The sequence below is a fragment of the Pteronotus mesoamericanus genome, unplaced genomic scaffold, assembly GCF_021234165.1.
Source record: "Pteronotus mesoamericanus isolate MK-2021 breed Mesoamerican mustached bat unplaced genomic scaffold, CSHL_Meso_final contig_538, whole genome shotgun sequence".
Lineage (NCBI taxonomy): Eukaryota > Metazoa > Chordata > Mammalia > Chiroptera > Mormoopidae > Pteronotus > Pteronotus mesoamericanus.
This window is the reverse complement of record NW_026555197.1, coordinates 147,035-261,721: the sequence shown is the minus strand read 5'-3', so window position 1 is coordinate 261,721 and position 114,687 is coordinate 147,035. Positions and strand designations below refer to the sequence as shown.

At 53.9% G+C, this 114,687-nt stretch overlaps 4 protein-coding genes across 5 annotated transcripts; 1 reads left to right on the top strand and 3 right to left on the bottom strand.

Annotated features, from left to right (window-relative positions):
• Window positions 1-19,703: 19,703 nt before the first annotated feature.
• RABAC1 (Rab acceptor 1) lies at window positions 19,704-22,354 on the bottom strand. Its single transcript, XM_054579498.1, has 5 exons — window positions 22,172-22,354; window positions 21,665-21,877; window positions 21,274-21,371; window positions 20,021-20,122; window positions 19,704-19,937 (listed from the first exon to the last, which is right to left on the bottom strand). Exons 1-5 carry the CDS (start codon window positions 22,225-22,227, stop codon window positions 19,849-19,851), a joined length of 558 nt encoding a protein of 185 aa, XP_054435473.1. The 5' UTR covers window positions 22,228-22,354; the 3' UTR covers window positions 19,704-19,848.
• Window positions 22,355-25,972: 3,618 nt separating this feature from the next.
• On the bottom strand, window positions 25,973-45,486 carry ATP1A3 (ATPase Na+/K+ transporting subunit alpha 3). Its single transcript, XM_054579497.1, has 23 exons — window positions 45,390-45,486; window positions 41,467-41,553; window positions 41,299-41,358; window positions 40,968-41,171; window positions 39,845-39,958; window positions 39,597-39,731; window positions 39,125-39,242; window positions 38,716-38,984; window positions 37,267-37,465; window positions 37,071-37,180; window positions 36,858-36,992; window positions 34,844-35,036; window positions 33,554-33,729; window positions 33,332-33,468; window positions 32,879-33,029; window positions 32,594-32,762; window positions 30,098-30,252; window positions 29,896-30,019; window positions 28,952-29,097; window positions 28,288-28,418; window positions 27,786-27,887; window positions 27,333-27,424; window positions 25,973-27,027 (listed from the first exon to the last, which is right to left on the bottom strand). Exons 1-23 carry the CDS (start codon window positions 45,393-45,395, stop codon window positions 26,999-27,001), a joined length of 3,042 nt encoding a protein of 1,013 aa, XP_054435472.1. The 5' UTR covers window positions 45,396-45,486; the 3' UTR covers window positions 25,973-26,998.
• A 4,108-nt stretch (window positions 45,487-49,594) lies between these two features.
• GRIK5 (glutamate ionotropic receptor kainate type subunit 5) lies at window positions 49,595-101,250 on the bottom strand. The gene is made up of 20 exons (XM_054579510.1): window positions 100,827-101,250; window positions 97,254-97,382; window positions 96,798-96,962; window positions 94,457-94,554; window positions 94,199-94,364; window positions 91,902-92,080; window positions 90,403-90,456; window positions 90,144-90,305; window positions 88,538-88,690; window positions 88,048-88,152; window positions 87,823-87,930; window positions 79,753-79,956; window positions 66,484-66,597; window positions 66,177-66,286; window positions 65,527-65,700; window positions 56,849-57,014; window positions 55,435-55,660; window positions 54,278-54,406; window positions 54,065-54,186; window positions 49,595-50,541 (listed from the first exon to the last, which is right to left on the bottom strand). Exons 2-20 carry the CDS (start codon window positions 97,330-97,332, stop codon window positions 50,113-50,115), a joined length of 2,943 nt encoding a protein of 980 aa, XP_054435485.1. The 5' UTR covers window positions 97,333-97,382; window positions 100,827-101,250; the 3' UTR covers window positions 49,595-50,112.
• Window positions 101,251-105,541: 4,291 nt separating this feature from the next.
• On the top strand, window positions 105,542-110,904 carry ZNF574 (zinc finger protein 574). 2 transcript variants are annotated; one of them, XM_054579508.1, is made up of 2 exons: window positions 105,542-105,664; window positions 107,958-110,904. In XM_054579508.1, the coding sequence occupies exon 2, from the start codon at window positions 107,978-107,980 to the stop codon at window positions 110,663-110,665; it is 2,688 nt and encodes an 895-aa protein (XP_054435483.1). In that variant the 5' UTR covers window positions 105,542-105,664; window positions 107,958-107,977; the 3' UTR covers window positions 110,666-110,904. The 2 variants fall into 2 exon arrangements, with proteins under 2 accessions (XP_054435483.1, XP_054435484.1); XM_054579509.1 differs by having other exon boundaries at window positions 105,649-105,668.
• The last annotated feature ends 3,783 nt before the right edge of the window (window positions 110,905-114,687 follow it).

The window sequence follows — 114,687 nt, the reverse complement described above, 5'->3', positions numbered from 1 at the left end:
ACATTCTGCTAGAAAACAAGAATTCCCTCACTGTTTCTACATGGAACAACATTCTTTGAAGGAGCCAGCAAGAAGTCCCTGCACCTAATGGGGTGTCTCTACCCCATCATTAGGTGGTATCTGAGACCCCTCAGGAGAACCATGATCCTCTGGTATCTGCAGCAAACCAGACTGCACACTGCATCTCTGAAAATAGCTCACCAGCAAGACATTCATACCCCTTGAGTGCCTGCGACACCCACCAGACTGTGGAGAACATTCTTCCAGCACCTTCGCGGTGCATGGCTCTGAATGCCAAGGAGGGGGTTCTGGAACAGCCTCTGAGGGGTAGGGGCTCCACGCGAAGCCCTTTGGGAGAGAAAAAACACCCTCCAGGTGGATACGATGCCCTTCCAGAAAGCTAGAACACCAAGCGGAATGTATTTGACGACCATGAAATGTGCAAAAGGACACCTGCGGAGGGAGAAAGAGCACCTGAGCAGAAAGAGCCTGACTGACTGTACGTAACAGCCTCCAGTGAGACAGGACACTCTCTGGGAAGAACCTGCTTACGACACTGTACACAACACCTTTCTGGAAAATGGAACATCCTTGGAATGTTAGTGACACCCATAAGTCAGCCAAGAGCATCAGCAAAGAAGGCTCGCACACTCTTTATCTCTAAGCCCCACCTTTGGGAGAGATGAAACCATCCCAGGGTGTCAGAGACACTTGTTAGACTGTAGACAACGCTTGTGAGGGGCTTCCATTGCCCAAAGCGGGGTATGGAAGCCCCTCCCCAGGGAAAGCTCTGATGACTTTGGTGGCCAAGACCTTCTAGGCCAGACAACATGCCAACGGACATATGAAAAACACCCATGTGCCTGCTCAGAACCACCCCCCAAGGCACCTCCCTGATTTCTGTAACACCTCCCAAGCTGTGCATTTTGAGGTCATCCACTCTCCCTCTCTGAGCCCCAGGTGGCTGGGAGGACTCATGAGAAAGAGGACTTCAGAGCACGCCATGCTCTGTGCACACCTAGAAGGTGCTGGGAGAGAACTCATGCTGTACAGCATTTCCTGAGGAGGGTGTGCCACCCACCGAGGCTGTGTATCCACTCATTAGTGATATCGCCAACACCTACTTGACTGAAGAAAGCCTCTCACAGGAGGGGGACCATTAAGCTGTAGTTAATATCCCCAGGGAGGCTGCAGTAGCAGACGACTGTAGTTAAGACCCCCCTGGGAGAGAACACCCTCAGGATGTTTAATGCCCCCCTGGAAGGGGGGGGAGAGGAGGAGAGAGAGAGAAGGCAAGGACATCCTCACCTGCCTTTAGCACCCAAGAGATAAATTTACTACTTGCAAAGGAGACAGGACCCCTCTGGGGTCTGTAACCTCCATTAGACTCTTTATAAACCCCTGAGCAGTGAGGGGATCCCTCCGAGAGGACTAACACCTCCCTTCAGATTGTGTTTAACACCAGAGAGTGAAACCAGGATGGGTGTGAGCTGACCCCTTTACCCAAGAAAGCATCCCTATAACCCACTCCCCAAATGGCCCGCCCTGAACCACAAGATCACAGGAGGTAGAGGAGGGTGGGTGGGATTGAAGAGTTTCTTGGCACAATTAGTAGAACCATGACAATGAACATTTCAATGGTATTCGCACTGGACCAGGCACTGGCCCAAACTCTATACACAGATGAGCTCATTTCATTCTCAGAACAACCCTATGAGGTAGGTGCTATGAGTGTTATCCCCATTTTACTGCAGGAGAAACTGAGGCACAGAAGTCACTTGTCCACTGTTACACAGCTAGTGTTGGAAGTGGGATGGGAGCCAAGGCCACCTGGCCCTAGGGTCAGGGTCGTGTCCCTAACTACTGGACAAGACTGCCCAGCTGTATAAGCCCGCCCCGCCCCACCCCACCCCTCACATTAGACTCTGGTGGCCACCTCCGACTGAGCACCAGCAACAAGCAGAGTCCACCTTACCCCGCACCCCAGGCTCTAGGCACCTCTTCTGGCACAGTCTGACATCCCCATCCCCACAGACGGTGGGCGGGGGTCCCAGGCTCAGGGCTCCCTGAGGGCAGGGCCCTGGTCTGGCTTGGGCGCTACCGGGCCTGCGGTGGAAGGGGAAGTCAGGGAGGGGGAGGGGGATAGAGAGCAGGGACGGAGAGCGAGGAAGGAGCTGTAGAGAGGGGTTCAGGGAGAGGGAGAGGCAGCTCCCTAGGGAGGTGGCAGGAGGGCAGGGACGCAGGGCTGCAGCTGGACCAGGCTGCCCCCAGGGTACTGGGGGGCGCTGAAGGAATGCAGAGCCAGGGGGAGTCGCGTCAGCCAGGCGGGGGTGGAGCAGGAGAGGGGCGGGGAGGGGGGCGGGGGTTCTAGCAGGCAGCATTCCTACCCCTCCCCCACCTCTCCCCCACCCCACCAATCCCATCACCCCCCTCGGAGGTGGTGGAAGTGTAAAGAAGGGGGTGGCTGGGCCCGTGGCAGGGAGGACAGATAGACAGCCACACAGACAGCCGCAAAGCAGGGAAAGGCAGCCAGCCAGGGCATATGTGGGTGGGGGGCGGGGTGGGCTGTGAGTCAGACAGACAGACAAGGGCGGCAAGGGTGTTGAGAAGACTGGTGGACTTGACGTGCAGGGGGGGCCATGAAAAAAGACCAACAGACTTAGGGCTTGGGGTTGGGGCAGAGAAGACAGACAGACTGCAGGGGAGGGTGGCCACGTGTGAGGGAGAACAGACAGAGGACGTTCAGGGAATTGGCGGACAGATGGACGCCGGAGGGACCGCGGTGCAGGCGAGGCCCGCGAGGCCGGGGCCAGGCCGAGGGCGCGCGCGGCGGCGGCCAGAGCGGGAGGCGGAGGCCGGGCGAGCGCGGTGTTTGTGGAGCTGTCGGCTGCGGTGGAATTATGAAAAATAGCAGGCATCGGAGCCGGCCTTCAGCTTCGATTAGGGGAGATGGGACATGACAGGTGCGATCAATACGCAGCCGTTCTATAAAGTGTCAAGTAATGAATCAATTTCGACTAAATTTTCCATTTTTCAGAGGCCGTTCTCCGAGAGAAGAATATCCTCTTTTGTAAAGATATTATTATCGATTTCGGCGGCAATTTGACATCAGGGGTAGTTAATTCCACTCAGAATAAAATTGAAAACACTTGAGAGAGAAAAGAGAGAGGCGAAGAGTGAGACAGAGAGGGAGAGAGGGGGAGGGAGGGAGGGGCTGGGAGGAGAGAGAGATGGATGGACAGAGAGACAGAGACAGAGAGAGGGACAAACAGGGAGAGAGAGGCCAGAGAGACGGGGGCAGTGGGAGACAGAGATATGCAGAGACAGGGAGATACAGAGAGAGAAACTTGGACACGCCAAAGCCTCGAGTTACAGGGGGGCGGGGGCGGGGATGGAAACAGAGACACAGAGAGTGGCTCAGAGACAGAGACAGCACGGGGGCACTCAGAGAGCACAACAGAGACACAGACAGAGCGTGTCTCGCAGCAAAGCCCAATGTTAGAGACTTGCCAGAGGGTACAAAGAAATGGACAAAGACAGATTCAGGAAAAGAGAAAGAGAAGGAGACACTAAAAGTGGGAGACAGAGAAGAAGAAACTTAGGGAGCTGGGGAGAGAGACACTGAGGGGATCTGAACAACAGAGAGGAAAAAATATGGAAAGGAGAGAGGAGGTGGGCAGGAGATGGGGAGAGGAGGTGGCAGGCGAGCGCTCCCAGGACAGGGGCACAGCCTGAGAGGTCCTGGGCTGAGGGCACACATAGAGATGGGGGCCTGCCGAGAACCTCCCGCCCTGCCCCTGCTGTCCCCCAAAGTCCCTCTGAAAGTGGGGGATGGGGTGGGGGGGAAGCGTGTGTGTCCAGGTCCAAAGTGCAGGGCTGGTGGAAGCAGAGTGTGAGTGTGTGTTGTGTGTTGTTGAGCTTCTCTGGGGGGGTATGGGGCCCGATCCAGTGTGATGGGTTGTGTTTAGGGTGTGGGGGGGTGTGTGGCTGCTCCTGTCTGTTGTGTCCTTGCTCGTTATGACTCCAGGAGTCCATCTGCGTGTACCCTGGTTCCTGACTGGACACGCTGTGGGTCCCTGGCCTTGCAGCCCCATGGGTCTCAGAGGCAGGCAGTGGTGACAACATTTCTGTTTAGTGCCTGTCAGGTCCCCAGCTGAAATCTCTATTTATCCCAGAGCAGGTCACAGGCTGCCTGGAAGAGAGGGAAGAGGGGCTGGAGGATAGCACCCCTGGATTCTAAGAGGGAAGGTGGCTGGGGACCCTGACTCCTGGGTCTGAGGGAGGAGGGCTGGGGGCCTGGACTCCTGGTCTGAGGGAGGAGGGGGCTGATTGGCACAGACACTCAGGAACGGGATGGTCTGCAGACCCGCAATAGGGCTGGCTGGGCAGCTCCTCAGCCATCTAGTCCACCAACCCACCTGAAAAGCCTGTACCTGCTGCCCCCTAGTGGGCATGGAGATTGTGCCAGTTGACAAGTCAAGGAACCCAGGGAAGAGGAGGCAGAGGGACAGACCCAATTGGCAGCAGAGACAGAGACATATATAGACAGAGTGACAGGTGGACACATACAGGGACAGAGGTAAAGAGGGGACATAGAAGTAGGCAGACAGAGGGTTGAGACCCTGGTTGAAAGAGAGAGAGTGGGAGAGGGAAAGGACATGGCCATGGGACCAAACCAGAGAGGGATAGGGACAGATGGGAGACAGCCGGGGGTCCCCGCAGACAGTGGGCAGAGAGTAAGGGTGACAGGGACACTGTCATTGGACAAAGACAGTGTGGGCTGGTGAGAAGACTCATGCACAGGTAGTAGGAGAGACAGACAGGAGCCATGTGGAGAAAAGGACAGTGTGACACAGGGATGGCAGGTAGATCTAAAGAAGGGAGAAGAGGGAAATGGAAAGAAGAGGAAACCTGGGGAGCAGGCAGAGAGCAGGCAGATGGACAGAGAGATGCAGGGAGTACAGGCAGACAGAGAAGGGCAGAGAAAGAGATGGGCAGACACTTGTGGAGAGACAGATGTACAGAGAAAAACAGGCGACACACACAGAAAGACAAGGAAGAGCTGGACAGAGAAAGGCAGGACACACAGCAAGCCGGGCAGGTGGACAGAGGAGTACAGAGAAGCCAGGGCCCCAAAAGGCAAATGGACGCCCTGAGATGGAGCAGAAAGTGGTACGTGGGGTGAGGCTGGACCCAGGACTGAGGGAGACTGGCCTGGCCGGGGTTCCCCGCTGAGGGTTTTCCGGAGGCGCAACTTAGGGGTGGAGCTGGGGAGCGGGGGCTCCCCTGGCTGGGGTATCTACCCGCCACCCCACCCCCTTCTATTCCCCCCACCAGGCGGGCTGCCCGGCGGAGGCGACAGATTGAGCGATGAGACGCATTACGCACTTAATCCGCCTGATTGAATGTTTTGCTTTCGCCCAAATTGAAACATTAAACAACACGGGACGAGAAGAGGCGGCCGCAAATCACTCATGAAAGATTCATCTTCTCCCCGGCAGCCGCCACCGCCCGCCTCCACCACCACCCACCCCAGCGTAGAAGCCATGGGGTGGGGGTGGGGTGGGGTGGGGCAGCGCCCCTGCTCACTCAATGGGGGCCGCAGCCCTCATGGAAGTTCTTCCCGCGGTCTGGCCTCCATTCCACCTGTGGAGGTGTTCTCAGAAACTAGCACCCCAGATCCCTGGACCAGCCTGGGCAGCATGACCTTGGCCCTGTCTCTGCCCCTCTGTGGTGGGCATCCCTTTTTGCCCATTCTGGGATCCACCTCTCTAGCTCCTTTCCTTGGGGCTCAAGACCTAGGGGCATGGAGGGGGACTGCTCCGTGGGTTTGGGGTGGGGAAAAATGAGGTCTGAGAGCATCTTCCCTGTGCAGGAGGTCCTCCTGGTGTCTGGATCCAGCAGCGGGGGTGCCATCTGGGGTGTGAGTCAGAGGGAAGTGGCCCCCTATATCAGTATGAGTGGAAATGGGGGCACAGGGCTGTGTGTGTGTGTGTGTGTGTGTGTGTGTGTATGTATGTGTTCTGACACTCCAGGGCTCAGTGTCTGTCTGCCTTGCATGGATGACTGTACTTTCTGTCTCTCTCTCTGCCTGTGTTGTAACTTGCTTTGTGACTGTGCCTGCTCTCTGTGTCACTAACCCCATGTCTATGTGATTGATCTGTGTGTGGCTGTAACTTCATGGACCTGTGGAGGTCTGTCTGTCTGCTAGCGTGTTGAACGTAACTTTATCTTTGTACATCCTGTGTGTAGTATTTGTGTGACTTTCAGGGTGTGATTGTGTGTGACTTCCCGTGTGTTCATCTCTGGGTGCTTGTGTGCTCTGTCTGTCTGGGTTTGTGTACCTGTGTAGTTGCTCTGAGTCTGACTGCTGGTCTGCATTTAACTGTTTCATGTCTGGGTCTGTTTTGTGCAGCCGCATTTCTCTGTGGCTCTCTGTCTCTGGGTGTTCATTCCTCTATCTGGCTGAGAGGGCACCTGCTGGGGCCAGAGCCAAGTCACCAGAAAAAGTGGGGTCAGGGTAGGTAGAAGCAAGGGAGGGAGGAGGCAAGAGAGAAAGACAGGACGGTGGTGATGCCTGAGAGCAGGGGAGCAGGGAGCGCGAGCGGGAGCTGGGGGGGGGCAGTAGTGGGCGCCACGGCCGGAGCCAGAGCGGGTGATCAATATTCGATTTAGGTTTTAATTCCGGGGCTTTCGGAGCCTGTCAGCCCTGATGTATGAGCTCACACCGGGGCCGCCCAGCCAGCCACCCCACAGATGCCCATGGCCTGGTGGCCTGTCCTGGCCTCAGCTCCCATGCCCCACTGGCTGCCTGCCGGCTTCTGAAGGGGGGGAGGAGGGACGAGCTGGGAGGGGCAGGGTAGGAGGAGGTCCTGCCCCAAGCAGAGAGGGCGGGGTCTGCACCAGCACTAGTGCTGGAGTTTGCCTGAGTTCACACTCACTTACCTGGCGTACCTGCAGACCTGCTCCTGCCTGCCTGTACCAGAGGGAGACAGGACGTGGACCCAGGCCCTGACCACAGGGACCCTCAGAGGTTCTCCTTGTCTCAGGGAGACACTGCTAGAGTCCCACGGCCTTTCTGTTGACACTGGTCACACCCATCCAGGCACATACGTGCCCACACACATACCTGTGTGCACAGAAACCCAGACACACATGTATCCTTTGACACACACGAGTCCACACTCATAATCCCAGGGCACACAGACACAGGGATAAAGGCCCCAAGTTACGGAAAGGTGGCAGCAACTTGGGGAGACAATGTTCCTGCCCAAGATGGCTAAGAGGCAGAGACAGGCGTAGAAACTCAGACGGAGACCAACCTAGATACACAGGCTGGTAGAGAGCAACAGAGAAAAACTCAGGAGAGAGATGCAGAGAGAAGCCAGGGAGCTGCATGGGTGCTGGACCCAGCAGTGGGCAGGGATCAGCGTGGGAGGGGGATGGGGAGCTCTCCCTTCTTCTCCAGATGCCCCCCCCCAAACCCTGTCTCTCTCTCTCAGGAAGATGGATCCACCGCCCTGCCTGATGACAATGCTGTCTGCGCAAACTTTAATTAACACTTTGAGTTAATTAGTTCGAGATCATTTAGGAGTAAAATGTTTTTATTAGGGAGGCTGCGAGCCTGTTGATGGATGGGGCGCGATTCGCTCTTCCGCCCGCGGGGACAGCCGTAAACAGAAATCAATCAGGGGGCTCCCAACCCAACCCCCGCACCCCCCCCCGCCCCCCGCAACGCCAGGCTCCCAGCCCCCTCGGCATCCTAAGGCTCAGGAGCCCAGGCCCCAAACTTTCTCCTTTCTCAGGACCCAGAGTTCGGGTCCTGAGTCCACTTCCCTCTCGGACTCCGGTTTCTGGATCCCCGCAGACCCTGGAAGGCCTTGCTGGACTCCAGCGGCGGCCGGAGCCCCCACTCCAACTCCCACTACCTTCCCGGGCTCTTGGGCAGAGAACTAAGGACTGATCACCGTTGAGGGGCTCCCTGACCGGTGGTCGCACCCGTCCCTCAACTCCCTCCCAAGTCTCTGACTGCGCGTCCCGGAACTTTCCCCGGGTCGTCGCAGCGTCTCGGTCTGGCCGTCTCTCGATCTCAACCACCTCGGGTCGGGCTCCAGCCGCCCCTCCCGCCCCGCTGACGGCTTCATCAGGTGTCTGGGCGGCGGGGGCGGAAGGCCGGGTGGGCGAGGGGGAGGCCTAGGGGCGGAGGGGAAAGAGGGGGAGGGGGCGGGAGTTCCGGGGCCGATAAATCTTCATCAGGAGGCGGCGGGGGGGCCATTAGGCGCTAATGGGAAGATGGAGGGGCCTGTCGGCCGCGCGGGCCGGGCCTCATTTGTCCTGCTTCCCGCTCCATTGGCCGCCGCCCCCGCCCCGCCCCCCGCCGCCGCCGCCCCTCCCCCCCGTGCCGCAGCGCCCCGTTTCCGCTTCAAACCGTCGAAAGCGGTGGGGGTTGGGGTGGGGCTGCGGCCCGGGCCCCAGAGGTGGGATACGAGCCCGGAGTTGGAGTTCCGGGGCCGAGCTAGATCGGGACCGGCGGCCTGGGACGGGAAGGGGAAGGGGAAGGGGAAGGGGAAGGGGAAGGGGAAGGGGTCAGGCGGCGGAGGCAGAGTTTAGAGTGAGGGCCGCGCGGGTAGAAAGCAGGCGGAGGGGCGGGAGAACGCTGTGGGGAGGGGCTGGGACCCGCGCAAAGTAAACAGAACTCCCGGGAGGAGGAGGAACTCGGGCGGGGGCTACACACCGCGAGAGGGGACCGGGAGTGCGGGCGGCCGGGCGCAGATTGGAATTAGGGCAGAGGGTCGGAGCAGCGGCCCCGCCGCTGGGGTGGGGGCCGGGGAGGCGCGGGCGGCGTCCCTCGAGGCGTAGGCGCGGCCCCCGCCCGTCGCGGCTGCCGCCCGCTCCCGGACTCGCGCCCCCCGCGCGTCCACTCTGATTTCTCGGCCCATTTTTCTTCCTCTCCTGTCACTCCGGCGCTCGCCCTCCCGTCGCCGGCGGCCCCGCCGCGCTCTGCTTCCCGCGGGAACCCCCGCCACAGCTGGCCCCGGGGGTGCAGCCGGGCTCTGCGCCGCCGTGCCCCCCTCCCACCCCACCCTGGCCCCCTCCGTCCCCACCAGAACCACGTGCTCTAGGCATGTGGACCCCTCCACCCCCAAACCCGTCACTCCGGAAATGGACGATCAGGCAGGGCAGGGGCCCAAGGTTGGGGGCAGCGCTTCTGGGCCCCAGTCTCAGATTCCGCTAAAGGCGTGTAGATATCCACAAACCAAGCACGTGAACCCCCACCCTTCCTCAGAAACTCCAAGCAGACCAGAGACTCCTAGGATCTTATCTTTACCTTAAGCTGGGTCACCCCAGGCCACACGAATAGAAACCCCCAACCCAGGTCCAGACACCCCAAAATGAGGTTCCTGAGCCCTGGCACCATTTACTTCAAACCTTCAGCCCTAGGCACTGGATAGGATAAGAGAGATAGGCCTTAACTCAGTCATCCCGAAATAAGTGTCATTATTTTCGCAAGTCACTCCTGAAGTAGGCACCCCAGACTTAGTCATCCCCAAATTAGGCACCTAAACCCGACCTTCCTCGTTGAACCCTCAACCTCAGGACCCCAAAATGAATCACCCGTGATCTAGTCAAATGAGCCTTCTTCAGCTGCTGTAACCTCAGCATGTGACCCTCATTCTCAATAGAAACTAGGAAATGGAACTGAAACTCAGTAACCCCAAACTAGGCAAACTAGACATCTCGCTCTGCAGACTCAAGTTTTTGTTTTTTGTTTTTTTCAAAAAAGATTTTTATTTATTTTTTGAGAGAGGAGGGAGGGAAGGAGAAAGAGGGAGAGAAGCACCAATGTGTGGTTCCCTCTCATGCGCCCGCAACTAGGGACCTGGCCTGCAACCCAGGCACATGCCCTGACTGGGAATCAAACTAGAGACCCTTTGGTTTGCAGGTCGGCACTCAATCTGCTGAGCCACACCAGCCAGGACTCTTTTCCTTTTTTAATTTAATTTTTTTCCACTAAACAAAGATCAGGAACCCTCAGCAAGTCACTGACATGAGTCATCTAAGTCTCTACCATCACCCCTAAACTTTATATCTGAAACCTCAGCATCAGGTGCCTTTAAAATACACATCTGATCAGGCATCAGGATCGATCATCCTAAACCAAACTCTAGGAATCCCACAGTCGGATTCAAACTCAGAATTTAGAGTGCCTGCCTTGAACACCCCAGTAGTGTGTTGATGGTAACCCCCAAAAGTCCATGTTCTAACCCTGGACTTCACTGGAAAGGATCTTTGCAGATGTAATGAAGTGAAGGGTCTCAAGATGAGATCACCCCAGATTACCTGGGTGGGCCCTAAATCCCATGATGAGTGCCATTGTAAGACACAGAAGAGAAGACAGAGAGAAGGCCACCGGAAAGGCAGAGGCAAGGATGCTGCACCCATCAGGAGCTGGAAGAGGCAAGGAAGAGCCTCCCCTAGAGCCTTCAGAGGGAGCGGGGCTCTGCTGTCACCTTGATTTTGGACTCCTGGCCTCCGGAACTCTGAGTGAATATATTTCTGCTCTTTTAAGCAACCCAGTTTGTTACCAGCCACAGGAAACTAATATAGCCTCCCAAACCAAGCCTCTGTGTCCTTAGAGTCAGTGACCCCAAAACTAGGGATGTGGACCCTACAGTCAGGTGCCCCAAAGTAGTCCCTAATCCCCGGACCAAGCTTCCAGATCTTAGTCCAGTTCCCCACCATTGCAGCACCAGGGACCCACAGTCACTGCTAAATTTAACTAGGTCCCAAGGCTCAGTCAGCCCCAAAGCGCATGTGTGGAGTCACATCACTGTTAAATGACCCTTGGGATCCCCACAGGCTGTAACCTGTAACTCCTTCATGGCCACAGCTTCAACTGACAGCTAACACCAAGGTACCTCAAAATGAGGCAGCCAGCCCCCTGGTCTCTGCACCCCTGAAATAAAATAAGTGCCAGAGGAGCCCTCCCAGTTGGTAAATGCTAAACAGCCTCTGAGCCCTGAGGTTAGTCCACCCCAAACCAGATATTAGACCCCCAAATTAAGCCCCCCTGATCTCATCATCTAGGCTCTCCAAGGTCTGAGCCTCTACGTCAGTCACCCCTTGCTGGGTACCAGGGTTATTAGCCTCAGACACCCCCATAATTAGGCAACAATACCCCAAACTCTATCACCCCAAACCAGGTACAAGGAATGTCAGGGACAGTCACCTCAAACCTTAGCAACTAGGCTTTGAGGCTTAGTGAGCTCCAAATTGTATATAAGCATTACAAACTCTTAATCAGTAACCCCCAAAGTAGGCAGTGAGTTCTCCCCTGTCAAATGCCTCCCCAAACTAGGCTTCTGATAGATATACATGAATGGCAGCACCCCCCCAGGCGGCATCTGATGACACAGTCAATCATAGGTGACCTAGGGGGTCACTGCCACCCCAAACTGGCATTTGGACTCTCAGCTGACCATCCCAACCTTAAGGAGCGCATAGGAGGCACCCCTAAACTAGACCTCTGAGTGGCTTGCTTCAGCTGCCGCAAACTAGGGCTCGAGGCCCCCAGCCTCAGAACCTCCATCTAGACACCAGAGTAAGTTGCCTCTAATTTGGCATTTAGGGCCCTGGCCTTGATCCCCGAATTAGAATGCAGGCCACAGTCTTACTCACCCCTAAGGTAAACTTTAGGTCCTTACAGTCAGTAAAGCCATAGTGAGTCACTTGAAATAGGCATCTGAACTCCACAGCTAGTCATTCACAGGCTCGGCATTGGGCCTCCCAGCCTCAGATACCCCCAAATCAGGATGTGGGACACCGAGACACAGTGCCCCCCAAACCAGTATCAGTAGGACTCCAAAACGAACATATGGGCTGCCAAATGTTATCACCACGAAACCCCAAATGATCACTGTCAACCAGATAGCTGAGTCTCCAGACTCACTCCCCATAAACTTGAGAGGTCCCTTGCACTCTAGGCATAAATAGCACCCCCCTCTCCCCACCCCACAAGTCCACATGGCCACAAATCTAGAGCCTGGCTTTAGGCACCCCAAATCAGGAACACGGCTCACAAATGCCCAGAATTTGGCAGGAAGGACTTCAGTTACCCCAAACTCATTATCTGAAACCCAGCCCATCTTCCCAAAGTAGGTGTCTGGGTCCCCAGATTTTGGCATCTGAAATGGTGAGTCTCTACCAGCATAAGCCCCTGAACTAGATTTTGGCCGTTGGGATCCTGCTGTATCCCATAAAAGCAGCTCAGCCCCCCACTGCAGGGCCAGAAAGACCCCCAGCTCGTTGGTTGTGCCCCAGCTTCAGAGACCCCCCAGCTTGGCATTCAGCCCCCAGCCTGAACCCTCCCCACATCGGGTATCTCTACCCCAGTGTCCGTCAGCCCCGCACTCACGTGTGGAGATGCCCAGCCACTGGCCTTCACGTCACAGTCAACTCCAAGCTCCTCAGGTTCCCAATGCCCAGACTCCCAGCTTCGGTATCCCCCAGCAGGGCTGCCCACCCCAGGCCACACTTGCTCAGAAGTCCACCTATGTCATGAGGTTGTTGAGACAATAATGTATGGTCCATGCTTTGTGCAGTTCCTGGCACCTATTTAGCTGTCATTATTTTTATTGTTTTAGCTTAACCATTATCTAATATAGTCTTAACATTGTTTTCTTACATTTCCCCTTGAACACCTTTGGATAGGAACTATCCTCCCAGGCCACCCCATTCTGTTCGTGAGTTATCTCAAATGCCAAAAGTCCTTTGCACGTTCATCCAGGGACCCCATGGGCTGGGTGCAGGAACCCCCTGACTCAGTCACCCCAGGAACACTCAGGTGTCGGCTGCCTCAGACTCAGCTGCATTTGGAAGGCCCCGGCTCCTGGGCTCTGCACCTCAAACTAGGAAACTGGAATGACAGTTCTTGCCACCTCAAACCGAAGAAGGCGATCCTTGGTCTGATGGCCTCCAGGGGCACAGCCACACCCCCAGTCCCTGTGCCCTGCGCTAGATGCCTGGCTGCCATGCTGCCAGAAACAATGCAGTCGGATTTTTGGCCTAATGTCCCAAACTAGACCCTGGGCCCTAATCTCTGACATATGAAGCTAAGCCCCTGCACCTCCAGTCACACCACCCCAAACAGGGACCCAGACCCTCGATACAAAAACATAAGCCATCTCCACAAAATCATGTGTCCTCTCACATTGAACCATTTGACCCCCAGTGTGTGCCTCTCCAAACTGAACAACTGAGCTGGCCTGTCACCCCAAAGTTGATTACCAGGACCCCCAATCTCTGAGACACCCAACAATGTACCCTTAGTTTCTGTCATCCACAGGAGACAGGCCAATTCCCGCATCTCAATTCCTTCAAATTCACCAGAATCCCCAGTCTTTGTTATCTCATCACCCCCAAATAGATCATGAGAACCCTGACTCTATCACCCGAAGCTAGATGACTTGCCCCATAGTTTCGGAATCTAAACTAAATTATTGTTCAAACGGATTGGCCCTGGACTCAGAGACAAGCAGTCAGTCTCACCTGGAACTGAGAGACTGTAGCCCCCACTTAGGGCACCCCAAGCAAGGCCTTTGACATCTGGTCTCACCACCTGATTCTAATCATCTGTCTTATCAAACGAGACAAAAGGGCTCCAGTCATTGTCACTCAAACTAGAAAACAAGCTTAACAGTTTCCTTCACACCGTCTAAACAGCTAAACCCAGAGCCTGTCATCCCAAACATGACCAAGGCTAGATAAACTCTGTCACATCAAACTAGACAACCAGAACTCAAACTGTCTCCACGAGTTAACAAGCTGAGCACCCAATCACCCACCCAGACTATACAACCAAATTTCAGCCTTAACCTGTCACCCCCAAAATGTTCTGGGATGCCAGTCTCTGTCCCTCAAAACTAGACAACCAGACCTTAACCTCTGCCACTCCAAACACGCTCTGAGATCTCAGTCATTATCCTAGAAAACTAGACCACCAGACCCACATTCTCTAACACCCAGATAAACCCTGGGGTTCCAGCCTCTGTCCCTTCAAATTAGACAACCAGACCCCTAATCGGTCACCCCAAGTACCCCCTGGGGCCTCAGTCTCTGTTCTATAATACTAGACAGCCAGACCTCTAATCTCCTTGCCCCAACTACTCCTTGGAATCCATAATTTGTCACTCAACCCTAGACAACCAGGTGCCAGTCTGTCACCCTAAATATACTCAGGTACCCTAGTCTCTGTCCCACAAACTAGGCAACCAGACCTCCAGAGTCCATCAGCCCGAATGGTTCCTGGGACCCCAGATTCTTCCCCATAAGAGGACACACCAAATCCTCAGTCCCTGTTACCCCAAATATGCCCAGCACCCAGCCTCTGTCCCATAATACTAGACATCAAACCTACAGACTCTGCTATCCCAAACAAAACAAGGTACCCTTAGGCTCTGTCACTCCACATTGAGCAACTGATGCATAACATGTCACCTCAAACTCAAGACCTGGACCAACACAGCATGTTCTGGTCCCACTCATTCCAAACCAGACAAGCAAACTCCCACTCTAAGTCCCCTGAAACTAGACCTTGGAACCCCAGTCATTTCATCCCAAACTAGACAACTGATCCCTGATTTTTGTCATCACAAGTTAGACAACTAAGTTTCTGGTCTCTGTCATCCCAGGACCCCTCTAAACTAGGCAAATACCCCCTCGCCCCACTTCTGATGTCAAAAATTAGATGTCTGGATACCCAGCTACTGGCACTCCACACTAGACAAAGGAACCCCATAGTCCCCTGCTTCCAAGCCAAACAATAGGACCAGTCCGTCTGTCACCCCAACCAGGAAACAGACCTGTAGCGTCTGCTGCCTCTGCCTGGCCCAATGGCCACCCAGTGTCTTTCATCCCAAACCAAAACTCTGAACCCCATTGTCATTCATCACCCCAAACTTGATAACCAGTCCCTTGGTCTCTTTAACCCAAGTAAGACAGTTGGCCTGGTGTCCCCAGCACCCAAAATGAGAGAACCAGACCACAAGTCTCAGACAACCCTGAAGAGTCAGCCACCCATTTCTTTCTTAATTTTCCTCCCTCTCTCCCTCCCTCCCTCCCTCCCTCCCTCCCTCCCTCCCTCCCTCCCTCCCTTCCTTCCTTCCATAATCTAGAGATGATTTAGAACAGTGGTGTCCAACCTGTGGCCTATGGGTGGCATGTGGCCCAGGACAGCTAGGAATGTGGCCCAACACAAAATAATAAATTTACTGAAAACATGAGACTTTTTTTGTGATTACATGTTGCAATGTACTTAATGTGTGGTCCAAGACAACTTTTCTTCTTCCAGTGTGGCCCAGAGATGCCAAAGGGTTGAACACTCTTGGTTAGAGTATACAGGAGGATGTGCACAGGTTATATGTAAATACTCCTCTTTTTAAAAAAATATTTTATTTATGTATTTTTAGAGAGGGGAAGGGAAGGAGACAGAGAGGGAGAGAAACATCAATCAGTTGCCTCTCACGTTCCCCCGAGTGGGGACCTGGCCTGCAACCCAGGCATGTGCCCCGACTGGGAATCAAACCAGCAGCCTTCTGGTTCACAGGACAGTACGTAATCCACTGAGCCACACCAGCCAGGGCGAAACCCTCAATTTCTGTTACAGTACTTCAAACTAGTCATTGAATGCTCAGTCTGGCATCTCAAACCATAAAATTTTGGTGTCTCACCCAGCAACTAAACTACCATTGTGTCACCCAGAAAGAAACTAGACTCCAATTCTGATACCCCTAAAGAAGTTCCAGGGATACCAGAGAAAGCTAGACAATCAAACTCCCAGTCTGTCACCCCAAACTGGACTTTAGAATCCCAGCCCCCATCACCCCAACCTAGACAAAGAGTCCCTAATTTGTCACTTAAACTTTGAGAGCTAGACCCACTGTGTTTTTAACACCAAACTAGACAAGCAGGTATTCCCAAAGTAAACAACATGACCCCCTGGTCACTGTCACTTCACTCTAGCCAATGAGACCCCCCAATCTCTGTTGCCCCAAATTACGCAGCAGGACCCCAGGCTCTGCCGCCACCAATAACGTTGCTGTCCCAAGGAAAGAACCAGGTTGCCTCCAGTCAAGGGGACACCTTTCTGTGTCATTCCAAACTAGGGCCCCAACTCCAAATGTGCCACCTAGACACCCAAGCCCAATCTCCTTCTCTGTCACCCCAAGCTAGATTAGTGACCACCAGTCTGTCATCTCAAAGTCGGTGAGATTCCCAATTGCTATTACCCTGGAGCAGAAACTGGATACTCAGCCCAAACAAGACAACCAAATGCACAGCCTGACACCCAAAATGAGGCACAGGAACTCCCGGGCTCTGTCACTCCACACTGGACAGATGGGTCCCTGGGCCCTGTCACCACAAACCTGGCCCTCAGGCTCTTTAATCAAGAAGCCGACAACCAGATCCCTAATATGTCACTTCCAGTTATCTGGCTGGAGCCACCAGCCTCCATCACCAAAATTGACAATGAGACTTTTGGTCTCTGTCTCTTTGATGAGACACCAAGCCCCCAGTTTCTGTTACCCTAAAACAAACCTCTCAACCCCAACAGCATGCAGGCAGGGATGGATGGGAACATGGACCCTGAATCTTGAAAAGCCTGTATGGAATCTTCTGGTCCCAGCATCTCAATAGCTCAACATCAGAATTAGGGAACTGCAGCCAGTCACTGCCACATTAGGCCTCTGGACTGAGTCTCAACCTCCTGCTGCCCCATAGCCCCAGGCTGCTGACTGCTTGCCTCAAAGATCTCAGTTCCAGGTCCCTAGGCCCCCATCCTCAGTCACTCCAACAAGATGCTTGCTAACATTCACTCCAGGCCCAGCAGCCTAGACTGGATGCAGTGGCAACCCACCCCTGTGGATATGACGATTCAGTCTCCCTGGGGAAACATGGCACTGGTATCTGGATCGACAAACAAAACGCTCTCTGCTACCCCCAAACTGGGCTTGGGATGCTGGTCTCCAGGTAACCCAGGTGCCTGACTCTGGGCCTCAGGCACCGCGGTCTCGCCTTCGAGGACAAGCTGCTGCTCTCCTTGGAGAAGGTCTGGAGGAAGCACGTTCTCGCCCTCTGCTGGCTGCCACCGGAAGCGCATATCTGGTCACTGTCCAGGACCAACCAGTGTGGATGCCAGGCGGCCTCGTGGTTTGCATGTTGCCATCTTGCCAGAAGCCTGAAACCGGAGGTCATCCTTGCCTGCTCCCTCCCACTCAGCTCCCACGCAGGTCAGTCACCAAGTCCCAACCTTCTTCCTCCTGAGTCCACCATCTGTGTCTGTCCTCTCCATTCCACATCCCTGCCTCATCTTCCCCAGTTTGGCTCATCCTCCCCTGTCTCACTCCCTCTAGCCCACTCCCCACACCACCCCAAAGGGATATTTTTATTGTTCATACTTGACCCTGTCCCTCCTCTGCCTAAAACCCTTCCATTGTTCCATGTGACTTTAAGCTAAAATTCAAAGACCTTGTAGCTTCCCAGTCCTGTGTGACCTGGCTCCCAATACCCTCCCTGCCATTGTTTCCTAAGGCTGTCCCCTCATGCCTAAGCATGGCCTTGTCATTGAGTAGGTCCAACCTCAGGGCATTTGCACTTGCTGGTCCTTGTCTGGAATACTCTTCCCCCAGCCCTCCAGGGGGCAGTCACCTCCTCATTGCCCAGCAAGGCTGGCCTCACTGCTCTTAGCGAGCCCCTGCCCTTCCTTGGCTGCTCTCTGGCCTCGCCCAAACTCATTTTACTGGCTTCAGGGTGCTTATGACTATCGGACAGTTTCCTGTTGCTGGTTGTTTGGCTCGCGGATTGCGCCTTTCCCACGGAATGTGAGCCCTAAGCAGGTAGGGCCTCATCTGTTTTCAGCCCTGACCTCTCCTCAGCATCTTAGCCAGCGTGTCCAGTAAGAACAGAACATGAGCCACAAATGTAACTTTACATTTGCTACTTAGTCAATTAAACAAAGTAAATTACAAAAGAGAAAGCAATTTAAACCACTTTATCTAACATATTATCCTTTCAACACATAACCAGAATCAAATATTATTGAGATATTTTACGCCCTCGTCCTATGTCTTAGAAATTTGTTGTGTTTTACCCTCACAACATGTTTCTATTTGGACCTGCTGTGTTTCAAGTGCTCAGTAGCCATATGTGGCTGGTGGACCCATATGTGACAGGATTCCAAAACGATGCTAGGTATTCAGTGGGCACTTAACAAACATTTGCTGAATGATGAACTGAGAGTTCTTTAAAAAATGTATTGACTTTAGAGAGAGGGAGCGAAACATCAATGTGAGAGAGAAACATCGACCCACCACCTCCCATACAAACCCTGACTGGGAGTCAAACCTGCAATCTAGGTATGTGCTCTGACCAGGAATCAAACCCCGAACCTTTGGGTGTACAGACAATACTCTAACCGAGCCACCTGGCCAGGGGAGGCCATGAGTTCTGATGACGAGGTATGAGGTCGGAATCTATGCCTGTGCTTAGGACACTTCCCCTGCAGCTCTTGTGGCTGGCTCGTGTCCCTCAGGACTCACAGAAATGTCACCTCCTCAGAGAGCCCTCTGGGGTCAGCTCCAACTGAGGGAGTGTCCAGGCACTCTCTATCACCTCGCTTTGCTTCCCATGTCAGCATTTCCACATGACAGTCTTCACATTCCAATGAAAAGCAATTTGTGTCTCTTTCACTCAGAGTAAAACCAAAGCTCACCCTGAAGCCTGCAGTCTCCCACTTCGCCCTGGCCCATCAGCTCGGGCCACACCGGCCTTGTCACCATTCCTCGGACCTCCAGGCACGCTCTCATCTCTGGGCCTTTGCACCCATTCACTGCTTCCTCTGCCTGGAATTCTTCCTCCCAAGGAACTGAAGCTGCTCCCCCACTCAATTTAGGTTTTCACTCAACGTCACCTTAGGGAGGCGTTTTTAAAACTGTAACTCATCTCCAGGAATTTCTCTACACAGTTAACATAGGACTGCTGTCCTAAGAGAGGCCTGCTTGCATAGTTGACCCTTCACTGGCATCTGGGAACTTAGATTTTAGCAGTCGCCCCCCATTCCCTGATAAGAGTGGCTAGTGTGGTTAAACTGTTTGTGCAAATGGTATTGTTTATGCAGAACACCCGCTTTCCTTCCGGGAGTCTGAATGTTGGTCCATGTCAGCCGACGGCGCTTAAGTGGCCACCCCCAGTAAAAAGCCTGGGCACCGAGACTCTACGGCGCTGCCCTGGCTGACATTTCACATGTGTTGTCACAACTGTCTGCTGGAGGAAGCAAGCATGGCCTGTGCACCTCTGCTGGGAGAGGACTCTGCTTGTGTCTGGTTTCCTCTTGAGTTTGCCCCATGTGCCTTTGTCCTTTGCTGATTTTGCTTTGTAATCTTTCATAATAAATCACAGCTGTGAGTCTAGCTGTATACCAAGTCCTCCTAGCAAATCATCCTACACAGCGGTGGTCTGGGGGCCCTGGCATGGTCTCCCTTTCTAACCCTCTTCTCCTTGGCAAGTACCACCGTTGGCCATCCTATCATATTTTAATTATTTATCTTGGTTAGCACCCTCCCCCCCACCGCAAGCCCCGCCTCTATCTCTGCAGTATCTCTGCATCACCCCACACAGACCCACAGAAGACCCTGGGAGAGTATGTGCTGAATGACAACTACAACAGCTTTATTTCCAAAGCTGGTCCCCAGGGGTTGTGATGGGTCGGGGGCCTTTGGCTGGAGCAGCAGAGCGGTGCAGAACAGGGCTGAACAGGGCTGGGGCAGCTGGCTTGGGAGGCTGGCAGACACCTCACACCAGCTCCATCTGCAGCTCTTCGCCATCCACAGTCTCGATCTGGTGGAAGGCGGCGTGGGAGCCAATGACCACGAGGGTGGCTCCTGTAGGAAAATGGGCAGTTCAGGGCCTTGCTCCCTCACCTGGCCCCCACCACGCACGCCTGCCGCCCAGACCCTGTACTCACCCAGGACCCAGAAGACAGCAGAGCCTGCGCCAGCCAGCCAGAAGAAGGGAAAGGAGATGCCCCCAGCCAGAGCATACTGATGGGCAGGGCTCACCTCTCGGCCTGGGGGGTAGACGGCATTGGGGCAGCTGTTCGGACACACGTGCCCTCTCCCAAGTCACCCTGATGCCCCTCAACAGTCTGGGGTCACAAACCTCAGGACTGCTGTCCTAAGAGAGGCCTGCTTGCATAGTTGGCAAACTCCTCATGCCGAGGCCCCGTCCACTTCCCCAATGTCCCCACTGTCTGCCACAAGACAGCAACCCTCCTCAGCCCTTACCCCTGCTTTCAATCCCACTTCCTCTAGGAAGCTCCCAGCCCCTCACTGCCCCAGATTAGGGCTCTCCTGCCATGACCTGGCCTCAAGTAGACCCAGGAGTCCCAAACTGGTGGCTTAAGGGCTAAGTCTGACCCACAATTGTGTTTTTTGAGTCTGCACATTTCCCAAGCATTTGATTTGAGGCTGACAGAGAAACTGAATGATTTCCCGTAGCAACACAGACTTCTGGCTTCTCATGGCAGACCAGAAGAGCAGGTGTGCCGGCCCGGGGGCGGCAGTGGCTGAAACCAGGCGGTGGCTGTGCTCTCCTGCCATGGCTCTCCACCAGCCCACCTCTGTCACATAGACAACTTGCAGGGACCTGAAGGACTGTCTCAGAACTACGTGCTTATCTGCTCCCAACTCCCCCTGTCCCCACTCCAAATCTTGAACATCCCCTGAGTGGGGACTCAGGCCCCTCCTTCTTCCCAACAGTGTTTGGTGAGTGTCAGGGAATACATGAGCCACAGACTTCAGCTTCCCTCTCTGAAAAGCCCCGAGATCTTTCTGATCCCACCCCAGGAAGCAGGACAGGGATCGGGACAGATCCAGGCCAGTATAAGGTTGCCACCTGGTGTCCACGGTGGGTATCAGCAACAGATGCTTTCCTTTCCGCTGAGACATTCCGGAGGATGAGAGGAGTGGGTTTAAGGGACAGGAGGGTGGTGGAGAGAGGGCTCTGGGTTTATTTCCTTCTCGGTTTGGAGAATAGCAATTTGGGCAGCTAAGACTGGGTGAGGCGCATCTGGTGCGTCTGAGACATTAAAGGATAGGGTTTGGGGGATCTGGTGTAGATCTAGGCTTGGGTACACTTGGGTTTGGGAGTCTAGGGTTTTTGTTCCAAGAGACCACAATTTGAGGGTCCAGGAATCCATCTGCGCATAGGATTTCTCACCAAAGAGCACAAGCTTGGACTGCAGTGTGCGCAGATAGAGGATGTAACAGGCGCCAAAGAAGACAGCAAGGGCCACAAGCAGCATGGGAGATGTCACCCTGGAGGAGGGCAAAGAGGCATGGTCGGGCAGCTGGGAGGCTAGCCCAGCCTGGGGGACCCTGACCTTCTACACCGGCGGTTGGCAGGCCAGGCAAGTTCAGGTCACATTTGGTCACACCAGCCAGGCTGATAGGGAGGCAGGAACTAGACCTTTGATGGAAGAGTGGCAGAGCTACCCCATGGGGGTGGGACCAGGCCAGTGAGAGGAGCGGCTGGCCGCTGAGGGCAGGGCCGACCAGTGCTACCTGGCAGGGGCGGGGGCGGGGGCGGGAGTGGGCGGAAAGGCACTCACACACAGTACAGGATGAGGCCCAGAAAGACGAACACATAATTGCTCTGGTAGTACTCCACATTTCGTACGAGGCGCTGGCAAAGCTCGCCCACGTTGCGGGGCCGCGAGAAGCGCCGCTGGTCCACGAAGGTGCCCCAGGGCCGGATGGTTGCGCGGCGCCGCTCCAGCCACTCACGGCCCGCGCCGGATGGGATCAGTTTCGGCAGCAGAGTCCTGGTGGGCGGGTCCACGTCAGTGTAGACAGGGATGGAGGCCGGACCCCAGGCCAGAGGAGGCTGCGGGGTCCAGACTCCGGGGTTCTTGGGCGGGGTGGGTAAGGGTGCAAGACTCCTGGATCCCAGGGGAAGAAGGGACTGAGGGCCAGACTCCAGGGTACAGGGAAACCAGGGGCCTAGACTCTAGCGTTTTGGGGCGGGGGGGACCTGGATTCCTGGGACCCGAGAGAGGAGGGACAGGGGGCCAGGATTCCCGGCTCTCGGTCAGGGGGGCTACAGCCAGCCTGCTCACGTGGCGCTCAGCCCTTCCGCCCCGGCATCCTTCTGCTGGTCCTTCTCGGCTGCCATGGCTGCGTCGTGAGGGGCAGAACCGCTGTACCGAGCCCTGGGTCCTGCAGACCCCGTCTGCCCCTCCGGAGCCGGGACCCACCCAGCCGAGCCTACGTGGCGCCGTTCGGGAGCCGCTGGGGACGCGAGTTCTGTCGCTTAGCATTGTGGGAGTTGTAGTTCTGGTGATGTCGGGGCGGGTGGACTCCATGATGGTGGTCTTGCTCGCAAAACAGCCTGGGAAATGTCGTGTAAAGTGACGACGAGCGCCTCTGGGCGTCGTGGGAGTTGTAGTTCCAGAAGCCGGGAGTGTGGCGTCTGGAAGGTTTCCTGTCACGGGTCGCCGTTAAGGGCCCTCTAAAGGCAGAAATAGGTGTTATGTACTCTCCCGTGGAGGGTGCAATAGGGGCCCTGTAGAGTCGTGTTCTGGTTTTAGAGAGCATAAGACACACCTGAAGGTTTCATGAAACACTGATTCAGCAGATCTGGGAAGGGGCCCATCATCTGCATTTTTAACAAGTTCCTAGGTGTCCTGATGCTACTGGTGCAGGACCCACGTTTTGAATAGCAGGACTGTAGAGAATCCATGGGAATCTATTCCTTCCATCCTCAAGAGGTGGAGACTAGTGAGTGGGCCATTGGTTGCTAGAGGGGGTATTTGAGGTGGGAGCAAAACTCTCCCCACAACCCTTGGGCTCTCACTGATGGATGGCTTAGGACTAGGAACGTAGAGACACCCGGCTCTGGGTGGATAGGAAGGAGGGACGCTGGGAAAGGGAAAGGGCTGAGAATTTTTTTTTAAGAGGGTGGTGGTGTAACCAAAAGAACTAGGATTTTGGGGGGGAGGTAAAAATCCAGGCTGTGTTGATCTTGTCACCTCCCTGAACCTTAGTGTCTTCATCTGGGCAGTAGGGAAGCTGATAGTACCACACTCAGGAGGTTATGGTAATATGGATTACAGGGTCCACGTGAAGTACTGGAATCTTGATACTTTATAACAGCTAAATAAATGGTAGTGGATGTTAGTGCCACTATAGCATTGAGATGGGAAAGTAAGAAGCTAGGAAAATTCCTGGGGAAACTGAGATAAGAAAATTAAACAAGGCCAAAGAGTTTGAGCAACTTACAGGCAGCTGGTGTATTGCAAGACCTTATCTCCCCTAACAAAGGACACTTGAAAGAAAGTGGTTTATATCTCTTCTCCCTCTCCAGAGAATACATAGCCTCCTCCGCCATAAACCACAGGTGCAGGGGCTAGGGGGAAGGGGGGGCGGTGAGGGAAGAATGCTAATGCTAACAGAGAGCTAACACTGGAACAAAGGGAGCTCCCCCTCCCCTTACTCAGAAGAAACAGCAGGCTGTGCTGCCCCTAGGAATTTCCCCCTCTCAAATTCCCACGTTTCCCCCATGTAAATTTGCTTCTGAAAGCTCAAGGTAAGGTGGATGTTAGAGTTTTTATCCACCACCTTCTCAGATTGCTGGCCTCTGATATTAATAAAAGTGCAATTATAATCCAATCCTTGTGGTTTCAGTATCATGAATGTTATGATTATTTCTAGAGTTCAGCCTTCCCAGATTTAACAGTAACGTATTAAGGGCTGCTGGCCCCTCAGGTGTCCCAAAGAGCGTTTGGTGTCTGAGACCTGGGCCTTTCTTTTCCCAGTTCTCAGAGTTCCCGGAGAAATACGTATTTCTCTGTTTTTGCCTCTAGTGAGGCCTCTCAGTGAGTTGCGGGAAAATGGCACAGAACAGCCTCAAGGAGGTGTATCGAAGTCACAGGAAGTCTGGGTTCCCTTTGATGGACTAAGGGCCTAATTTTTCAAGGCTGGGTGGGACTGAAGGAGAATTCCCACATGGGATATCCAGGTAACTCTTAACCTCAGCTGTTGTCTTCCAGGGTCTGCGTCCATTTTGTGCTTGGGCTTTGAGGCGGTGAAGAGCCAGTCAGCCAGGGAATAAGATACAAACTGTTCAGCATGATTTACCTGGCGTGGGTGCAGGATGATCCGAGGAGGCAGGAAGCGATTGTGCCCTCAAGGGCCTCTGTCCATGCTCACACCCGGGAGCTGGGAGGAGGCCGCAGGAGGGCCTCCCAGGAAGTGCCTCTGCTAATGGGGCTAGTGGAGCAATAGGCAGGGAGGCCTCCTGAGGGGGGTCCTAAACTGAAGCTGAATGAGCCACACTTTGAAGATCAGATTGGCTGCTCCTTACTGTTTATTAGCCCCAGGCTCTTAGTAGAAACTTGCTGAGGTTTCCTACTTGGCTTCCGGAAATCAGAGGAGGATGGTGAGTGCACACTTACCCCGGAGCGTCAATGGGGGAGCAGCACCCAAGTTCAAAGTGATGAGAGCAGCCAGGGCCACCAGGGAAAGAGCCCCCAAGGGGAAGATAAATATTGCTGAGCAGAGAGTTGGAGGCAGAGGTTCAGCAGCTGCCTCCCCTCATGGCCAGCCTTGGGAAGTTTGAGTTTGACTCTTGTTATGAGAGCCGTTAGGTTTCCTGACAGGAACTCAGTGAAAGTGATTTTACTCCATAACCCACCAGTACTTGTTCTGAGCAGAGGATATAATGGGCAAAGGCCTGGAGGTATAGCACAGCGTGGGCCATGGATGGTGGGGTCCACAGGCAAGGACATTGTTGGAGGGGCCCTCTGAGCAGGGCATGGGGGGACTTTTGAATCCAGGGTTTGGGGAGATCTGTGGGAGATGGGGCCCTGAGGCAGAGAGAGATTGTGAAAGACGGGAGGATTCCTGAGACAAGGGGATAGTGAGAGACTGGGTCCTTGAGAGGCCCTATCCTATGGCAGATGGGCCTTGAATTAGGGGGACGGTGGGAGGTGAGGGGGCACCTGAGAAGGCTGGGAGATGGGCCTTGGCCCTGTGGTCCCTCTAGCCTGAGGTCCCCTTCCTGTTTCTTGGATCCCAGAGGAAGGAGAGCTGGAAGGGTAAGAAGACCTTAGCCTAGACAATCAGAAACCTAGGTTATATGAGTATTCCTGCTGTGTGACCTCGAGGAAGTCCCTGCCCTCTCTAGGCTTCTGATTGCCTACCTGTCCATGGGAGCATTTCTTACCCTGCACCTGATGAATAAAGTAGCTTCTGCAGCCTCCCTAAGGAAGGTGCAGTCTCACGCTGCCCCTCCCCCTCAGATTCAGGCACTCCTTCAGCCGTTGTTTTGTGCATTGGGCACATGCACGTATTCACTCACACTTGTGAGTTCTTAGCACCCTGGCCCTAGCTCCTCCTGAGTCACATCCCTGGGCTGTGTTAGGAAGGCCACCTTGAGGGAAGTACTACAGCTGCCCGACCAGAATGGTTAAAATTTGAAAGACTGACAATATCAAGTGTTGGCAAGGATCTAGAGCAACTGGAACTTTCATGCCCAGTGGGAATGCAGAGTGACACAAGAGCTTTGGAAAAGGTCAGGTTGTTTCAAGTAAAGCTAAACACAGTCCCTTCCATGGCCAGCAGTCCCACTCCTAGGCATGTACTGAATGTGTCATTACTAGAATGTTCCTATTCCTAGCAGCACCAACTGAAATAGCCTCCAAAGTGGAAACGACCCTAATGTCCATCAACAGGAGAATCGATGGACAGGTTATGTTATAGTCACACAGTGGAATACTATATGGCAATGAAAAAGAATAGGCTTCCAATACACACAACATGGGTGACTCTCCGAGACATGATGCTGAGAACAAGAAGTCAGACACAGGAGACAACATGCCGTAAGGTTTCATTTATACAAAGTGCAAGAACAAGCACAACCAAAGGATGGCGACAGAAAGCATATCAGTGCTCTGGAGAGGGGCTGACTGGAAAGGGGCACGAGGGAGCTTTCTGGGTGGATGGAGATGTTCGATATCTTGAACGGGGTGGGTGTAATTTTTTAGATTGTTCAGCTGTGCCCTTAACATTTGTGCGCTTCACTGTATGAAAGTTTATCTCAATAAAAAGGGAAAATAGCATAGTGACTTAGAGCTTGGATAGCCTGTACAAATCCCAGATCTGCTACCTCTCAGCTCTGTGACCTTGAGCAAGTCACTGTCCTTTCTGTGCCTCATACCTGTGAGGATTAAGTGAGTTTATACACAGAATGCTTAGAAGAGGGCAGAGCACAGAGTGGAGGCTCAATGAATCTCCACCATCATCCTCTAGTTGTCACTTTCATCACTTCCCTGGGGTCCTACTTCCTCTCGCTGGTTCTGATCCCATAATCCCATCTCCTAAAGAATTCAAGATGCCCTCCCTCTAGCTTTAGTTTGGTCTAAAACTCCATGACTTGATGATGACCCCGTGTCTCCGGGACTCCCAAGCTGGTGCCGGCCTCTCCTCCTGGCACGGCGTGAGCCCCCAGCCAGTGCGCCAGCACAGGGGACACCGCCCGCCCATGCCTCCCGTCCAGAAAGCAAGCACAACACACACCGCCTCTCTCCCCACTGATATATTTGATAATTGTCCAGAACCAGAGATGGCATCAGCCAGGGTGGGGGGACATTGAGGGGGAGTAAAAAAGAGCCCAGGGAGGGGGCTGGGACACAGTGGTGAGGAGAGGGAGAGGAACAGAGACACAGAAAAGAGGAGAGGCAGGGGCCGGGGCGGGGACAGAAGCCAGCCAGAGGTGGGGAGAGAGGGAGGGGGCCGGAGACACTTTGAGGGGGTGGGGCCAAGGTGGGGGCCATGGGGAGAGAGGGCCCCTCCCCCCAGAATACAAAATGGGGGGGACTGGAGGGGGCTGTCCTGGGCTTGCAAGGAGGGGCAGGGAGGAGATGGGTGAGGTGCTGGGGTTGAGGTCAGTAGTAGGTTTCCTTCTCCACCCAACCTGGAGAGGAGAGAAACAGACACAGAGAGAGACAGGCGTGGAGAAAAGCACAAGGAGAAAGAGAAAGACAGAAAGAAGCCAAAAGGACAGAGACACGCAGAAAGGCAGGGAGGAGGCCCAGACAGACAGGGAGAGAGGAGGTCGAAAGGGAAGGGAGAGACGACACAGAAGGGAGGCGGGGAGACAGAGAGCGAGGTTAGCATCAGACAAGCCACCATGGTGTTTCCCCGCCCCGCCTCCAGCCCTGCCTGCCTGTCCCCCCAGCCATCTCTCTGCCCTGTCCCTCTGCCCCGTCAGCCCCTCACCCCCGGGGTTCCTGCGCAGGATGAGTTTGCGGATTTCATCATAGACGAAGATGAGGAAGCTGTAGGGGAAGGCACAGAACCACCAGCTGGGCCTGTAGAGATGGGACAAGAGGAGGGCGTCAATGTGGGGCCCAAAGTGGGGATAGGAGGCAGAGTCCCAGGGGACAGGACGGGCCACGCCGAGGGGGGTTCTCCCTTGGTCCCTCCTGCCCACCAGTGAGGGGTGCCTTGGCCATGGCTGGGGAGCACCCACTATGGGAACATCCCACAGGGGTGGGGGCAGGCTTGGTGACATCAGAACAGGGGCTGCAGTGGGGGACACAGAGAAGGGGGTCCTAAGAGACACCGGGAGAGGTGGAGCCTGTGAGGATGTCCCACAAGGAAGGCTCCTCCCTGTAGGATCCTGAAGCTGGTGGTTGGGGGGCCGTCCTGGGGGTGGTGAGGGGCACTCACTTGAGAGGGTACATGCGAAGGGCCACGTCCATGCCAGGGCAGTAGGACAGGAAGGCAGCGAGGGCCGTCTCCTCAAACAACCCGAAGATCAAGATCTTGTTCCTGGAAGCACAGGCAGGGCTGGACCCAGGCAGCCCTAGCCCACCCACAGACCAGAAGCACACCCAAAGGCAGACAGAGAGACAGGCATGGAGCTACAGGGAGAGAGAGACAAAAAGAGACAGGGAGGCAGAGACAGATCCAATGGAAGATGAGGACAGAAAGAGCCAAGGACAGAAACATAGGCAGGCAGGGATGTGGACCCAATCAATCTCTCTCTCTCTCTCTCTCTCTCTCTCTCTCTTTCGCGTGCGCATGCACACACAAGAGACAGAGACAGACACGGGGGCAGGGGGCTGGAGACTCCAAGACAGGCAGGTCACTGGAGATAGAATCAACTCAGAAACAAAAATGGAAACACCCCGAGGGGAGGGCAGACGCGCCAGCCCCACGCAGCCCTCACTTCATGCCCTGCTGGAAGACCGAGTTCCTGCGGGTCTTGCAGATGATCAGGTCAGCCCACTGGACGACCACGATGCTCACAAAGAAGGCTGTGTGGCACGTGAACTCCACTACTTTCCTTTGCTCGTACGTCTGCAAGAGCCATGACCAGCATGCAGGACGGCAGTCAGTGAACTTTGAAGTGCTGGCCGTGGCCCTGGCCCCCAGCCTCCTTGTCTGCACCCAGGGCAAAGCAGGGACTCTGTCCCGATGGGGTCCCACAGGACCTCAGAAATGTCTCCCCTCTTAGGCTGACAACCCCATGGGAAGAGTCAGGGATGTACTAGGAAGGAGAGGTTAATGGTGACCTCGGTTGTCAGTCAGGGGCCAGAGACCATCCCTGGCATGGAGGGGAGTGGGAGGGGCTGAGGACCCCGTGGGCCTCCTCAGGGGACGGGCACTGGTGAAATTTGAAGGGACAGACAGAGATCGGGAGGAGGGCAGTGAAGGTGTCTCGCCCGGTGGGGCAGGGGCAATGGCTGGACCTCGAGCAGCAGGAGGCCTCTTGCCCAGTGAGGGTCTTGGCATGGGCCCGGGGGCAGAAGGGGAGACAGGAAGCAGGACAGCTTGCCCGGGGCACACTGACCAGGAGCTCCTGCTAGACCGTGGGGCCCGACCCCACTCACCCACTGCTGCCCGTAGCTGTCCTCAAGGTCATTGACGGTGCGGTCATCCCAGTTCAACCGGATGCCCACCAAGTTGCCAGGCAGGAAGCCATTTTCTGCCAGGATTACAAAGTAGGAGAAGAAACCACCGAGAGCCTGGATCATTCCTGGGGGGAGGAGAAAAGGGAAATGAGGAGAGGTTCAAGCCGGGGCAGACAGCTAGCCCACTGCACTCCTGGGGCCCCTTGAGACCCCCACCAGGAGGCAGGTGGGCCACCTCCATCCTCTTGCCGAGACACCACCTGGGGCAAGCTTCCAGAGGGCGGTCTGGTGGAGAGCACCGGGGATGGGCCTCTGGGACAGAAGCCTCAGGGAGAGGGCTCTCCCCAGAGGGACAACCTGGGGCTCCCTCCCACCTGAGCCCGGCCACCTGAACCTCAGGAAATCCCCAAGGACCCTCGGGCTTGAGTCTTATGGGACCCGTATGCAGAAATGACTTCCCCAGGCTTCTAATCACCACCATGAAGCCCCTGCTCACTGGAACACTCCCAGTGACGGGGAGCTCAGCACCTTTGAGGCCCTGCACACATCATCTCCAGCAGCAGGTTGAGGAAGAGGCAGAGAGAAATGAGAAAGGGGTTCACTCCTACACTAGAGCTCACAGGCTGGTCTCTTCTTTCCCATCATGGAGGTGGGGGAGCAGTGGGCTCTGGCGTGGCCAGCCAGGGCCAGCCCTGATCTGCCGCCACTCAGTGTCCTGCGTGCTCCCCGGGTGCACCCCCTCTAGGCCGGGCCTCCACCGTGGCGACCACCACCCATCTGTAAGCCACTCCTTCCAAATCTCCCGCACCGAGCCCTGCTTGTACTCCACTCATTCAACACAAGGCTTCTGAGTGCCCACCGTGGGCCAGGCACTGCTCTAGGCCCATCTAGCCATAGTCAAGACAGGCTCCCCAGATCCTCACCAATCTGCCCATAGGCCATGCTGATGAGCCTCTCGTTAACCAACTTGTCAGTGCGCGGATTCCTGGGCTGTCTCTTCATGATGTCACTCTCGGCAGCCTCGTATGCCAGTGAGATGGCAGGGACCTGGGCAAGGAAGGCCGGGTGAGCTGGGGAGTGAGGGGCCCTGCCCTCCCAGGGCCCTGGGAGTGGCCGGAGGCTCACCATGTCCGTGCCCAGGTCGATGCAGAGGATGGTGATGGTGCCCAGAGGCAGCGGGATGTTGGCCATGATGAACAGCAGGAACGGTGTGATCTCGGGGATGTTGCTGGTCAGGGTGTAGGCGATAGATTTCTTCAGGTTGTCAAAGATCAGGCGGCCTGTGGTGGGGACAGGTTCAGACCTCGGGATCAAACCATGACACCCTATCCCCTCCTCTGCCCCAGTCCACGTGTCCTAGCTAAGCCATTCCCTCACCTGCCCACCCGTCTGCACACAAGTATAAGCGTGTTGCCCCGTTCAACCATTCTTTGAACTACACCGTCTTTGGAAGACTGTTTGGCAGTTTCTATTACAGTGAAACACCCCCTTCTCTATTGACCCAGTCATCCTGCTCCTAGGTTTATACCCAAGAGAAATCAGTGCTTATGTCCACAAAAAAAGCAAGTGTGAATGCTCACTGTAGCATTAGTCACAATAGCAAACACCAAAACCAACCCCAATGTCCATCAACTGGGGAGTGGATAAATAAGCAGGTCCACCCATGTAATGGAATACCCCTCAGCAAGGAAAAGGAACAAGCTCTGCACACCCAGCTCCATGGATGAATCTCAGAGGTGTGACATTGAGGGAAAAAAGCCAGACAGAAAAGCATTCATATTGCAGGATTCCATTTAGTTGAGATTCAAAAGCGATCTGTGATGCCAAAAGTCAAGATAGCGGCTATTTCTGGGAGGAGAGGTACAGACGGGAGACCTGATGAAACCTTAATAGGGGCTGGAAATGCTCTCTTAATCGGGGTCTGGCAGTTGCACTGATGTGCACATGTGTAAAAGTCACCAAGCTGCCCACCTTACTGTACGTACGTCATAGCCCAATAAAAATCCAATCAGTACAGTGTGTATCGAGTACAAAGAAACTCAAGATGACTCCAGCCAGCCTCTCCCTCCACCTTCTCTCATGTGCTGAGAGACGTGAGCTACAAGATATGTCATAAAGAAGGGGCGAGGAGGCCCGCGGCATGCAGGTGTGGATGGTCTGATCAGCGTTGTGTAAAATGAGAGGCTTAGGTGTTCCCACCTGCTACTGCTTTCCCTCTAATGCACGTGTTGCTCCCCACAGACTAGTGGTATCTCATCCTAAAATATTTACGGGTGAAATAACGACTTAAATGCTCTTGAATGTGATCCAGAGTGTGTAGTGGTTGGGGGGGGGAGTTTAACAAGATTGGCATGAGCTCGTAACTGTCAGTGCTGGGTGATATGGTGGCAGTGGGGCCGCTGTGCCATTTGCTCAGCTTTGGGGTATACCTGGGGTTTCCCCTCCTGGAAGTTCGACTTTGTTTTTGTCACTCCAGAGAGGCCTTCCTTGTCCACCCTCTCTAGGTAGGACCCCCATTACTATCTGCCATAGCACCCTGCTTGCTTTCTTGGCACTTGTCACAATTGGTAATTAGGTCTTTATTTGTTTGTGAACTTAAGGCTATCTCTCCAGCTCCTTGAGGACAGGGACCATGCCTGCTCGGCCCACTGCTGTGTCTCTAGCCCTCGTGTGATGCGCAAAGTAGGAGCCCAGTAAATGCCTGGAAGGTGTGAACACGTGTATCATCAGTGTGTGCACTGCACATGCATAGATGTCTTGGGGGGGTAACAAAGGGTTAGCCATGGTGTCCTCTGGGAGGTAGGAGACAAGGGATAGGGCATTTAATTTGTCACTTTAGGCTCAGCTTCCCTGTTTGAATTCTCTCTTATGCATTACTTTTTACACTGGGGACATTTCAAATGAGGGAGAGAGAAACTGGAAAATGCACCAAGCACGAACAGTGATTATTTCTGGATGATGAGGTTACGGGTGATTCCAATTTTCTTCTTCATGCTTTTCTACATTTTATATAATTATATTGTATTACTTTGATGATCAGAATAAAATTAAGTGTGAACAAGCCCCATCTGTGGCCATATCGAGGCCCGTTAGCCGGTGGAGCCCGGGCCGTGTGGCCCAGGCTCCCAGCGCCCAGCTTCCTACCGACTCCTTCACCCAGCCTCGCCTTTGCGCACTCAGCTCTCCCGCCTGCAGCTCCCTTCCCCAGCACTACCTATGTGAAAATGCCCACGTGGTCCTTGGGACTCGGCAGTGACCCCTGTCCACTCTGGGAGGCCTCCTTGACCCTGACCCCAGGCTGTGAGGGGCATTCTGAGGGGCCCGCTGTTCCCGTGGTTGCACTTACGAGTATTTAAAAAATGCTTGCGAATCTGCCCACCAGACTGGCCCTGTGCTGGGCAATGCTGGGACCCAGAAGTGCATCAGCTCAGTTCTGCCCCCAGGAAGCCCCCAACCCCTGGGGGAGAGAGACTGAAAAGGAGATGCTCAGGTTCCATGGGGCCAGTGGGATTCCGGGATCGACTCCCTGTCGTGCACCCCACGGCGGCACTGGCCTATCCCCCTTCCCCTTCTCCAGCCTCACGCAGGGATCCCGGTCCCCAGGGCCACCTGGCCACTCACCCTCCTCCACACCCGTGACGATGGAGGCAAAGTTGTCATCCAGCAGGATCATGTCCGCTGCCTGCTTGGAGACATCAGAGCCGGCAATGCCCATGGCCACCCCAATGTCAGCCTTCTTCAGGGCAGGGGAGTCGTTCACACCATCCCCAGTCACGGCCACGATTGCTCCCTGCAGAGGGAGAGGGTAAGGAGTTCACCCAAAGGCCTGGCCCCAGACCCCTCTCCTCAAGGCCCAGGAGCCCAGGCCCCGGCCCCCTCCCACGAGGGGCCCCAGCCCCAGCCCACCTGTCTCTGGCAGCCCTCCACAATGATGAGCTTCTGCTGGGGAGATGTTCGGGCAAAGACGATCTCAGTGTGGTTCTGCAGGATCTCGTCAATTTGCTCGGAGGTGAAGTCCTTGAGGTCGGTGCCATGGATCACACAGGCCTTGGCGTCCCTGAGAAGAGCAGAGAGTGGTCGGCACGCATGGGGAGTGGTGCAGTGGCTGATGGACAGAGAGTCAGGCAGGCCAGACCCACAGACAGGAGAGGCTGGTCACCAGGCTCTGAAGCTGAGGCCCAGGGAGGCTGAATGATTTGTTCAAGGTCATGCAGCCCAGCAGTGGCAAAGGCGGGGTGTGAAACTGCCCCACCCTGGAGGAGGAACAGGACCCAGGCGCTGAGTCAACAGAGGAGGCCCAGAAGGAAGGGGACCTGCCATCCTGTGGGCAGCAAGGCTGAGCCAGTGGGTGGCACTCACCGGGGGTTGACCTGGCTGACTGGAATGTTGAGCCGGGCAGCGATGTCCTCCACAGTCTCGTTGCCCTCAGAAATGATGCCCACACCCTTGGCAATGGCCTTTGCGGTGATGGGGTGATCGCCTGTGACCATGATGACCTGCGGGCATTGTTTGGGGAAGGTCCAGCCTCCGCACTGGCCTCTGGGCCACTGGCCCTGCCTCCCCAGTTGCCCCAGGCCGCACCTTGATGCCTGCACTTCGGCACTTGCCCACTGCATCGGGGACGGCGGCTCGGGGCGGGTCGATCATGGACATGAGGCCCACAAAGCAGAGGTTGTCTGTGGTGAAGTTCACATCGTCGCAGTCGAAGGCAAAGCCCTTGGGGAACTGCTCCTCGGGCAGGTAGTAATGGCAGAAGCCTGGTGGCAGAGATGGTGTGGGGCATGAGGGCTCCAGTCCCAGGCCCCCCTGCTGCCTGCCCCACAGCTCCTGGCCGTCCCGTCCCAGCAGTCCTCTCCCAGGGGGCCAGTCGGCCAACGTCCCTTTCCTAAAGATGCCATCCTTTCAATGCTCAGCATCACTAGCCATCAGAGAAATGCAGATCAAAACCACCATGAGGTACCACCTCACACCGGTCAGAATGGCCATCACAAACAGATGAACAAACAACAGGTGCTGGCGAGGCTGTGGAGAAAAGAGAACCCTAGTCCACTGTTGGTGGGAATGCAGACTGGTGCAGCCACTGTGGAAAGCAGTGTGGAATTTCCTCAAAAAGCTGAAAATGGAACTGCCTTTTGATCCAGTGAATCCCCTGCTGGGATTATACCCTAAGAACACCAAAACGCCAATACAAAAGAACCTATGCACCCCAATGTTCATAGCAGCACAATTTACAATAGCCAAGTGTTAGAAGCAACCTAAATGCCCATCAGTAGATGATTGGATCAAAAAATTATGGTACATATACACAATGGAATACTACGCAGCAGAAAGGAAAAAAGAACTACTAAACTTCGCGACAGCATGGATGGAACTGGAGAGCATTATGCTAAGTGAAATAAGCCAGGGGGCGAAAGACAAATACCATACGATCTCACCTATAAGCGGAACCTAACCAACAATACAAAGATGCAAGGAAAATAAGACCAGCAACACTGAAAGGAAAAGAAACCAACAGAGACAAGAGGGAAGGAGGGAGCGGGGGCCGGGAAAAAGGAAGGGAAGGGGAAAGTCAAGGAACATATAGCACGGACTCATGGACAAAACCAAAGGGGAAGAGCTGAGGGAGGGAAGGAGGGAGGGGGCAAGGGAAAGTGGTGGCGGGGGAGCAGAGACAAATGTATTTAAAAAAAATAAAATAAAAGAGAGCTGGAAAAAAAAATCCAGCCTGAGAATTACAAAAAAAAAAAAAAAAGACGCCATCCTTTCCTGTTCGTTCGTTCATTCGTTCATTCATTCATTCATTCACGGTGTATTCTGGGAGGCCCTACGCTGGGCAGCATCATGCCCTCCTTGACCCCACGTGGTGCGCACCCAGCACACGCTCGCCCAAGCCGCCAAGCTCAAGGTAGGCGTTCTGGAAGGCTTCCTTCATCTCCTCGTCCAGCGGCTGCTCCTTGCCCTGCAGCAGGATGGTGGAGCAGCGGTCCAGGATGCGCTCAGGGGCGCCCTTCATCACCAGCAGGTACCGGTTGTCATTGGGGTCCTCGGTCTCATGGATGGAGAGCTGCGGGGAGAGGGGAGGGTGGGTGTGCCCAAGCCTCGCCCGGGCGTGGAGGCTGCCTGCCTGGCTGGGAGAGGACCCCCTGGGCCCACCCAGATCCACGGGCGCCAGGACAGACAGCTCCCACAGAGGACGCTGTCTAAATCTCTACCTGAGAGATCATCTGTTGGTCTCTCGCAGAGATCTCTCTGTTCGCCCCTGCCCGTTTCTGCCTCTGTCTCACAGACATTTCTGGCCCCTTGTGTTTCTCACAGAAACATTGGCTGTCCGTCCGTAGGACATGTGCCTCTCTGCCTGCCCTATGCCTCCCCCAACACCTTATCCTGCATCTCACCAAATCTGGTTGGCTCACCTCCAAAATACACCAGATTCTGATTTCTTCTCACCTCCCACCTCCAGGGCCCTCATCCGGCCACTATCATCTCTCAGGTGGAACATCGCAGTGGCCTCCACACTGAACCCCCGTTTTGGCCCTCCCCACCCCATAGCATTTCCTCCGCAGAGCAGCCAAGAGGACCCTTTGAGCGATGTGAGCTAGTGGAAAATGGTGCAGCCACTTTGGAAAAGAGTCTGGCCGCTCCCTAAAAGGTTAAATACAGAATTACCATATGGTCTGGTCATCCCTAGGTCTACACCCCAGAGACATGCAAACTATGTCCACACAGAAACTTGTCATGTGGACGTTTGCAGCAGCGTTATTCATAGTAGCCAGCAGGAGCAGAAAGATTAGGTTCAACCCACACAATGGAAGGTTATTCAGCCACAAAAAGGAATGAAACGCTGATCCATGGTACAGCGTGGATGAACCTTGAAGATGTTATGTTGAGTGAAAGAAGCCAGGTACAAAAGTCCATATACTGTAGGATTCCATCTATATGAAATGTCTAATATAGGCAAATCCATAGAAACAGAAGGTAGATTAGGGGTTGCCTAGGGCTTGGGGAGATACGGGAGGTTGGGGGCAATAGCTGAGGAATGTGGGGTTTGTTTCTGAGATGATAAAAATTTGCCAAATTTTGTAGATGACTGCACATATCCGTGAGTATACTAAAACTATTGAATTGCACACTTTAAAATGGGTGATCTATGGTGTGTGAATTGTATCTCAATAAAGGGGCTTGAAAACGTGAGTCAGGTCCCATCTCTCTTCTGCTCACAGCCCACCTGTGGCTCCTGTCCCCCTAAGAGTCGCACCCAAGTCCTCCCCACAGCCCGCAAGGCCTGATGGGACCCGCCCTCAGCTCCCACCACCCTCCCTGGCTCACTGCTCTGCCACACTGGCTGCTGGCTCTTGTTGAAACATGGCAACACACGCCTGGCCTGCCCTAGGGCCTTGGCACACACTATGCCTGCTGCCGAGAACCCTTCCCTCGGCTCCCTCCTTCAGCACGATGACTGGCAGACATATTCCGTGTTTCCTTGTGCCTTTGTCCTTGTCTGTTTTCTAGCACTAGGGAGTGAGTTCCACGAGAGGGACTTCACCCGCTGCTGTAGGTGTCCCCAACACCTAATACCGCATGCCTGACACAAGGTGGCTGCTCAAAAACTTATTTATTGAATGAATGAACGAGATCCCTGGCTGGGTCCCACTCTCTGCTACAAAAAGAATTTTACTCCTTTGCTTCCTGCTCCAGCAGAGACTTCAGGTCTGTTCCTCTCCCCGCAAAATGGATACTCTCATTCTGATTTCACAGATGGGGAAACCGAGGCTCTGCAAAGATTAGTAACCTGCCTAAAGCAGGAGGACAGTGGGGTGGAGCTGACTGCTAAGGCATCATAGAGAAAGTGAGGTCCAGGTCGGCTCCCACGGAGAGCCCTGGGTACCTGGTATTTGTTGGTGGAGTTAAAGGGGATCTCGGCCACTTTCTTATTACGTTCCCGCATCAGCTTCACGGAGCCGGAGGACAACTCAATGCACTTCAGCAGGGCGGACTCAGAGGCATCACCAGCCACATCCCTCTGGGGAGAGAGGGCTGTCAGGGCACAGCAGCAAGGGTGGGCACGGGCAGGCCAAGGCCAGGCGGTGGCCGGACCCACCTTGAGCACAGGGATGTTGTCCTGACCACCCTTGAAGACGGCTCGATTGCAGAGTCCGGCGATATGGGACAGGGCCACCCAGGTGTGTGAGCTCTTGTCGAACGAGGTCCCTGAAGGAGTCACGTGTCACAGCTGGGGACATCTTGAGGCCAGGCCCCTTCAGTCCCCCCCTCCTCGGCCTGGGCCCCACCCTCACCTGACTGGTCCTCAGTGGTGTCGGCCTCGTGGATCTGATTGTCAAACCACATGTGGGCAACGGTCATGCGGTTCTGAGTGAGGGTCCCTGTCTTGTCGGAGCAGATGGTGGATGTGGAGCCCAGGGTCTCCACAGCCTCCAGGTTTTTCACAAGGCAGTTCTTCCGTGCCATGCGCTTGGCGGTCAGTGTCAGACAAACCTGCAGGTGCACGAGGGCAGGCAAATTACAGGTAGAGCCAGAAGGCAGGGCTGGACCAGCAGTATGAGTGCCAACGACCCAACTTCCCAGCCCAGGGAGAATTCTGGATGGCTTGCAAGAGAGAATGGTGTCACTCAGCAATTCCACCCCAAGGCACAAACCAAGAGCAGAATGCATTTCGAAAGATATGTACTGGGATGTTCATCGCAGCAGCAGTTAGAATAGCTTCAAAATGAAACAAACCAAATGTCCGCTAATGGCAGAAGGGATAAATAAATTGTGGAATAAAGATGGAATACTATATGTCAATGAAAACGAGCAAGTTACTGCTGCCTGGTAACTGCATGGGTCGAGTTCAAAAACATGATGTTCAGCAAAAAAGAGCCAGAAACGAGTTCACAGTGAATTATTCCAGTTGATATGAAGCAGGAAGATTGTGCTTCCGCAGGTCCTTTCCCTGGGGTTGGGCCGGGGGCTGGCGAGGTCCTGAGGGGGCTACGGGGGAACTGGAGCCTGGTGCAGCTGACATGGGTGTGTTTCTTTTGCCCAGACTCTCAGGCGATACATTCATATGTGCAACACTTTGTGTGTATATTATATGCCAATGAAAAGCCTTTGACCTAGAGTAGCTCTGAATATGCTAAAACGGAAAACCTGCCTGCTGATACATTAGAAATCAAAGGGAAACTAGCATTCCTAAGATGGTCCCTTCCATGTACCTGAAAACTCTTACTAACACGCTGCAATATGCCCACACCTGCCGAGAGGAGAGCAGAGAGCACACATCTGCAATGGGGCTGACGGCTGGACACTGAAAAGGGGGATGTTATTTTATTTTTAAACTATTTTAATGTATCCTTTAGATTTGCTACCACTACAGTGTACTTCTTAAATTTGTAAGTTATCTTTGAAAAGTGATGAGATGTTGTCAGCCCTTTATGCCTTGTAGTGTTTCTCAAGATTTTTGTTTGTTCATTTGTTTGTTTGTTTTGTTAGTGAGGATCTCCGAGTCACAGGACCCTCCTCATTTGAGATTTAGGAGGCTCTGCCCCCAGGACCCAAGTTGCCCTTATCAAGAACACTGATAAGGGCGACTCTCTCCTCCCGCAGACCCAGGAGTCCATCCATACTCCAGCCCCTCCTCACTCTGGCCTGGGGGGATGAACCCCAGCCCCCCTCTCTCCCTGGACCCAGAGCTCTGGGCCCCCAGCCCTCCCTTCCCCAACCCATTGTAGGGGTCCAGGCCTTACAGTGACAGTGGCCAGCAGGCCCTCTGGGACATTGGCCACGATGATGCCGATGAGGAAGATGACAGCCTCAAGCCAGGTATATCCGAGAATGAGGGAGAGGATGAAGAAGGAGACACCCAGGAAGACGGCCACGCCAGTGATGAGCTGGATGAAGTGCTCAATCTCGATGGCGATGGGCGTCTTGCCCACCTCCAGCCCTGAAGCCAGGGTGGCGATACGGCCCATGACAGTGCGGTCCCCGGTGGCCACCACCACGCCCCGAGCCGTGCCTATGGGGCCAAAGGGGAGTAGACGGAGTGGGCGGACGGCTCAGTGAAACTAAGAGGGACCCAAGCCCCCAAGACACATACATCCCTCTGTCTGGACGAGCTCAGCTCCAACCTGGTGCCCCTGCCGCACCCCACCTCACCTTCCACGCAGTTGGTGGAAAAGAAGGTGATGTTCCGAGTCTCCAAGGGGTTGTCATGTGTGCAGTCGGGAGAGCGCGTCTGGGGTTCTGATTCACCGGTCAGGGAGGAGTTGTCCACCTGGGGGGAGCAGCGGAGAGAGGGCTTACCCTGGGGCGTGGGATCAGGGGCCCTTTGTCCAAAGGAGACTGGGGCTGAAGCCTCTATCCCTTGAGGTCACAGCTAGAAGCCTGGGTGCCGGGCTAGGTGAGTGATGTTTGAAAGGCCAGCGGTTGGGTTTCTGTAGATGAGGAGTGGACAGGGCTTCCTGCTAAGGTGTAAGGTAACTATGGGTCTGAGAGGCAGGGACAGGGGCCTGGACTCCTGGTCTGAGGGAGGAAGGCTGGGGGTCTGGCCTCCTGGGTCGGAGGGAGGAGGGCTGGGGGCCCCACTCCTGACCACTTCATGAAGGGCAGAGCTAGGCCCCAGGCCCACCTTGCAGCCGTGGGCTGAGATGATACGCAGGTCTGCTGGGACTCGGTCTCCGCCCTTGATCTCTACCAGGTCCCCGACCACCACATCCTCAGCGTTCACCTGCATCTTCTCACCTTCCCGGATCACCAGTGCTTGCTGGGGAAGGATGGAGAAGAGTCACCTGCCGGACTCCCTCTGCCTGGTGTCACTTGGCACGGCCCCCACCCACCTGTCCACCCCTACCCGGCCACTTCCTGGGCACCCCTCACCTGAGGAACCATGTTCTTGAAAGACTCCATGATCTTGGAGCTCTTGGCCTCCTGGTAGTAGGAGAAGCAGCCGGTGATGATGACCACAGCCGCCAGCACAATGCCCAGGTACAGCTGCGGGGAGATGCCCGGTCACAGGTGCTGCAAGCCACCCCCAGCCCCAGCCTGGGTTTGTGGAATCTTGGGAGGGAGCTTTGCATCAATGAGGGTCTGTAATCATCTGTCTGATCCCAGGGTTGTGTCCATTCGAAATTCTGTGTGTCTGAGTCTCTCTTGTCTGTGAGTCTGTCTGCCTGTCCACGTTTGAGTCCCTCTTTCTGAGCATGAGTATGTTTGGGTGTCTGGGTCTGTCTAACTCTGTATTGTGCATCCATCTGTCTGTCTTTCTGCCTATGGCAGAGGACCTGGGGGTGTGCTATTACCTGTCTGTGTGTTTAGGTCAGTGTGTCTGTCTGACTGCCTGCATGCCTGGCTTTAAATTTACAGGACTATTTGTGTTTGAGTCTCTGTACGTGCATCTCTGTCTGCCTGGCTGTCTTCCTGCTTAGGTTTTAATTTTGGAGAATGCCGTCTGTGCCCCAGCCTCATGTTTGCTCGCAGCTCTGTGAGTGTTCGAGTTCCAGTGTCTGTCTTGCCATCAGTTTGTCTGCCTGTTTGTGCCTGTGTGTCTGAACTAGGTGGCAGCATGATTGTGTCCAGGCGTGATTGCACTGACCCTCTGCACATGTGCGTGTGTGAGTGTGCATGAAAGAATCTGTATGTAATCAGTGTTTGGGTCTGTGTTTATAGGTACGCCATCTATTGAGACCGTGTCCCTGTGTGTTTCTACATGAGCACACTCTCCCTTTGTGTATCTTTCAGGCCATGCCCACCTGGTGGTGTCTGTCCCCAAGGCCACTGCGATCACACAGCCTTGGGAGGGAGCCCCAGCTTATGTGTCCTGCTGTGTGCTCTTGGGCAAGGAACTTGGCCTCTCTGAGCCTCCGTGTTCCTTGTGCCTTCTCTGGTGTTTTCATGAGATGATTGTGAAAGGTAAATGAGAAAAAGGAGAGGAGTGGGCTTCAAAAAGTCTAAAGGGACAAGGAGAAGTGCCCTTGTGCAGAGCCGAGCAGAGGGCACTCACGTTGTCCCCAGAGGGATCGTCCTCCGTGCCCGCCTGGATGCCGTAGGCCAGGAAGCAGAGGATGGCCCCAATCCACAGCAGGATGGAGAAGCCCCCGAAGAGCTGGCGGCAGAACTTGACCCACTCGGGGGTGGTGGGCGGCGGCGTGAGTGCATTAGGCCCGTCCCGGGCCAGGATCTCCTGGGCTTTGCTGTGGGTCAGACCCTTAGGGACACAGGATGCACACAGAACCATCCCTGAGCATCCCTGGCACCCCAACACTTCATGACCCCCCAGGGCCCAGGGTCAGCCCCAGCCCCTGCCCCCAGCCCCTGCCCCCAGCCCGCCGCACCTGCACGCAGTCTGTGTTGTATTTCCGGCAGACCTCTTCCACTGACATCTTGTGCTCTGTCTGAGGAACAAGAGTTTGGGGGGAGGCATGTGAGTGTCGAGACCCTCAGGGGTGGGGTGGGGTGGGGCCTGCTCTGGGACACTGTGCTGTGCAGGGGGTGGGGCTTACCATGGCCACCTCCTTCTTGAGGTCGTCCATGTCCCGGCGCTCCTTAGCCTTGCTCTTCTTGGGCGAGCCCTTGTCATCTTTCTTGTCCTGCGAGGTGGCGATACGATAGCTGTCAGAGCCACCAGACTGTGGGCGAGAGGGGATTACAGGGGGACACCGGCCCTCCGAGCTCACTCTCACCCTGTCCTGTGTCTCTGGGCAGGGGGCTGGCTTGGGGGTCTCCGTCTGTGTCTCTGGGTAGGTTTCCCTCTGGCTATGAGTGTCTCTCAAACCTGTGAGTCTTGTCTTGGCCGACGGGCCTCACCATCTCTGGCCCTATGTGTCCTTGGGTCTCTTTCCCTGAGGGTCTCCATCTGGGTTAATCTGTGCTTCTCCCTCTCTGTTTCTGTGTCCATATCTGTGAGCTCCTTCCCTTCTGTCCTGTGTGTCTTCTTATCTCTGTGTGTTTCCTTCTGTCTCTTTCTTCCCCTCCCTGGGCCTGTCTAACCTTCTGAGTGTCTCTTGCTGTGCCTGTCTGCCTGTCTCTCTTGTCTGTCTGGGTCTGTGTTTGTGCCTTTCTGTCTTGTTCTCTTTTGTGCTTCTCTGTCTTCTTCTATCTCTTTCTCTCTCCATCTTTCTATCTCTGTGGCTATTTCTATTCCTGATCACTCTCCCTTATCAGTTAATGTCTGTTTCTCTCTCTCTCTGTCTCTGGGTCTCTCTGCACTTTTGTCTCTCTATGATTTTTGTTTCCCTCAGCTCTCTGCCTCTTTCTGTCTCTCACACAATGTCTGTCTCCATTTCTTGAACTATATCTGCTGAGTGCAGCTGAGTTTGTCCCTCTGGGTTCCTATCTCTCTCCAAGTTGATGTATTGGGATCTCACACTTTCTCTAAGTGTCAGTATTTTATGTCTCCACATCTTTCTCCATCCTTATATCTACCTCTCTCTGTCTTGTGTCTCTGTCTTCATCGCTCAAGCTATCTCTCCTCTGTGATGCTCAGTGTGTCCCTATATCTGTCCATCCCTCACTGTCTCACTCTGCAGTCTTCCTCTCTATCCCTGTGTCTGTCTGTCTCTGCGTCCATCTCTGCATCTCTGTCCCTCCAGCCCCAGCTCTCCTGTATGTTTGCTCTCCCATCTTCTCCCTCATCTCTTTCCCTGGGCCTCACTCCCCAGCCCCATGGATATCTCAGTCTCTGTATCTCATGAGACCAAGCAAATCTTGGGAGACAGCCAGTCCTGAGGGCCTTGATTGACAGGCTGTGGGCCCTGGCCTCTCTTCTGAGGGCTGGTGGGAGCCACAGACAGATTGGAACAGGAGGTGGGTACAGTCAGGCCTCTGCAGGGGGACATAGTGGGAGCTGGCTGGGGTTTGGGGTACAGAAGAGCAAGAGGCAGAAGCCCTGGGCCTGGCTTGGCTAGATTCTGTGTGAGGGGGAGTGACTGAGGTTCCAGTCTGGCAGCCCGGGCAGATGGGGAAGGCAGTGTCCTGGGACGGGGATAGGAGGGGAGGGGTGAGGCCAGGTGCTGGTAGAGAGCCGCTGACAGATCCAATGGGCCCACGGCCAAGCCGGGATCCCAGGCTCAGCGAGGCTCAGAGATAATCTCCTTGTGACCTTGTAGAGGGCTGAGCTGCCTGCTGTCTGACCCCAGACCAGAGGTTGAGCTGGGGGACTCCTGGAGGGGCTGCAGCCCAGAGTCTCTAAGAGGTTTGCAGGGGGTGGGAGAGAGGCTTGGCCCTGGGCCAGCCCTGCAGCAGCACTGCGTCTGACAGGGAAGCACAAAGGCTTGGGGGACAGTGAGGACACTCCTCCATCCCTTGTCCCAGGACAGGTTTCGGCCTCTGTGGAGAAGTGGACCCATGGATGTGGAGAGTTGTGGAGATAACAGCTCATGGGGTCAAGGCAGAGACATGAAGGGGAGGCAGGAAGGAGAGATGGGAGCCTGGCAGGAGTGGGGAAGAAAACCAGCTGCTCAGCTCTGAAGCCTTAGGGAGGCTGAGGAGCTGATGCTTGGGTCCCTCAGAGGCCTAGGAGTGGGTCCTGGACTCCTGGGTCTGAGGGGGAGGGACTGGGGGCCCAGACTCCTGGGTCTGAGGGAGGAGGGGGCTGGGACACCTACGCTCTTGCTTGTTCTTGCCATGACCAGGCTCCCATGGGGGTGGGCATCCGTCTGTTAGAGGGGGAGCTGAGGCTTTCCCAGTGAAGGCACAAGGCCCACGTGGGTGCCCTGGGGGACAGAGCACCTCTGAGGGTGGGGGAGGGAGCATGCCTGTCTCACTGCAGGCTGCCCCTGTGGCTCCTTGCCATTTTCTGTGCTGCCTGCCTCCTCCTGAGGCCCTCAGCTCACACAGCCTCTGTACCTTGTCCAGGCTGTTCCACCCCCTCTTAGGGTGTCTGGGGCATCATCTCTAAACATCTGTCCCTCAACTTCCCCTATTGCCCTCTGCCTCCTCTTCCCATCATCCAGGCTGAGGCAGGTTGTGTCTGGATAACACATGTCTGTCCTTGGGTTGCCTCATCTCAGCCTCAGTGTCTCTCTTTGTCGCTCTATGTCTCACCCATGTCTCTCTGCCCATGTGTCTCTTTCTTTGTCTCTATATCTGTCTCTTTCTCCCTGCCTCTTTTACACCATCTCTCTGTCTCTGCATTTCTCTCTGTCTTCCCATGTCTCTGTCTCTGTGTCACGGCTTCCTGTGTCTAAACCACCTCACTTCTCTACTTGTCTCCATTTCTTTCCCTAAGTCTCTTCACCTCCCCCCTCCCAGTTCCTTCTCTAAGGCCTTTAGCCTCAGTCTTCTTCTCCATCTGCCCGTGGTCTCCCCTCCCTTCATCCCACTTACCTGGAAGCATCACTGACTGCCATCTCCCCCGCCCTCTCTCCCAGTCCTCTCCCCAGCCATTTCTTCTCCCCATTCCCCCTCACCCACCCCAGTCCGCAGATCTGTAGCCCCATCCCCCACCTCCATCCCTGGGCCCATCAGCCTTCATCCGCCATCTTTCTTATAGTCCTCACAGTCCCTTCCCATTAGCCTCTCCCATCCACACCCTCTCTCTTCATCCCACCCGCCTCCTTCCCCCACTCCTTCCCCCGTGGCCCCGCCCCAGACACGCAGGGAGGAATCCAGGGCTGCGGCGGGGTCAGGTGGTCAGCCAGGAAAGGAGACGGCATCTGGTGGAGAGACTGGCAGACAGACAAGGACACACGGACACCGAGACAAGGGCAGCGAGAGGCATGCACAGACCCCCCCACCGCCACCACACACTAGCAAACATGCACCCTCAGCAAGGCACTCAGTCTCCCCGCCACGGTTCTCCTGCTCCTCCCAGCCCTCAGTGTCTGCTACCCCAGATCAGAGGCTGGACACAAACCGCAGCCCCAGGCCGCACTGCACCGAACTGCAGAGCCCCCCCACCCAGGCCTGGAAGGAGAAAGAGAGGTCATCTGGCCCCCACCAGGCCAGGGAAGCAGAGGGGCTTCAACACCCCCAGACACAAGCACCAGCTAGCAGACACACCCAGAGATGGTTATGGGCAGTCACACACAACCCCGGGGTACACAATCGCAGGCAGATGGGGCTCCCAGGCCGAACAGGGCCAGGAGCTCACACGCGCGCACATGCACACGCACACACACACGCATGACTGAGTATGTCCGGCATCGGGGCAGCCAGAGATGCCGCGGACCGGTCCGTGCCCCGAGGACGGCAGACAAAGACACAACAACATGCGCCACGGACCCCCACGACCCAGGCGGTCCGCGCACACACTCAGTCAGAGACACAACCACAAGCGCCGGCCAGGTCAGCGGGCTCAAGGGGTCCCCGCAGACCTGGCCCCGGAGCGCCGGGGTCCCGGAGTCCCCACTCCCCGCCGACACCCAGTGTCACTGGACCCACTATGTCGTACACACGCACCGCCCGGCTGGACCCGAGCACCTACCCCCATCTTGGCGGCTTCGGGGGGTCAGGGGCCGGCGGGTGGGGAGGGGGCCGGGGCAAGGGCCTCGGGGTGGGCTCAGGCGCGGGGTCGGGCTGGGGGCTTCTGCAGCGCCCGCGCCTCGGTCCGCGCGTCGGTCTGGCCGTCAACCCTACCGCACAGGGTCTGCAGCGGCCGCCGCCTCCGCCGCCTCATATGCCCGCGCCCGCGGGGGGGAGCTGCGCCGGCCAATCACAGGCGCCGCCGCCCTGACTGACGGCCCGCGGCCCCGCCCCCGGTACTGCAGCTGTCCTCCCCGCCCCCCGCCTCTGCCGAGGGGGAGCGCTGTGGGAGGGGGGATCCCCGAGATCCCCGCGATGGGGATCCTGGAGACCCTCACAATGTGGGGGGCGGCGCCTCCGAGGAGGGGGTGCTGTGGGAGGGAAAGCCCAGGAAGTCCCCTCATTGTGGGGGTGTGCCACGAGGGAGAGGGGTGCGCTGCGGGAGGCGGACACCGGGTGGGGGAAAGCCCGGTAAACCACCGCAACGAGGTGGGGGGCCCAGAGCACGTCCGTCTGCAGTGAGGTGGGGCGGGGGAGCCTAGGGACTGCGTAGGATGCTGGTCAGCGCGGGGAGCTGGAGAGGGCACAGGAGGGAAGGAAGACCCCACAATGAAGAGGGGCGCTGCAGAGGGAGAGGAGTCCTGAGGCCCCCGCACTGTGTGTGTCTCCCCTACCCAGAGCCATGGCAGAGTCACCCAATGAGACATAATCACAGTCAGAAGACCACACTTAGCATCCTATACACAATGGTCACTCAGGCAGCTCCGACTCTGGGGACGGACACACACACACACACACACACCCCACTCTATCACACCCCACCACAATTTCACAATCACACGCACACCACACTACCCCACCAGACAACCCTAAGTGAGGCTTGCAAACACATAGAAATGGAATGCATAAAACACATACCTTACACACCCCATCACGCCACAACAGAATCACAGTCACAAAGTGCCATGTAGATTAACACTCACCCTGAGAACACTACATCCAAGACACGCACGTCACGCACTCTACCATACCTGGCCTTGTTCCATCTCACGCAGAGACCCAAAACTGTGCAACCCATGGAGCTAAGAACCAACACACATCTACACTCAGCACCATTGCACACCACAAGCCTCATGCCGCCTCCACACACCGCAGGGCACTTTGTGGACTCTGATGCATGAGCACACAATATACAGACTTTGGACATGGGCAAAGGCCCACAGGGCAAAATTGACAAATTATGATTGCTAATTGTTAATGACAGACAAAAAGGTGCTCATGGACTCACACGTGGCACAGAAATTCACAGAAACATCACACAATGCCATCCCACACACTCCCATGCTGTACACATCAGCTATTGGGGTGCTATTACATACACCTTTGTTGTACCTCCAAACATACCCCAATACCCCCACCTATATGCCACACACACCCCATCTTCTTATGTGTATGCACATAGACACAGCCAGCACCCGCACCCCAGGCTGACCACATACACACAACATTCCACCAGCCACACACTGGAACCCGAGGAGTCATGGTCTTCCACCCCACACCTTTGCTCTATGAGGAACATTCCAGACTCTCCCTCGGGAGCGTAGAAAGAGCAAAGAGCAAGAGAGAACCTGTCCCTGTAGCTTTCTCAGAATGCGGGTCTCCTCTGCACTTATGGGAGAGGTCGTCGGGGGTGGGGTGGACACAGGCAAGGGGCACGGTGTGAGCTTGGTGTATGGGTGATGGGTGGGGAAGGTTAGGGACCTGGTCAGGGAAACATCTGAAAGCTGGAGGCCAGAGTGAGAGACACAGGAACTGAGACAGAGATTCAGAGCCACGGAGAGATGGGCATGGACAGGGAGACAGGGCCAGAGAGTAGAAGGAGGCAGGGGATCAGTTCTTTGGTTTCCCCCAGCACCCAGAACCTCAGCCCAATCCTGTACTCTGACCCATCCCCTTCCCTCTCTGCTGTCCCTGTTGCCATGGTAACAGGAAGGCCAAATATGCAGCAAAGGAGGCTGGGCCTGCAGACCTGGCCTGTCTCCATGGAGACTGGGGAAGAGGGGAGAACCACATCTTCTAAACCAGGTGGTTTGCCCCAAGACCCCTCTCCCCAACTCTACCCCCTTCCAGGCGGAGGGAGGGAGGGCCTGTCAACATATCCCTTCCCTCTCCTGGCACCTGTGCCTGCAGAGGTGAGCCTGGACCATGAGGATGGGGACTGAGGCACAGAGAGGCCTGGGGGGGGGGGGTCTGGATCTCAGGAGACTCTAAGCTCTCTCCTCCTGCTCTCCAGCTGAGCTCAGAAAGACCTTGGTCCCCCACACCCTACCCTGAACATGCACTCCCCCCCTCAGACACAAGCCTGGTGAGACTGATGACTGTGCATCGTGCTCCCAGCAAGAGGCTCTGCGGAAGCTGGGGGAGACTGAAGAAGGTCACAGGGATGGACAGTGACAGGGGAACTCAGCACGAGAGACAGAGAGACACATAAGAGCAGAAATGGATACACAGTCCAGAACCAGGAGGAGGCAGACACAGATGGACAGAGAGAGAGAGACAGGCAAAACACAAAGAACAAATGAAGGGAGACAGAGAAACAGAGGTACTCAGTGAAGGTGACAGGGATACAGATAGCCAGGCAGAGACATGTTCAGCAAACTGGAGAGACTCAGAGAGAAAGTCTGGGGAGAGACTCAGAGCAGAAATGGGGAAGGGGAGACTCAGAAATGGGGAGAAATCCCAGGGAAGATCAGCAGTGTGACATTGGGACCGAGACGGGGAGAGACCAAAATGTCTGCAATTATATTCTAGTCACTCAGCAGACTGACAGTATGGCCAAGGACAGAGACATCCATTTGAGTTTGTAAAAGAGAGGTGGAGACAAGGGACACTGAGACAGACACAAGCTCACCCCCACACCTATCCCTGAGGGGCACACACATGGCAAGTGTCTGAGACACAGAAGGGGCTGGATGGAGATTGGGGGTGCTGTGTGACGGGCAGGTCTCCTGGGGTGTGGCGCACCCAAAGACCATCGAGTCAGGCAGGCCCTGCAGGGAAGACCGGGCAATGCAGTGGCCAGGCCGGTGCTGAACGGACAGCTCCCTGCTCTGGGCCACGGGCCACAGGGGCTGACCCAGCTTCTCTTCCCGGTGCAGCCAGTTTGGCTTTGCTCACCGCTCCAGCCCCCTCCCATCACTGTCTAGTTTTCTGTGGCTTCCTGTCTCTCACCTGTCTGCTCCGCCCCACTCCCTGCTTTTCTCAGCCCTAACTCCCAGGTGTCTTACCTTTCCCGCTTTATGTTTCTCCCTCTGCCCCTTTCTCTTGTGCACTTCTCTATTCTATCTCATCCTTTCCCCTCATAACCACACACTCCCTCGGTCTCTCCCCCTCTTTGCCCTTCACTCCCTTTCCTTCTCTCTCTCTGCCCTCCCTCATTGTCTCTCACCCATCTCGGTCTCTTCCTGCTCTGCGTCTCTCCCCACCTCTCCATCTCTCCCTCTCTCCTCGGCCTCGTTTTGGCTCTCACTGTGTGACCTTCACTCGTCCTTTCTCAGCTGCGGTTTCCACAGAAACCTCCAGCAGGCTAGGGGGAGGCCAGGACAGAAAGCAGACCCACCCTTCTCCCTCTCTACAGTGATTTCTCGCTTCCTCTCTTAGGGGCTGGGGAGGTAGATTTTCAGCAGAAAGGCAGGGTCGCAGTCACAGACATTCGAAGATGACCTCATGGATGTACGTACACACACATATGCACTTGATTACAAAGTCGCCAAATCACCCCTGCCCAGGCACACACTTGCCACCACACAGGCCACCCAGGCACCGCCACACTAAACGGTTCACTCGTCCTCCCCACTCCAGCCCCGTCTGGCTTCTGTCTTTCTGTGTCTGTGTTTCCTGGTGTCTCCGCCTCTTCAGATGCCGGCACCTCTCTCCATCTGTCTCAGGGTCTTTGTCGCAGCCTCCTTCTGTCCTGAGAGAAGGTCGGTGGAGAGGGGCCAGCCTCCGCGACCTGGGCTGGCCTGCTGGTCGTGGGCAGGGCCGAGGGTGGTGAGTGCGAAAGTGACCATCCAGTCTGGGGTTCTCAGCAGACTCCCTGCGGGGTCCATGCTTTTAATGCCCTCACACCCCCAGGAAATAAGATTGGGGTATCCCGTTTGGGGGTTTTGTTCTCTTTTTTTTATTCCAACGGGACTGGGGTGTGTCAGGGGGAGGTCTCATAGAAATTCCGAAGTTTCTCCCCCCAAAAAAGAGAGAAAAAAGAGGCGAGGGGCGCCAGGGGACACCCATCTGCCCAGAGGCCCTCCTCCAGAAGTGGGGAGCTGTGTCAATTCTTGGGAGCCTGAGCAGCCCCAGGATGGGGTTCTCCCAGCGGACTGCTCTCCGCTCCCGGGAAGAGCCCCGTAGTCCCCGGCCCCTGGAAGCCCCGGTTCCTGCGCTCCTCCCATCCGCAGGGGGGGCAGCGAGCGCGGTCCGCGGCACCCTCTGGCGAATCCACTAGGGGGCGCAGGCAGGCTCCAGAGCCGAGCCTCAGACTTCATCAGGAATCCAAGGCAAAATCTTGGCGTCCGGCCCGCCGCGGCGCAAGTCCTGTCTCTTGCTCGCTGTGGAGGCGGGGACGGCCGGGGGTCCGGGGTGGCCCGTCCCTGCGGCCAGTCCACATGCCTGTCCGGCCTCGCCCGTGGTCACTCGTGCTCAGCGAGCTCTCGGGGGCCGGGAGGGCCGGGCCGCGGCCGGGGAGGACTGGTGGCCTCGGCGGGGGCGCCCAGTCCACGCGGGGGCGCGCCGGCCCCAGAGGTCCGCAGCGCCTGGATGCGCCGGCACTCCTGGCAGACACGCACGTGGGTGCAGGGGGTAGAGGTGAGGGGCCGGGACACTCCAGGCGGCCCCGGGTCATCCAGGAGGCGCTGGGGACCCCCGTGCGCGCCGCCCGAGTCCCCGCCGGCGCCGGCCGAGTAGAGCTTGCCGTTGCTGAGGCGCATCTCGCGGACGGCGCGCAGCGACAGCAGGGCCCGGCTCGGGCCCCCCGGGCGCCGGCGCCGGCGGGAGCGCGACGTCTTGCGGCAGGACACCGCGTGCCGCAGCTCCTGCAGCATCTCCTGGCACACGGACACCTGCGGGCAGCGAGCGGGGGTTACCTCGCCGGCCCGGGAGATTCCCCGTCATCCCCTCGCCTGGCTCGTGTTGGTCTCTCATCTCCCCCACCCCAGTTTTTCCCCTCTCCCCCCCCCCCCCGCCTTTCCCCGCCCTTCTCCACACCCCCTGCTCTACCTGCCCCGCCTCCCTTCTCCTCTGCCCCCACCCATCCTTTCGCCTTTCTCTCGCCTCCCGGTTCTTTTGCCTCCCGTCCTCTTCCTGCCTCACCTCTCCACTTCTCAGCGCCTGTCTCTCCCCTGTCTGTTATTACGTGGCTTTCTTCCTGAACCTGCCCTTCGCTCTCCCTTCTCTTGTCTTTTCACTCTAAATTTTCTGACTGTCTATAGTCTCTCCCCTCCTGTGTATTTTCCATCTCCTGCCTCTGATCCATGCAGTCGTTATTGGGGGACATATTTGTTTAGCACCTTCTGTGTGCCAGGCACTGTTCTGGGCCCTGAGGATACAGCAGGGAACCAAACAGGAGGTTATATTACAGTGCCTGGAAGCAAAAACAAAACCACCCACCACACAGATGTGCAAATGCAGGTAGTAGGGGAGCTTGTGAGGAGTGCTTTGTGGAGAAAGAAAATCCTCCAGGCAGGTGGGACATGCGGGCGGACGGAAAGTGATGCTGAATTTCAATAAGGGATAGTTGGGGAAAACTCAGGGAGAAGACGACCTTCCAGTGCCCCGTGGAGCCGAGGTGGCAGCAGGCAGACAGCTCCGCAGGACCAAGGTGCTGAGGCAGGGGTGCTGAGGCGCGCTCAGGGACCATGAGAAAGGGGGAGAAGGGGATAAGGTCAGAGGAGCAGCCGGGGCCAGCTCATGGGAGGCCAGAGGACACCGTAAGGATTTGGCTTTTGCTCTGAGTCAGACGGCAGCCAGTGGAGAGTGTAAAGCAGGGGATCCTTGCTCTCACAGAACCTCACCCTGGAACTGTGTTGAGAACAGACTGTAGGGAGGCCAAGGGCGAGAGCAGGGAGACGCTGAGGGCGCTAAGGCGGTCAGAAGGGGTTGGATCCTGGGTATAGTGTTTTAAAGGTAGTGTCAACAGGATTTACCAAGAGAGCAGACAGAGAGTGTGAGAGAGGGAGGAGCGAAGGGTGACTCCCCGTAATTTGGCCTGAGCAGCCAGAATGATGGTGTTGCCTGATGGGCGAGCAGGAGCTCCGTGTGGACACCTGCGCTACCTGTCAGACATCCATGTGGAGATGTCGAGTACTGAGCTGCATTTCCAAACCCTGGGTTTGGGGAGAGGTCCTGTGAGGTACACATTCGGGGGCTATGCTAGGCAGCCTCCAAGATCTCTCTTCAGGTACTCCCACCCTTGTGTAAGTCCCTCTGCCCTTGGATCAGAGATGCTGTATGACCAACACCAAGTGCATACAGGCCAGCTGACACGTTGGCCTCCACCTGGCTCACTCTTGATTTCTCAATCAGGGAAGTCGGCTGGCATGGCAGGGACACACACACGGCCTTGCGGAGAAGTCCCTGTGCCAGGTACTGAGGCCTCCTGCCAGCTGCCATGTGAATGAGTGTATGAACCATGTTCTTTATATTCTGTATCTTAGGATGTTTTGACATCTTTAAAATTTTGCTGACCAGGGATAGATTGCCCCTTCCAGGGGGAGCCAATTCTTAGAGACAGCAAAGGGCTAAGGGCCCACCTTCCATATGCAAACCAACCAATCCCAAGTCTACACCCCAACCACCACCTTCATCCACGTCTCTCACATGCCAAGCTGCCTAAATCACCTGGGGCCTGGTACCAGGCAACTAGAGACCACTCCTCTGACCCAGAGCCTATTGAAGCCTATTGACATTACCCAACTAGCCAGTGGTAAGCTGCTTCCCCTACCCTGCCTTGTCTTTCCTGCAGAAACTCCCATAAAGGCTCTGGCCTAGGCTTCCCCCCTCGCTCCTTCTGCTCCTGCCCAAACCTGGTGTTTCCCCCACGTGGCCCTGTGTGGCATGGCAGCCCCTCCTCTTGGGAAACGTAAGTAATAAATTCTTTCAGTGGCATTGGTCTCTCCGTGTCATCACTCGGCCACCTCCGTAAATTAAAATCCCACAGGAACACGCTGAGACAGTGAGCCATTCTAGAAGTGGCTCCTCCAGCCCCAGTTGAGCCTTCAGCCGACATCATGACCATGACCTTGCCAGAGACACTGGGCAGCCAGAACTGCCCAGCTAAGCTGTTCCCAGATTCCTGACCCACAGAAACTGTGAGCTGATATGTTTGCTGTTTTAAACTGCTAAATGTGGAGACAATTAATCACATGGCACTAGACAACCAGTACAGAAGCCCTCAGCATAGAGATGGTCTTACAAACCATGTGGCTGGGATGGGATCACCAAGGAGAGGAGAGAGAATTCCAGGTTGGAGCACAAGAGTCCCCACGAAGCAGTGGCCAGGGAGGGAGGCGGAAAATGAGGCGGGCATGGGGAAGAGTGAGTTTTGGAGACAGAATGATGGGCAGAGGTGAAGTCTATCACCACCTCACGTGATGAAGCCCGAGTCTCAGGCACTGGATTTTGGACATGGAGGTCACTGGTGACAAGAGTGGCTTCAGTAGAGAGGTGGGGACAGCAGCTGGACTGGAGTGTATCCAAGAGTGAATGGGAGGAGAGGAAATAGGAACAACAAGGCTGTCAGGGAAGCAGGGCGATGGGGTGGTGTCTGGGAGGGGAAAGGGGGTTGAGAGAAGTTTTTGAACATGGGAGAAACGACAGCACATTTGTATGCTGCCGGCCCTGATCCAGTAAAGAGAGGACACTGGCAGTGTGGCAGCAAGGAGAGCGCTACCGAGGGACGTCCTGGGGAAGGCGAGAGTAGGGGAGATGGGGCCAGGTGGAGGTGCCTTAGCTGGGCGCCTGTGCCTTCATGGAGTAAGCACCAGGGTGAGTGGAGAAAGCAGGAGGCAGCTAGACGTGGAGGTGGAGCTCTGCACGCTCTCCTGACTCCTGCTTTTCTCAGGGGAGTAGAAGTAAGGTCATTAGCTAAAAGTGAGGAGCGGAAGGAGGGGTTGGGGGCTGCCAGTGAGAGGGGAAGGTGGGAGCCATGTAGGAGTGCAGAGGCACGGATGGGTCTGGCAGGAGGAGCAGGTCAGGCTGGGTAGCACTGGAGGCCTTAACATAGCGTGAGACCGGATGGCAAGTCTGTTGCTTCTAGTCTCGTTCCGCTGCATGTTCATCGCCTCTTCTCGTTTTTTCTTGCTTTACCACCCCTGCCTCTCCCCACACCCTTCCCATTCTTTCCCCTGGCATCTTTGTCTTGGCCTCTGTCCTCCTCATGTCCATGGATTCTCCTCCCAATCTGTCTGCTCTCTCTCTTCAGCCTCCTCTGCCCCTGGTCTCTCCCAGCCGCCCTCATCTCCCTGGCTCCCTGGCCCCTCCTCGCCGCCTGCTCTCCTCTCATAAGGCCCCCGGCGCCACAGTCTTCATGCCCCTCCACCCCTGGGGTCCCACTGCTCCTCCCATACCCTGTGCCAACCTCCTCACCTCTTCCGACTCTGCTGACCTCCGCGTGGACCATATGAACTCCATGACCGCCACGAAGACAGCAATGATGAGGCCACAGATGAGCACGACAAAAATGCCACCAATATTCTCCATGCCCAGACCTGGGAGTCAGGGGAGAGCCAGGGGTCGGGCCGTGTGGGCACAGGGGCTCTGAGGGGTCCTCGGGAGGGCACGGCATGCAGGGTGGCTGACCTTTAGCTCGATGGTCCTCCTCCTTGGGGCACCGGCCCCCCTCCCACCACTTGCGCTTCAGGATCTCCAGCCGGTTGTTCTCTTGAAGCTGCAGGATGGCCAGCGTAATCTCATCCCGGAACGGGGAGCCTGGACCGGCACGCGGGGTGGTGGACTGGTCACTGGGGCCCCGGAGCCCTGCCCGCCACACGCTAACCGCCCCCTGACCCCGGCCCCCTCCTGTCTCTGCCACACCCCCAGGGTCCCACCGTCCACCTCCGAGTCTGATCACTGCTCCCTGACAACCATGCTGGGCCACACACATGTCCCATTTGTCATGGTCTCCTCCCTGCAGCCTCCTCTCATCCCCCACCCAGGCTCTTCTCCACACATCAGCCAGAGGGTCCATTTCAGAAACAGAATCAGAGATCACGCCTCTCTCACACTTAAAACTCTCCAGCGGTATCCAGCACTGTGAAAATAAAGGCCTTTTCTGGCTTACAAGCTCCCGCAGCCCCCGGCCCCGCCACCTGGGGCTCTCCGGCACTACTCGCCACCCCCCCGCCCCAGCTCCCATCACACTGGCCCCCTGACTGCTCCTCGAACCCTCTCAGGGCAATCTCACCCTAGGACCTTTGCCTCTGCCTGGAATGCTCCTTCTATCCATTCACTCAGGGCTCTGCACACGTGGTGGGTCCTCAGGGGATTGATTCTGACTGACTTTAAAATGACACGAAGCACTCTACTCCCTGCCAGTCTCCCCCCGGTTAATTTACTTCAGAGCAGTTGTCACCACCCGACATCACATTATAAAGCTGTGTGCATTGTTGGTTTGCTGTCCGTGCCCCTAGTGGAGGGCAGGCGGGTGGAGCTTGGCAGCACCCCACTGTTATCCCAGTATCCAGCACAGGCCTGACACCCAGCAGGGCACACAGTTGGGCATCAGACAGACCTGCTGGGTGAGTGACTCCCAGCCACACCTCTCCTCCACGCTGGACCACCTCTCCCCTCCCCTTAAGCCATCCTTAGGCCCCAAACACCCACGCTTGCCCTCTCCTGTGCTCATTTCTTCATTCACTACGATACTTGTTGAGCATCTACCAGTGCCAAGAACTTGGGATATGGGCGAGAGGGGTGATTTGTATTTGTCGGGAACCCCGGTGGCGCTGCCACCATACCCAGCGGCATGCCGATGCCGTAGCCCTTGGTGTCGAGGAGGCCCCCGATCTGGGTGAGGTTGCAGTTGAGGCGTCGGTGGTACTCGTTCATGGTGGACTCGAGCAGGAAGGCATAGCGGGAGTTGAGGACGCGGGCGATGCCCTCCTCCGTGCTTTTGACGAACACGCTGGGCTGCTTTGACTGCATATAGTTCCACATCCGCTGGTATGTCTGATACCGTGAATTCTGGGCAGAATGGGCACAAGGGGAAGAGGTGAGGGGCTTTCCATTCCCGGCCTTCCCCTGAACCCTGTCACCTGCCCTCCAGCAAGTCTCCCTCAACCCAAGAGGGAGCAAGGAGACCAGAGGAAGATGGAGAGGAAACCAGAAGGACAGGCTGCTCAAGGCCAGGTCCAAGTTGTCCCACATCTGCCAGCCCAGTGAGAACCCCAAGGGCCAAAGCTTGGAAGAAGAGGCCATGGTCTATTCTTTAGCCCTTTTCTATCTTTCATCCCAGTGCCTGACTCAGCTGGACACCAGCCCTGTCTTCCCAGTGCTCCCAGGTCTTACTCATAGAACCTGGGAGCAGATGCTCAACTCCCAAATCTAGCTGGGGCTCAGCCTGGTTTGGGAAGACCCAAGTCCATGCCCTGTGGGAATCTTCTGGGAATGATTACCCCTGCCCCTACCACCTGATGCCTGCCCTGCCTCTCCCTCTTTGATCTGAGGTCCAGACTCTTGTTCCCTCCTCCCTTCGGGTACCTCACAGGCTCTGCCCATGGCTCAGCAACCACCCAACGCCATTCCAATGGTCTCCCACCTGGGAACTCAGCCCCTCCTCCGTTCCTGCTTAGCCCTTCAGCCTGCGGCCCCTGCCCAACTCCATCCTTCTCTCCCGACCACTCATCCACCCCCAACTGCCCCAAAGGGAACCTCTAGCTTCTAAATGGGTCACCATTCAACCGTTCCTACATCCCCACTTAAGGGGGCTCAATCTCAGCCTTATTCTGGCATTCAAGGCCTCTGAGGTTTCTTAATCAAATCTTGCCAGGCTTGCTTTCCTTCTGGTTCCCTTTCATCACCCCAAAATGCATATGGACAAGCTCCTTCTTTCCTTCTCTGCTGGTCCATTTTGCCAGGCCTGACCCCAGCAGCCTCCTGGGCCCCATTTGGCGTGTCCAGCACTAATCTGACATTAGATCCCATACCTGTCTCCCCATCCCCATTCCTGGGCGGAAGTCCAGTTTCCCCAGCCCAAAAACAGGCTTCCTCATGAGGGTATGAGTGTGTCTTCTGGTCCCCAGCCTCCCTGACTTTCATGACAATCAGCTCCTCTGACCCAGAAGGCCTTGCCCAGCACCGCCCACTCCCCCTGCAGCTGCTAGGCACAGCTGGGGTACTGACACCAAGCCCGAGGGCCTCTGGGGGCCCCACCTGGAAGAAGGTCATGGTGGAGCCAGCGTGGATGGTGCCGTACTCAATGTTGGTCTGGTCTGCCAGGTCGTCAGCCGATTCCACAGGCACCTCCATGCGCTGCACGGTGAGGAAGGCGGCCAGGTTGGCCGTGTAGGAGGAGATGATGATCAAGGTGAAGGCCCACCTGAGGGGTGGGAGGGGTGAGCTACAGGCTGGAGCCACCCTGCCCATGGCCATGGGTCCCCTGGTGGCGCCCCCATCAGTGACCTGGCATCTAGAAGGCTCAGTAACTGCTGACTAGTGGAGAGACTGGGGGCACAGATTCTGGAGCCAGACTCTCTGGGTTTAAATATTGCTTCTGGAGATTTCTGCTTCCAGATACAGGAGAACAAGATGGTCTGGAAATATCTTCCCATCAAGAAAAACTAGAAAACTAGACAGAATATAAGAAACTATTTAAATACATAGGACAACAGATATCACAGGACTGTGATCCTTGAGGGAAGCAAACAAACAAACAAACAAACAAAGTAAAGTGAACTTTGTCATTGCCAAGGCTGCTGGCTGGATTTAATTTCCATGCTGCAGTGCCAGGAAGGAGGGAAGACCCAGTCTGGCAGTCTCTCTGAGTTGAAGAGATGGAGATCACAAATCAGGAAGGCCAAGATGGCTGGCATTTGTGGGATAGAATATCAAAGGGGAGAGCTGCACAGAGACGGTTCCAGAAATCTGCACGGGGTCCCCTTGGGTGTTTGGCTGAATGTCAATTTGTAACTCCAGCAGCCAGACAAGAACAACTTTCAAAGAGAGAACAATTCCCAGGGCTGGGAACCTTTTGAGCTCCCTCTATCCAGAGAGATCTGATTGGATTCATGAGACATTAAGTAGAAACCCAAAAGGAAAACACATTAGAAATAGAGTCGGCTTAGCCCTAGAATAAAGGCTACACTAGAGCTGCCCTAAAAGAACTAAAAAACAGGCCTGGAAAAGATAGAAATAATCGAAAAGTAATTTGACTAACTGCCAGAAAAAGTCCCAGACTCTTCGAAGTGATACATTCAACAACGTAAACAATGTAAAATTCACAATATATGTCATCCAGTAAAAAATTTACCACATATACAAAAGCACAGGAAACTGTAACCTAGCATAATGAAGAATAAAATCACTCAATTGAAACCAACTCAGATTGACAGAAATGAGAAGGACATTAAACAGTTATTACAAATATGTTCTTAATGCTCAAGGATATAAAGAAAAACATGGACATAATGCAGAGAGAAATAGAAGATATAAAACAGAAGTGAATGGGACTTCTAGAGATGAAATATACAACACCCAAGAGGAAAATTTTACTGGAAGGGATTATACAGATTAGACACTGCAGCAGAAAAGAACAGGGAATTGCAAGAAAGCAAGTGAATCTATCCAAAACGAAGCATAAAAAGGAAAAAAATGACTGACAATGGGCATAAAGCCCAAGTGGCCTGAGGTCTAATACAAGTGGCTGGAGTCCCAGAAAAAGAGGAGAGAAAGGAGATAACAGAAAAATATATATGTTTGAAAAAGTAAGGCTCCAAGTTTTTCACATGTGATGAAAACTACAAATGTGCGAGGAAGCTCAATAAACCCAAGTAGAATAAACAGGTATGCACACAAAACACAACAGGGCACATTATAATCAATTACTGAAAACCAGTGATAAAGAGAAAATCTAAAAAGCAGCCAGGATGAGGGAGAAATATATTACACACAAAGAAAGATAAGAGTGAAAGTAGATTTCTTGTCAGAAAGTATGCAAGCCAGAAGACAATGCGACAGTGTGGTAAAAAGAAAACAAAAACAAACCAACAAACAAAACCCCCACCAACCTAGAATTCCATATTCAGAAGAAAAATCCTTCAACAAAGAAAACGCACTAAGGAATTTTTCATACAAACAAAAGCTTGGAGAACTAATTGCTAGCAGACCTGCACTTCCAGAGATGTTAAAGGAAGTTCTTCAGGTAAAAGGAAAATAGTAGAAAAAAGTGGATGTACATGAAGGCATGAAGAGCACCAGGAATAACCACCAGGAAATATAAAAGACATTCCTCATTTAAAACATTTGTCTAAAAGACATTTACTGTTGAAGTAAACACACACACGCACACACACACATTCACAAATCAAATGTATTGTGGGGTTCACAAGATCAGTAGAAGTAAAAATATGTCAACAGTAGCTCAAAGGATGGGAGGGAATTATGGAAGTCTACTGTTTTAAGAGCCTTACATCTGATGTGAAGTATCGTAATGTTACTTGAAAGTACTTCGTAATAATTAAAGATGCATATGGTAAGCCCAGAACAACTGCTAAGAAAAATAAAACAAAGAAGCATAATTAAGCCTGGGCCAGAGTGGCTCAGTTGGTTGGATGTTGTCCCATGAACCAAAAGACTGCTGGTTCAATTCCCAGTCTGGGCACATGCCTGGGTTGCAGGTCCAGTACCCCCGGGTGCATATGGAAGGCAACCGACTGATGTTTCTCTCTCTCACATAGATGTTTCTTGCCCTCTCTTTCTACCTCCCTTCCCCTCTTTCTAAAATCAAAATTAAAAAATAAAATAAAAATTTAAAAAGTACAATTAATAAATTAGAAGCAGGCATAAAAAAGAATTTTAAAAATTTCAATAAATCCAAAAGAAGAGAGGAAAAACAAGGAAATGGGAACAAAGAACAGATGGGACAAATAGAAGACAAACAGCAAGTTGGCAGATTTGAACCTGACCATGTCAATAATTACAATAAAGGTCTCGATCACGGGTTGGCAAGCTATGGCCCACAGGCCAAATCTGGTTTGCCATCTGTTTTGGTACACAAGCTAAGAATAGTTTTCACATTTTCAAGTGATTTAAAAGAAAGCAAAAGAAGAGTAATATTTCGACATAAAATTCAAACTGCAGCGTCAGTGTCCATAAATAAGGATTTGCTGGAACACAGCCACATTCACTTGTATATTGTCTCCAGCTGCTTTCGCACTACAGTCAGAGTTGAGTAGTTGTGACAGGGACTGCAGGGCCAGCAAAGCCTAAAATATTTACTATCTGGTCCGATAAAGAAAAAGTTTGCCAACCTCTGTTCCATATATGCTTCCTGTAGGAAACCCACTTAAGGCCCTGGCTGATGTGGCTCAGTGGATCCAGTGCCAGGCTGAAAAACAAAGGGTCACTGGTTCATTTCCCAGTCAGGGCACATGCCTGGGTTGCTGGCCAGGTCCCCAGCAACAGGTGTGCGAGAAGCAACCGCACATTGATGTTTCCCTCCCTTTCCTTCTCCCTCCCTCCCCCTCTCTCTAAAAGTAAATAAATAAAATGTAAAAAAAAGAAACTCGCCTAAAATACAATGTATAGGTAGGCTGGAAGTAACAGAATGGGAAAAAGATATGCTAAGCATGAGAAAGCATGGCTATGTTGTTTTGTTTTGTTTTGTTTTCTAAAGATTTTGTTTATTTTAGAGAGAGGGGAAGGGAGGGAGGAGAGAAACATCAATGGGTGGTTGCCTCTTGAGCGCCCCCTACTGGGGAGCTAGTCAGCAACCCAGTCATGTGCCCTGACTGGGAATCCAACCGACAACGCTTCTGTTTCAGGCCAACACTCAATCCACTGAGCCATACCAGCCAGGGCAGCATGGCTATATTAATATTAAAGGTAACTTCAGAACAAGGGCTGTTACCAGGAACAAACAAGAACATTATATAATGACAAAGGGATCAATTCATCAAGAGAACATAATAATCCTCAACACTTATGCATCTAATTATAAAGTTTCAAAATTTATAAAGCAAAACTGATAAAACTGAAAAGAAAAATAGATACGATTTCTCCACAATTATAGGTGGAGATTTCAACATGCTTCTCCCAGTAACTGCTAAAGCAAGTAGACAAAAAATGAGGATATAAAAGACTTGAATAACACTATCAGCCTACTGGCTCTAATTGTTATTTATAAAACGCTGCACCCACCAACAGCACATTCTATGCAAGTGCACACAGGCCAGCTACCAGGATAGGCCATATGCTGAGCCACAAAACAAGTCTCAATAAATATCAAAGGATTAAAATCCTACAGAGAATGTCCTCTGAGCACAGTGGAACTAAACTAGAAAGCAATAATAGAAAGATTTCCAGAAAATCCCCAAATCCTGGCTCCATCACCATGTAGCTGTGTGACCTTGGGCTCACCTGTGAGGGAACTAGAATCGTGGCCCCTCCTCACAGGGCTGTTGTAAGAATTACACCTGTGCAAGTGTGTGCTCTTACCGTCCTGGTGAGACACAGAAGAGGTACGCACTGGCCTGCCTATGGGGCCCAAGGGCAGCCACTATCTTTCTTACTCTGTCCCTCTCTGTCTTACCGCCTGGCAGGTGAGCCAGGCCAGGCTACCTGCAGATGGTTTAGATCTGTGGGGCAGGAAGACAGGGGAGATGCTGAGAGGGCCTCCCAGGCCTCACCTCCTCCAGCAGAGAAAACAGCAGCTGTCCTTTGCTGAGCATGTGTGCACAGCGCTGTGCAAGGCACTGGCGTGGGGGTGGAGAGGAGGATAAGGGATAAATAATACAGCCTCCTGCAAAAGAAAACCAAAACCCCACCCAAAGACCCAGAGCCTGACACCTCCTCTCCGGAAACCGAGTCTCTTCGAACCCATCCCATGGATCCATGTTGTCATTCACTCAGGACAAAATTATTTAGTGCCTGGTAGTCGCCAGGCACCACCCAGCCCCTGAAAATATAGCGTGGCTGACAGGTGGTGATGCTGGGGGTGGGTGGGAAGAAGGGGCCATTCACCGAGACAGAGCAGGGGAACACAGATGGGGAGTTTAATTTGGGAGTAAGGACATGAGCTCGGTTTCAGACAAGATGAGTTTTAGGGAGGCCACTGGGCACCCATGGAGACGTCTGGGGGTGAGGACTTGGGAAGTGTCATTTACAAACAACAAGAGAAGACAGAGCTGGGTAAAACGGCCCCTGGAGTACAGGGCGGCGACCCCCAGGCAGAAGGCACTTGCTAAGGTGCAGAGCACTCTGGCGGTTGAAGTGGATGAGGGGCCTTGGTGTCGGGTGCAACACCAGGTGTCTGACAATGCAGCCCAGTCTCAACAACAGGGAAAATCCGATACATGATTATCTGAGCCTATCTCCTTGGTACACAAAAGCAAAGTATTTTTACATGGTTATAATAGAAACTGAAATTTCTAGGAGCACATCTATTACTTGGATTGAGGAAGAACTGGATGTTCTGTTTGAAACTTTGCCAAGAGCCATTTGCCATTTTGGGAGGTCACACCTCTGACAGCACAACCCTGCTCTGGTGTTTGCGTCACCAAGCCAAGACACTTGGACCAGCTGTCTTATTAAATCACCACTTTCTCGGTGATTTTTATTTGTATAAACGTACCTATTTACCGACTACTTCCAAGGGTCAAGTCTCAGGTGTTGCCATAATTCTATCAGATGCCTTTCCTCCGGTAGTTCCGGACCTGCCCGTGATGAGTAGGTGCAAACGCCTGATGACTGCAGTCTTCCAGCACAGTCCCCCCCAGCATTTCCGTATCACTATCCTACTGTTTTATCACAAATCACTTCCCTTTCTTTCCTTTTGAATTGCAATTAGGGCGTCTTATTGATTTGTTTTAAATCACATGTGCAGGTAGGGGTTACCCTTGAAATTCATCAGGGTGAAAAAGGGGATGTTACAAACCATTTGTTGTAATGAGGGCGGCGGGTGTGGGAGCGCGGGAACATCACGGTGTGGAGGGAAGAGCTCCGCGAGAGAGGGCAAGAGTGAAACGAAACAGATCCAAAGACGCAGGTGGAAACCGGGAGGGCACAGTGAGGCCTTTCTAGGATAGCGAACACGGTGTATTGGATGTATCAGTGAAGGGGTCCCCTACGACCTTGGTGGAGCTGGGAGAATGGGGGGTCAAGATGCTGGCTAGATCTGAGGTTTGTGGGCTTTCTTGCCAAGAGGGCATGAAGGAAGGACAACTGGATCTGAGGAAGAGTTGAGGACAATGGCAAAGGAGCAGCTGAAGTCACCGCATAGGAGCCACCTAGGTGGGCAGACATGAAAGCAGGCAGGGCTCAGAGAACAGAAAAAGGATGGTCAAAGACGTCATGGGAGTGACCCAGGGGGAGCCTGAGAGGGACGGCGCTGTGGTCAGAGCAGCAATTCAGTAGGAAACACTGATGTCCAAGGCAGAGCTGCGCCGAATGATGACTGGGGACGAGGGGTCCAAGGCAGTGGGTCTTGGCCTGGTTGCTGCTGTTGAGGTGGTAGACAAGTGTGGCAGGATCCTGGCCCACATGCCCACCACCCCACCACCGGCCCTGGCCTGCCGAATCACCCGGCCAGGGTCACTTTTGAAGATTAACAAGCACCTGTTGAAACATCTTTTGAACGAGTGAACCTGTGGGAGACTTGGGTCAAATGAGCCCAGGTCAAAGTGAGCTGAGTGAGGAGGGGGATGTGACCGGGCGCTTTCTGGTGACAGCAAAAGGCAGGGGCAGAGACGGCCCAGCTGGAAAAGCTGCGATGACCTACAAAGAGGAGGTTGCTGATTCCCTGGCTGATCTGGGACTCAGCTAGATTTGTTACAGCAGGTCCTCTCATGCCATTTCAGCCCCTTCCTCACACACGTGCCTCTTCTGGCCTGAATGTTCTTCCCTCTCCTTGGCATGGACGCCCCCGGTTTAGCCTTTAGGACTCAGCCCCATGTCACCTCCTCAGAGGGGCCTTCCCTGAGCACCTCATTCTCTACTGTCCTCTTTCACTGCACCTTGCTTGGCTCCTCAGCGCACGGTTTATGTCCATCTGACACATCATTACGTTGCAAAGGTTAATAACTTTCACTTGAGGTGTGCAGGAGGCAGAAAAAAGCCCCCCAACCCCCATACGCCTACATCCTGATCCCCGGAGGCTGTGTATTCCCCCACAGTGTAAATGGGTCTTTGCAGATGTGATGAAGTTAAGGATCTTGAGATGGGGAGATAATCCTGGATTAGCCAGTGAAATCACAAGAGTCCTTCTACGTGGAAGAAGTTCAGAGTCAGAGAGAAAGATTTGAAGATGCTGTGCTGCTGGCTTTGAAGGGGTCAGGAGCCAAAGAATGCAAGTGGCTTTTAAACGTTAGAAAAGACAAGGAAGTGGATTCTCCCCTGCTGACCTCCAGAACTGTAAGAGGATAAACTTACATTGTTTTAAGCCACTGAATTTGTATTATCTGTTGCAGCAGCATTAGGAAGCAAGTACAGAGTAGGGCACTCGAAATGATCCGAATCTCAAAAGGCCTGGATAAAGTCATTATGATTCGAAAGTTTCTAAACCAATGGACCAAGTGTGTTGCAAATGATGTCCCATGGTAGTTAGTCCCTCTAGGCTTGGAGAAAGAAAAACCTGCACCATTCCGGTTAGTCTTGAGTTAAACAATATCTCTGGCACATGTTCTTGGCATAAAATACAACGTCCCTGTGTTTACACATCTGTTTACTTGTTTATTCTCAGCTCCTCTGCCTCTTGAGGGCTGCTTCTTCACCTGAGTGCCTGGCACATGGAGGGCCCCGCACAGCATCTGCTGAGTGACTTTTGATGCAGGAATACTGACTGGCAAGAGGAGGTGAGGAAGAAACACCCCTTGAGAAGGCCCAATGCCTGGGATCACCCTGGAGAAGTCACCAAGGGCCGGGGAGCAGGGCTGGGCTCAGGCAGCTGCGAGGGCTGGCTAGTGGCGCTGGGGCGGGGCCCGGCTTGGCCCTGCCCTGCCTCTGCCAAATGCAAGTTCTGCAGGAAATCACTCCCTCTCTCTGGGTCTGCCTTGCAATAAAACCAGGAGAACATTCCCTTTCTTAAGCATTCTCCTCAGTTTTCTGTGGTTCTAATGAGGGAAAGGAGGTGGGAAGAGTTATGTGAACTGCAATGAAGTCCAGAGGCTACTTGAGAGATGTGTAGTAAACCCGAGGGCTTATGGGGGCCAGACCAGACCATAACCAAACGGAAGAAGGGACTGAAGCCGAAGGAACAGACATCAACGCCAGGTGGAAATGCCAGCTGAGTGCCCCCAGACCTCTCGAATTTTCTAGAAGAGAAATCTGGAATTTTGAGTAAATTTGCCCAATGTTTAAATGTTACCGACTAATTTTAATACATTTTAAACTGTGGTCCAAACAGACACCATGAGTTGTTGGTGTCTGCTCTCTGACATGTAGCTTCTCAGAGCTTGTCATGGGGGCAAAATAAGTTTCGACCAAGCTCCTGGGCCCCCTGGGACTCTGAGGGACCAGGTACACCTGTCTGGGCCTCGGCCTCAGGAGAGTGAAGGACATCCTGGCTCGGGGACTCTCAGGGCAATGTCCGAGACAGTGACAGCATTGGTCCTGTCCTGGTTGTGACCCCTCATGTCCATAGAAGCCCTTTTCCACAACAACCTTGCTGAGTCCTTACAACCTGACACATGGGCATTTTATCCCCATTTTCTAGATGAGGAGACTGAAGCATGCAGAGGGAATGTGGCCTACCTAAGGTGGCATAGCTAGTGAGTGACACAGCTGGGACGCAGCTCTCCCCACTCCATTCCCTGCCACAGAGCTGGCAGTGGGGACCAGAGGTGCACCCTCAGAGAGGCCCCTCCCAGCCCCAGGGGAGCAGACAAAAAGCCTCTTACCAGACTCCACTGACACAGCGAGTGGACAGAGCCCGGGGCATGATTTCTGAGCCCTGCTGCATGAAGCCCCCGACGGGGAACCAGAGGCTGTTGCCCAGCGTGTACTGGTTCTCCAGGATGTGGGGGCGTGCCCGCAGGCATGGGTGTGGGTTATACCACTCATAGGGGCTCAGCCTGCGAAGAGACATGGTAGGAGACTGTGAAGGAAGCCAAGCAGGGGGAGAAAAAGGAGACACAGAACACCATGATCAGGAGAGATTGGGGAGGGACAGGAATTGTAGGGAAGAGAGATCAAGGGATGAACAGAGAGACACACCCACACAGAACAGGTAGAAAGAGAAACACGTGGAAGAGAGAGGCAGGGAGACACACAACAGAGATGGAAAGACACAGAGAAGAGAAAGAGAGAAACAGAAAGACAGAAAAAATGGAAGGGGAGCAGTGCAAAGAGAGACCACAGAGCAAGTCAGAGCCCCAGGGTGAAATGCAGAGGCAGGGCCAGGACGGGAGAAGGGAGGGTGCAGGGAGCCCCAGGCCCCGAGTGGAGGCGAGGAGGGTCCACGCAGACAACAGAATGTGCCGGTTCGTCATGGGCCCCAGCTCAGGCCTCCTCCCCGCCCCTCTTCCCAGGCAGCGGAGAGAGGGCTCACCTGGCGGCCAGGAACAGGACGCAGCTGACAGCCAGGTAGGCGAGAAGCATGAAGAGCCACACAGCAGGGGAGAAGGGGTCCAGGAAGGAGAAGTAGCCGGGCTTGCGCCCCTGTGGGAAGAGGGAGTGAGACCCTGAGCCACCCTGACCTGAGCTGAATGCCAACCCCTGCTCCCACCAGGGGCCCACGAGCCCAGCGGGCCCTTCCCAGGTCCAGCCCACAGCCTCTGCTTCCCTTGGGGACACAGGCATCTGGGCCTCACTGCCAGCCCCTGCCTCTAGCCTCCATGTCCACGTGGGAACCGTACCATGTGCACTCGGTAGAGGATGCTGATCCCCAGGGTCATGAAGGGTTTGGAGAAGTCGATGACCTTTTCCCGCTCAGCTGTGATGGTGAATGCAGCCACCGCCAGGTCTGCCTTCTGCTGGAGAGGAAGCCGGGCAGGGGCAGAGGAGTGGCCAGGGAGGGAGACGGGCAGTTAGGGCAAAACTCACGGAGAGCAACTAAGAGAGACTATGGGAAGCCGAATGAGGGGTCAGGAGCCTGGGCTGGCTCCAGGAGTGCCCCAGATTGGACCCTTGTCACCTCACGCCCCTGGCCCTCACCGTCCCCACCACCACTCCAGAGCCTGGAGAGAACCTGGGATTGGAGCCAAGGTGCCTGAATGCCAACCCACTCAGGGCCCTCTGGGGGCCTTGGTTTCTTCTGTCTTAGTTAACAACAGGCAGCATTTGTCACAGGCTGACTCCGTTCTGGGCTCCGTGCTGGACAGCACTGTACAGAGATCCCCTGTGCACTCCTCCCAACAGCTCCCTGGGAGCCATTACTGGCCCCATTGTATGGATGGGAAACCGAGTCCCAGAGAGGCAAAGGCACTAGCAAGCCAAAGCAGGCGATATGACCTCTACTCTCCTGCCCGTGGACAGCACTAGCAGCCAGCCAGTGCCCAGCTCCACCGAGACCATGACCTTGGGGGAAGCTGCACACAGTCTCGAGTGAGGCAGGGGTGCCTGGGGTCCAGGTCTGAAGTGGGGAAGCGTGGGAGTGGGGGAGGCGAGACAGTGAGAAGGGTTGGGGTTGGGGTCTGGCTGGCACTCCTGGAATCCCGGATCCAAAAGGGCCATTTCGCTCTGGCCCAGGAGGACATTAACTGGCCTTTGGCTGTGGGCAGGACACAGGCTGGGAAAAAAACCTGGCACTGCTCACACCCTCTCTGCACCCCCTAGACTGCACTGTACAGAGTCACGTCTGCACCGCCACCACCACATGCTCACCACACCATACCCACACGTGTGTGCCCAGACGCAGGCTCCCAGTGAGGCATTGTCCACACAGACACAGGCAGGCAGATGTGTGCCCTGCCCATGAGTGTAAGGAGCAGATACACATGGGGAGTGGGCATTCCCTCAAGGCGCCATGCCCACGCTTGCACACATGGCCCTCACATGCATGCACACATGACGGCCCAGGCAGGGCCAGGTGCTGGGAAGGGGTGGGCGCAGGAGTGGGGAGCCCCAGCTCTGCCCTGAGCTCACTGGGCGATCTCGGACGGCGGCTTCCGCACCTATGGGTCTCAGTTTGCTCATCTGTAAAATGGGGGTGAGGGTTGGGACCTGGCTCCCAGGATGTCCCTTCCAAGCATAATGACTACCCGCCAGGCCTCAACCACTGACTCCAAATTCGAGCAGAGACCTCCCTCTGGGGCTGAAATAGGAGTCAAGGTCCAGGCCCTGGCCCAGGAGGAGATCTGCACTCACCCCAGGGGGCTGAGACTGAGAGTGCATGAGGTAACACAGGCCCAGGCGGGGAGAGAGGCACAGGCCAGAAAGATAACCACAAGGTAGAGGGAGACAGCACAGGCTGGAAATAAAACCAAGGTCAAGGAGAGAGCTCGTGGGCCCAGACTGAAATCCAGGGTCAGTCAGAGACAAGATAGGTCTCAAATACAATTTGATGGTAGGGAAAGAGGACAGGCCCAAAAGATAAACCAGGGGGAGAGAGAGAGATGGCACAGGTCAAACAACTAACACAGGGTGAGGGGAAGTTGGCAGAGGCCTCTGCGTGACTTGGGAGCAGAGTGGCAGAGCCCCAGAGCAGAATCCAGAAGTGGTAACGTGGGCAGAAGCTCCAAGCACACGGCTGGAGGCCGGACTCAGACAATGCTCTTAGGAATGCCCGGCTGTTGACAGTAAGGAGTGTTTTCCCCCTTTCTTGTGCACTGCCACTTTTATGGCTAATACATGAATTATACACAGGAATCCAATTATTTTTATGCACCCACAGGAGCTGTGTCCTGGCAATGCCCTCCTTGGGGGCCCAAGTCCCCATTTCAGAAAGCAGGAGGCAGTGGCCTCTCAGAGAAAGGGCCGGGAGGACCTGGTGGTCCCCAGGCCAGGCCTCTTCTCCCAAAGGCCTGCAGGGTTCCTGGCCCCTTTCTGTTCTGTCCCTGTCCCTGGCTCGCTCACTAGCTTCCTCACCCACTCCTGAGACCTGGCGGCAGGCCAAACACCTGGGCTGGCCTGCTTCTCCTTCCCACATTCTCCACATCTCCTCCAGTGGCAAAGGCAGCGGCTCTGCTTCCAAAACACTCTTTCGATCTGTCCACTTGGCTCCACATCCACCCCCAAGCCCAGAACACCGGACTCTTTCTCCTGACAACAGCATCAATCTCTGTGGCCTCCCTGTCACCACTCATAACCTTTATCCAAAGAGAGAGAGGCCTCTGTTTTAAACCCATCGGTGGCTTCCCACTATACCTAGGACCAAACACTTTCACGGCCAAGAGGCTGTGCATGATCTGAGACCTACCTGCCCACTGGCCTCACCTCATGGCTTTTCCCCTCCCCCACTTGTCTCCAGCCCACAAGGCCCACTTTTTGTTCTTCGACACAGCAGGCTCAGGGCCTTTGCACATGCTCTTCCCCAGCTCTTCTTCACCATTCGAGGTCTGGCTCATATGTCACCGCTTGGGCCTGCCCACAGCCGCCTCCAGACCCCACTCACCCCACTCCAGAGTCCTCTCTCTCTTTACCCATTACCCTGTTTTATATCTTTCTAAGCACCACTGGGGATGACCCTATTTGCTTATTAATGGACTACCCTCCCTACTAAACTACAATCTCCTTGTCTCTCTGGTTAGAGGTGTACCCTAGAGACTGCACAGAATAAGTTTCCAACAAACACTGCTTGGTTTTGACCAAGTCTGGTCTCTGTGAACAAACCCAAAGCGGCTCTGGCCCTCCCCTGAACCTCTGGGGCTCTGGCTGTCCTCTTGTGTCCTCTACTTTCCGGCCCTTGGACCGGTGAGCACACCACTCCCTTTGCCCGAGATGCCCCCTCCACCCTGCTGAACTAGACCCTGCCCACCCCCCCAGGGCTCCCTCAAGCCTTCCCTCCTCTGCGGTGCCTTCCATGCCTCCCCCTACACATATGCCCGGCACGCCTTGATCTCAGCACTTAGCTCAGTTTGGAAAATATCTGTTAGCGCCTCTGACTCCGCCACTAAACCTTCAAAGGCAGGGAAAGTGGGACTGTCCTATGTTTCCCATGCTGGAAGCCCAGGAATGTCACACTTCCTCTGGGGGCCTCGCAGGGGCTCCCAGAGTCCTCTCCTTCCCTGGGCCCTGTGGAGCCTCCTACAGCTCGACGCTCACACTCACACAGCACTCACCCCATGGCCAGGGCTTTCCCACCCTGGGGTATCTCCTTTAGTCCCCAAAGCAATCATTTTACACCTGAGGAAACCAAGGCACAGTGAAGGTAAGGATTTTGCTCTAGGTGACCCCAGGACTCAGAACCACGTACCCTCTGAGGGGAGTTTGCCTGACTGCTGCTCCCGCCCCTCCTTCCATGCCCAGGGTACCTGAGGCCAGGGTCCAGGAATTCTGAGTAACCAGAGGAGGGAGCAAATCCTTGAGCCTCCCATGAGCACGCAGCAAACTCAGCTGGCTCCACCCTCTCCGTAATGAATACCCCAGGCAGAAGCCGGGGGCATCTGACACTGCCCTCGCTCCTCACAGCACCTGTCCTCAAGCCCTCATGATTCCACCCCCAAAACACCTCTGGAATCAAGTTGCTTCTCTCTGTCTTCTCTGCCCCTGTCCAGATCATGTCTCTCAGGCCTGGAAAGCTTGTCTCTGCTACCCCAGCCACCCAGCAGGCAGCCTGAGGAACCCCAGAAACGACCCCCCAATCACACCCCCCACTTACATTCTCAGCCAAAGCACTCCTCAGCAGGCCGCGTGCCCTCCTCCTCCCCAGCCTTATCCCCCACTGCCATAGATTAAACGTCTGTGTCTCCCCAAAATTCGTACCGAGATCTCCACCCAAAGTGATAGTATTTGGGCAGGGGCCTTTGGGGAGTGATTAGGTCATGAGGGTGGAGCCCTCAGGAATGGGATTGTTGTCCTCATACAGGAGGCTCCAGAGGGCTCGCTCGCTCCTTCTGCCATGTGAGAGGACACAGCAAGAGGACAGTTGTCTATAAGCCCTCACCAGACAAGGAATCAGCCAGTACCTTGATCTTGGACTTCCCAGCCTCTAGAACTGAGACAAATCTCGTTTATGAGCCACTGAGTTTACGGTCCTCAGTTACAGCAGCCTGAACTGACTAATATACCTGCCATCCCACCCCACCTCCCCATGTTGCAGCCATTGCCCTTTCCACCTGTCCATTCATTCATTGACCTGCTTGACAAATATTTGTGGAACACCCACCAGGGGCCACGCACAGTTCTAGCTTTGGGAATACAGCAGTGAATATAAACGCATAATGTCAAGCAGCGACAGGCACTCTGAAGAGAAATGAAGCCAGGCGGCATGATCCAGACTGCCACCCACTCCCATGGAAGGGAGGCCGCGGTGGAGATGGGACGTACAGGAGAGGGGCACGGGAAGACCTGGGCAGAAAGTTCCAGGTTGCAGGGCAGCGGGTGCAGTCCCTGGGGTGGGAGGCAGCTTGCAGTGTCCTGGGTGGCTGGGGCAGAATGGGAGGCATGAAAAATGCAGCAGAGTGGGATCAGAGGCAGGCAGGGTCTTGCAGGCCATGGCGAGGGGACTGGGTCCTACTCCCAGGGTAACAGGATAGCCCATCTGAGAATGTGGAGGCAGAGGGGGATGTGACCTGGCCATTGTGAGAATAGACCCCAGGGAGTGAATTACGACAGCTATGAATTTTGACAGATGCTGCGGTGGGATTAAGTGGTAGCAGAGAGAGGTGGTCATATTGATGCAGATTTCATTCTGAAGCAGGGACAGACAGATTCTGAAATGCTCCAAGTTCCCTCCAGGCTCCTCTTGCCTTCAGAACCCTCTTCCCTTCCTCCTCCTCCTCCCCCTTCATCTCCCACCAGACACTCATTTCTTAGAGGAGACCTCCCTCTCAAAGGAGAGCCCAACAGAGGTTTAATCCCTAGAATGAAATCAGGAAGAATTCAAATGATGAGCAACCTATAAGAATGACAGCATTGCTGTCTATACTTGACCTCAGCTAAAAGGCTGAGAAACGATGACAGGGTGGCTGTCTAAATGCCTAAACGCCAGCCAAACCACTGTGACTGTCCCCCGGCCCAAACCCGCCCCCTCCACCAGCCCTGGGCAAGCCACGTTTCTGCTTTGCCATGGGCTCTCTTCCAGCCCCAAGAGGGGACATTAGAGGGAAGCTGAGGAGTGAGAAGAGATCTTCTCCTTCCTGTCTACTCTCAGGTCCCCAGCCTCCTTTTGGCACCCACAGCAGTGGTTCTTCCCTGGCTCAGCAGAGGAATCCAGTCCGCAGCTTTCTGACAATTGTAGGACCAGCTTCACTGAGCTCCCTCCTCTGTTTCTAGTAGTTTCTTTGTTCCTTCAGAACTAGGGACATAGCCACTGCCTGCCTTGCTTCCTCCATGACATGCAAGAGCAATGGTGAGGCCAAGTCCAGCATACCTGCCTGATTTTGTAAATAAAGTTTTATTGGAACGCAGCCATGCCCATTTGTTTACATATTGTCTATGACTGCATCCCTACAACAAAAAAGTTGCGAAGTTGTGACGATGTGGCCCAAAAGCCAAAAATATTTACTATCTGGCCCTTTACAGAAAGTTTGCTGATCTCTGCTTTGGAGTTCAACTTTATCCTCCCAGTTACTCAGTGAATGACTTTATTCCTAGTAAATAATTCTTTTCATTCAAATATCTGGTGTGGCTTGTCTCCTGACTGATGCAAAAATGACAACCCCCAGGTGGCATGAACGCTCAGGCCACATGGTCACTCATTGCCCACGGGCAGCTGTTCAATCTCTAGGAGGGTCCAGTAATGAGCAGTTTCTCAAAAAGAGAATAATTATCTGCAGAAGAGAGCATGATTTGCTCCAAAACCGAGAGGCCTTCACTGTGAGTCACCTCTGGGTGGCTGCATCCCTACCAGCTACCAGCTCTCCTCACCTCCCTGCGTCTGCTGCGTCAGCAGCCCAGGTGGCAGATCAGCTTGCCCGCGGCCAGCTCTGGGCCTCCCTCAGAATGAGAAGCCGAATGGGTTGTTTGGTAAGTGGGTTGAAGTAGCACACCTGACTTAGACCCAGGGAGAAGTTGCGGCCCAAATCCAAAAGCACACCAAATGTCGCCAGTGCCCGCCGAGCAGCACCCCCACCTTCGAGCTCTCCAGTTCAGCTTGGATGGGCCACTTCTCTGAATTCCTAAGTTTTAATCTTTCCAACTTCTCCCCTTGTCTCCTCAACCATCAGCCTTCCTACAGCTGCTACCTCCATACCCCTTTGGTTTTGTTTACTCTTCAGTCAGCTGGTTAACAACTTTCCACCTAGTAAACAATTCTTACATTGAATTCTCTCTGTGCAAGTAGCTGGTGATTTTCGTCTCCAGACTGGAGCCTGACCGATGGATATCAGCAGCGGGGTTGGTTCACTGCCACCCCCTTCCTAAGTGCTACTGCCCACCCACTGCAGTGGGCCAGCCGACACTATATGGACTGTTAAGAACACGTTCTCCGGGTCTTGTATGAAGACAGGAAGCAAGAGAGTTGAAGTTGCTCCTGCTTCTGGTGGTCCTGGGAAAATGGCACAGAGAAAAAAAGCATTTGCCAAGTCAGTAGCTCACACCAGCTGCCAAGGGCTATGTTGGCCTACTCCAGTGAAGACAATTCACTTGGGCCAACAACTGCAATTGGAGCCACCACCTGATTACATTTATAATAACCCACAGTCATTCCCCAAGACCCATCTGCCTTCTGCACAGACCAAACAGACCAATTGAATGTGGATGAGATCACTACCCCTGCTTCTTTCAAGCCATTAATGGTGGCACTAATTGCTGCAGTTCCCCCAAAGGATGGAGAATTGCTTTTGGATTACTACCCTGGGAAAGATGGGGAGTTCTAGGGGCTTCCACTTGGCTCTGGCTACTACGATGGCCCTGACTCCACCCCATGGGCTGGCCCTGCCAGCTGCCATGTGTATCTATTCCAATTATACAACCAGGACCTGGGGAAGCACGGGGTGGGTCCACGGGCCTAGAGGGCCCATTTCAAGCTGAACTTGGGCTCACACTCCATCTATCACCTGACCACATAAGCCCCGTTGTGGTCCACCAGTCAAAGCAGGAAAAATCAGAATGTTTGCCGTCTATAAAAATGACAGAGGGTTGTCTAAATATCTAAAAGCCAGTCAAAACCCTCAGTGCTGAGGAAGAGCCTGTCTAGAAACTAGTGTAGTCTTTCCAGGAAACAGTTCAATGACACGGAACCAAAGCCATGCAAAGGGTCTTCCTCTTCCACAAAGTCATTCTAGTCAGACAATTCATCAATCAGCTGCAATATAGGCAGAGCTTTTGTGCATAGAGATGCTTGTTTACAGTTGTTTACAACAGCACAAACAAAATAAATACCTGGGAACAACTAAATATAAAAAAATGCTTCGCTAATTATGGTACATCCACGCAGGGATTAATATACAGCCATTAACATCCAGTTTAGGTGAAAACAATATAATTTTTAGCCTTTCTGATTGGCAAAGACTTTTTAAAAAGATTGATAGTAGCCATTGTTGGCAAGAATGCGGGAAGTTTGACATTTTTGTGCACTTCTGGTGGAAATATAAGTTGATGGAACCTTTTTGAACAGGCATTTGGCAGTATAAACTTAAAAAAAAAAAAAAAAAACCATTCATACCCTTTGACCCAGTGCTTCCACTGCTTGGAATCCTTCCTTCAGGAACACACCTACAAATCCACAAACCCAGCTGATGGTGGCATTGTCTACGCTAGCAAAAACTGGAAACCACCCAAATATCCATCAATAGGGGATGACTTAAATGATGCACGCTCAGCCGCACAATGAAATCCATATTTCTCCACTTGAATTTCAAATAGGCATCTCAAAGGATCCATGGCCAGAGATAAAGGTATTTCCCTGACCCCACCAAACTGCTCCTCTCACACCCTCCCATGGTGGAAACCAGCCTCACCATTCACCCAGCTGCTTCAGCCAAACTCTGTAGGCGCCCTTGATTCCTCTCTTCATCCTGCACATACCCAGCCCAGAGGCACACCTGACACAGAGACCACTTAAGCACAAGCCAGCATCTTCTCTCCTCCAAACCCTCCTATGACCTTCTAAATGGACCATCCCGTTTCTACTCTTGCCCTATTACAGGTATTTCTCAAGAGAAATCATATTTATTTATTTATTTGTTTCTTTGTTTATTATCTATTTCTTTTATCCTCACTTGAGGACATTTTTTCATTGCTGTGAGAGAGAGAGAGAGAAAAAGAGAGAAACATTGATTGGTTGCCTCCTGCACATGCTGGGACCAGGGATCAAACCCTCAACCTAGGCAAGTGTCCCAACTGGGAATCAGACCTGCAACCTTTTGGTTACGGGACAATGCTCCAACCAACTGAGCCACACCAGCCAGCGTGGGAGTAATAATTATTAAATGATTTAAAAATGAAATCAAGGCTCCATATCCAAACAATGGAAGATTATTCAGCCCTGAAAAGGAATGAAGCGTTGATAGATGCTATAATGAACCTCAAATACATTATGCTGAGTGAGAAAAGCTGAACACTAAGGCCACATATTGGATGATTCTATTTATATGAAATATTATTAATAGATAAATCCATGGAGACAGAGAGCAGATTGGTGGTTGCCAGGGGCTTAATACAGGGAGAATGGGGCCTGTTTAATGGGTATGGGGTTTTCTTTTGGAGGTCATGAAAACGTTTTGGAACTAGATAGAGGTGATGGTTGAACAACACCATGCACTAAATGCCACTGAATTGTATACTTTAAGATAGTTAATTTATTATACGAATTTCACCTCAATGAAAAAAAAAAAGAAAAAACAAATTAGATAACAGCATGTTCTGTGCTTAAAACCTTCCAATGGCTTCCCAACACAATACAAATAACATCCAAACTCCTTACCCACAAGGTCCTCGTGATCAGGGCTCTGCTCTGGAACCTTGCCCTTGCCTTTACCCACTCCTCACAAAACTCAGAGGGAGGGAATATCACCCCCATTTTAGAGGGGAAATTGAGCTCAGAGAGATCCCGTGGGTTGCCAGGGATCACCGGGGAACTCGCACAGCCTGAGGCTGGCCCTGCCTGGCTTCTCAGCAGCTCACAGCTGCCATGCCGCAGGGGCTGCCCACCGCTCTGTCCAGATGGAACACTCACTGCCCCACTGCACAGTGCTCATTCTCAACTCCACAGGTCGAAGAGCTCCCTCTCCCAAGGTCTTGCCCCTCCTTGATCACAGCCCCCTGCAATGATGTATGGGGAGGGGTCAAAAGGCCTGCCCCCTTGCCAACTCCAGAGTTGCCCGCAGGACAGCTGAGGCCCAGTCATAACTGCATCGCAGCTCAATTCCTCCCACTGCCCAAGCCTGCTCCTTCACGCCCTCACAAGGCTGGTTTCCAAGGGCACCTCAACATACCTCCTACCTACCAAGCTCCATCTAGTCCACTTCCTAGGACCCCAGCCTAAGACATCTGCTCATCCCCTGAGGGCCAGGCCGGAGGGTGCAGATTTTACCCTGAAGATCCCGGAAGGCTACAACTAAAGCACTCCAGTGACAAGTCAGATTTGCATTGTGGAAGATTCCACTGGAGGACAAACCGAATAGAGAGAGATGGGAGGCCAGCAGGCCAGTGAGCAGGACGGTGAGAGGGGCTGTGGCCTGAACTCACACCACAGCGGTGATGGCAGGGAGGCCAATTCCAGCCATGGCCACCAGGTGGAATAAACGGACCATAATTCTAGACTGGCTGCTGAGCCCTGTGCCTGGCCCAGGGTGACTCAGGGGATGCCGGGGCCTCGGGCTGTCTTCCATCTGGAAGTTACTCATCAGCTCTGGGCCAGACTGTTCCAATGCCAGCCCTGGCTCTGCCTGTCACTAGAAGTGTGGCCCGGACATAGAACCTTGGTGCCTCACTTTGTCCATTAGAGAAAACTGGGCTAATACCAGGCCCTCCTCATGGGGCAGCCATGAAAAGGCAAGGAGTTAACATAGTTCAGAAAGCTCAGACGGAGGCCTGGCATGGCGTTAGTGAGCATTACCTTGCTCCCTGTGGCTTCCCAAATACCTGCTGGGTATCTGGAAAGGGCCCAGGCCTTGGGTTAGACGCACCTGGGGGCCATGTGCACGCGGGCGTGTGTGTACGCGCGTGTGTGTGTGCTGGGGGGCAAGTCCCTTCACTGCTGAGCCCCAGATCTCACATCGGTAGGAAGGAAGTGATTCTCTGGGCCATGAGGGATTGTTAGGGGAATGAAGCAGCGCTTGAAAAGTTCCTGGCATGTGGTATGAAGTCAAACGCAGCTGCTGCTGCTGTGAGGCGGGTGGGGAGCATCTGTGCAAAGCTCAGCGCACTCGGCCATCCCACGGCAGGCAGCTGAGCCTCGGCAAGGCCAAACCCCGCCTGTCCTTCGCACTGTCAGCCTGCTCCTCCTCCGGTGTTCTCTCCCTAAATGTCATCGCCATCACCCAGATGCCCGAGCCAGAAACAAGAAGAATGCCCACGTCTTCTCTCCTATGTCCCCCACCCCAGGCAGCCAGCCACCAAGCCCTGGCACGCTCCAGCCTCCCCTTGTCTGCATCTCTGCTGTCTTCTTACCTCCCTGCCAATTCTGTTTCTTCGCTCAAGCCAGCTCAGACCCTGGGGGGCATAACCATGGACCTTGTCCTGAGAGCTAAACTCTTTAACCAACTCAGTAGGAGCACGGCCAGGCCTGGCACTATACCCCCAGGGTATATACCACAGGGCCTGGTATACAGTAGACACTCAATAAATGCTACCTGGCTGGAGAATGGACAAACGCATGAATATGTATATGTGCTGGCTGTGCTAATAGAAATAACATTAACAATAATATGAACAGGGCACCTGTACACAGCACCTACTACCTGCCAGCCCCATTCTAAGGTTCTACGTGGATTAACTTGTTTCATGCTCACAATACCCCTATGTGCTGACAGCTGTCATTCCCCAATTTTACAATTGAAGAAATGACATTATAGGAAGTTTAAGTAACCTGCCCAAGGTCACAGCTAGTGTGCAGCAAAGCCAAAATTCAAAAGGGACTCAGGACAAGAATTGCAGCAACTGATCAGAAAAGCTCCCAGCCACTGCACTGTGCTCTCTCCCAGGCACCATTGCACCAGGTTTTCCCATAATCCTATGATGCAGGCTCCAGGCACAGGAGGTTAAGACTCTTGTCCAAGGTCATGTGGCTGTAAACAGGACCGTTCCACTGCTTCTTTGTTGAAACATGAAATAGCGTCTATTTTAGTGACTTCAGTTGGGGGGTCTGCTCCCCTGTACTCTACTTATTTCTGGGGACCCTGATGACTGAGCTATGGAAATGGAGGTCAGGCAGAAACTGGCCAGTTGTATGGGTGCTACATGCTAGCTCTCACACTCCTTGCCTCCTGTGTCCTCAGGTTCTGGCTTCAGGCCCTTTAAACTCACCAGCCTGCAGCCTGCAGCCTGCAGCCTGCAGAGCAGTGCCTCGGGCCTGCCTGTGGGGTGGGGCGGGAAGACCCAGCCTCCAGGACCCCAGGGACACCCCCACCTCCACCTCCACCACAGCGGCTCTGCTTTGTCCAGGGTTCTGAGGGCGCCTTCAATGGGAAAAAGAGGTTCTGCAGTCAAAGCAACTTTTGAAAATATGTCCCCTACGGGATAAATGTCCTTGTTGAGTAAGGTGGCCTTCTCAAGTCTATGCTGGTAACATTCAGGAGCTTGGATGCCGTGAATTCTGGGATGGAAGAGGCAGGAGGGTGAGACTCTCTGGTGCCCTTAGCCAAGTTCAATGTCAAGGCTGCCCTGACCATTCGTGGCCATAGGGCCTTGCCCTGCACTCCTGCCTGGGTGTGCCCTAGGCTGGGGCTTGTTTGTCTCTAGTGGCACAGTCCTGTCTCTGGGCATTTGCCCACATGGCTTCTAGTGCCTGTAATAAAAAGAGAAACTACATATGCACCCTTCCCCCTGCCCCAACAAGCAACCCTGATAGTGCCACCTACTTTCTGCAACCCTCAGTACAGACAATGTCCGGTGTCATTATCCCCACCCCAGGGCGGGGGAGTTGAGCTTCAGGGTTAGAGAAGTGATGCACTGGAACACTCCAGCCCAGGTTGGTCTGACTCCAAAATATTCTTTCTGCACACCCTCACCTATGACCTCGCCAGCCCCTGACTCTCCCTCGTCACCTTCATCCAGATCCTGCCCACTCTTGGGGCCCGCTGGCAACTTCTAGTGCGCCCCACTCTCTCTTACCCCCCGCCCCCCGACCTTTGTAAAGGCCATTTCCTTAGATCTGAAAACACCGCCTCTCTCTCATACCCCTTTCATCTTTCTGACGCCACATCCTGTGAGTATCTGCTTGGGTGTAACCTCTTCTGGGAAGCCCTCCCTGCATGCCTGGCTAGGTAAGAAGCCTGCCCTAGGACTGACGTCACAGCCCCAATGACTCTGTTTTGTGGTCATTTGCTTTTCTGCATCCTAAGGAGACACTAAATTCTTGGGGGCTGGGTCCTGGTCCCCTGTGCTCACCACTATACCCTGTGCTGCCAGCATGATGCAAAGGCAGAGTAGGTGCTCAACAAATGCTGAGGAGCAGACTCATGAAGTCAGCAGGCAACCTCGATGTCTGCAATGTGCCAGGCCCACCTGGCAGGCACTGGGCACAGTGCACAAATGAGGCCCAGGTCCCGCTCCGGGCACGAGCCTTGCCTTTCACAGGAAGCCTCTCTCGATCTCCTTGTCCTCTGCCTGCCTCCCACTCCACATCTCTTTCATTCACTCAAATCTTTGAGCACCAGCTAAGCCATGGCGGTGTAGGGAGCATTTGGCAAACATCTAGGATACAGGAGGTGACACTGCCACTCTTCCCCACATGTCCACCCCATGGTGCTCGCCAGGCACAGGTACACAGCACATCATTGGTGTGAGGAGCCTTCAGTGACTCATTCCTCTTCTGTTATGTGCCAGCCTGCTTCTGAGGCTCCCCAAGCTGCCCCCTGCTCGCTCTCCCTCAGCCCACAGGCTGTGACCCCTTCCCCAGCCCTGGCCTGGCATAGTCATACCCGGTTGATGAGCTCGCCGACCATGCCTGTCCAGGAGCCATTGGGCTCAGGTGCCCCGTACAGCCCGTCTTCCACCAGCCGCAGGCGGTAGCGGAAGCGCAGCAGCTCAGCCAGCTCCCGCAGCATGTCCACGCAGAAGCCCTCGAAGCGCTCATTTCCCGACAGGGCCTGGAAGTTGGGCCGGCGCATGACATATGGGTTTTCCTGGGGAGACAGGGAGAAGTGGGGTCAGAGTCCAGGCATGTGGGGGTTGGGTCAGGACCCTGGGGCCCGGGCCCGGCAGCTACATCCAGAATCTTCTCTGTGGGAAGCAGGCTGGAAAGCTGGGGCAAAGCACATGGACTCTACCAGCCCCTAGCAGACCACAGGGTGCTGTTTTCATCCCCACTGGCCAATCTGGCATTCGTTTGTCTCCATCTCACATGCCTACGAGGGAAGCAGGTAACCTAGGAGCAAATCAGGCTGGATGGAGCTCATGCCAGGCTGGAACACAGTCTTCGAAAGTTCTGACTACAACCCACAGTAAGAGATTCATTTTACCTTGCAACCCAAGTCACACACATACACATATATGTGCATGGACGCACACACCACAAAACTGTCCTTACGTTGATACCTATGGTGATATACCCTGATATTTTCTGTTCTGCTCCATTATTTTAATACAACCAGTAGTGGGCCACTGAACTGACTTCATGAGGCAGCAAGGGACCAAAGAGGGTCTTCCCCACCAGGATTCAGCTGCAGCCCAATGCCCGCCATGAGATGCCAGGTGGCCCATGTTGAGAGAACTCGGAAACCCAGGTGATTCTATAAAATCTCCTAATTATAAAGTTTAGCCACAGTTCAAATCCTAATACCACTTTTTTAAAATGCTGTGCAGGCTAAACTAACACCTGCCAGCTTGCAATCTCTGGCCTAGAGCTAGTTTGTTATGACGATGCTTATTCCTGAGGGATTCAAGCAAATTTTACTGACCCCTATGGTGCTGAGTAAGTGCAAAAGCTGAGAGAATACTCCAAGTGCTGGGACGACGAGGCGCGTGAGGATGCCCGTAACAGAAGGGAAACTTATCTTGCCATAGTTGTTGTCTAAATGGTTGTTTGTGCAGTGTCACTTTGGACTTAAGAATGAATGGAGTCAGGACTTAGGAAAAGTCAGGAAAGCGCTGGCAGTAGCAGCTATGACAGTGACCGGGTCCTGAGCACCTGCTGAGTGCAGCCCCTGTGCTGCGTGTGTCCTCTGCAGTCTGTCACCTTAATTCCTTGCAGTGACCTTACAAAGGAAGCGTTATTACACTCATTTTACACACAGGGAAACTGAGGGTCAAGGAGGTCAAGTGACCTGTCACCTCTTGGCTATTCAACACAGTGTCACTGAGCTCTGAGGCAGACGTGGCTGCAATATTTTGAGGCGCTTCCCATTAAGAGGCAGAGCTGATTTCCCCACCCCTTGGCTCTGAGCTGGCCTCAAGACTTGCTTTGCCCAGCAGAATGTGGTACAAGTACTACTGTGAGAATTCCAGAGCCTGGGCCTTCAGAGCAGCCTTTCGGGACCCCTATGTAAGGAAGCCAGGCCAGCCTGCTGATGGAGGAGTGAACTGAGGTGTGCTGGCCAGCAGCCAGTACCCACAGCCACGCTGGACCTCCCAGCCCAACCTGGCTGCCAAAGAACACAGCAGCCATAGCGAGACAGGCAGAGCTGCTCAGTCAACCCATAGAACTGTGAGAAATTATATTCATTATTGTTTTGAGCCTCCAGGTTTTGAGGTGGTTACACAATGACAAATACTATGAGGCCAGGTCCTATTATAAGCTCTGAATTCCAGGACCCCACAAAGACCCACCGCTGAGGGGCAATGAAATGGAGGGAAGTCGGTGCTTTCTTTCCCCACTCCCTTCTCTTTCTCTCTCTTCCTCCCCAAGCTGCCTTTTCAAATCCAAAATTGTGGAACTGGGTGTAGGAATGTGAGATACTACTAATAATAGCAGCATAAGCCAGTGTTTCTTGTGGGCTTTGCTATGTGACAGCTATTCTGCCAGCGTGGGAGGCCGGTATTATTACCTCTGCTTTAGTGATGAGGACACTGAGGGCCTGAAAAGTGAAGTGGTAAGCAGCTGAGATGGACAAGTCAGTCTGACCCCAGATCTCTGCTCTGAAGCCCCATGCAGACTGAACACAGGTGGACAGAATCTGAGAGTGACATGAGAGAAGCCAGACATAGAGATAGGGACTCAGGTTGGATATCAAAGCTAGAGAATCAAAAATGAGAATGATCTATATAAGCACCCAGCGTTAGAGCTGGAAGGCTCTAGTACAGCCCTCTTGACGTGAAAAGGAGGAAACTGGAGCTTTGGGAGGTCACGTGCCTTGCCCAAGCCCACACAGGTGAAGCAGGACAGAAGGAAGGGGGGACTGAGAAGAGCTGGGGTTCAAAACCCCGTTGCTGTGCAGTCCAAAGTCCTTGCTCCTTTCCAGGAAGCCAAGCTGATCTCCAAATTCCAGACTGAAGCACTTGGGTTGTGGATTTGGGGTCACGGCTTCAGGACTGGGGTCTGAGCTTATAGAGCCAGAAACAGGGACTGGGCCTGTGAACGGAACTCAACATCAGAAAACAATGATCTAGGGCTCAATCCAGAGCCCAAGACCATCAGAACCGAGGGTCTAATCCAAGGTTTTCAGGCTTCTTCAAAGAGAATCTTCTGAGGAAGCCTGGCAGATAGACAGTGGGCCGTTGCTAAGTCTGAGTTGAGCATTCATCCTACAAATATCTGTGCACGTGCACACCAGAAGATAGGTCCCAGAGAGTCATAGCAGCATGCCTGGAGTGGGAGCCAAGTCTGAAGCAACCTACCTTGGGACAGGTTTAAAAGATTACTGATGCCATCAAAGTACCCCAGGCAACTACCAGGATAAGTCCTCTCAGATCTATTAAGAGGAAGAAGACAAGCTACAAAATGTGTACAAGATGCTACTCTGTGTGAAGGAAAGAGTGGGGATGTGCTTGCATCTGCACAGACACTTCTGGAAGGATGTGGCTTCTGGGGGAAAAAATGGAGAACTAGAGAGAAAAAGAGACTGACTTTTTACTCCATACCCCCTCTTTGAATTCCACTTAATTTAGATTTATATTAACGTCTGTCCCTCCCCTAGTTTAAATGTGTTAATATTAAATAGTAAAATATTTGAAAATTTCAAGGTATGATATTTAAAGGCAGATGGAAATGCAAATGATCAAGAAGAACCAAAGCAATCCCAAGAAACATGAGAACAGACAGATTCACCCTACCAGATATTAACATTTAATTTAAAGCTAAGGTATGTAAAACAATGCGGTATGCAAGCAAAGAGGGACAAGTGGACAATAGGACAGAGGATCGGAAACCCACATGTAAGTGGATACTCAGTTATGACAAAGGTCAGACTGTGTGAAGAATGATGATTTTAATAAATGGTGCTGTTCAACTGAACATCCATATGGAAAAAAATATATTCTGACCCCTACCTCACATGATACATAAAAATCAATTCCAGGTGTGTTATAGATCTAAATATAAAATGAATATGTATTCATTTTAGAAAATAAAGACTGTCTTCATGACCTTGGCCTAGAGAATTATTAAATTATAAAAGAATTAACCATAAAGAAAAAAAAACAGATAAAGTGAACATCAGTAAAATTAAAAATCTTTTCTTCAAATGATTCCATTGCAGGGGAAAAAAGATACCCATGAGTGGAAAGGCAAGCCACAAGGTGAGGGAAGACTTTTGTTATACATATTTTGACAAAGGACTGTATCCAGCATATATAAATAACTCACAAATCAATAAAAAGGTCATTATGCCCCAATTTTTTAAAAAATAAAGACTTGAGCAGAGACTTCCCAAGAGAAGGATTTCCAAACAGCCAATAAACACAAAAAGGTGGTCAGCTTCCCTGCTCATTAGGGAAATGTAGGTGAAAACTGTAGTATGATTAGGTCCTGTATGTAGCCACCACTGGGAAAAATGAGGAGCAAGTGGAATTCTCATTCACACACTGCTGGTGGGAGTGAAAAATGGTACTGTCACTATGGACAACACTTTGGCAGTATCTATGAAAGGCCCTGGCCAGGTGGTTCAGTTGGTTGGAGCATCATCCTGTAACCAAAAGGTTGCACGTTTGATCCCTAGTTGGGGTGTGTACAGGAGGCAACTGATTGATGTTTCTCTCTCTCCTTTTCTCTCTCTCTCAAATCAATAAACATATCCTTGGGTGAGGATTTTTTAAAAAAACTGAAAATACCCAGCAATTTTACAGCTGAAATACACTCGACAGAAATGCTGTATGTGTTCACCAGAAGTCATGTAGTACGATGTTCATAGCAGGATTCTTCATAATAGCAAAACATGAGAAACAACTCAAAAGAGCAGCTACATTTTGTGGCTAAATAAACTTTGCTACATTCTTATAACAGAACATATAACGATGAAACTAAACTACTCGCAATATGGATGAATCTCACAAACACGTGAGCTTTTACATGAAGTTCAAAGGTGGGGAAAGCTAACCTGTGGTGCTAGAAGTTGAGAAGACAGTTACTTTGCAAGGGGCATAGGGAGGGCTCAGGTAGGAAGGCTGGTTCCACAGCTGTGTTTGGTTTTTGAAAATTCAGTGAGTACACTTGGGATTTGTGTAAGCTTCTATATGCATGTAACACTTCCATAAAAATCTCTTAAAATTAAAAATTAAAAAAAATTAAAGTAGGTTGGGTTCTAGAACATTCCTCACAAGCTGCTTGGCTGGACCCCTCTGGGAACCCAGGACCCAAATCCATATCTAGGACTTCCTGGGTGCTGTTTAAATGACCCTGATCTAGTCCAACCCCTTCACTCTGTTACGAATATTTTAACACACACCCCCCACCACCACTTTAAAGGAGGGAACTAAAGACAGAGAGGAGACCCACCCAAGTCATGTAGCACATGGACGGCAGAGCCAGGCCTAGAACACAACGCTCAGGGCTCAGAAAAAAGGCAAAAATTGAGAACAAAAGGCAAAAAAAAACTCCAAAAAAACAACAACAAAAAAAACCACACAGCAGAAATTGAGACAAATCAAGGCAGTGTACTGCAAAAGGCAAGCATGTGGGCTCTGCCACCTTCTAGCTGGGTGACTGGGGTAAGTCACTAAACCCTCATGTGAAAATCAGAGGCCACAACAAAGGTGCCCCCCTCAGGGCTACCCCGAAGACTGAGTAACATGCTGCTCAAAGATGCTGGCCACGAGGATTGCTGTTTTTATCAAGGATGCCAGATCAGGAGAGAGACAGGGAAGGGACTCCTGTACTCAGCACAATTGTGCTGGACACCACCAGGGGCACTCTCTGATCTCGTGCAATCCCCCCATGGCCCTTCAAAGTGGCATTAATAGACCCATTTTACAGATGAAAGTATGGACAACCTGAGTGGTAGGAAGCAAAGCCAGGAAGGAGTGAAGTCTGTCTGACCCCAGAGTCACCAAAGAGCAGGATGAGACTTCACAGCCTGATGAAGGGGCTCATGGGGACCAACTGAGTGCCCAGGGAATTCTCCAGGAGAAATGAGGCCTGAGGAAAGGCCCCTACAGACCCCATCTCCTTGGGCCTTCTCTTCCATCCCCACCTTCCCTGTAGGGCTTCTCTGTCTAGGGACCTGCCAGCCCCTCTCAGCTCCAGGCCTGTGAGCCCTACCCCAAGGAGTCCTCCACCCTCCACCCCATCCAGGACCTTCTGCTCCCTCCTTCAGCCCAGCCCTATCTTCACTGCTTCTCAACATCCCACATCAGATCCCCCCTGTGCCTATAGCCCACCCCAACTCAGCCCTTGCACTCCCCCACCTAGAGCACCTTCCTCTCCTGCAGCCTCCCTCATGGGCCCAGGCGTTATTCTAACATCCTGACCTGGCCCTGCCCAGTCCCCCTCAATACCTCCAAGTACAGGGTAAGCATAACTGAGTCCCTCAGACACATTCCCCCACCTCTGTCACAGCACTCAGCACCCCTCTGTGCTTGCTAGGTACGAGGCGGCACCAGTCTAAGCCCTGGGGACAGGGCAGGGCACAAGGCAAGTCCTGACTGTATCTTGCCCCAGGGACCCACCTTGACTCGAGTCTGAATCCCCAAGTGTCTGACACAGGCTCTGTCTGGAAACACAAGTTAGAAAATGTTGGGGAATCAACAGGCACATCCAGCTGGGCCCACTGAACCCGCTGCCTCCACGTCCAATCTGACAAGCGCTCCCTTAGGCCCCTGCTCCTGTGGTTCCTGCTGCCCAGGACACCTGCCCCTGCCTTCTCTGTGCACTCAACTCCTGCACAGCTTCTAAAGCCCGGTCTAATGTCACCTCCTCTGTGCAGCGTTCCTCAGGCCTTCTAAGGCCAAGTCATCCCTCCTTTCTGTGTGGGAATGACTGTGTCCATGCCTGTCACCTCCATCAAACTGGGATCTCCATCCTATGTGTGACTCATTCCTGTACCTCCAGAACTTGCCCAAAGCCTGGCCCACAATAGCTTCAGAAAATATTTGTGGAATGAATGAACGAATCCATCAGGAGAAGAATGAACATCAGGGAAAGAACAACGTTTGCTCATGGGCCTTGGGGAGGAGAGATAAGTGTGAGAAGAAATTCAAAGTCGCTAGGATCATGGCTCTGCTCCCTGACATCCCCTCCCTTACCTCTGCCCTGGCTCCCTACCAAGAGCCCTGCCTTTTCACACCTCAGGAAGGCCCTGGGACTGACAATACCGCCCCCCCACCCCCACAACAGAGGCCCGGCTTCTGCCAGCCAGCCCAACCTGGCCCTCAGGGCCCCTCAGTGAGGCTGTTAGGAAGTGTCTGGTTTCCTGTCTGCAGGCCATCTGTCCCTCCCCAGCGGGCTCACTGGCCCTTCTCCAGAGGGACTTGAAGTCTACTTTTAGCAGGAGTTCCCAAGGGATTGAGGGAATGTCCCTGAGACAGGCTGCTTTAGGGGGTCTCTGACATCCTGCAGAACCTGTGGTAACCCTTTCAACCTCTGCATCCACAGCATTAGCCAGCCCAGCTCACAGAGGTACTGAGGGGCCCCCATAGACAATGGCTGCCAGCGGGCTAGGGACTTGGCTGCCACAGAGGGCATGGCTGCCTGCCATGCCCAGCCTCTAGGCCCAGCTGCTCTGGACAGCCTCCTGCTCACCAGGTCCTGTACATCACCCCTCCCTGACCTCCTGGAGGCCACTGTGCCTGGCAAGTGGCAGCAGGGCACAAGGGGGACGGCAGGGCCTCGAAGACCAACACTCAGCTCCAGCAGAGAGACTTGCTGTGTGACCTGTTTCCATACCTCCAAAAGGGGGAAAATAAGACAGACCTCCTAGGGTAGCTGAGAGGTTCACAAAGCGACGCCTGGAAAGGGCCCAGCACAGTGCCTGTGCAGAACAGTGCTCAATAAATACTCGCTGACCACAAAGATCTGACTGTGGTCTGGTAAGACTCAGGAGCAACACCCAGAGCTGCATGACAACGAGGGAATGAGAGGCCTGGAGGTTCAGAGCACAGGCTGTGGGGCCTCAGAGGCTTGGCTTCTCTCCTGACTACACCACTGACTTGCTGTGTGACCCTGGGCTGGTCGCTTCACCTCTCTGAACCTCAGTTTCCACATCAACTTATTAAATAAGTTGACATGTGTCAACACACTTGGTTGGCAAGTGTGACTAAACGACCACTCTAGTGATGGTGATTTACAGGGCCTTCCATGGGCCAGACACGTGAAGGCACCCTGCCTGTGCAGCCTCATGGGATGCTCACAGTGCTGCCCCACAGGCCAGGCATTCCCAGCTCCGCTGTGCAAAGTGGGCGGGCAGAGCCAGGCCGGACCGGCTCTGATGGCAGAGTCTGTGCCTCCCCTGCTCCAGCACGGATTAGGATGGAAGTGCCTTGGTCCCAGTCAGGGGTTACTGAGTATATGAGTCATGCCCTCGGAGGTCTGTGCGCACCCACCCCCCTGCTGACTAGGACCGAGCTGGGCACTGCTCAGGAAAGGCCTCTTCGCCTACTGCCTCTCCACAAGGGCCACTCACCAAAATGGTTGTGACCACCAGCGTCTTGTTGGCCAGTGTCTGCGACAGGTTGATGTCCAGGGTGGTGGCGTTCATGGCCAGGGTCCGGTTAGAGTACCACACCCCGATCTGGGGAGGAGAGGGATGTGGTACTCTGACCAGTGGGGTCCCACCCCGCCCTCCCCCCCTTCCACCTCCATCCATCCCCACCAGTCAGGGCTCTGGCAAAACCCTGGGCCTGCTCACCTCACGGTGGCCCTGCCGGGACTTCTCTAGGATGCGTAGGGTGTAGTTGGTCCTCTGCCCTTTGCTGTTGAATTCAACCCGCCCGGTCAGCCCATCATACTCTACCTAGCAGGGTGGGAGGCGGCCAGAGGGAGGGGTGGCAAGGGCCCAGAGAGATGAGCAGGGGAGGCCCAGAGGGGAAGAGACAGAGGTAGAGGGGACAAGAGAGAGGGAGAAGGACCAGGAAGGACCACAGTTAAACAAGCAAGACAACAGACCAGCAAATGAGGGGCGATGGAACAAAGACATGGGGAAACAGCAGCACAGGTGGGAAGGGGAAAGCCAGGAGAGACAGGACAGAGGGAAGAGCAAGGAAGAGGCCCAGAAAAAGCAAGAGGCGGTGGATAGGGTCAGAAGTGGGGGGAGAGGGCAGAGGGGCCACAGGGTGGACACAGTGAGTCTCCCACCTGAGGCAGGCTGATCGCCCTTAGCACCCCCACTCCCGGCTCACCATGCGCAGGTAGTTCATGAGGCTGGTCCCGTGGGGCCAAATGTTGGCTGATGTACAGGCTAGTGGCTTCACACCGATCTCCTGGCTGCGGTTTAGCTCCCGGACGGCACTCACCACCACGTGCACAGCGTCAAACATCAGGGCAGCTGACAGCTGGGTCAGAGGAAGAGGTGGGGTGGGACAGGGAAGAGGCAGCTTAGCCAGGGGAGCCCTGAAGTCCCATGGTGCTACCCCTGCCCTGGACAACTCCTCGTTCTCAGGGAATGTGAAACCATGCAGGTCAGGACCAAGGACAAGTCTGTGGCATCTTTCTCAGGGAATGGGCATGACAGGGAAAGGTGTGCATGCTGCCCAGGCCTCTGTGGGAGCATCTCTTCCTGAATGCGTGTGGCCTTGTGTCCCTGGGGGAGGGCACGTCTGAGAGGGTTTGCCTGGATGGCCAGCTGTGTCACCCCCCATGGGGATGTTCGTAGGCCTGAGGGTGTGCCTGGGAACCTGTGTGTCTGTGTGGCTGGGGCAGGCAGTAGACAATGGTCACAGCTCCTCTCTGAGTGTCTAGAGGCATTTGTGTGGGTGGGGCTGGGCAAACACACCTGTTCGTCTATACACAGGGTAGGGTATGACATCTAGGAAGCGGGAGAGCATAATGGTTGTGAGCCCGGGCCTGGGAGTCAGGCAGATCTGAGCTAGAGGCCCAGCTCTACTATTCCCTTTGGTGGGCCAAGTCTCCACCCCTCTCTGAACCTCGGTTTCCTCCCCTGTAAAGTGGGGATAATTGTCATCTCTGCCTCTGAGTATGCAGATGGGGATCAAGGAAGGTAACACATGTAAAGAACTCAAAACAGGGCCTGGCACAGTTACAAGCCAACCACTGAGCTGTGACTGACAGCATCAGGCATCTGTTTGTATGTGTGTGTGAGTGTGCCTTAGCTGGGTCGATGTGCAGGTATGAATCTTTGTGCCGTGCAGGTAGGTACAGGGGTGTGTGTGAAGGCGCCTCAGTCTGTGTACACATGCCATGTCCTTGCGCGTGCACAGTGACTGCATGGCTCAGTGTCCATGTGAGTTTCTGTGCACATAGGAATGTTTCAGTATTTTGGTGTATGACTAGATATCTGTGAACAAACACATGAATGTACATCTTTTGTGTTTGCATTTATTCAGCATGTATTATTGGATGCCTACTCTGAGCCAGGCTGTTTTAGGTGCTGGGGATACAATGGTGAACAGACAGAAACCCCTGCCCTTGTGAACTTTCAGTCTCTATGTCTGTATCTATATCTAAGCGAAATATAGAGCAAGCCACATGGTGATTAGATAAGCAAAGATAGGTGCTATGGAGGAAAATACAGCAGAGAAAGGGACTTTATAGTGGGGACTTTCCAATATTTTAAATAGGGGGACCAAGGAAAGTCTTAAACTTGAAGGGACATTTGAGTAACAATGTGGTGATGAGGAAGCAAGTCACTAGTTCTCTGGGGAAGTCCACGCAAAGCAGTGACTGGGAGCACCAGAGGGTCTGAGCACGAACTGGCAGAGATCTGAAGGGGCCCCGGAGCGCCTGTGTGCAGAGTGCCTGCGTGTGGGGGCAAGGGCGCACGCTCACCGCAGGGCCTGGGTAGGTGCTGGCTTCACAGTTCTCCCTCCAGGACATGTTGAGGCTGCGCACGAACTCGGGGTAGAAGGGGTGCGAGGTGTTGAACATGGAGAAGCCCAGGATATTGGAGGAGTCCTCCACAATCCCGTCCAGGTGCAGGATGGGGAAGTCCTGGGCCAGGGAAGAGGGGTGAGGCCTGAGGCTGGGCCCCACTGGTGCAAACATTATGGAGGGAATGGGGGCCAGAGGGGTTGCTGGGGGTACGCACCATGGTGGTGAGGATATACTTGTAAAACGCAGACGTCATTCCCAGCTCTGAGGCCTGGAGAACATGGGCAGGAAAAGAGGCGACCAGACAGACAGAGGAAGAGATGGGGAGAAATCGGGAGAGGAAGAGATATTTAGAGACAAGCCTGGTGAGAAGGCATCCCATGGGAAATACAGTAAGAAACCCAGAGACAGAGAACGACAAGGTGAAGATACATGTGGTCAGAAGGAGACCTTGATCCCTCATGTCCAACCGCGCTATTGCCCCAGGTGGGATGCAGGTTTCATTGGAGGAGAGAATGATGCCCTTGAATGCCTGCAATGCTCTTTAGGTCATTTAAAAGACTGCCCTCTGGAGACAGGCAAAGGGACACCTGAGAAAGAGCGCATGTGGGGAGGATAACCTTAACCTTAACACCCTGCTGCCCCAAAGCCAGGTTTGGCTGCTAACATGTAGGGATCAGCCTGGTCACAGGTCAGATACACTGTCCCCACAATCTTTAAATGCACTTTGCAGCAAAAAGCAGCTAATTTCTCTCAAGATTCTTGTTTTGAGTCCCCCTTCTCACAGTCTCCAAGGAGGACAGAGCTAGAAGACCTCTCCAGGCCAGGAGTGCCCAATCCTGTCCCCACAATGGTCATTAGAACACTAACTGGAATCAGCTTGCACTGCTTGAGTGTTAGGAGCTGTTACCACACAGGTTACAGCCCATTTCATGACAAGAACATGCAGGCTTGAGAGGAAAGTGACCACTGGCCCCTTGGCCCACACAGGAAGCAGGGCCAGGACTCTGGCCCAGGACTGCCAGCTGCCTTCTCCCAAAATCTTTTCTCCCAGCCTTCCTGCCTTCAGAGCCCTGTGAAGTCTGTCCATACTTCTTCCTATAAGCTAGAATCAGCTGTGACATATGGTTTGAATTTTTTAAAAACTGGAGAAAAATAAATAATACAGGTTAGATTATGAGAAAAATTAAGAGCAGGGAAGCAATGAATGATGAATAAATGCAGGTCACTGGTGGATGGCAAATGGTGAGCCCACGGCAGAAAGTTCTGGTGCTGGCCCCTCCTGGGTGCCCTTGAGTTGATTCATTCCCCCTGGAACCCCAGCTTCTTCACCCACAAATCATCATCATACCTATCCGCAGGGTAGGTGAGACCCAAACTAAAGAACACATGCGAAGTGCTTCAACAGAAGGCAGGACGGGTGCTTAATAAAGATAGCAGGGGGCTCCCTCTAGTGTGGGCCAGATGCTGTCCCATGCACTCCCCTAACCCTCACAGCAACACACAGGGGCAGCAGCTATTCAGAGAGGGGAGGTGACTGTCCAGGGTGTAACCAGGGCGCAGCTGAGCTGAGACACAAATTTCGTGAGTATCATCAACATGTAGGAAGCAGGTTTCCACAAACCCTGTGATCACCCAGGCCTGTGGGCACTGGGCAATGTGCTCTGTTTGTTCCCCATGTTTCTGTCCCTGCCCCTGTAGAGACAGGGGACCCACCTTACGGAGGATGAGGTGGGAGATGGAGGCATTGGCATCGATGATAATGGTGGACACCTTGTCATCACGGATCTCCTTGAGCAGCGGCGTGGGGTCCCGGCTATCATCCAGCATCCTCACTGACAGCGTCTCCTTGGAGATGAGGAAGCCTCGTACCAGCTCCTCCAATCGCAGCAGGCCTAGGGGTGGGGTTGTCCCAAATTAGAGCCCCTCTGTGTGCCTGACTTGGGGCAAATGCTCCCTCCTCCTCACCACCATGCGGCAGCTGGGAAGAGGATAAATACACTCAAGAGACGGGGGTGGGGGGTGGCAGCTGCCTGTCCAGAGTGTAGCTGGCTGTCTTGGGGTCCGGACCCAGGGACCTGACACCTGGGGCTTCCCAAATTAAAATCCCAACCTACTGTTCCTCCTGACCTCCAGCTGCCTGCTTCCTGTCACCTTTCAGTGCCTCCACCGATATGTGTAACAGGCATCTCACACTTCACACACGCAAAGCCAAGTGCTGCTGTTCTCGCCCAAACCAGCATGTCTCCCAGGTCTAGACGGCAGCCTGACTCCCTCTCTCTCTCACACTCATGCCCAGTCCCTCTGAGCTCTACCTTCAAAACTCATCAGACCCCATCGAACTGCAGCACACCACCGTCACCGCCCTAGCCCAAGCCCTTGCCATCTCTTGCCTGAAACTAAACAGCCACGGTTGCCCTCCACAGAGTCTGTCCCTTACACTACAGCCAGAACCAGGTAAAGCAGATGTGTCCCTTCTCAGCCCCAAACCCACTAACAGCTTCTTGCTCGCTCAGAGTGAAGGCCAAAGCCTGCAAGGCCCCGCCTGATCTCATTATCTCCTGATCTTGTCTCCCTCTGTCACTCACTCTTTCCAGCCTCACACACTGTCCTGTGGCCTTTGCGCAGGCTAGTCCCTCTGCCTGGAACACTCTTCTCCCAGATACCACACAGCTCCCGCCCTTAACACCTTCAGATTTTTGCTCAAAAATCACCCCCTCCTGATGACACCCAAATCCACCATTACATTTCAAATTGCTCCCCTCATCTCCTGGGGGGGCAATGTCCCCCCGTTACCCTCATCTACTTGTCCACAGGACTTATTCCTTCTAACTAAACAACGTCCTCATTTATGTTCATTGCCTAGCTCCCCCAGTTAGAATGTAATTTGACAAGGGCAGGGATTCCAGTCTGGCTTGCACACTGCCATAACCCTAACACCAAGAATAATGCCTGGCACAGGGCAGGTGTTCAGTAAACACCTTTTGAAATAGGAATTCTTCCTGGAGGTTACTGAGCAAAAACTCTCTCTTTCTCTCCAGCTGCACACCCATAGACCCTCCAGCTCCTCAGACAGCTCCACCCGAATCTCAAAGACACCTCCAACCCAACGTGTGCCTCTGAACTAACTGTCCACCTCAGGCCGAACCTGGTCATTATTCATGACCCTGCCCTCGCCCCTCCCTCTCGGCTCTTCTCCAGTCCAGTGGTCTCTTCATCCCACTGCCACCACCTGAGCCCTAACCAGCCCCATCTACCTCCATCTCTCGCTGGTCTCCCCACTACATCTCACATCACTTTCCAGTCCATTCACTGCATTGCAGCCAGAGACAGCTTCCCACAATACACTCGCCTGACCCTATGTGGAAACCGTCACTGTCTTCAGGATGAAACAAACGCAAGGCCCTGTGTGATCATGCCCCACTTGAGTGTCCTGCTTCATGTTCTCATGTTCCTGCTGCAGGGAACATCTTTGAGCCTCTTAAAGAGGCCACACTTCCTGGGTCACAACTCTGCCCTGCCATGCCCTCTGCTCAGAACATGCTCCCACCCTTCTCCCCACCTCCCCACCCTGCAGATCCAGCTGAGATGTCCCTTTCTTGGGGATGCAGGCTCCAAACCTCCCAGACCTTTGTGCTCCGACAGCCCCTGCTCAGCCTCTAACAGAGCACATATCACTCCACATCATTGCTACTCAACAACTATGTCTTCCACTGGCCCTGGAGCTCCCTGAAGTCAGGGACCACACTGAGGTCTAGCAGGGACCTGGATCTGGCAGGTGCTTAGCACTATCTGTGAGCTAAATGGTCCCTTTGGGAAGTCGGGGGGGAGGGGTGTCTGTGGAAACAGAGCTCTGCCTTCCTAAAGGGGAAGGAACAGTGGGGTCTAAGAGAGCTGTGCCAGGGTCCCCCAGGCGTTCCAACCAGGAGGCACTGATGACTGCGTAGGAGACCAGACCACTTGAGAAAGGAGCTTGGGGAACAGAAAACAAAACATCCAGTTTCCTCCCTCACACTCGGCCTTGGCACAGATGAGGCTGGCCGAGGGGTAGTTGAAGGACTTGAGGATTCGGGAGACCGCCAGGCTGACGTCCTCGTTACTGGGGTACAGGCTGACAGACGCAAAACGAAGGTACTGAAGGCGAGGCGTCTCCTCGGGACCCACCTTGATGTGGGGGATCTGGACAGAGAAGGAGCCTTTGCTTCTGCCCTGCTCCCTCCTCCCCACCCTCACCTCCCAGGGACCCCCAACCCTGCTCCACCCCACCTCACCTCCTTCTCTCCACAGATATGGCTCACGGTGGAAGCAGATGCAGGGCTAGAGGAGGGCCCCAGCACAGACACGACCCCCTTGGGCAGGATCTGACACACTGCGAGGGGTAGGAAGAAACTGCAGAGTCAAGGACCCTTTCCCTTCTCTCCGTCCCCGCCCCTCAGGGAAACCCCACTCCCACCCCCCGCCACCCAGGAGTGGAACGGACAACTCCTCCACCATGCGGACCCAAAGGCCCAAACCCTGCCACCCTATGGACATAAGGATGGGGCACAAGGCAGAGAGAGACGGGGAGAAATGGCAACAGAGGGACTGGTCAAACCAGAGAAAACAAAGGAAGGGATGAAGAAGAAACACCAGGGGCCTCCTTCTGGCTGCAGATACAGTGCCAGGTTCCTTGGCCTTCATCTTCCTCAGCCTTTCTAACCATGCCACCATCTAGGGTGCATCCAACACCCTCCAACCTGAACCCATTTTTCTGTTGCATTTACTTTCTCCTTTCTTCCCCTTAAACATGTGTGTGTCTCAAGACTGGAAAGTAGAAGCTGTTGCTTTGTCTGCCCAGCGCTCATTCTCATGGCAGATACCTAACTTTTCTTCAGGGAACCACATGGTTCCCAGGATTGATTGTCATCCGACCCAAGGTCACAGAATTATATCTTCCTGGCCACAGGTATTGGTTCAGAGACCGAAACGGGCTCAAACCAGGCCCTGGAGAGCCTTCCCCAGGTCTGCTACAATTACTGCTAGGTTTGCTAAACTGGTGAGATGTAAGTTCTGAGCTGCCGGGGCCATATTGCTATCAACTGGGGAGCATGTCCCTGAAAATGAAGCCAACTTAGAGGAAAGCAGGACCCAGAGGTGAAGACAGAGAGATTCCTGGAACATCATTTGAGCACCTGGATATAGCCATGCCTGAAACAATCCTGAGACGTCATTTGAGTACCTGGATCCATCCTTGCCTGAAATTAATTCTTAAGCCTTTTAGTGAGTGACATGAGCTGATAAGTTCTCTTTCTTTCTTCAGGCAGCCGGAGGTAGGTTTCTGCCACATTCAGAGAAAAGTATCATAACTAAATGCCTTATCTCCCTCCAAACTTGCTCCTTCTATGCCTTCTACATTGGTGAGGGCCCTGCCATTTACCGAGACCAAATACCTGGAAATGACTCTTGCCTTCAATCTTCCTCTCAACAGCCAGTTAGACACCAGTCCTGTTTCTTTTTTTGTCCTCAAATTTCCTCACATCTGTTCCCTTCTCTTTGACCCCTTCTCCCCTACTCTATTTCAGGACTCTCAACTCAGGTGTGTACCAGCCTCCTCATTGATCACCTGAATCTAGCCTCCAGATTCACTTTCACCAGCCCCCTGGTCTAATCCATCAACAACTCCCCACTGCCCATCGCTGAAGGCAGCATCGTTCAGCCTCCATCGCAGGCCTCCAGGAGCTGGGCCTGCCAGTCTATCCAACCTCACCTCCCACTGCCCAGTCACACTCTAGCCCAGACGTCTCCCATGACCCCACTAAACATGTCCTGAGTCCAAGTGGTCAGGATGGCTATAACACCACACCCTATTCCTTGGCTTCAAATACTTCCCCCTCCCTCCCACCCCAGCTCCAGACTACGAGCACATGCCTGGAACACCATCTGCTACCTCACCCTCTATCCTGGCTTCTCCCATTTTGCATTCTGTGCTGCACCAGTCAAAAGGTCCAGGAAACATTATACCTCATTCTCCCTCTCAGTGATTTGAAATACACATGAACATAAAAAAGACTCTGATAAGTTCTGCAGGAAAGAAGTCTGTCTAAAATACCTTTGAATGCAGCCCTCCCAAAGGTCGACAACCTCAGCATGTCTGTTCACTGGACATCTACTAACATTCACCCAGTCCACAGTATTCCACAAATATTTATGCACCCCTACTTTGTAGCTTACTTTGAACACCACCACTCTTTCTATATATCTTGCTCACCCTACAGAGCTCAGCTTCAGTTTAGCCTTCTCCAAAAAGCCTTCGCTACCCCTGCCCCTGAGGTTCCTGCCTTACTGCCTGGGCCCCTCATTACTCAGCTCGGGGGGCCAGGTGCTCCTGGCCAGATATGAAGCTTAAATTTCAAATGAGGGCCTCAGCTCCTCCAGGATAGGACTGAGCCTGGTGCTATCTCTCCTCCCCATACCCAGCAGCACAAACTCTGAGAGGAAGGCAGAGCTGACATGAAGGAAGGAGCAGACAGAGTTAGAGGAGGAAAAGGCACGCTGAGGAGGTGGGGGCTGACAGATGCACTGAGGGCTACCAGCCTGCCCAGCCTCACCCCACACCCCTGTGGCCCTGCTCACTGGTGTCCGTTGTCTCGTACTGGCTGTCCCGCTGCAGCTCAAAGATGTCTACTTCCACTCGGGCCTTGGCTGGGACCTCGATGATCCCGTTGATCTGCTCCCGAGCCAGGGCCAGGGCTAGACGCTCGCCACGGCCACACACTGTCTGGTCATCCAGGATTGCAGCTGAGGGGACACATGGGTTGGGGACCAGATGCCAAGATCCTGAGGTAGGAATGGGGATGGGGACTGGGGTCTAGACTCCTGGGTCTGAGGCTGCAGAGAGCTGGAAGTCTAGACTCCTGGGTCCAGGGAAGAAGTAGCGGGGAGCTGCTGCTCCTTGTTGCTGAGGAGAGCGGAGACTGGAGGCCCAGATCCTTGGGTCCTGAGGAATGTCCTCCTTAGGTTCCCAAAGAGGAGCCCCGGGTCTGACGGGAGGGTCTCTGAGGAGGCAGGGGCAGGGCTGCAGGGCCTCACCCATGCGCAGTGATGACAGCACCTGGCAGCTGGGGCTGGCAAAGGCGACGATCATCAGCAGCAGCAGCTCAGCCGGCATCTTCCTCCCCTCCTCATGGGGACGCAGCTGCCGCGGCCCCCACTCGCCACCTGCAGGGATCGACCATAGGCAGATTGCTGATGGGGGGGGTCTCAGAGCCCCTTTGGAGGACTGCTGGACAGTGTGCTGAGCACAGACCCTGGGACATTGTGAGTGAACTCTGAAGGGCCACGCCCTCATTAGAAGCTGACGAGACAGTACTGAGGGCATTGCTAGGAACGAAGCTCAGGCCCAAGGAGCACTGCCAGGGAGGCGTTCACAGCACTCAGGCCCGAGGGGGAGAGCAACCACTAGAGAATATTCACAGCTACCAACAGGAGGGAGGCATGATATGGATCTCAGGTAAGAGCGAATTCCAGGGACCATCCCCACCCCAATAGGAAATCAAGAAGTGCCACCCCCAACCCAGTCCCGCCCTTGTCTCTGGGCAGGCAGCTGTTACTAGGCAACAGAAACGAGCTGGAGAGGATGCAATGGTTGCTAGGCAACCCCTCCCTGGCCTCACTTGCTACCTTCCTGACGTCCCTGGCTCCCACAATCCCACAGGGAGAGAGGCCTGGACATCGGGTTCTGGAGGGTAGAGTATCCAGGAGTTAGGAAACTTAGAGAGAGAGGGAAAGATGAAGAGAGACACACATGGAGACACACAGAGGTACCCAAGGCAGCTAAGGGACTAGAAAGAGTAAAGAGAGAAAAGGGAGGAAAGAGAGAGACAGAAAGGGAAAGGCTAAGAGGGGAAAATACAAGGAGACTCAGGAAGGGAGAAGGGGAAATACAAGCAGAAATATAAGGGCCCAGAAAGTTGGTAAGAAGACAGTGAACTGGGGCTAGAAATGGAGAGGAACAGAGGAGGAGAGTTACAGGGAGATATGGAAAGAAATAGGAGAGAGGAGGCAAGAGACAGGAGGGTAGGGAGACACAGAGGTGGAGAAAGGGCAGGCAGAAGAGACAAGACACAAGAGAGAGAGAACAGAACAGGAGGACAGAGAATGGAGACACAAACCACAGAAGATGCCACCAAAGAGAACCGGAAAGGAAAAGTAAGGCAGGGAGTGTACTGCCTGCTGAAGAAGGTGCCAAGCCACGCATCCCCCCTGCTCTGGGGAGTTAAAGAATGGGGTGAGACAGTGCACCTTTGCTTCCCATACTTGCTCCCCACTTCCAACGAGTTAAGAGATTCCTGAGGGTGCCCCAGCCTTCTGAAAGGGGACTACTGGGCAGAAAAGAGTTGGGCCAGATGTGTGATTCCTCCGGACAGTGATGCCCCAAAGGGAGGACACTGGGTTCCATGGGAGAGAGTTACTATGAGGTCCAGAGTGCTGGGAGGTGAGCCTTGGGGTCTCCTGCACCCCACCCAATCCCCAGGGAAGGAGAGCTTGAGCTGGTGAGATGGCAAAATGAAACCTGCTAGGGGAGGGCAGAGACACAATGCAACACTTCAGACTGTCCTTTCTGTCCAAGAAAATCGAGGCCAGGGCAGCAGGAGACCCCGGCAGTCCCTGCTCTACCCCGACTTCCACGTGACCTTGAGCAAATCTGTCTGTCTCTCTCTGGGGGCTGCTGGGGAAGACAGGCTGTGGGGGTGAAAGGGCATACTGGACAGGCTGGGGGCTGCAGAGTGCAATTTGGATCTAAGGTGAAGGCTTGTCAAAGGTGGAGCAGCAAGGAACGCTGGGACACCCACAACTCACAGGGGAGGGGAGTGGAGGCTGGGCCTGGGAGAGAGGCAGGAGTGGAGGGTCATCCTGACACATCAGGGGATTCTGGGGCAAATCAGGGAGCAGAAACTAGAAGATGGAAGACTGAGGAAGAGATAGGGGCCAAAAGGGCAGGTTCCCACAGATGGCAGACACAGGCAGGAGCAGAAAGACAGAGACAGAGTGCAGGGCCAGGGGTGGAGGCAGCAGATGGACACAGATGCACAGGAAGGCACAGACATAAAAACAAAAAGACCTGAAGGAAGTAAATGGGACTAAATGAGAGAGAAAGACACACAGGCATCGCCTAGAAGACACCAAAGGAGACAGTAACCAGAGGGAGGGTGTGAGAGAGGACGGGCAAGAAAATCAGGCAGGCCTGAGCCCCACAGGCTCATGGACTTAGGCTGAAACACAGCTGCCAACTGAGCGGAACGGGCTGAGTTAGGAGCCCTGCCATGGGAGGGAGACAGACAAGTGGGCAGGTGAGATACTGATATTGATATCAAAGGTGAGAAGGCAAATTGGGTTAGAGAAGGCAAATGGGGTGAGAGCACAAAAAGAAAAATGACAACAGGTAAAACGAGTGTGGGGAGGAAAGAAATCACAAAACTCTGAAAAGAAAGCTGGCTTATCAGAAGGAGACAGACAGAAAACGTATGTCAGAGCCACACAGCAGATCTATAGAAGAAGGGGTGAGCGGGAAGACACAAGATTGAGAGAAAGGGACTGATACAGACTCACAAACTAGCATAGAGGGAGAGTGAAAGGGAGGAAAACTGAGGTGGAAAGGAAGACTGAGTAAGCTGGAGGGACACAGGCAGGGGCAGGGCAAAGCACCCCTACAGGGGAGCAAGTCCGCACAGAGGTGCATCCACTCAGGTTGCCGGGCACTGTGGGAAGTGTGAGGCATTGCGGGGAGAGGGGACAGAAGAGGGAAGAGAATGAGCAGTGGTTGGCAAGATCACAAAGGAAAAGAAAAGACAAAGTCACAAAGTGGACCATGGAGCAGGGCAGCGGCTAAGGAGTAAGGGATGGAGGGAGTGGACCCATAGTGAATCCGGGGAAGAAAGGAGAAAAGCGAGAGAAGGGAGAGGGCCTCCAAGCCCAAGGTTAAAGAGGGAGGAGGCCAGGTGAGCAGAGGCCCAGGCAGAGCACAGAGTAGACAGAGAAAAGTGGCAGGAGGACTAGACTAGGCATGAGAGCCTCCAAAAGAGACAAGAGATGGGGAGTTTGGAGACAGATGGAGAGAGATCCACACAGACATACCAGGCAATGATGAGGCTAATGGCAAAGAAGAGAGAAGTTGAGCAGAGTCAGAGAGAGGCCCAAGAGCCACATGAAATGGGGATTCAAATATGGACAGACATTTCCATGAGATAGAGACCGGATGGGATGGGGAGGGGTTCATGGCAAGCAGTGAGGATGAGGCTCAGCAGAAAGAGGGAGACAGAAACAGAATGAGAGTGAGCAATCGGTCATCGCAGACCCAGGCTGGATAGAGCAGGGGCGGAGACGTGCCAGCAGTCCGGAGAAGGAGTGAGACCACAAGGAAGAGCCAGTCAGCTCCTCAGGGCCCCAGAAGCTGAGGGGCAAGGGTGAGCTGTATACCCAGAAGAAGGGGTAAGAAAGGGCCCAGGGGAATGGAGGCTGGGGAGATGGCAGGTCCCTGGTGGGGGAGGGTATTTGCTACCCTGGAAGCAGGGAAATGTAGGGGGCCCCTGCCAGGCAGCAGTGAGCCCAGCCTTCCAGGACTCAGGCCGGCCCCAGCCCAACCCCTGCTCTGCAGACACTTACGGATCTTGGTGGGACGGAGAGCTGGGCTCCCTCGAGGCCCGAGAAAAGACAGCGGGGAGATGCTCTGGCACTGGATGGCGGTGTGGCTGGGGCGGGGGGAGAGGGCAGTCCACAGGGCCCCCTCCCCCGCCTCCAGCGGTGGCCCCCAACTAATCCAAAACGGAGGCTCTCAGGAAGCAAGGAGGAAGGAGAGGTGGAAGGACAGGTGGAAGAGGAGAGAGTGGGCTGGGGAAGGGAGGAAAGGGAAAGGAGAAAATGGAGGAAAGATGGGGAGAGAGGAGAGGGCGAAGGAGCAAATGGAGGGGAAGGAGGGAGGAAAAGAGGAGAGGAAGGTGAAAACGGGAAGGATGGGGCACAAGCAAAGCCGGGGGAGGGGGAAGCTGGCCCAGGAAAGGGCCCCTGCCCCCTCCCCTAGCCAGGCCGGCCTGGGGGGGCCACTGGGGGTGACGACTGGGTGGAGACAAGGAAGCCAGCCATCAGGAGAAGTGGGGGAGGGGAGGGTTTGATGGGGGGGAGGGGGTCACCCCTTCCCCCCTCCCCCCAGCCTTTTGGCCCTGTCCTGGATGAAGCAAGGGCCTGGAGTCCTCAAGCCCTCAGCCCCCAAGGGAAAAGCATGCTGGGGGCAGGAAGAGGCCGAGGAGCGGAGGGGCTGGAGAAGATGGGGTGCTGAGAGACCCAGAGAGCCAAAAAGGGGGCAGGCGAGATGGAGAGATGGGGAGGAGGGAGAGAACAAGGGTGGGGGAGGATGGAAGGAAGCAGGTGGGAGAGGAAGGCAGAGGAGGGTGGGGTGTCCTGGGGGGTGTCCAGCCCAGGGCTTGGGTGGGAGGGCCTGGCCACCGACTCCTGGTCCCCTGCGAGGATCAGCCTCCGGCTTCTGGTCCCCAGCTGGGCCTGCCTCCCTGCTGGCCGCCACTGCTGCCTGCTGCCGCCACCGCCACTGCCACCTCGCCTCCCCTCCGAGGCCCAAGCCGCTGCCTGCCTGCCCGTCTGCCCGCCTGCCACCCGCGCTGGGTCCTGGAGCCAGGGGGGGCGGAGAGATGAGGGAGGCAGGGAGGAGGGCGGGCTGAAGGCAGGGAGGGAGGCAGGCAGAAAGAGAGGAGGGAGGGGAGTCAGAGGAGGGGGAGCCCGTATTGGTCGGGGCTGGGGGGCCCGCGAGAAGAATGCTGATGAGGAGAAGGCCCTGCATTGGACAGAGGGCCCACCCCCAGGCCACCCCCTCCATCACAGCATGCCACCGCCCTGCCCAGGCAGCCCTTGGGCAGGGGAGCAGAGAAGATGAGCGGCTGGGAGACCTGAAGAGAAGGCTATGCTGCTGGGGGAGTGGGTTTACAGGGATGAAGAAACATGCAAAGAAAGAGAAAGACAGCCATCAAGACCCACGGAGTTGGACCAAGGTCCACAAACCCCACAAGGACAAGGACAGGGGCAGGCCCAGAGAAAAGAGAAAAAGGCCCATGGAGACAAGAAAGCAAGCCATACTGACAAGAAAAGGACCTTGGAGACAGGGCAGCTGAGGACCCAGAGAGCCCCTGTGAAGATGGAGAAAGGCCTATGGGAACAGAAAGCCCTTCTCAGGGATGAGGAGTGGTCCATGGTGATGGGGGAAGGCCCACAGAAATGGGACCAAGAAAGCACATCACAGAGATGGGGGGAGGGCCAAGGAGAGTGAGAGGAGGTCACAGAAATTAGGGGAGACTCACAAAGATAAGGATGTAGATACATGAGGCCCATTGAGGCAGGAACAGCCAGCCCATGGAGATAAGGGAAAAGCCCCCAGAAATAGAAATAGCCCCCACAGAGGTGAAGGGATGGGTGTTGAGTGTGGGAATTCTCCATAACGCATGGAGAAATCCTTGGACCTGTGGGCATGAGTGGGTGGGAACAGAGGCCCTAAGTTCTGTAGTCACCTGAAGAGAGGCAGTGAGAAAGGGCAGGGAACTGGAGGGTAGAGCCAACCCAAGTGGGAGACTTCCTCCCCCTCAGGAGGGAGCTGAGCAGGGCATGGGGATGGAAGAGAGAAGCAGCAGTACAGATCTTGGAGTGGGGGTGGGTGGTTCACGGCTGGGGAGGGGGGTGAAGTTTGGGAGGAAGGAACATGACAGTTGGCGTTGAAGGCTGAGTCCATGACTCACCACCACCCCCAACTTCTCGTGACGGGGAGGAGACACTGACACACTCACGTGCAGCATTCCAGCACACATGACTGCATGCCTCGAGCACACATATGGCATGTGGCAACTCTCACACTGGCCTGATAATGGGAAGTCCTCTGCAGCTGGCATGTGGGACATCCCTGACATACATCTGACACACACATCTGATCCTGAAGGACTGCCAACTTTGCACACACTTCTTCACCTTACCTGAGCAATACCTATGGCTCCCCAACACCCATTCTCAGCTTCAGCTAGGCCTGAAAGCCCAGATTCACACCTGCCTTTAGGCCCTTGCCTATGCAGGGACTCCAGCATAGAATGCCTGTCCTCCCTAAATTGAGCCATAAATCCTAATACTGTACCACTACCTCAGGGAAAACTGATCCAGGCCTCAGCTTACTCCTGTATCATCTGAAGAGAAGGGTCTAGCCAACCCAGTAAGTTGGGAGGTCCCAGCTGGCTGGCATTTTGAAGTGGAGAGGAAGCCTCAGCAGGATTCAGGATCTGCCCAAGGACACAGAACCTGTCAAAGACTGAGCCTAGCTTCCAGGTTCTCTGGCTCCCACCCCAGGCAATTTCACCCTGAAGGAAAACACAGATTAACTAGCTTTAGAGCTCACTGATTCCCACCAACTTCTTTTCTCTCCTTCTTGCATTTATCCATTTGACATGCTACTGTGTCCCCCCTGCCAGGCAGTAGAGCCTAGGGGTCATGAGTGTAAACTTTGGAGTCAACTCTTGAGTTGGGATCCTGTCTGTCTCTTCCTAATTAATGGACAAGTTACTCAACTTCTCTGGGCCTTGAGGTTTTTTTGTAAAGTGAGAATAGTTCCTCTCTTCTAGGGTTGTTGAGAGGATTAAACTGAGTAACACATGGAAAACACTTAGCACAAAATTGAACACTTAATACACTCAGAACATGCTTGCTGTTATTACTTGCAGTCCTAACAAAAACAACTTTTACATAGCTTTTGCCCTGTGCCTCACAACAATCACATAGCACAGGGACCATTGTCCTCAGATAGGGAAACTGAGGTACCAGGGAGTTGACTTGCCCAAAGCAACAGCTGGGAAGTAGCAGGATCAAGATTCCAATCCAATCCAAACAGCCTGCTTTATGTCTTATTCTTTAATTTTTGTTTATTAACTTTAGAGAGACAGAGAAACATCGATTTGTTGTTCCACTTACATATGTATTCATTGATTGCTGTCTGTACCCTGACTAGGGATCCAACTTGCAACCTTGGCTATGGGGACAACGCTCTAACCAACTGAGCTACCCAGCGAGGGCTCCAAGCAGCCTGTTTTTAATTACATGGTTCCTGTATTAGAGAGTTTAATCTAGTGGAAAATCAGGACAACCAGGTAGACCAATTGAATGACGTCACAAATTTATGACTGAAAAGTCACACCTAGGCCTTACGCTGGGTTTCCAAGTCCCCTAGTAGCTTTTTAGCGTCAGGAAGGTAAATGACCAACTCCTCTGAGACTCACTTACTCATCTGAGGAATGGAGGTGAGGGCAGGTAGACCAAGTCAATCTCTTACGGCTCCCCTATCCTTGGGTTTCAGCAGTAGCTCTAGGAACATTTATAACAGTTCTGGCTGGGGCAAAGCCTGAAGGCCAGAAGGGAACGGTGAATAGGGACAGACACAGCCCCTTAGATACAAGGGACTCTGTCTTCCCTAAGCTGCAGGGGGTCAATAGGAAGGAAGCAGAGTCCATCTACTACAGGGTCATTTCCTTCAGGTTCTCAAACTGGTTGTGCTTTAGGTTACCTAACCACTCCCCACTCAGCCCCCACACACACTCCCTGTTTTTTCAAATGAAACTGCCTATCTCTTCTTTTCCTTTTACTACATTTTCCATTTTCTCCTTTCTCCTTCAGGGTTTCCTCGGATCCTCTCTTTTTGCTTTTCTTCTACCATTTCTCCTCTCCCTTTCCTCGAGGGTCCCTCTGTTTTTCTCCCCTTCCTTCACGCTGCCTTTATTCCTCGCTTCCTAACAAGGGAACCTGGAAACTTAAGTTCCCCTTTTCCTCCCTCCCTGTGATTGCTTCGGTAGTTTCCTCTGCGCGCTGACTGGCGCTTCCCTCGCTCCCAACGCTCCTCAGGGGTTCCTGCGCCTCAATTCTCCCGCCCTCGCCCTCTGGGTATCGTACACCTCAATCACCCCGACTTCCCCGCGACCCCTACGCGACTACGCGTCCCCAAGATGGCGCCCGAAGCCTCACGTCGCTGCCCGACGTCATCACGCTGCCCTCCCCCTCGATAGCCGTCAGGCGCAGTCGACAGGGAGGTGAAGGAGGACCATTCTCTAGAGGACTTAAGGGGCAGGCACTATCAATCCGAAGGCCAGCCGAAGAGAAAACGTCGCTAGGAGATTGGTTGGGAGCTAAAGAGGTTCCAGACGCTCCATACCATTGGCCGAAGGCTCGGAGACGTAAGCTCCGATTAGCCAAACGGCAGTGGCCAGGCGGGCAATGATTGGGCGCGTTTGGACGTAGCGCGGCGCTCGGGGAGGAAGGTGGGAGGGGCGTTGCTGAGGGCAATTGGGGGCGAAAGCGAGGCTGCGGAGCAGGCGAGAGGCGACGGCGGGAGCTAGAGAGGGCGCAACGCTAGGGTGGCCGCGCGAGGGGAGCGGCTGCCCGGGCCCGGGCCCGGGGCGTGCGAGACGGCGGAGGTGGGTGAGTGCGGGCGGGCGCGCGTGCGGAAGGCCGGTCTAGCCGTTCACCCTCCCGTGCGGCCTGCTTTCGCCACCCCGCCTGCGCACTGAGGGCCGGAGGGGGTGCGCGCCGGCCGTGAGTGCGGAGCAGCACCAACCGCCGGCAGGGCGGGCGGGCAGCCGGGCGGGGGCCGGGCCGGGGCCGGGCCAGGGCGGTGGGTGGGGAAGGAGTCTGTAGTCGAGTTATGGGGCTGAGGCCTGGGTGGGAAGGGAGGTGTTAGAGCTGTCCTCAGGAGGGGCTCCATGGGTATTGGGAGCACAGGGTTTGGCCATGGGACAGTCCAGGACTGAAAGGGGGTGGACGGTTGGCGGTCATTTGGGTGCCCCGGGAGTTTTAGGGCGTGAGGAAAGAGATAATTAAGTTAATGTAAAGAGGAGATCGAGTTATACCTGGAGAGAATTAAGCCAGTGAAAAGGGTCTTAATGTGAAAGATAACAGGAAATGGACATCCCTAGAGGGCAAATTTAGAGCTGAGGGAGAGGTCCAAGTGTGAAGAATGGTGTTGCATTAAAGTGAAGAGGAGTTAAACCAAAGTGAAGGGGGTTGGATTGAGAGAGGGGTCTCTGTGCAAAAAGGATTACACGAAAAGGGTGTCTGGGTGTCCCTAGAATAGGTTGAGTGGAGGTAGTCCTTTATGAAAAGTACAGCGAATTAGGTCAAGGTGAAGAGTAGGAATTGGGCTTCTTGAATGGGGGTTGGGGTGGTGAGAAAGATCTATGTGCAGGGGACAGCGGAGGGTGCCTGGGTATCACTGGGATAAGAATGAACTGTTAGATTAATAAGAAGTTGGGGATTTGAGTAACCCAGAGTATGTAATAGAGTGGTTGGTGAGAGGGTCCAGATGTGAGGAAGAGGGAACTGGCTGCATTCTATCTGGGTTAGAGTGGGGGTGGGGAGGTTCTGTCTCAGAAGGAAGGATCTGGATATCCCTAAAGAGAATTTGGGCAGGGGGAGGGTCTGTGTGTGAAAAGAACTCTAACTATTGCAAAGGGTAGTCTGGATATCCCTGAATTAGGTTAGTGTATGTTCGGGATCTTTTTGCAAAGAAGGGGAATTAAGATGATACAAAGGGGGTCTGAGCATCCCTGGAATGGGTTAGGGTGGGAGGGGGTTCTTTTGAGAAGAAGAAAACGTTAGGTTAATAATGCGGGGGGGGGGGGCATCTGGGAGTCCCAGAATGGTTTAGGGTAGGTCTTTTTGTAAAGAAGAGGGGCTGGGGTTGGTATGAAGAGGGTGTAAGTATCACTGAAATGGGTCAGAGTAGTTGTAAGTAAAGGCAAGGGATTTAAATCAACAAGAAGAAGGGATCTGGGTATCCCAGAGGGAGATAAGAATTGTAGATGAGGTCTTAGTGCAAAGAAAAGGTGATCAATGTGAAGAGTGTCTGGGTACTCTGGAGAAACAAGTTAAGGTGGTGGGGAAGGGTCTAGGTATGAGGAAAAGTTAGGTTTCTGTGAAGATGAGTCTGGGATATTCTGGAAGGGGGTTAGTGTTGTGAGAGAGAACCTTTATTTGAAGAGGAGGATGGGGGTATCATGGAAGAGTGGTTAAGTGGGAAAGTCTGGGAATGGAGATGGGTTAGACCAATGTGAGAAATGTTGATTGGAGAAAGGGATAGTTTGATGTAAAGATTCTGGGCACCAGAGGGAGAGAGTTAGTGTGGGTAGAAGGGATTGTATTTAAAGGAGAATCATTGTACAACGTGAGGGTGCTGAAAGGTGTGGGCATTGGGCAGTTTGAGTGGTCTGGGTATAAAAAGGTTGAAGCAGAGTGGGAGGTGGTGCAAAGGAAGAGCTAGGTTGGATAAAGCAAGTGGTTAGAGCCTTTGTGGACTCCCCTGGGTACCTAGGAGTGGGAATGGGGTAGTGAGTTGGTAAGGAGTGGAGTTGCTGGAAGGAGGTTTGAGTGGAGAGGACACAGGTTCCTGTGTGATAGATGGGGCCTTGGGTTAGCTCTGAGGCATGGGAGAGTGAAGGATTGGATAGGTTATAAGAATCTGGTGGGTGGAGTTTGATTCCATTTGATTTAGAGGTGAGAATTGGGTAAAATCACCAGGAAGGGACTGCTGGGAAGATTTTGTGCTTAGTGCTCTTGTGTGTTAGGGAGGCAGGTAGGAGTGGAAAAATGGAAGCAGTAAGTTAGAGGTAGATACAGATTTAGGTTGGAGGATGGTAAAGGGAAAGAATCCTGGGAAGAACTGAGGAAGCAATGGCTTAGTTGTGATATATCCCCAAATCTCCTCTTTCCCAGCCCAGGGCCTTCCTGCCACCATGACTGAGGAGTCAGAGGAGACGGTCCTGTACATCGAGCATCGCTTTGTCTGCTCTGAGTGTAACCAGCTCTATGGTTCCTTGGAGGAGGTGCTCTTGCACCAGAACTCCCACGTGCCCCAGCAGCACTTTGAGCTGGTGGGCGTGGCTGACCCTGGAGTCACAGTGGCCACAGAGGCAGCTTCTGGCACAGGCCTCTATCAGACTGTAGTGCAGGAGAGCCAGTACCAGTGCCTGGAGTGTGGGCAGCTACTGATGTCACCCAGCCAGCTCCTGGAGCACCAGGAACTACACCTGAAAATGATGGCGCCCCAGGAGGCAGTGCCAGCTGAGCCACCACCCAAGGTGCCCCCCCTGAGCTCCAGTACCATCCACTATGAGTGTGTTGATTGCAAGGCTCTCTTCGCCAGCCAGGAGCTGTGGCTGAACCATCGGCAGACGCACCTTCGGGCCACTCCCACGAAGTCTCTGGCCCCCGTTGTCCTGGGGTCCCCAGTTGTCCTGGGGTCCCCCATGGGTCAGGCCCGTGTGGCCGTGGAACATTCATATCGCAAAGCAGAAGAGGGTGGGGAAGGGGCAGCTGTTCCCTCTGCTGCTGCCACCACCACTGAGGTGGTAACTGAGGTGGAGCTGCTCCTCTACAAGTGCTCTGAGTGCTCCCAGCTCTTCCAGCTGCCAGCAGACTTTCTGGAGCACCAGGCCACCCATTTCCCTGCTGCTGCCCCAGAGTCTGAGGAGCCTGTGTCACAGCAGGAGGCGCTGATCCCATCACCAGCAGAGGTGCCTGTGACTCAGCCTGATCCCCTGCCATCTGACCACAGCTACGAGCTGCGTAATGGCGAAGCCATTGGGCGCGATCGCCGGGGGCGCAAGGCCCGGAGGAACAACAGTGGAGAGCCAGGTGGGGCAGCCACCCAGGAGCTCTTTTGCTCAGCCTGTGATCAGCTCTTTCTCTCACCTCATCAGCTACAGCAGCACCTGCGGAGTCACCGGGAGGGTGTTTTTAAGTGCCCTCTGTGCAGTCGTGTCTTCCCCAGCCCTTCCAGTCTGGACCAGCACCTTGGAGACCACAGCAGCGAGTCTCACTTCCTGTGTGTGGACTGCGGCCTGGCCTTTGGCACAGAGGCCCTCCTCCTGGCTCACCGGCGAGCGCACACCCCAAATCCACTGCATTCATGTCCATGTGGAAAGAACTTTGTCAACCTCACCAAGTTCCTTTATCACCGGCGTACCCACGGGGTGGGAGGAGTCCCTCTACCCACAACACCAGTCCCACCAGAGGATCCTGTCATTGGTGTTGCTGAGCCAGCTCCAGCAGAGACTGGAGAGACAGAGGCCCCAGAGCCCCCTGTGTCCGAAGAGAGCTCAGCAGAGCCTGCTGCCCCAGGCACCTACCGCTGCCTCCTATGCAGCCGTGAATTTGGCAAGGCATTACAGCTCACCCGGCACCAGCGTTTTGTGCACCGTCTAGAACGGCGTCATAAGTGTGGCATTTGCGGCAAAATGTTTAAGAAGAAGTCTCATGTGCGAAACCACCTGCGCACACACACAGGCGAGCGGCCTTTCCCCTGCCCAGACTGCTCTAAGCCCTTCAACTCACCTGCCAACCTGGCCCGTCACCGGCTGACGCACACGGGAGAGCGGCCCTACCGATGTGGGGACTGTGGGAAGGCTTTCACCCAAAGCTCCACACTGAGGCAGCACCGCCTGGTGCATGCCCAGCACTTCCCCTACCGCTGCCAGGAGTGTGGAGTGCGTTTTCACCGCCCTTACCGCCTTCTTATGCACCGCTACCACCACACTGGCGAGTACCCCTACAAGTGTCGCGAGTGTCCCCGCTCCTTTTTGCTGCGCCGACTCCTGGAGGTGCACCAGCTTGTGGCCCATGCTGGGCGCCAGCCTCACCGCTGCACATCCTGTGGGGCTGCGTTCCCTTCCTCACTTCGGCTCCGCGAGCACCGCTGTGCTGCTGCTGCTGCCCAGGGGCCGCGGCGCTTTGAGTGTGGCACCTGTGGCAAAAAAGTGGGTTCAGCTGCTCGGCTGCAGGCGCATGAGGCAGCCCATGCAGCTGCCGGGCCTGGAGAGGTCCTGGCGAAGGAGCCCCCAGCCCCCCGAGCCCCGCGAGCAACTCGCACACCAGTTGTCCCCCCAGCAGCCCTTGCAGGCACTGCTACTGCAACCCCTGCAGCCCCTACCCGACGCCGGGGCCTGGAGTGCAGTGAGTGCAAGAAGTTGTTTAGCACAGAGACATCCCTGCAGGTGCATCGACGCATCCACACAGGTGAGCGGCCATACCCTTGTCCAGACTGTGGCAAGGCCTTCCGTCAGAGTACCCACCTGAAAGACCACCGTCGTCTGCACACAGGTGAGAGGCCTTTTGCCTGTGAAGTATGCGGCAAGGCCTTTGCCATCTCCATGCGTCTGGCAGAGCATCGCCGCATTCACACTGGCGAACGTCCCTACTCCTGCCCTGACTGTGGCAAGAGCTACCGTTCCTTCTCCAACCTCTGGAAACACCGCAAGACCCATCAGCAGCAGCATCAAGCAGCTGTGCGACAGCAGTTGGCAGAGGCAGAGGCTGCTGTTGGCCTGGCAGTGATGGAGACTGCAGTGGAGGCGCTGCCCCTGGTGGAGGCCATTGAGATCTACCCTCTGGCTGAGGCAGAGGGTGTCCAGATTAGTGGCTGACCCTCCCCATTCTGTTTAGCAGCACCATGCCCTGTTCCTGAAGAACCTCCAACACCCCCTTAAATTTCTGTACATATAGTGCCTCTTTCTCCATCCCTCCTAGCCGCTGTATAAGTTCTGTAATGATTTATACCCTTCTGAGGGGCGTGCTGGGATCCTTGGTAGATATAAAGGTACCCCTCACCCTTCCACCTGTTAGCACTGGTGGCCCCAAGGTCAAATAGTCAATAAAGACTGAGTTGGACATTTATGTGCTTTTGACTAGCTTGGCTGTGTGGGGTGTAATTTGGGAGCCATGAGCCCAGGGACTTTCAGTGGCCGTGTTCCAAGCATCTAGAACAGGGTCTGGCAAGTAGTAGTAGTTCAGTAAATAACTGCTGAATTGAAGAGGACCTGAATTGCAAGGTTAAGACTCCTGGGGAGCTGGGACTTCATTCAATTCTAAATAAAGGCAGTATGGCTCTCTTGCCACTAGAGGTCCCCACAGTTTCCCAGAAAACTGAAGCTGTTTTCCTGGTGGTGGGAACATTTGGGGAAATGAGGTTCTCACCAGAGCTGTCCCCCACTTCCTGGTGTGATAAGAGTCTTTTCCTCAGGGACATCTGCTTTTCTCACTATGGATCCCTCAGGGCACATTACATCTAGAAAAGGCATGATCTTGCAGCAGTAGAGGATGGTGGCTCTTGGGACCAGACCCAGCTATAGAGGTGAAGATTCTAATGGTTGGCTGTGGGTGGAGTGGGGGGTGCCTTGATACTAACCTGGAGTTGGTCTCTGGCTCAGCTGACATACGTTGGGAGAGGGGTGGTTGGTGTGGCTGGCTGATGTTTGAATGTCTAATTTGTCTCAAGTACTTCCCTGCATTTTTTGGAATAATTTTCAGACATGCTGTGAGAACAACATTTTGCAGGGAAGAAATCCGAAGTCAAAAACGGGACTTGTCCAAGGTCATTTAACCCAGAGAGGGCAGAGCTTGAATTTAAGCCTAATTTCATTTTGTTTAATTGTCCATATGCTTTCCTCTACACTTGCTGCCTTCTACATACTTGGAAGATGATGGGGAAAGGAGACAGTGTATGTGACTGGCAGGAAAGCTCAGTTGCTATGTTAGTCTTGTTTGTAAGAGGCATACCCCAAGGAAAACAAGCTCCCCCATGATTACTCCTGTCTTTCTGTTAGATTTCTTATTTGGAACACTAATGAAGTGAGAGGTAAAAGGGAAACTATTGAAACCAGGGGAAAAGGAGGCTCAAGAGCTCTCCACTTAGCCTCTGCTGCCCCTTGGGCCTGTGTGTTCCTGGAGAGCCCTTCAGCAATCCTTTTGCCTTCTGGGCACCAAGGCTCTTAAGATAGGGGGTTATCTCGTGGCTTGGGTGAGAGGGAAGAGACTGACCATGGACACCCAAGTTGTGGGGCATGGCTAGAAACCAGGTGTCTTGAGCACCACTAATAGAGATTTTGCTACATTTTGCTTATTTTAGTTGTCTTTTAAAAAAAAAAAAAGCACGCACTCATTTGGTACCTTGACAGCTCCTAATGAAGAGCAGTTACCTGTTAGGCAGTTTTCTAGCATACTGTGTTGATCCCAGACACCATCTTTCAGTAATCTCATACCCTGCAGCCAAATTAGCCCAGCATATTAGACCCACCCCTCCCTCCCTCAATCTTCAGGTAAAGATTTCTCAAACTGCTTCCTCTCAAAAAGAGCTATAACATTCTGACAGTGGTATCAAATCAGTACTTAGAATAGTTGGAGGATTTGTGCTTGCAAAACCAGCCAAAAATCAGGCTGAATCAAGAAAAGAGATGAGAATGGAGAACAAAACCTCAGGTGCTGGTTGACCCCAAGATAAAGATGCTTTCAGCAGAGAAGGAAGGCCTTGCATTAGTGGGGTAACCACCCTTCCTTTATTGTGGTTCCTTTTCTGAGCCTCTAAAGGAAATTTTGGGCTCCCACCCAGAGAAAAATTTATGTGTCCGAACAAGTTTATGGACAAGACTCATTCACCATCACCCTGCTAAAATCTCTGCAGTCTTCAGTTTAACCACTGTCAACAAAGATCCTTGTTGGATGCCGGGGTTTGAGTTGCACAGGCAAAGGTTCTCGAACATGTGTTAGGCAATTCCCTCAGATTTAGATCAGGCAAGCATGAGAGGGTGAGACCCTGAAACCTCTCTTCAACACACTAGTTCTGATGCAGGTCACTTGGCAGACCCCTCGAAGAGCCTTGCATTGCCAATTTATAGTTGGATATGAAAGTGGCATGACCAGAACTGTCACGGGGTCAGAACAGTGGTCCTGTAGTTTCCAAGTATGACTGTCCAGGAGAGGGTATGTACAGTGGTTGGGCACATTACAGGGCTACAGGTAGATGCCTAGTTCAGCTCCAGGGTGCTCTTGGGTGGGGCGTCTGTGCTTACCAAGGGATGGCCTGAGTGACAAAGCTTTTGGGTCTATGGTTCTGACTGACAACCCTGTGAGCAAGGGCTGCACCAAATGACTCCTCAGAGTTTTCTCAACCTCCGTTCCAACACCCCATTCGCCCATCCCTACTGACTTGTCTTTCAATCTTGCCAAAATGAGGCAGTGCTAATACTCTTTTTAAATGATCAAAACCCTCCCGCTCATCATTCCTCCTCTTCCCCCACCCCTCACTATTAAATTTACAGAATCACACCTGAGTACCATACATCAGAGGATAGAACAGGGATAGGAGACCTGATGGCAGTGAAAAAACTCAGTTGTGATACCAGTTCTGGTTTTCAGTGCTGAGGTCTTGGTGATCAGCCCATGGCCTACCCTGTGAAGCTGTTGTTCCTTTCAAGTGACTTGCACAGGCACAAAAATTTGATGAATGTCAGTCTGAAAAAGAAAGGTGTGTACCTTGTTTCACCAGACAACTTCAAAGTCAACTCAGTTTTGAAAGGGCTTTGTTAGTCCTCTGGGGATGGAAGTGGGGAAATAACTGGTTTCCTGGCTCGCTCTTTCTTTTTTGTGGTTCTCATTGTGCTGGAGGTCTGTCCTAAGCAGTTAATATCATTTAATATTTATAACCTCAGGGTTGGTATTGTCCCTATTACAAATGAGGTCACTGAAGCTCACACATCAAAGGTCACATCTATAAAATGGCAGAACTGAGATTTGAATCTGGGAATTTGAATTCATTCTAAGTTCTGAGGCTTGGTTTTCTGATTGGCTAAAGAAACCTGCTCAGGCCTTACTTCTGAGTGAACATTTGCTGAACAGAAATAAAGCCGTCCCCTCCCCAGCACACACATACCCACCTCCCATACCCTGACTTTTCCCCACCACCCTTCCCAGGACAGAGAGGAGACCAAGGGAGAGCAGGCATCATTTCTCTCTGTACAGTTTTTAATTTTTTATTTTTTGATGTTGTTCAGATGAATGACACACTCAAGTTACAAAAATGGGGCCTTAAAAGAAGCACATTGTACAATGAACAAGCAGATTGGAGTTAAGAACACTGAAACGCTAACCCGCTACCACGAGAAAAGACAGGAAGGGGGAACAGGATGGGAAAGGAGGGGCTACCAACACAGGGTCAGACAGAACTGAAAGGGGGGCTAACTTGGTGAGAATGGAGGAAAGGCAGGTCTCCAGGGCCTAATCAATTTTTGGATGCCACTTCTTGGTCTCCCATGCCCACTACTTGCCACCTCCCATCCCCATTCCAACCTGGTCATTCAAATGAGTAGGTGAGAGACACCCACCCAGCAAGGGCTGAGCCAATCAGATCTTTACGTGGGGGGGGGGTCACCTTGCCCTAGTGCAGCCTTGGATTTGGGAGGTGATGGTGGCAGCAGTGGGATAAGAAGCCAGTAAGGAGCCAGCAGAGAGGAGCTGATCAAAGATCAGGGCCCTGCTTTTCCCCAAAGACTCCTTTCCCCTTCCCCACATGATCCAAAGGCCTTCTCTACAAGTTGTTGAGAGAGGCCCCCAGTCACCCTGCAATTATATAAATAAATAAATACTGAGCCCCTGGGCTTGGAGGACAGGCTGG

Excerpts from the sequence above, each read along its gene's own strand:
- RABAC1 (XM_054579498.1), bottom strand. The coding sequence starts at position 22,227 with ATGGCAGCCGAGAAGGACCAGCAGAAGGATGCCGGGGCGGAAGGGCTG. Across the intron at positions 21,878-22,171 it reads GCGGAAGGGCTGAGCGCCAC|GACTCTGCTGCCGAAACTGA; the intron begins GTGAGCAGGCTG and ends CCCGCCCACCAG. Across the intron at positions 21,372-21,664 it reads GGCCTCATCCTGTACTGTGT|GGTGACATCTCCCATGCTGC; the intron begins GTGAGTGCCTTT and ends GCCCTCCTCCAG.
- ATP1A3 (XM_054579497.1), bottom strand. Across the intron at positions 39,959-40,967 it reads ACGATCCCTCTGGGGACAAC|CTGTACCTGGGCATTGTGCT; the intron begins GTGAGTGCCCTC and ends ATCTCCCCGCAG. Across the intron at positions 38,985-39,124 it reads TTCCACCAACTGCGTGGAAG|GCACGGCTCGGGGCGTGGTG; the intron begins GTGAGGTGGGGT and ends TTGGCCCCATAG.
- GRIK5 (XM_054579510.1), bottom strand. The coding sequence starts at position 97,332 with ATGCCGGCTGAGCTGCTGCTGCTGATGATCGTCGCCTTTGCCAGCCCC. Across the intron at positions 90,306-90,402 it reads AGTATATCCTCACCACCATG|GACTTCCCCATCCTGCACCT; the intron begins GTGCGTACCCCC and ends TCCCTGGCCCAG. Across the intron at positions 66,287-66,483 it reads TCCTCTACCGAGTGCACATG|GGGCGCAAGCCCGGCTACTT; the intron begins GTACGGTTCCCA and ends CTCTTCCCACAG.
- ZNF574 (XM_054579508.1), top strand. The coding sequence starts at position 107,978 with ATGACTGAGGAGTCAGAGGAGACGGTCCTGTACATCGAGCATCGCTTT.